General features: G+C 41.2%; 6 protein-coding genes and 1 pseudogene across 15 annotated transcripts in view; 1 reads left to right on the top strand and 6 right to left on the bottom strand.

Annotated features, from left to right (window-relative positions):
• LOC143322173 (cytochrome P450 2D15-like) overlaps nucleotides 1–887 on the bottom strand; it is an 8,764-nt gene extending 7,877 nt beyond the window's left edge. For both annotated transcript variants that reach the window (XM_076733165.1, XM_076733167.1), the window contains exons 1-2: nucleotides 726–887; nucleotides 1–52 (exon numbers count right to left, since the gene is read on the bottom strand). The exon at nucleotides 1–52 is cut by the window's left edge and continues 111 nt beyond it. In XM_076733165.1, the coding sequence (XP_076589280.1) occupies nucleotides 1–52; nucleotides 726–887 (214 nt within the window). The remainder of the gene's footprint in view (nucleotides 53–725) is intronic.
• A 7,439-nt stretch (nucleotides 888–8,326) lies between these two features.
• On the bottom strand, nucleotides 8,327–13,761 carry LOC143322188 (cytochrome P450 2D15-like). 4 transcript variants are annotated; one of them, XM_076733192.1, is made up of 11 exons: nucleotides 13,600–13,761; nucleotides 12,767–12,929; nucleotides 12,080–12,244; nucleotides 11,816–11,976; nucleotides 11,048–11,098; nucleotides 10,562–10,693; nucleotides 10,320–10,458; nucleotides 9,822–9,907; nucleotides 9,557–9,658; nucleotides 8,614–8,755; nucleotides 8,327–8,505 (listed from the first exon to the last, which is right to left on the bottom strand). In XM_076733192.1, exons 1-11 carry the CDS (start codon nucleotides 13,759–13,761, stop codon nucleotides 8,327–8,329), a joined length of 1,482 nt encoding a protein of 493 aa, XP_076589307.1. The 4 variants fall into 4 exon arrangements, with proteins under 4 accessions (XP_076589307.1, XP_076589308.1, XP_076589310.1 ...); XM_076733193.1 differs by having other exon boundaries at nucleotides 10,562–10,666; nucleotides 11,030–11,098; XM_076733195.1 differs by having other exon boundaries at nucleotides 10,562–10,650; nucleotides 11,014–11,098.
• Nucleotides 13,762–21,663: 7,902 nt separating this feature from the next.
• On the bottom strand, nucleotides 21,664–27,318 carry LOC143322210 (cytochrome P450 2D15-like). 5 transcript variants are annotated; one of them, XM_076733243.1, is made up of 11 exons: nucleotides 27,157–27,318; nucleotides 26,073–26,235; nucleotides 25,386–25,550; nucleotides 25,132–25,292; nucleotides 24,683–24,751; nucleotides 23,938–24,018; nucleotides 23,694–23,832; nucleotides 23,196–23,281; nucleotides 22,931–23,032; nucleotides 21,989–22,130; nucleotides 21,664–21,880 (listed from the first exon to the last, which is right to left on the bottom strand). In XM_076733243.1, exons 1-11 carry the CDS (start codon nucleotides 27,316–27,318, stop codon nucleotides 21,702–21,704), a joined length of 1,449 nt encoding a protein of 482 aa, XP_076589358.1. In that variant the 3' UTR covers nucleotides 21,664–21,701. The 5 variants fall into 5 exon arrangements, with proteins under 5 accessions (XP_076589358.1, XP_076589355.1, XP_076589357.1 ...); XM_076733240.1 differs by having other exon boundaries at nucleotides 23,938–24,042; XM_076733242.1 differs by having other exon boundaries at nucleotides 24,665–24,751.
• Nucleotides 27,319–38,001: 10,683 nt separating this feature from the next.
• LOC143321980 (cytochrome P450 2D15-like) lies at nucleotides 38,002–43,683 on the bottom strand. The gene is made up of 11 exons (XM_076732794.1): nucleotides 43,522–43,683; nucleotides 42,430–42,592; nucleotides 41,743–41,907; nucleotides 41,479–41,639; nucleotides 41,026–41,094; nucleotides 40,261–40,365; nucleotides 40,017–40,155; nucleotides 39,496–39,581; nucleotides 39,231–39,332; nucleotides 38,289–38,430; nucleotides 38,002–38,180 (listed from the first exon to the last, which is right to left on the bottom strand). Exons 1-11 carry the CDS (start codon nucleotides 43,681–43,683, stop codon nucleotides 38,002–38,004), a joined length of 1,473 nt encoding a protein of 490 aa, XP_076588909.1.
• Nucleotides 43,684–47,327: 3,644 nt separating this feature from the next.
• On the bottom strand, nucleotides 47,328–55,686 carry LOC143321979 (cytochrome P450 2F2-like; annotated as a pseudogene). Its single transcript, XR_013077259.1, has 11 exons — nucleotides 55,465–55,686; nucleotides 54,362–54,524; nucleotides 50,791–50,943; nucleotides 50,363–50,523; nucleotides 49,558–49,626; nucleotides 49,312–49,416; nucleotides 49,035–49,173; nucleotides 48,339–48,424; nucleotides 48,090–48,191; nucleotides 47,625–47,766; nucleotides 47,328–47,515 (listed from the first exon to the last, which is right to left on the bottom strand). The product of XR_013077259.1 is annotated as a cytochrome P450 2F2-like (transcript).
• A 4,928-nt stretch (nucleotides 55,687–60,614) lies between these two features.
• Nucleotides 60,615–69,596, top strand: psme3ip1 (proteasome activator subunit 3 interacting protein 1). The gene is made up of 7 exons (XM_076733671.1): nucleotides 60,615–60,741; nucleotides 62,346–62,482; nucleotides 62,583–62,681; nucleotides 63,473–63,594; nucleotides 67,600–67,739; nucleotides 68,195–68,283; nucleotides 69,193–69,596. Exons 2-7 carry the CDS (start codon nucleotides 62,356–62,358, stop codon nucleotides 69,453–69,455), a joined length of 840 nt encoding a protein of 279 aa, XP_076589786.1. The 5' UTR covers nucleotides 60,615–60,741; nucleotides 62,346–62,355; the 3' UTR covers nucleotides 69,456–69,596.
• Nucleotides 69,597–72,506: 2,910 nt separating this feature from the next.
• Nucleotides 72,507–121,125, bottom strand: cpne2 (copine II). Its single transcript, XM_076732700.1, has 16 exons — nucleotides 120,883–121,125; nucleotides 116,844–117,044; nucleotides 109,457–109,636; nucleotides 107,801–107,875; nucleotides 107,441–107,512; nucleotides 106,738–106,821; nucleotides 106,398–106,487; nucleotides 105,856–105,954; nucleotides 103,852–103,938; nucleotides 100,049–100,108; nucleotides 90,161–90,294; nucleotides 89,506–89,560; nucleotides 89,050–89,101; nucleotides 85,028–85,161; nucleotides 77,620–77,856; nucleotides 72,507–73,923 (listed from the first exon to the last, which is right to left on the bottom strand). Exons 2-16 carry the CDS (start codon nucleotides 117,018–117,020, stop codon nucleotides 73,816–73,818), a joined length of 1,644 nt encoding a protein of 547 aa, XP_076588815.1. The 5' UTR covers nucleotides 117,021–117,044; nucleotides 120,883–121,125; the 3' UTR covers nucleotides 72,507–73,815.
• Between the last annotated feature and the right edge of the window lie 771 nt (nucleotides 121,126–121,896).

The following is a 121,896-nucleotide window of genomic DNA, read 5'->3' on the forward strand; positions in this document are numbered from 1 at the left end:
CAGGCCTGGGACCAATGAACATGCTGTAGACATTACCATAGCGTTTGGCCAACTGGGGACAAAGGCAAAGGAGATTATAATCACAGGGGCATAGGTGATTGACCTTTATTCAGCACCATCATCAGTCCCTATAATGAGTGAATTATTGACAAGATATCGTTTTTTGAGTAATAGCAGGAGTAGCCATTTTCAATCATGCATTATTGATATAGAATAATCTTAAGAATAGCCTTTAAGAATAAGCATATTTACACAAATCAATGAAGTTGATGAGGTAAAATATTAAACATATTATTTTCAATTGAGTATGTTATCACACTCTATTCTATTTATGTTTAACACAGCAGCCTACCTTTTTAGAATCAGGCTTGTATGTGATAACAGTCACTGTGACCCAAGTCACCCAAGATGAGTGTCTTGGGTCATTTTGGGTTAAGAGCAACAGCAGCATAGCACTTTCTACCACTGGTGTGAAACAAAGGCTAATACATTAAATCTATGCAGTGAGTAAAATCAACAATTTTCCCAATCTCTAGCTAAGTTTATAAAAACAGAGATACATTAGTAAATCAGGACACATACAGTATGAACACATAGCAAAAGCACAGAGGCAAAAATAATCACCACTTTTTCAATATGATGCTCTATTGAATTTTACCAATTTAGGTTATTAAAAAAAAAACTAATAACAAATAATTGTGATGGTAACAATCATTCAGCGTTACCCTGTTCAGATCTGCAATGGGGTTCTCCAGATTGAGCTCCAGCAGGTTTCCAATGATGGGGATGGGCCGGGGGCCTGGAGGGAAGTTTTTGGGCCTGCGGTTCTGACCCAGGAGCAGCAAGAGCAGAACAACCGCCAAGAGCAGAGCCACAGATGCAAACATGATGAAGCTGTGATTCTAATGAACCTCCTCTCTCCTCCGCCAGTATTTTAACTTTACAAACACACAACCTTTGCACGGTCATGTGACCTACAGAGATGATTGTGTTTTGTGAAACGTGGTTGTGTATTGACCCTCAGAGCCACCATAAATATCTGCAGCAGTCAGCAGATAAGAGTCTGATCACAACAGTTATCAGAGATACAACAAATAAAGCAATAAAATTTTTAGAGATATTTTTGTTCCTCAATGGACACGCCTCAATCCTCAGTCCTCCTAAATATGAACAACTTTCCAGGCTCCGTAAATATCTGCAGCAGCCAGCAGATAAGAGACACAATATAGTATAACTCTCACCACCTATATGACTCTTTTAAGATAAGATAAGACTTTTCCACATTGGGGAAATTCAGTTGTTACACCCAGCAAGTAGTACAAAGAGCAAGCACAGTGGCATAAATGGGTAAAAATAAAAAGTATACAGGATACAGAATAGAAAAACCATTATATATGTGTACATTTTTGCAGATCATAAAAAATGAAAATTGTAAATGTCATAAAATTCTACTGCCATAAAAAAGTGTTATTCTTGTGAGAAAACTACTAATGGCATATGTTGTATTGCCCTTCAGAAATACTACTGCACTGAAGACATACTAGGACTACATATGCTCAATAAATACATTTTATGAAAGAACTGTTTCCAGTATACAACTTAGAAATTGCACCAGATGAAATGGATAATGTGAGCATGTATTAGCGTTGATAGCAGTTGTGCAAAACAAAGTGGGTTTATGATGTAGAATTGAGAAAGACAGCATCAACACAGAGCTACATTACAGTTGTTGGGATGAAGGACCTGCAGTAGTGTTCTTTCTTACACACTGGATGCAGCAGTCTGCTGCTGAAGGAGCTGCTTAAGCACCATTGACTTTCCTAAAGTGGATCAGTAGATAGTGGAAAATTTAGCCAAACCAATCTCAACAACTGAAATCATGAGGGCGATACATTGCAGAGTGGAAAGTCACAGGGTCCAGATGGATTCACAGTAGAATTTTATAAGAAATTTGGCTCGCTTCTCTCCACAGTTCTATGCGACGTGTATAATGAGGCTTTGTCACTAGGCCGACTTCCCCCAACCTTGACTAATGCTACAATTACTCTAGTCCTAAAAAAAGGACAAGCACCCCTTACTTTGTAGTAGCTTCAGACCCATATCATTATATCATTATTATTAACATTATATATATATACAGTGCTTAACAAATTTGGTAGACCACCTGTCATAAAAACGAGAAAACACAAATATTTTAGAAATCTTTCAAAAACTTGTTCAAAACTAAAAATGTTATTATTATTTGTTTGGCAAATAGCAAACTGAAATGACTACATAGTGTCAGGTTCAGACCCACAGAGCAGACCCGAGACTCTCAGGTGAGAAGAGGCGGTTTATTAACAGATCAAGGTCGGTACATGGGAGGCAGTCAGGAAAGGCAACAGTGCAAAAACACTAGGCAGATCGGCAGTCAAAAAACAAGCGAGAGTCAAAAACCAGAAAACCTTGTGGAAGGCAAAGGTACAGAGACGCTGGGCAAAAAGGCAACACAGAGTAAAAACAAGTCGAAACACGAAGAAAATGCCGGAAAGCTACTCACAAGAAACGCAAACAATCTGACGAAGACACACTGGGGAGAGCAGGTATATATACACACCTGTGTCTCACACAGGTGGAGACAATGGACAATCACACACAGAGAGTAAGACACCTAACAAGAAAACACAAAACAGGAACTGAAAAAAACCCTTCAAAATAAAACAGGAAGTGACAAGACAGAACACAGATTAGGGCCAGGCAAATAGTTCTTTTTCACACTTAATAACCAAAAAACTTATAAATATTTTGTATGGCCTCCTTTGGCCTTGATAACAGCTCACATTCTTGCTGTCATTGTTTTTATGTACTTTTCGACAGTCTCTCTTGTTCTTGAGTTCCAAAAAGTTTCTAGCTGTCACCACAGACTTTAGATGAAACTTTTGTGCGATCAATCTTTGAATCTCCTAAATCCCAAATTTGTTCAATAGGATTCAAATCCGGACTTTGATCAGTCCATCAGTTCCAGTACTCCAGATTCCTTTTTCTTGGTCAAACAGTCTCTGCACAGCTTTGAAGTATGCTTGGGGTCATTGTCTTGTTGGTATATGAACCCACGCCCAATCAGATTCAGTCCAGAAGGGATTCCATGATGCACTAAGATGTTGTGGTAGACGGTCTTGTTCATGGTATCGTCAATTTTCACTAACTGACATCTGCTTCAGATAACTTTTGTTTCCTCTTCCTTGGCACATTTTGTAAGTACGAATCTCGGCAATTGACGCCAAAGCATACTTGACCACACTGTGAGAACACTTTATGTCTTTCCCTATTTGTCTCAGAGACCATCCAGCATCATGAAGTGCTTTAATGCAGACTCTTTCATTTTCAGTGAGCTCTCGACATTTTACCATTTTGAACAGGAATGAGGAATTTCAACCTTTTATACCCATATTTGAGCCGGCTCACTGGGCTTCTCTGAGAAGTCAGAAATTAATCAAGCATAACATTCAACCACTAAAACAAATTTTTCTGTTCAGGAATGCAAGTAAATAACCATAATTTGACATATTAATCAAGAAATAATAATGTGCTTAACTATTTTTTCAAGTTTTTTGTAAATCAGTATATATATGTGTATATATATATACACATATATATACTGATTTACAAAAACCTTGGCAACGGGAAGCCCACCGCTCCTGGTCTGCCGCGGAGGAAGGACATTCCAGGATGGGTCAAATGCGGAGAAATAATTTCACAAAGCATGGTATGTGCATGTAATGTATGGCATGTGATGTAGTGATAATAAAAAGTATGTTTCTTCTTCTTCTTCTTCTTCTTCTTCTAATACCTCTGCATTTTCACTGAAGAACTTTCACTTGTAAAGGATCATTTCTACATTGTGGTATAGACACTTTGAAAGGATCTGAGTAAGTTTACATCTTCCACCACTGTTCTTCAGCTTGTAGCTTCATGCTACTTGAGAGGGGACATAACAGGATAAATTCATCCATAGCTATCAGTCTGTCCAACACCACTAGTCACCGGTGGAAGTATTCAGTATCTGGACTCAAGCGTATATTACAAGCAGAAAAAAATACTTCATTGCAAATAAAACTCCTGCATTACAGTAAAATATACTTAAAGTATCAGAAGTAAAGGTGTTCATTGTGCAGCTTCTGTCCAAGTCATATTATGACACTTCACAATCATTATTTATGCAGTAACATGTCAGCGTCATTGTAATCTTGTGGCATATCATGGGTGAACAGATTTGAACCATTATGTACTTTTGGGCAGTGGAGCCTACAACAAGGCATCATATTTCATGAGGTCATTGGATTTCTTATACATAAAATCTTAATCTGAGAACTACCTAGTAAGTACAGCTATTAGATGGAATATGCTGCTGTGCTGGCATGTGGTGTTCCTCAAGGGTCAGTCTTGGGACCATTTTTATTCTCTATTTATATGCTGCCACCCAGTCTAACTATTAGTTCTTTCCCTAACATCTCCTACCACCTGTATGCTGATGACATTCAGCTATACTTCTCATTTAAACCTGCTGAGATTGACAACCTATTGTAGCAGGATGAGCATTTTGCTTACCGTAGTTTCCGTTACACATTATGGTGCAGCAGTATAAAAGTGGTAGTCCGCCAACTGTGTCTTCCTCTGTGCTCCTATCGTCACCTGTGTCACTTCCAGGTCAGAGGTTGTGTGCCCGACAGGTATGGCCGTACACTGCCTCACCACACTGGTCATTTGGTCCAGTTATTGTGCTTGACGCATTTCTGTTGTGCTGTAGGGCGACTGTTGGTGTGCTGCTCCGTGCTCCCTGTGTGCACCGTGATTATCTGGCGGTGGTAAGTGTCATCTCTCCCTGCGTTGTGGTTGGTGCTACTAGGTGGCTAACTCTAATGTGGTCGCAGATAAATGCTGGCGGCTGCCCGGAGTCCGTTCGCCGCCTCCCCCTCTCTTGTGAGTGTGTGAGTGTCTGTTGCTGCTAACAAGGTATGTATGTGCAACATGCTACCGTACCAATTCTAGCATTCTTAGTAGATGCTAACAGTGTCTTTTTGAATTAGGTGCTATTGTAACCACCTCACTGGACCGCTGCTGCTTTGTTTGCACCGCGTTTGCGGCGCGTATTCGCTTCTGCTGCTTGCCATTACGGCGTCCTGTGGCCGTCAGGGGATTGCCGCCACTTCCTCTGCACAATTACTTGGCCACACGCCAGGACCGGGCGTGATTATTTTCATTCTTTACCGGGGACTGACCCCCTTTTATGTTGAATGAGTGGTTGGATGTGTGTGTGGCTCATTTTATTTTATTATTATTATTATCTTTGATTATTGCGCTGCTGTTTATCATTTGATTTTATTTATGTAATTCTAGTTTGTCAATTCTGAGTTGCTTTCTGTAATTGAGGTAATTGAGTTTAGTTTTCTTTATTTTTCTTTTCTTTGGTTATACTGGGCAGTCATTATTTGCTATATTGTTTAGTCGGTTAGGGTTAGGGTTAGGGTTAGGAAATTAGGCAATGGATGGCAAATAACTTTCTTCAGCTGAATGATGGTAAGACTGAGGTCATGATCTTTGCCCCTGATAAATTTCAAGTCCCTATTAAAGAGAAACTTGGTGCCCTATCCCGTTCTACTTGTTCCAACATGCGAAACCTCGGTGTAATTTTTGACCAGTCAATGAGCTTTGATGCTCATATTAAGGCACTGACTAAATCTAGTTTCTTTCATTTAAGAAACATTGCTAAATTAAGGTCCATTGTCTCAATAGAAGATTTGGAGAAATTAATTCATGCCTTTATTTCCTCACGTTTAGACTACTGTAACTCCCTTTTCACCTGCCTCAACAGATCCTCAATTCAGTGTCTACAATTGGTACAAAATGCTGCTGCTAGGCTTTTAACCGGTCTAGTAAATGATCTCACATCACTCCTATTTTAACTGAACTGCATTGGCTGCCAGTCAAATTTGGAATTCAATTTAAAATCATAGTGCTTACTTACAGAGCCCTACACGGCCAGGCCCCAAAATATATCAGTAACTTCCTGCACCCTTACACCACGGGCCGAGCATTAAGATCATCTAACACGGGTCTGCTAAGTGTTCCTTGGACTAATTTCAAAACTCGTGGTGATCATACTTTTGAATGTGCAGCTCCAAAACTCTGGAACAGCCTTCCAGCTACGTTGGGATGTATTGACTCTGTGGAGAGCTTTAGAAAACACTTAAAATCCCACTTGTTCAGACACGCGTTTGGATAACTTCTGACATTTTACATCCCTCTCAATGCTTCGTGTATGACTGCATATTTTCTGTGTTTTTTTTATGTATATATGTATTTTATTTTATTCTGTTCATTTATTTATTTTCTGGTGCTATATATGATTGTATGTTTATATGACTGTTGTACGCATACATATTTGATTTTAATGTTGTAACTGTAAAGCACTTTGTGACCGGTGTCTGTGAAAAGTGCTATATAAATAAACTTTGCTTGCTTGCTATTAAACAAACATATGATGTAAAAAAGCTCAATATTTACCTGAGAGATGCAGTGGAGTAGAAATATAGCATGAAATGAAATTATTCAACTAAAGGTCAACACCTCAAAATTGTACTGCATGCAGATCCAGTACAGCATTTGAGTAAATGTATGAACTTGTTAATTTCCCCCACTGACTTTGGCGAAGAACAATCAAGACATCTTGACAACTGGTTGATTTCCACCAAATTTGCTGTGGATATGTAGAATCTCCAGAGATTGAATTCTGGTAATTATAGCATGAGGAGTCAGATTAGTGTGAGTGACTCCATGACATTTCCTTTTGTGCCACCATAGGGTCAAAATTTCCACGTGTACACATATTACATCAAAATCTGACAGATTCCCATAAAATGTATTCCACAAATGAATGCTGTCCAGACAGTTAACAATGTCTTTTGTGGAAGCTCAATCCTTTCCTCTGGAGTGTCCTCTTTCAACCAATCGTTGCTGAGCAGGTGACAAATTTGTTCGGATGCACTGATTCCTTCCTTTTACTTATGTGTCCCCTCTCCCTCTGCCTCAAACTCTGAAACGTCTTGACTCCTTCAGTCTGTTTCGACAATAAGGGAAATTAAAAGACATTGAACCTTTTCCGAGTCTCTGTCCTCTCTGCTTCAAGTGTGGCACATGTGTCCTGTATTCAGTTAAACTTGATTTTTGTTATCTAATTGATGTTACGTGACTCATTTATTTGATAAAATGTTGCATAATGTTACCATTTAGATTGTATATGGGTATAGAGGGACTATTGAGTCATTTATTTTCTGATTATCATAACATCTATCTGAACAGATGACAGGGTTACACATGATTTGAAGTTGCACAACTTATTTATTTGATAAAAAGTGACATCATTTTACAATTTCAATTTTGTACTGGCAGCAAGGAAACATTGAGTAATAGGGTCATACTAATAATAACATAAATAACATAACATCCGGCTTAAAGTCTGTCTCAGATTAGAGTTTCATCTCACAATATCAAATTTCGTCTATAATTGACAAACTGTAAACTGCACTATTAAGTCAAAGGTCACAGACACAGAACAGTTTGCATTTTTTTCTCTCTGTGATATTTAAAGCTACATTAATCCTCAATTGAGGACGGCAGAAAAGAGTTTACTCACAATCTTGACATATTATCAGTGTAATTAGCTTACTGATTCATTGAACAGTAAGTTGACAATAACTTTTAGTTGATGTGCTTCATTTGTTGTAGAGCAGCATATTGACACAACTGTTGTTGTGTGAATCCGTTGTGTTTCTGGTATCCTGCTGAATGTAAGTCCAATGCTGAATCTTAGTTCTGTTTTTGGTCTCTCCCAAGTCCTGAGGGAAATGTTTGACTCTTCAGCTGCTACTGTAAGTGCTCCACAACATTCAGCAACCAGTCACTAACTCTGGCTGTTTGCTGTCTGGTGCTGGACAAGTAAATGGCTGTAAGCAGCAGCTGTATGCAGTAAACTAGGGTTGATGTGAACCGTGGGACTAAACCAACCAAAGCCGTGTGCTGTAAAACCAAAGCAACAAGCTGGAAGACACAATAAAGCTCGACAAAAGCTGAAGGAAACTGCAACGTTGGTGAAGATTCTCTGTAGATTGGTCTCTGCCAGTGAGCCCCCTCATGTTCTCGAAGTCAGTTTGATCCATTACTCAGAAAAATATTGATGAATGTAACTTTAATCAAGACTGGTTTTATGTTGAAAAGTTGAATTTTGTTTAATGATTCAGTAAATTGTCGTATTAGGCTGATCTCTGTCTGAATTGTTTCTCTCAGTAGTCTATCTGAGTTGGAGCTTCATGGAATACGGTTTGGGGGTCTGGGTCACTCCAAAAATAGGAATGTAGTCTGGCTCTCCGCCATCCTCAGGCCAGATGAACTTAAACCTCCTCAGCAGAGTCACAACGATGAGGAAGAGTTCCATTCGAGCCAGACCTTCTCCAAGACACATACGAGGACCTGCAGGTAGAGATACTCACATATATATTTTCTATGACCTAATGATATTTCCTCAGTCAAACCTCCAATTAATCTTTCAGTCTATCTCATGGACTCATTTTCACTCACCGACAGAGAAAGGCGTGAAAGCCTCTGGCTTCACAAACTCGCCCTTCTCATTGAGGAAGTTTTCAGGGTGGAATCCGTGGGGGGATTTCCACTGTCCCTCCTCATTCAGCACTGAGTGCAGGTTGGGGATGACAATGGTTCCCTGAAGAACAATAAACAAAGAGGAGACGAAGGCTATTAAAATGTAAACACATAACTATGATTCCACTGGATATGAAAATCAGACACTTTCCCTTCATCCTTTCATTCACACACATTCTTCTTCTTCATAATAAGCAGCTGATGGTACCTCCAGCATGTAATATTGCGTTGGGTTTGCCTATTTACACTCTTCAACATGATATAAATTGAACTGTTGTTAGTACTGGACTGTGCTATGAACTGTTCTACTGTAACGGCACTGGATTTCACCGTGTTCGTACAAAATTCTAGAAGCTAGATTTAATGTTCAAAATATATATTCTTGCAGAAAAATCGTCCTTGTAAATATTTATTTTTCAGAGGTTTTAGGAAGTGGTGACAGAAGTGGAGGCTCAAGCACAGAACAAACCACGGGGAGGCGAGCATTTCTTACACAATTCATTTAACTTCTTATACTCTTGATTACACCCTCAAATGTAATGCATTGTTGTGGCCAACATTTCTTTAACTTTTGAAAAGCCTTGATGGTATTTTGTGCAGCATACTCAGTATCTGCTGAAGCAAAAACAAGATGAACTGATGAAATCAACCTGAACTGAATGTTAATATGTGGTTCTGTAGCTTTGAACAGTCCTTCACAGAATTACATGTAAATATGGTTGTAAGGATGTACTCACCACTGGGTATACAGGAATATTTAGCGTCAGTGGTTGTCACTCAAGATTGGGGACAGAGAATTTTCAACTCTTTTCCTTTAGTGCTATGAGGGATATTAGATTGACAATTGATATTTTATGCTTACCCTGGGTATGGAGTATCCCATTAGCTCTGTGTCTTTAGTGGTGCAGTGGAAAACACTGAGAGGAACAGTGTTAGCCAACCTCTGGACCTCATGAAGGACGGCCTGCATAACAGAGACAGCTGTCAGAGCATCACACTGTAGAAGTGCAACTCCCACATATGTAAAATAACCGATTTCACACATCATAGCATTTTAAAATTCAAAATATCACACACAAAATAGAGGTTTAAATATTGATTTGAATATGACCCAGTAATCTTTATACCTGCACATATGGCATCTGGTTCCTGCATTCAAAGCTGACGTAATCCTTCCCATCCAGAACTTCGTCGATTTCCTTCTGACATCGCTCTGAGGAATACAGAGACAGCATGGACCGCAGGAGACAAAGAGTGAGACAGCAAGAGAGAACTCTGCAAGATTTATCTTTATGTGCTACATATCAGCCTGAACTGTTGAGGCCAATGGGAATGTCATAAACCAAAGGTATTGGACAAATTAAAATAAGTAAATAATGACAATTAAAAAAGAAATATTTCACTCAAAACTACAAATGTCAGTCCAACGGTGGTGCTGGACAAAAAGTAAGGCGATCATCAAAGTCATTAGAATACATTAGCTGCAAGCTGCAAACCACTAAAATGTTCAAAATACTGATATTATTCAGACTGATATTTCAGATTGCTGGACTCTGTCATCTGGGGAGCCATGCCTCTCGCAGGGCTGCGTCAAGTGGAGAGTGACAGATGATGGACAGACATACCCTGTGCCTCTGGATTATTCATTAGGTAGAGGAAGGCAGCGAGTATGGTGTTGGCGGTCGTGTCTGTCCCAGCAGCATGAAGATCCAAAAGATATACACAAAGCTGGTCTTCAGAAAATGACGAGCCGTCGTTTGCTCTCTTTGAAGGCAGGCAGAGAGAAAGAGTGGGTGAACACTGTTCATTCTGTCAACACCACTGCAGCTAAAATGTCTGAACGGTCAACACCATGCTAGACACACACCTTATCAATTTCATCCAGGTAGCAGTCAATGAAATGTCGTGGTTTACCAGGAACTCTGGTCTTTTTGCTCTCAGCCAAGATATCCGAATGTTTTTCACGTGCACACTGGCAAGAAGAAAGTTTCCAAAAAATCTTGACACAGGGATTTTACAGTATATGAGACTGTAATTTCCTGGCATTCCATATTCAGTAATATCATATCAGTGTTTTTCAGCAGCCTTGTGAAATTTTGCTGTTTTAAGCACTTAAAGATGTAATTAAACTCATGTTGTCATCCTTATTCAAATCTCTCTGATAGCTTCTTCCTACCTTCCTTCCTTCCCATACTAAGTTTTTCACTGTGAGCATTTTAGCATGCTGACTGTAGCATTTAGCTCAGAGCAGCCTCATAGAGCCACTTGCTCGAAGTTTAACCCATCAGTCATTATGTGCCTTGTAGCAGACTTTGAAATGTTTCAGGAAACATACCCTGAACAAATGAAAGACTTTGTTGAAGGGCAGTGGCAGGTTGCGTACCAGGGGAATAGCGTCATAAATCTGTATGGGAGAGAAAAATGAAAAATAAGACGTTTAAAATTAGACAAGACATTTGCCTGCAGTTCTCAGTAACAATAGATAAATTGGTTGATTGGTGAAATGACTTAATTATGTAACATTAATAAAAGGTACAAAGTTCTGAAGTACTGAGATCTGAATCCACTTCTTATTGTTCTTGCACATATTAAAAGACATCCTTTATTTGTCACGCCCCACAGTACATGTAAACACACACGCCATGCTTGGTGAAATTCTTCTCTGCTTTTGACCCATCATTGGTCAGGTCTTCCTCCGTGGCAGACCAGGAGCGGTTGGCTGCCAGCCGACCGGCGCCAGGGGAACCAGTTTCCTTAATGTCACCATTGGTCAGACGGTGATCTTCATGCATGTTTTTAGAGGGGGGTTACATTTTATGGAGGTGAGCACGGAGAACATGCAAACTCCACCCCTTTTCTCGAGATAAGGGCAGCAGGCACCAAGGGCATGGTGGAGGACACGCCCTCAGCGCCCACAGTGCCCCAAGTGGGAGTCGAACCCAGGACCTTCTAGCTGTGAGGCGACAGTCCCACCGTGACCATTCAACTTAAACATAACAGTTTAGTATTCATCATCTATGTGACACTGTTTTATGGAGCAAGTTTACATATTATATTTACTCAAGATTTATAGTTGTGATGATATTTATTCAGTGGTTTTGTTGTCAAAAATGCGACTCACCATACTCCAGGGCCCATTGATCATTTTGGTGCTTTCATAAATAAAGTTAACAAAATCCTTCAAAAGGTCATCGTCATAGTCGAACTGCATTCCAAACAGAACTCCGCAGATGATGTTGGAGGCTGCACTGTGGAACAGCTGTTTAGGATTCATCGTCTTACCTGGAAGAACAACATGAACAGTGATAGATCCTAGATCCTAGAAGACGTCTGCTTAATATTAGTGTTTAGCCAAATTTGTACCGTGTTCACAGAGTAGACGTACCGACACTCTGCTCCAGTATCTTCATGATGCGTTCTGTCTCGTCCAGGATGCTCTGCTCCATGAGCTGTTTCCCAAGGCCAAAGTTTCTCAGGGTCATCAGACCAAAGCGTCGTTGCTCTTTCCATACATTGTTATAATCTGCTAGAATCACTCCAGGAGCATGAGCTGCATGCAAAAGGGTGAATTTAGAGCTTGCAAGGACTCACTTTCATGCACTGAATGAAGTTTCAGTCAAGGTTTAACCTCCACATTATTATAAACAACTCCTTGAGCCTCCAGTAGATGCTGGGAATGTGATGACATCAAGAGCAAACCCCTTAATTCTGTAAATAAAAAGTTGACTCCAATGAATTCTGTTTCCGTCGTTAGTAATAAAAGTCAGTAAATGTAACACACTGCAGGTGCATGTGTTTACTTGGTGATACAGTTATATATATAGGTAAGACAATGCATGTATTAAAAGGGGAAGGGGAAGGCTATGTGTGTATGGGGCACAGATTTTGGTGATACATCACTGAGTATAATAAATTACTATTTGACTCTCTTGATTACGACACCATTGACATTAATCCAAACTGGCACAGAGTGGCAGGACACCATATTTATTACAATGGAACGGCGTGTACCATGAATCAGAAATCCCTCTGCAGAGACAAACACACAGAAAGTCAAATGGTCCCTCTGTACCTTTCATTTGTGATATATGATTGACCATCAGGTTTTGTGGTCTGCCAGAGAAGTCAGCAGCTCTGTTGACCAGGGCTTCTTTCAAGGCCTGCACCCCATTGATGATGACTGCAGGCCTGGGACCAATGAACATGCTGTAGACATTACCATAGCGTTTGGCCAACTGGGGACAAAGGCACAGGAGATTATAATCACAGGGGCATAGGTGATTGACCTTTATTCAGCACCATCATCAGTCCCTATAAATGAGTGAATTATTAACATGTTTTCGTTTATACGAGTAATAGCAGGAGTAGCCATTTTCAATCATACATTATTGATATTGAATAATCTTAAGAATAGCCTTTAAGAATAAGCATATTTACACAAATCAATGAAGTTGATGAGGTAAAATATTAAACATGTTGTTTTCAATTGAGTATGTTATCACACTCTATTCTATTTATGTCTAACACAGCAGCCTACCTTTTAGAATCAGGCTTGTATGTGATAACAGTCACTGTGACCCAAGTCACCCAAGATGAGTGTCTTGGGTCATTTTGGGTTCAGAGCAACAGCAGCATAGCACTTTCTACCACTGGTGTGAAACAAAGGCTAATACATTAAAACTATTCAGTGAGTAAAATCAACAACTTTCCCATTCTCTAGCTAAAAACTACAAAAACAGAGATAAATTAGTAAATTAGGACACATACAGTATGAACACATAGCAAAAGCAGAGAAGAGAAGGCAAAAATAATCACCACTTTTTCAATATGATGCTCTATTGAATTTTACCAATTTAGGTTATTAAATCTCAAATAATTGTGATGGTAACAATCATTCAGCGTTACCCTGTTCAGATCTGCAATGGGGTTCTCCAGATTGAGGTCCAGCAGGTTTCCAATGATGGGGATGGGCCGGGGGCCTGGAGGGAAATTTTTGGGCCTGCGGTTCTGACCCAGGAGCAGCAAGAGCAGAACAACCGCCAAGAGCAGAGCCACAGATGCAAACATGATGAAGCTGTGATTCTAATGATCCTACTCTCTCCTCTGCCAGTATTTCAACTTTACACACACATGACCTTTGCACGGTCATGTGACCTACAGAGAGGACTGCATCAAGTTTACTGGACAACCTTATTTGACCTGAATACCTACGTGTAAGGATCAAAATTCAATGAAATTTTGTGTGTTGTGATTTGTGAAATGTTGATTTGTGAAACATTGTGTTTTGTGAAATGTGGTTGTGTTTTGACCTTCAGAGCCACCATAAATATCTGCAGCAGCCAGCAGATAAGAGACACAATATAGTATAACTCTCACCACCCATATGACTCTTTTAAGATAAGATAAGACTTTTCCACATTGGGGAAATTCAGTTGTTACAGCCAGCAAGTAGTACAAAGAGCAAGCACAGTGGCATAAATGGGTAAAAATAAAAAGCATACAGGATACAGAATAGAAAAACCATTATGTATGTGTACATTTGTACAGATCATAAAAAATAAAAATAGTAAATGCCATAAAAATTCTACTGCCACAAAAAGTACACTTCAAAAATACTATTTCACTGAAGAAATACTAGGACTATGTATTGTTATGGTTGTGTTCTGGCTGCTCTGATTCTGCCTCTGTGTCTCTCCAAGGGCGCGTGGCGAGGGCGGGGCTGATCTCCTCTGAGGTGAGCGGCGGCTGGACACACCTATCGCTAATCTTGGCTCATCAGAACTCCTTTTTAAGCTGGCTTCTCCCACACTCCTGTGCCAGATGATTCTAGCACTTGTCGCCTGTGTCTCACTACGGACACGATCTCCTCGTCCCTGCCATGCTTCTCCAGTTGCTAGTTGTCTCACTGAATTCTTTGTATACTCGTGTAAGTTCATTTTTGTGCCGGCCTGAGAGCACTTTTTCCCTTTTTTTAGCTGAGTTCTCCTCCAGGCAAGGTTATTTGTTCTGTCTGCCTGAGTGCATTATCCCCCCTGTGGGGTTTTTTGTTCCCTTACCGTTTGGCTGTTGAGTTTTCCTCCCTCCAGCACTGGTTTTTGGTTTGTCATCTGCCTGAGCTGCATTTTCCCGTTTTGGAGATTTGTGTTGTACTTTTCGTTTAATAAACTGTGTACGTACTTCCTCTCTGCATCCTGGGTCCTTGCCTTCCTTGCCGGTCTTAACAATGTATATGCTCAATAAATACATTTTATGAAAGAACTGTTTCCAGTATACAACTTAGAAATTGCACCAGATGAAATGGATAATGTGAGCATATATTAGCGTTGATAGCAATAGTGCAAAACAAAGTGGGTTTATGATGTAGAATTGAGAAAGACAGCATCAACACAGAGCTACATTACATGATGCTGGAGTTAAACAGTCTGACAGTTGTTGGGATGAAGGACCTGCAGTAGTGTTCTTTCTTACACACTGGATGCAGCAGTCTGCTGCTGAAGGAGCTGCTTAAGCACCATTTGGTTTCCTGAAGTGGATCAGGAGCTAGTGGAAAATTTAGCCAAACCAATCTCAATAACTGAAGTCATGAGGGCAATAACTGCATTGCAGAGTGGAAAGTCACAGGGTCCAGATGGATTCACAGTAGAATTTTATAAGAAATTTGGCTCGCTTCTCTCCACAGTTCTATGCGACGTGTATAATGAGGCTTTGTCACTAGGCCGACTTCCCCCAACCTTGACGATTGCTACAATTACTCTCGTCCTAAAAAAAGGACAAGGACCCCTTACTTTGTAGTACCTTCAGACCCATATCATTATTATTAACATTTTATATATATAAATATATATAGTGTCATAAAAATTTGAAAACATAAATATTTTAGAAATCTTTCAAAAACTTGTTTAAAAATAAAAATGTTATTGTTATTTATTTGGCAAATACCAAACTGAAACGAATAAATAATCCTTTTTCATACATAATCACCAAAAACCTTAATATTTTGTATGGTCTCCTTTGGCCTTGATAACAGCTCGCATTCTTGCTGGCATTGTTTTTATGTACTTTTTGACACTCTCTTTTGTTATTGAACTCCAAATAGTTTCTAGCTGTTACCACAGACTTGCTTTAGATGAAACTTTTGAATCTTTGAATCTACTAAATTCCAAATTTGTTGCCCTCTGTCCTCAGCAGGTTCTACCAGAGATCATTTCCTCAGATCAAACATTCCATAACAGCACGAGACTCGTAAACATTCTGAATATGCCCAGCTCCAGCACCCCTGAGGTCGTGGTGGTGCTGTTTGCTGAAAAAGCTTTTGACAGGGTGGAGTTGGAGTTTCTTTTTGAGGAGATGGATAGATTTGGTCTGGGTTCAGGTTTTATTTCATGGGTAAAGTTGTTATATTCATCTCCAGTGGCATCTGTACAAACAAATAATGTGTTCTCACCCTCTTTCCAACTCCACCGTGGCACAAGACAAGGGTGTCCACTGTCCCCTTTATTGTTTGCCATAGCCATTGAGCCTTTGGCTATCTGGCTAAGATCTGAAGAGAAATTTGAGGGCATTTTACATCAAGGAGCAGCACACTAGCTGTAATTGTATGCCGACAACTTACTCCTTATGTAGCCAGTCCTTCTACATCACTCCCTTCTTCATCACTCATAAGTTAAAAAATTCTAAAACAATTTGGCCAACTGTCTGGCCACAAACTTAATTTTGGAAAGAGTGAGTTATTTGCAATCAATAACTTGGTAGGTAAATTTACATTACTACTGGGCAGGTAACATTCAAAAACTTTTATACTGGACTGACGAAGCTACAACAAACCAGCTTGCTTGCATCCAAATAGAACTCTCCTCCTCTCAGACCTCATTACAGTCATGGCTATGTTCTCAGGTTCCAGTGTCAGCCACTGATGTTAGCATTAACCCAGTAGTCACTCAGTCGTTTAAATCATGGTTGCAATTCAGAAAGCATTTTAGCCTGCAGCGTCTCTCTATCGATGCCCCAGTATCCCACAATCATAGTTTCAAACCATCGATTATGGATTCTGCCACTGGAGTTTTTATCATATCTAGAAATGACCTCTATGACAATGGTACCTTCATGTCCTTCACCGACCTGTCGGCTAAATTTCAGCTTCCATCTTCCCACCTTTTGAGGCATGAGGCATTTTGTTCAGAAAAACCTGACTTTCCAAATTTCCCACCACAGACACTATAAGACATTCTTCACATAGTAAACGCAAATCAGAGAGGGATTATTTCTCACATCTCTGTCGCCCTGGACTACATTATCTCAGATTTCCCCCAACAAACAAGGGATTTATGGGAACAGGACTTGGGGCATATTGAAGATGACCAATGGGACAATATTCTGGAGTTAGTCCACAATTCTTCCATTTGTGCCCAGCACGGACTGATTCAATGAAAACTCACACATCGGATTTCTGACATTAATCATAGATTGTCAAAGATCTATCCCAATATTGTTGATACCTGTAGGAGATGCAATCAGTCTCCTGCACACCTCATTCACATGTTTTGGTCATGTCCAAACTTAGCAGACTTTTGTTCTAAAATATTTGACACTCTTCACATGGTTGACAGTTGTGTGGCAGACCTACGTTCTCTCTCTGCCCTTTTGGTATCCCACATGGCAACATTCTATCAGCTGAAGCACAACATTCTATGGCCTTCTGCACCTTGCTGGCCAGACGCTTGATTTGCTGAACTGGAAGCAGGTCTTGCCTCCGTCCTATGACAGATGGATTAAGGAAGTTCTATATAATATAAATTAATGAGGCTAAGGTTTTCTCTCAGAGGTTCCTTGAGGAAATTTGATAAAATTTGGAACCCCTTGCTCTCCATCATAGATTCACTCGACATTTTATCTGATGAGTCAGACATCTGAGGCCTTTTGATTTACAGTGTCACTCCCCACCAATCCATAGTTATTGTTGTTTTTTTTGTTTTTTTTGTTTTTGTTTTTTTTGTATTTCTTTCCTTTCACATCATGTTTTGTGTTTTTTTTTCCCCTTCTGTATTGTGTTTGTCATCTACAAGTGGTGTCAGGGCTGGGGTCTCAGGAAGGGGATAGGGAGGGTGCATTGAACAAACTGAAAATGTGAGCACTGTTTCATGTTTTTCACGTGTCCTCACTTTGTGGACACCTTGTACACTTTGTATTGTTGATGCTCAATAAAACACATCAAAACAAAAAAAAGAAAAAAAAAAGTATTTTCAGCAGAACTTCCTTGGCAAAGCGTCCCTGGTCAAACACATGAAGACTAGCCCCAGTCTGAAATATATGCGGTGTGGAGAGGGAACAGGAGAAGACAGAGATTGAATGGTTTCACATTCATGATCAGGATAACAGCTTGTGTGGTTACATGTTACTTCTTTCTCATTGCAACTGCTCAACGTGACTGAAAACACAAACATTAAGATGCAAAAACCTCTCAGTCAGTGATGTGTTGTATTACTCATCAAAAAAATCAGCTGCAATGAGATTCCAGCTGCTACAAAGAAAAGTGTGTGGAAACCTGCTGTTTATTTGAATCTGCTTTGGAAAGACATGAAAGAAGTGCTGGTTGACAAAGTGTGTGTTTTAAGAGATAGACACATGCTTTACTACAGGATATACAGCACTTGGCTTCCAGTGAGGAGTTTGCAGTGATAAGGAACTTATGATGACACTATAAAATGTTATCCCAGGTTTATGGTCTCCTTTTTTTCCTTTCTGCACTGGTGTGTTCTGGACTCATGTATTGGGGAAGCAGGTAAACAAACAAACAAATATATATATATATATATATATATATATATATATATAGACAGAGAGTGTGTTTCATGTAAATATTATATATATTATATTCCAAATATAAAGACTCATAATGCAGAAACAGGATCATAACTGGGATACTGATGTGCTTCTTAACAGCAGAGGAAATATTGGCCTGTTGAACCCAAAGCTTATTGATTATAGATTATTCTGCGTGAGTTGTTTGACATCATTTTGTGGTCATTGTGAACCTTTCTGGATTGTGAAGAACAGTTTTGTAGCCATTTAATTTGTTAATCAACACTATGTGCACAGTGACACTCTTCCTGATGTTTTGTTGGTCTGAGGCCTGAGAATAAAATGACAACATGTCTATTTTTATGCCTTTGAAACTTCTACCGGATACATGTAACTTCACAAACCCATAGTTGTTACGAGATGGATACTGTATGTGAAAAAATGTTACCTGAATGATGGAATGGGTTTTATATGGAGGTAATATATGTTCTATTCATCAGCAGCCAGATTCATCTCAGTCAGCCTCTCTCTGGAATGAGTCATTCTCTCTCTCCCAATATTACAGTCTTACCAAGTAACTGGAGTAGCTGAAAAACACTGTTGTGCAAATTATTGTAAATACATGTAAATTTAGCAAACCCATTTGTGTCAAATGTATAAAGATTGGATGGTTATAATAAGACATTGCTGTTACCTTGTATATAGTGATGCTCACTTGCCTACTATTAGTCTGACAGTGCAACAGCTAATGCTGCACACTCTAACTACAGATGCCATGGGACTGGACAGCATCAGTCTGTGTGTTTGTCTGCCTAAGAAGAAGAACAGAGAAGCTGCACTCTTCCTGTTGGTCACTTAAGCTTCATCGTTACATCACACCTCAATCCATCCTGCACAAGCCATTCCTGAACAGAGATAAACACAGAAGGCCACATATGGTCTCTGTTTGCGATCATCTAGACAATGCCATCAAAAGTCTCTTAGAAAATCAGTTTTGTTCAGGTGAAAGGATTCAACAATGATTAAGTACTTGTAGTTGCTCACAGAATTTAAAATGTAGCCACTTATCCTGAGTCAAAAGTAAAGTGCTAATGAATGCAAAATGCATTTTTAGTACCACTGAATGCACAAAGAGGATACACCAATTAAACAAATCCCTCACTTAAACATCACTAATTTACATTTACACTGAGCTGATAATACTTCTGCATTTTCACTCAAGAACTTTCACTTGTAAAGGATCATTTCTACATTGTGGTATAGGCACTTTGAAAGGATCTGAGTCAGTTTACATCTTCCACCACTGTTCTTCAGCTTCTAGCTTCATGCTGCTTGAGAGGGGACATAATAGGATAAATTCATCCATAGCTATCAGTCTGTCCAACATCACTAGTCAGCAGTGGGAGTATTCAGAATCTTGACTCAAGTATTACAAGCAGAAAAAATACTTCATTGCAAATAAAACTCCTGCACTAAAGTAAAATATACTTAAAGTATCAGAAGTAAAGGTGTTCATCGTGCAGCTTCTGTCCAAGTCATATTATGACACTTCACAATTATTATTTATGCAGTAACATGTCAGTGTCATTGTAATCTTGTGGCATATCATGGGTGAACAGATTTGAACCATTATATACTTTTGGGCAGTGGAGCCTACAACAAGGCATCATATTTCATGAGGTTATTGGATTTAGATTAAATCTTAATCTGAGAAGTACCGTGTAAGTACCGCTATTAGAAGGAATATTATACAACAATGCAGTGTAAAAAAAAAAAAAAAAGTTCATTATTTACCTGAGAGATGCAGTGGAGTAGAAGTCTAGCATGAAATGAAAATATGCAACTAAAGGTCAACACTTCAAAATTGTACTGCATGCAGATCCAGTACAGCATTTGTGTAAATGGACGAACTTGTTACTTTGCCCCAATGACTTTGGCGAAGAACAATCAAGACATCTTGACAACTGGTTGATTTCCACCAAATTTGCTCTGGATGTCTAGAATCCCCAGAGATTGAATTCTGGTGATTATGGTATGAGGAGTCAGATTAGTGTGACTGACATCTCCTTTAGTGCCACCATAGGGTCAAAATTTCCACGTGTACACATATTACATCAAAATCTAATCTAAAATGTCTATGGGTAAAGAGGGACTATTGAGTCATTTATTTTATGATTATCATAACATCTATCTGAACAGATGACAGGGTTACACATGATTTGAAGTTGCACAACTTATTTATTTGATAAAAAGTGACATCATTTTACAATTTTAATTTTTGTACTGGCAGCAAGGAAACATTGAGTAATAGGGTTATACTAATAATAACATACATAACATAACATCCGGCTTAAAGTCTGTCTCAGATTAGAGTTTCATCTGATAAAATCAAATCTCACTTTTAATTGACAAACTGTAAACTGCACTATTATGTCAATTAGCAGCTTTATCACACTGAAAGAAAAGGTCACAGACACAGAACAGTTAAGATTTTTTTTTCTCTCTGTGATATTTGAAGCTACATTAATCCTCAATTGAGAATGGCAGAAAAGAGTTCACTTACAGTCTTGACATATTATCAGTGTAATTATCTTACTGAACCATTGAACAGTAAGTTGACAATAACTTTTAGTTGATGTGCTTCATTTGTTGTAGAGCAGCTTATTGACACAACTGTTGTTGTGTGAATCCGTTGTGTTTCTGGTATCCTGCTGAATGTAAGTCCAATGCTGAATCTTAGTTCTGTTTTTGGTCTCTCCCAACTCCTGAGGGAAATGTTTGACTCTTCAGCTGCTACTGTAAGTGCTCCACAACATTCAGCAACCAGTCACTAACTCTGGCTGTTTGCTGTCTGGTGCTGGACAAGTAAATGGCTGTAAGCAGCAGCTGTATGCAGTAAACTAGGGTTGATGTGAACCGTGGGACTAAACCAACCAAAGCCGTGTGCTGTAAAACCAAAGCTGGAAGACAAAATAAAGCTCGGCAAAGCTGAAGGAAACTGCAACGTTGGTGAAGATTCTCTGTAGATTGGTCTCTGCCAGTGAGCCCCCTCATGTTCTCGAAGTCAGTTTGATCCATTACTCAGAAAAATATTGATGAATGTAACTTTAATCAAGACTGGTTTTATGCTGAAAAGTTGAATTTTGTTCAGTGATTCAGTAAATTGTCGTATTAGGCTGATCTCTGTCTGAATTGTTTCTCTCAGTAGTCTATCTGAGTTGGAGCTTCATGGAATACGGTTTGGGGGTCTGGGTCCCTCCAAAAATAGGAGTGTAGTCTGGCTCTCCTGCATCCTCAGGCCAGATGAACTTAAACCTCCTCAGCAGAGTCACAACGATGAGGAAGAGTTCCATTCGAGCCAGACCTTCTCCAAGACACATACGAGGACCTGCAGGTAGAGATACTCACATATATATTTTCTATGACCTAATGATATTTCCTCAGTCAAACCTCCAATTAATCTTTCAGTCTATCTCATGGACTCATTTTCACTCACCGACAGAGAAAGGCATGAAAGCCTCTGGCTTCACAAACTCGCCCTTCTCATTGAGGAAGTTTTCAGGGTGGAATCCGTGGGGGGATTTCCACTGTCCCTCCTCATTCAGCACTGAGTGCAGGTTGGGGATGACAACGGTTCCCTGAAGAGCAATAAACAAAGAGGAGACGAAGGCTATTAAAATGTAAACACATAACTATGATTCCACTGGATATGAAAATCAGACACTTTACCTTCATCCTTTCATTCACACACATTCTTCTTCTTTATCATAAGCAGCTGATGGCACTTCCAGCATGTAATATTCCGTTGGGTTTGCCTATTTACACTCTTCAACATGATATAAATTGAACTGTTGTTAGTACTGGACTGTGCTATGAACTGTTCTACTGTAACGGCACTGGATTTCACAGTGTTTGTACAAAATTCTAGAAGCTAGATTTAATGTTCAAAATATATATTCTTGCAGAAAAATCGTCCTTGCAGATATTTATTTTTCAGAGGTTTTAGGAAGTGGTGACAGAGGTGGAGGCTCAAGCACAGAACAAACCACGGGGAGGTGAGCATTTCTTACACAATTCATTTAACTTCTTATACTCTTGATTACACCCTCAAATGTAATGCATTGTTGTGGCCAACATTTCTTAACTTTTGAAAAGCCTTGATGGTATTTTGTGCAGCATACTCAGTATCTGCTGAAGCAAAAACAAGATCAACTGATGAAATTAACCTGAACTGAATGTTAATATGTGGTTCTGTAGCTTTGAACAGAGCTTCACAGAATTACATGTAAATGTGGTTGTAAGGATGTACTCACCACTGGGTATACAGGAATATTTAGCGTCAGTTGTTGTCACTCAAGATTGGGGACAGAGAATTTTCAACTCTTTTCCTTTAGTGCTATGAGGGATATTAGATTGACAATTGATATTTTATGCTTACCCTGGGTATGGAGTATCCCATTAGCTCCGTGTCTTTAGTGGTGCAGTGGAAAACACTGAGAGGAACAGTGTTAGCCAACCTCTGGACCTCATGAAGGACGGCCTGCATGACAGAGACAGCTGTCAGAGCATCACACTGTCGAAGCGTAACTCCCACATATGTAAAATAACCGGTTTCTCATGTCATAGCATTTTAAAATTCAAAATATCACACACAAAATATAGGTTTAAATATTGATTTGAATATGACCCAGTAATCTTTATACCTGCACATATGGCATCTGGTTCCTGCATTCAAAGCTGACGTAATCCTTCCCATCCAGAACTCTGTCGATTTCCTTCTGACATCGCTCTGAGGAATACAGAGACAGCATGGACCGTGGGAGACAAAGAGTGAGACAGCAAGAGAGAACTCTGCAAGATTTGTCTTTATGTGCTACATATCAGCCTGAACTGTTGAGGCCAATGGAAATGTCATAAACCAAAGGTATTGGACAAATTAAAATAAGTAAATAATGACAATTAAAAAAGAAACATTTCACTCAAAACTGCAAATGTCAGTCCAACGGTGGTGCTAGACAAAAAGTGAGGGGATCATCAAAGTCATTAGAAAACATTATCTGCAAGCTGCAAACCACAAAAATGTTCAAAATACTGATATTATTCAGACTGATATTTCAGATTGCTGGACTCTGTCATCTGGAGAGCCATGCCTCTCGCAGGGCTGCGTCAAGTGGAGAGTGACAGATGATGGACAGACATACCCTGTGCCTCTGGATAATTCATTAGGTAGAGGAAGGCAGTGAGTACGGTGTTGGCGGTCGTGTCTGTCCCAGCAAAGTGAAGATCCATGAGATATGAACAAAGCTGGTCTTCGGAAAATGACGAGCCATCGTTTCCTCTCTTTGAAGGCAGGCAGAGAGAAAGAGTGGGTGAACACTGTTCATTCTGTCAACACCACTGCAGCTAAAATGTCTGAACGGTCAACACCATGCTAGACACACACACCTTATCAATTTCATCCAGGTAGCAGTCAATGAAATGTCGTGGTTTACCAGGAACTCTGGTCTTTTTGCTCTCAACCATCAACTCCGAACGTTGTTCACGTGCAGACTGGCAAGAAGAAAGTTTCCGTTTTAGACATGTTTTAAATAAACAATTCAAGGTTTCTCAAGGACACATAGTGATGCTTTGTTTTCCGGGGCCACAACTTATTTATTTTTGTAATGTACTGATCAATGTGAAGCCAAAAAATCTTGACACAGGGATTTTACAGTATATGAGTCTGTAATTTCCTGGCATTCCATATTCAGTAACATGATATCAGTGTTATTCAGCAGCCTTGTGAAGTTTTGCTGTTTTAAGCACTTAAAGATGTAATTAAACTCATGTTGTCGTCCTTATTCAAATCTCTCTGCAACTCCATTAAGTTAGAACTGTGTCATTCTGCAAAGTCCCTTCACTTTACTGCAGAGCCTGAGTCAGTCAGTCAGTCAGTCATGACGTACTAATCATGTATCACCCTGCTGCCAACTTCACTACAGTACATTCATTCTTTCTCTCCTATTCGTTTCATTAGTTGATGTCTTTTTCCCTTAACTTTTCCTTCTTCCTACCTACAGTTTTTCACTGTGAGCATTTTAGCATGCTGACAGTAGCATTTAGCTCAGAACAGCCTCATACAGCCAGTTGCTCGAAGTTTAACCCATCAGTCATTATTTGCCTTGTAGCAGACGTGTTTCAGAAAACATACCCTGAACAATTGAAAGACTTTGTTGAAGGGCAGTGGCAGGTTGCGTACCAGGGGAATAGTGTCATAAATCTGTATGGGAGAGAAAAATGAAAAATTAGCTTTAAGTATTAAGATGCACTTTTCTCAATAATCTCACATGTGATTCAAAGACATTTGCCTGCAGTGCTCAGTAACAATTGATAAATTGGTTGATTGGTGAAATGACTTAATTATGTAACATTAATAAAAGGTACAAAGTTCTGAAGTACTGAGATCTGAATCCACTTCTTTTTGTTCTTGCACATATTATAAATGAGCTAATGCTGACCACTCAACTTAAACATAACAGTTCAGTATTGATCATCTATGTCACACTGTTTTATGGAGCAAGTTAACATATTATATTTACTGAAGATTTATAGTTGTGATGATATTTATTCAGTGGTTTTGTTGTCAAAAATGCGACTCACCATATTCCAGGGCCCGTTGAACATTTTGGAGCTGTCATAAAAAAAGTTAACAAAATCCTTCAAGAGGTCATCGTCATAGTCGAACTGCATTCCAAACAGAACTCCGCAGATGATGTTGGAGGCTGCACTGTGGAACAGATGTTTAGGACTCATCGTCTTACCTGGAAGAACAACATGAACAGTGATAGATCCTAGAAGATGTCTTAATATCAGTGTTTAGCCAAATTTGTACCGTGTTCACAGAGTAGACTTACCGACACTCTGCTCCAGTATCTTCATGATGCGTTCTGTCTCGTCCAGGATGCTCTGCTCCATGAGCTGTTTCCCAAGGCCAAAGTTTCTCAGGGTCATCAGACCAAAGCGTCGTTGCTCTTTCCATACATTGTTATAATCTGCTAGAACCACTCCGGGAGCATGAGCTGCATGCAAAAGGGTGAATTTAGAGCTTAGAAGGACTCACTTTCATGCACTGAATGAAGTTTCAGTGAAGTTTTAATGTCCACATTATTATTAACAACCGCTTGAGCCTCCAGTAGATGCTGGGAATGTGATGACATCAAGAGCAAACACCTTAATTCTCCAAATAAAAAGTTGACTCCAATGAATTCCATTTCTGTCGTTAGTAATAAAAGTAAGTAAATGTAACACACTGCAGGTGCATGTGTTTACTTGTTGATACAGTTATATGTATAGGTAAGACAATGCATGTATTAAAAGGGGAAGGGGTAGGCTATGTGTGTATGGGGCACAGATTTTGGTGATACATCACTGAGTATAATAAATTACTATTTGACTCTCTTGATTACGACACCATTGACATTAATCCAAACTGGCACAGAGTGGCAGGACACCATATTTATTACAATGGAACGGCGTGTACCATGAATCAGAAATCCCTCTGCAGAGACAAACACACAGAAAGTCAAATGGTCCCTCTGTACCTTTCACTTGTATTACATGATTGACCATCAGGTTTTGTGGTCTGCCAGAGAAGTCAGCAGCTTTGTTGACCAGGGCTTCTTTCAAGGCCTGCACCCCATTGATGATGACTGCAGGCCTGGGACCAATGAACATGCTGTAGACATTACCATAGCGTTTGGCCAACTGGGGACAAAGGCACATGAGATTATTGTTACAGGGGCATAGGTGATTGACCTTTATTCAGCACAACCATCAGATCCTAGAATGAGTAAATTATTAACATGTTTTCGTTAATGTTTTGTTAAGAATAGGCTTCAAGAATAAGCATATTTACACATATCAATGAAGTGAGTGATGAGGTAAAATATTAAACATATTGTTTTTTATTGAGTATGTTATCACACTCTATTCCAGTGGTTCCCAACCTGGGGTCCGCGCCCTGCACTGTGCGAGATCACAGCACAATTTTATCTGCAGTTGTCAGGTTACCAAAATTATGGTTGTGCAAATTAAGTTTATAAAATCCCAATAACACACCTAATTGGATAAGAACAAAAACCTACAACTGCTGTTTATTTTGCAATAAAAAGTTTGTAATTAATCAATTTATTCTTTTAGTGCGTGTATGCAGGTAGGAGTTGGGGTTGGGGGGCATGGCTTGTCTTGGACACAGGCAAGGGGGCTTCAAGGAAAAAAGGTTGGGAACCACTGCTCTATTCTATTTATGTTTAACACAGCAGCCTACCTTTTTAGAATCGGGCTTGTATGTGATAACAGTCACCGTGACCCAAGTCACCCAAGATGAGTGTCTTGGGTCATTTTGGGTTCAGAGCAACAGCAGCATAGCATTTTCTACCACTGGTGTGAAACAAAGGCTATTACATTAAATCTATCCAGTGAGTAAAATCAACAATTTTCCCAATCTCTAGCTAAATCTATAAAAACAGAGATCATGTAAACTAGGACACATACAGTATGAACACATAGCAAAAGCACAGAGGCAAAAATAATCACCACTTTTTCAATATGATGCTCTATTGAATTTTACCAATTTAGGTTATTAAATCTCAAATAATTGTGATGGTAACAATCATTCAGCGTTACCCTGTTCAGATCTGCAATGGGGTTCTCCAGATTGAGCTCCAGCAGGTTTCCAATGATGGGGATGGGCCGGGGGCCTGGAGGGAAATTTTTGGGCCTGCGGTTCTGACCCAGGAGCAGCAAGAGCAGAACAACCGCCAAGAGCAGAGCCACAGATGCAAACATGATGAAGCTGTGATTCTAATGATCCTACTCTCTCCTCTGCCAGTATTTTAACTTTACACACACATGACCTTTGCACGGTCATGTGACCTACAGAGAGGACTGCATCAAGTTTACTGGACAACCTGATTTGACCTGAATACCTACGTGTAAGGATCAAAACTCAATGAAATTTTGTGTGTTGTGATTTGTGAAATTTTGCTTTGTGAAACATTGTGTTTTGTGAAATGTGGTTGTGTTTTTACCTTCAGAGCCACCGTAAATATCTGCAGCAGCCAGCAGATAAGAGACACAATATAGTATAACTCTCACCACCCATATGACTCTTTTAAGATAAGATAAGACTTTTCCACATTGGGGAAATTCAGTTGTTACAGCCAGCAAGTAGTACAAAGAGCAAGCACAGTGGCATAAATGGGTAAAAATAAAAAGTATACAGGATACAGAATAGAAAAACCATTATGTATGTGTACATTTGTCCATCCATCCATCCATTCCCACCCGCTTATCCGGGGCCGGGTCGCGGGGGCAGCAGTCTGAGCAGGGACGCCCAAACTTCCCTCTCCCCGGACACTTCCTCCAGCTCCTCCGGGGGGACCCCGAGGCGTTCCCAGGTCAGCCGAGCGACATAGTCACTCCAGCGTGTCCTGGGTCTTCCCCGGGGCCTCCTCCCGGTGGGGCATGCCTGGAACACCTCCCTAGGGAGGCGTCCAGGGGGCATCCGGAACAGATGCCCGAGCCACCTCAGCAACTCTACTCTGAGCTCCTCCCGGGTGACAGAGCTCCTCACCCTATCTCTATGGGAGTGCCCCGCCACCCTGCGGAGGAAACTCATTTCAGCCGCTTGTATCCGGGACCTCGTTCTTTCGGTCATGACCCAAAGTTCATGACCATAGGTGAGGGTAGGAACGTAGATTGACCGGTAAATCGAGAGCTTCGCCTTTCGGCTCAGCTCCTTCTTCACCACGACGGACCGATACAGCGACCGCATTACTGCTGCCGCTGCACCAATCCGCCTGTCAATCTCACGCTCCATTCTTCCCTCACTCGTGAACAAGATCCCAAGATACTTAAACTCCTCCACTTGAGGCAGGATCTCTCCCCCAACCCGGAGGGAGCAAGCCACCTTTTTCCGGTCGAGAACCATGGCCTCGGACTTGGAGGTGCTGACTCTCATCCCAGCTGCTTCACACTCGGCTGCGAACCGTCCCAGTGCACGCTGAAGGTCCTGGCTCGATGGAGCCAACAAGACAACATCATCCGCAAAAAGCAGAGACGAAATCTGCCGGCTCCCGAACCGAACCCCCTCCGGTCCCTGGCTGCGCCTAGAAATTCTGTCCATAAAAATAATGAACAGAACCGGTGACAAAGGGCAGCCCTGGCGGAGTCCAACATGCACCGGGAACAGGTCCGACTTACTGCCGGCAATGCGGACCAAGCTCCTGCTCCGGTTGTACAGGGACTGCACAGCCCTCAACAGAGGGCCTGCAACCCCATACTCCCGGAGCACCTCCCACAGAATGACGCGAGGGACACGGTCGAATGCCTTCTCCAAGTCCACAAAACACATGTGGACTGGTTGGGCAAACTCCCATGAACCCTCAAGCACCCTGTGGAGGGTATAGAGCTGGTCCAGTGTTCCACGGCCGGGACGAAAACCGCATTGTTCCTCCTGAATCCGAGGTTCGACTATCGGCCGGATTCTCCTCTCCAGTACCCTGGAATAGACTTTCCCAGGGAGGCTGAGGAGTGTGATCCCCCAATAGTTGGAACACACCCTCCGGTCCCCCTTTTTAAACAGAGGGACCACCACCCCGGTCTGCCAGTCCAAAGGCACCGTCCCCGACTGCCATGCGATGTTGCAGAGGCGTGTCAACCAGGACAGCCCTGCAACATCCAGTGACTTGAGGTACTCAGGGCGGATCTCGTCCACCCCCGGAGCTTTGCCACCGAGGAGCTTGCAGACTACCTCAGTGACTTCAGCCCGGGTGATGGACGAATCGACCTCCAAGTCCCCAGTCTCTGCTTCCTCTGCAGAAGACATGACAGTGGGATTGAGGAGATCCTCGAAGTATTCCTTCCACCGCCCGACAATATCCCCAGTCGAGGTCAGCAGCTCCCCACCTCCACTGTAAACAGTATTAATGGAGAGCTGCTTCCCCCTCCTGAGGCGCCGAACGGTTTGCCAGAATTTCTTTGAGGCCGACCGGTAGTCCTCCTCCATGGCCTCCCCGAACTCCTCCCAGACCCGAGTTTTTGCTTCTACAACCGCCCGAGCTGCTGCCCGCTTAGCCTGCCGGTACCTGTCAGCTGCCTCAGGAGTCCTATGAGCCAACCAAGCCCGATAGGACTCCTTTTTCAGCTTGACGGCATCCCTTACTTCCGGTGTCCACCACCGGGTTCGGGGATTGCCGCCACGACAGGCACCGGCGACTTTACGGCCACAGCTATGGACGGCTGCATCAACAATGGAAGTGGAGAACGTGGTCCATTCAGACTCAATGTCTCCAACCTCCCTCGGAATCTGGTCGAAGCTCTCCCGGAGGTGGGAGTTGAAGACCTCCCTGACAGCGGGTTCCGCCAGACGTTCCCAACAGACCCTCACAATACGTTTGGGTCTGCCAAGTCTGTCCCGCTTCCTCCCCTGCCAGCGGATCCAACTCACGACCAGGTGGTGATCAGTTGACAGCTCAGCCCCTCTCTTCACCCGAGTGTCCAAGACATACCGCCGAAGGTCAGATGATACGACTACAAAGTCGATCATTGACCTCCGACCTAGGGTGTCCTGGTGCCACGTGCACTGATGGACACCCTTATGCTTGAACATGGTGTTCGTTATTGACAAACTATGACTAGCACAGAAGTCTAACAACAGAACACCACTCGGGTTCAGATCGGGGAGGCTGTTCCTCCCAATCACGCCCCTCCAGGTATCACTGTCGCTACCCACGTGGGCATTGAAGTCCCCCAGCAGAACGATGGAGTCCCCGGTTGGAGCACTTTCCAGTACCCCTCCCAAGGACTCCAAGAAGGCCGGGTACTCTGCACTGCTGTTTGGCCCATAGGCCGAAACAACAGTGAGAGACCTATCCCCGACCCGAAGGCGCAGGGAAGCGACCCTCTCGCTCAGCGGGGAAAACTCCAACACATGACGGCTGAGCTGGGGGGCTATAAGCAAGCCCACACCAGCTCGCCGCCTCTCACCGCGGGCAACTCCAGAGTAGAAGAGAGTCCAGCCTCTCTCAAGGAGTTGGGTTCCAGAGCCCGAACTGTGCGTGGAGGTGAGTCCGACTATCTCTAGTCGGTACCGCTCAACCTACCGCACTAGCTCTGGCTCCTTCCCCCCCAGCGAGGTGACATTCCATGTCCCCATAGCCAGAGTCGTTGTCCAGGGTTTGGGTCGTCGGGGCCCCCGCCCACGACTGCCACCCAAAACACAAAGCACCGGCCCCTTCTGGTCCTTCCTGCGGGTGGTGGGCCTACGGGAAGGCGGGCCCACGTCGCTCCTTCGGGCTGAGCCCGGCCGGGTCCCGTGGGCAAAGACCCGGCCACCAGGCGCTCGCCTGCGAGCCCCAACCCCAGGCCTGGCTCCAGGGTGGGGCCCCGGTGACGCCAATCCGGGCGACGTGAACGTCCTTGTTTTATTTCTATCCATAAGGGCTTTTTGAACCGCTCTTAGTCTGACCCGTCACCTAGAACCTGTTTGCCTTGGGAGACCCTACCAGGGGCATTAAGCCCCGGACAACATAGCCTCTAGGATCATTCAGGTACTCAAACTCCTCCACCACGATAAGGTGGCGGTTCAAGGAGGAGTACAGATCATAAAAAATAAAAATAGTAAATGCCATAAAAATTCTACTGCCACAAAAAGAACACTTCAAAAATGCTATTGCACTGAAGAAATACTAGGACTATGTATTGTTATGGTTGTGTTCTGGCTGCTCTGATTCTGCCTCTGTGTCTCTCCAAGGCTGGAGCGTGGCGAGGACGGGGCTGATCTCCTCTGAGGTGAGCGGTGGCTGGACACACCTATCGCTAATCTTGGCTCATCAGAACTCCTTTTTAAGCTGGCTTCTCCCACACTCCTGTGCCAGATGATTCTAGCACTTGTCACCTGTGTCTCGCTACGGACAAGATCTCCTCGTCCCTGCCGTGCTTCTCCAGTTGCTAGTTGTCTCGCTGAATTCTTTGTATACTCGTATAAGTTCATTTTTGTGCCGGCCTGAGAGCACTTTTTCCCTTTTTTTAGCTGAGTTCTCCTCCAGGCAGGGTTATTTGTTCTGTCTGCCTGAGTGCATTATCCCCCCTGTGGAGTTTTTTGTTCCCTTACCGTTGGGCTGTTGAGTTTTCCTCCCTCCAGCACTGGTTTTTGGTTTGTCATCTGCCTGAGCTGCATTTTCCCGTTTTGGAGATTTGTGTTGTACTTTTCGTTTAATAAACTGTGTACGTACTTCCTCTCTGCATCCTGGGTCCTTGCCTTCCTTACCGGTCTTAACAATGCATATGCTCAATAAATACATTTTATGAAAGAACTGTTTCCAGTATACAACTTAGAAATTGCACCAGATGAATTGGATAATGTGAGCATATATTAGCGTTGATAGCAATAGTGCAAAACAAAGTGGGTTTATGATGTAGAATTGAGAAAGACAGCATCAACATAGAGCTACATTACACGATGCTGGAGTTAAACAGTCTGACAGTTGTTGGGATGAAGGACCTGCAGTAGTGTTCTTTCTTACACACTGGATGCAGCAGTCTGCTGCTGAAGGAGCTGCTTAAGCACCATTTGGTTTCCTGAAGTGGATCAGGAGCTAGTGGAAAATTTAGCCAAACCAATCTCAATAACTGAAGTCATGAGGACGATAACTGCATTGCAGAGTGGAAAATCACAGGGTCCAGATGGATTCACAGCAGAATTTTATAGGAAATTTGGCTCGCTTCTCTCCACAGTTCTATGCGACGTGTATAATGAGGCTTTGTCACTAGGCCGACTTCCCCCAACCTTGACTAATGCTACAATTACTCTCGTCCTAAAAAAAGGACAAGGACCCCTTACTTTGTAGTACCTTCAGACCCATATCATTATTATTAACATTTTATATATATAAATATATATAGTGTCATAAAAATTAGAACAGAAATATTTTAGAAATCTTTCAAAAACTTGTTTAAAAATAAAAATGTTATCGTTATTTATTTGGCAAATACCAAACTGAAACGAATAAATAATCCTTTTTCATACGTAATCACCAAAAACCTCAATATTTTGTATCGCCTCCTTTGGCCTTGATAACAGCTCGCATTCTTGCTGGCATTGTTTTTGTGTACTTTTTGACACTCTCTTTTGTTGACAACTTACTCCTTATGTAGCCAGTCCTTCTACATCACTCCCTTCTTCATCAGTCATAATTTAAAAAATTCTAAAACAATTTGGCCAACTGTCTGGCTACAAACTTAATTTTGGAAAGAGTGAGTTATTTGCAATCAATAACTTGGTAGGCAAATTTACATTACTACTGGGCAGGTAACATTCAAAAACTTTTATACTGGACTGACAAAGCTACTACAAACCAGCTTGCTTGCATCCAAATAGAACTCTCCTCCTCTCAGACCTCATTACAGTCATGGCTATGTTCTCAGGTTCCAGTGTCAGCCACTGATGTTAGCATTAACCCAGTAGTCACTCAGTCGTTTAAATCATGGTTGCAATTCAGAAAGCATTTTAGCCTGCAGCGTTTCTCTATCGATGCCCCAGTATCCCACAATCATAGTTTCAAACCATCGATTATGGATTCTGCCACTGGAGTTTTTACCATATCTAGAAATGACCTCTATGACAATGGTACCTTCATGTCCTTCACCGACCTGTCGGCTAAATTTCAGCTTCCATCTTCCCACCTTTTGAGGCATGAGGCATTTTGTTCAGTTCAAATTTCCCACCACAGACACTATAAGACATTCTTCACATAGTAAACGCAAATCAGAGAGGGATTATTTCTCACATCTCTGTCGCCCTGGACTACATTATCTCAGATTTCCCCCAACAAACAAGGGATTTATGGGAACAGGACTTGGGGCATATTGAAGATGACCAATGGGACAATATTCTGGAGTTAGTCCACAATTCTTCCATTTGTGCCCAGCACGGACTGATTCAATGAAAACTCACACATCGGATTTCTGACATTAATCATAGATTGTCAAAGATCTATCCCAATATTGTTGATACCTGTAGGAGATGCAATCAGTCTCCTGCACACCTCATTCACATGTTTTGGTCATGTCCAAACTTAGCAGACTTTTGTTCTAAAATATTTGACACTCTTCACATGGTTGACAGTTGTGTGGCAGACCTACGTTCTCTCTCTGCCCTTTTGGTATCCCACATGGCAACATTCTGTCAGCTGAAGCACAACATTCTATGGCCTTCTGCACCTTGCTGGCCAGACGCTTGATTTGCTGAACTGGAAGCAGGTCTTGCCTCCGTCCTATGACAGATGGATTAAGGAAGTTCTATATAATATAAATTAATGAGGCTAAGGTTTTCTCTCAGAGGTTCCTTGAGGAAATTTGATAAAATTTGGAACCCCTTGCTCTCCATCATAGATTCACTCGACATTTTATCTGATGAGTCAGACATCTGAGGCCTTTTGATTTACAGTGTCACTCCCCACCAATCCATAGTTATTGTTGTTTTTTTTGTTTTTTTTGTTTTTGTTTTTTTTGTATTTCTTTCCTTTCACATCATGTTTTGTGTTTTTTTTTCCCCTTCTGTATTGTGTTTGTCATCTACAAGTGGTGTCAGGGCTGGGGTCTCAGGAAGGGGATAGGGAGGGTGCATTGAACAAACTGAAAATGTGAGCACTGTTTCATGTTTTTCACGTGTCCTCACTTTGTGGACACCTTGTACACTTTGTATTGTTGATGCTCAATAAAACACATCAAAACAAAAAAAAGAAAAAAAAAAGTATTTTCAGCAGAACTTCCTTGGCAAAGCGTCCCTGGTCAAACACATGAAGACTAGCCCCAGTCTGAAATATATGCGGTGTGGAGAGGGAACAGGAGAAGACAGAGATTGAATGGTTTCACATTCATGATCAGGATAACAGCTTGTGTGGTTACATGTTACTTCTTTCTCATTGCAACTGCTCAACGTGACTGAAAACACAAACATTAAGATGCAAAAACCTCTCAGTCAGTGATGTGTTGTATTACTCATCAAAAAAATCAGCTGCAATGAGATTCCAGCTGCTACAAAGAAAAGTGTGTGGAAACCTGCTGTTTATTTGAATCTGCTTTGGAAAGACATGAAAGAAGTGCTGGTTGACAAAGTGTGTGTTTTAAGAGATAGACACATGCTTTACTACAGGATATACAGCACTTGGCTTCCAGTGAGGAGTTTGCAGTGATAAGGAACTTATGATGACACTATAAAATGTTATCCCAGGTTTATGGTCTCCTTTTTTTCCTTTCTGCACTGGTGTGTTCTGGACTCATGTATTGGGGAAGCAGGTAAACAAACAAACAAATATATATATATATATATATATATATATAGACAGAGAGTGTGTTTCATGTAAATATTATATATATTATATTCCAAATATAAAGACTCATAATGTAGAAACAGGATCATAACTGGGATACTGATGTGCTTCTTAACAGCAGAGGAAATATTGGCCTGTTGAACCCAAAGTTTGTTGATTATAGATTATTCTGCGTGAGTTGTTTGACATCATTTTGTGGTCATTGTGAACCTTTCTGGATTGTGAAGAACAGTTTTGTAGCCATTTAATTTGTTAATCAACACTATGTGCACAGTGACACTCTTCCTGATGTTTTGTTGGTCTGAGGCCTGAGAATAAAATGACAACATGTCTATTTTTATGCCTTTGAAACTTCTACCGGATACATGTAACTTCACAAACCCATAGTTGTTACGAGATGGATACTGTATGTGAAAAAATGTTACCTGAATGATGGAATGGGTTTATATGGAGGTAATATATGTTCTATTCATCAGCAGCCAGATTCATCTCAGTCAGCCTCTCTCTGGAATGAGTCATTCTCTCTCTCCCAATATTACAGTCTTACCAAGTAACTGGAGTAGCTGAAAAACACTGTTGTGCAAATTATTGTAAATACATGTAAATTTAGCAAACCCATTTGTGTCAAATGTATAAAGATTGGATGGTTATAATAAGACATTGCTGTTACCTTGTATATAGTGATGCTCACTTGCCTACTATTAGTCTGACAGTGCAACAGCTAATGCTGCACACTCTAACTACAGATGCCATGGGACTGGACAGCATCAGTCTGTGTGTTTGTCTGCCTAAGAAGAAGAACAGAGAAGCTGCACTCTTCCTGTTGGTCACTTAAGCTTCATCATTACATCACACCTCAATCCATCCTGCACAAGTCATTCCTGAACAGAGATAAACACAGAAGGCCACATATGGTCTCTGTTTGCGATCATCTAGACAATGCCATCAAAAGTCTCTTAGAAAATCAGTTTTAAGTACTTGTAGTTGCTCACAGAATTTAAAATGTAGCCACTTATCCTGAGTCAAAAGTAAAGTGCTAATGAATGCAAAATGCATTTTTAGTACCACTGAATGCACAAAGAGGATACACCAATTAAACAAATCCCTCACTTAAACATCACTAATTTACATTTACACTGAGCTGATAATACCTCTGCATTTTCACTCAAGAACTTTCACTTGTAAAGGATCATTTCTACATTGTGGTATAGGCACTTTGAAAGGATCTGAGTCAGTTTACATCTTCCACCACTGTTCTTCAGCTTCTAGCTTCATGCTGCTTGAGAGGGGACATAATAGGATAAATTCATCCATAGCTATCAGTCTGTCCAACATCACTAGTCAGCAGTGGGAGTATTCAGAATCTTGACTCAAGTATTACAAGCAGAAAAAAATACTTCATTGCAAATAAAACTCCTGCACTAAAGTAAAATATACTTAAAGTATCAGAAGTAAAGGTGTTCATCGTGCAGCTTCTGTCCAAGTCATATTATGACACTTCACAATCATTATTTATGCAGTAACATGTCAGTGTCACTGTAATCTTGTGGCATGTCATGGGTGAACAGATTTGAACCATTATATACTTTTGGGCAGTGGAGCCTACAACAAGGCATCATATTTCATGAGGTTATTGGATTTAGATTAAATCTTAATCTGAGAAGTACCGTGTAAGTACCGCTATTAGAAGGAATATTATACAACAATGTAGTGTAAAAAAAAAAAAAAAAAAAAAAAAAAAAGTTCATTATTTACCTGAGAGATGCAGTGGAGTAGAAGTCTAGCATGAAATGAAAATATGCAACTAAAGGTCAACACTTCAAAATTGTACTGCATGCAGATCCAGTACAGCATTTGTGTAAATGGACGAACTTGTTACTTTGCCCCAATGACTTTGGCGAAGAACAATCAAGACATCTTGACAACTGGTTGATTTCCACCAAATTTGCTCTGGATGTCTAGAATCCCCAGAGATTGAATTCTGGTGATTATGGTATGAGGAGTCAGATTAGTGTGGCTGACATCTCCTTTAGTGCCACCATAGGGTCAAAATTTCCACGTGTACACATATTACATCAAAATCTAATCTAAAATGTCTATGGGTAAAGAGGGACTATTGAGTCATTTATTTTATGATTATCATAACATCTATCTGAACAGATGACAGGGTTACACATGATTTGAAGTCGCACAACTTATTTATTTGATAAAAAGTGACATCATTTTACAATTTTAATTTTTGTACTGGCAGCAAGGAAACACAGAGTAATAGGGTTATACTAATAATAACATACATAACATAACATCCGGCTGAAAGTCTGTTTCAGATTAGAGTTTCATCTGATAAAATCAAATCTCACCTATAAATGACAAACTGTAAACTGCACTATTACGTCAATTAGCAGCTTTATCACACTGAAAGAAAAGGTCACAGACACAGAACAGTTAAGATTTTTTTTTTCTCTCTGTGATATTTGAAGCTACATTAATCCTCAATTGAGAATGACAGAAAAGAGTTTACTCACAATCTTGACATATTATCAGTGTAATTATCTTACTGAATCACTGAACAGTAAGTTGACAATAACTTTTAGTTGATGTGCTGCATTCGTTGTCAAGCAGTTGCTTATTGACACAACTGTTGTTGTGTGAATCCGTTGTGTTTCTGGTATCCTGCTGAATGTAAGTCCAATGCTGAGTCTTAGTTCAGCTGCTACTGTAAGTGCTCCACGACATTCAGCAACCAGTCACTAACTCTGGCTGTTTGCTGTCTGGTGCTGGACAAGTAAATGGCTGTAAGCAGCAGCTGTATGCAGTAAACTAGGGTTGATGTGAACCGTGGGACTAAACCAACCAAAGCCGTGTGCTGTAAAACCAAAACAACAAGCTGGAAGACACAATAAAGCTCGACAAAGCTGAAGGAAACTGCAACGTTGGTGAAGATTCTCTGTAGATTGGTCTCTGCCAGTGAGCCCCCTCATGTTCTCGAAGTCAGTTTGATCCATTACTCAGAAAAATATTGATGAATGTAACTTTAATCAAGACTGGTTTTATGTTGAAAAGTTGAATTTTGTTCAATGATTCAGTAAATTGTGGTATTAGGCTGATCTCTGTCTGAATTGTTTCTCTCAGTAGTCTATCTGAGTTGAAGCTTCATGGAATACGGTTTAGGGGTCTGGGTCGCTCCAAAAATAGGAGTGTAGTCTGGCTCTCCTGCATCCTCAGGCCAGATGAACTTAAACCTCCTCAGCAGAGTCACAACGATGAGGAAGAGTTCCATTCGAGCCAGACCTTCTCCAAGACACGTACGAGGACCTGCAGGTAGAGATACTCACATATATATTTTCTATGACCTAATGATATTTCCTCAGTCAAACCTCCAATTAATCTTTCAGTCTATCTCATGGACTCATTTTCACTCACCGACAGAGAAAGGCGTGAAAGCCTCTGGCTTCACAAACTCGCCCTTCTCATTGAGGAAGTTTTCAGGGTGGAATCCGTGGGGGGATTTCCACTGTCCCTCCTCATTCAGCACTGAGTGCAGGTTGGGGATGACAACGGTTCCCTGAAGAGCAATAAACAAAGAGGAGACGAAGGCTATTAAAATGTAAACACATAACTATGATTCCGCTGGATATGAAAATCAGACACTTTCCCTTCATCCTTTCATTCACACACATTCTTCTTCTTAATCATAAGCAGCTGATGGCACTTCCAGCATGTAATATTGAGTTGGGTTTGCCTATTTACACTCTTCAACGCGGCATTAATTGAACTGTTGTTAGTACTGGACTGTGCTATGAACTGTTCTACTGTAACGGCACTGGATTTCACAGTGTTTGTACAAAATTCTAGAAGCTAGATTTAATGTTCAAAATATATATTCTTGCAGAAAAATCGTCCTTGCAGATATTTATTTTTCAGAGGTTTTAGGAAGTGGTGACAGAAGTGGAGGCTCAAGCACAGAACAAACCACGGGGAGGTGAGCATTTCTTACACAATTCATTTAACTTCTTATACTCTTGATTACACCCTCAAATGTAATGCATTGTTGTGGCCAACATTTCTTAACTTTTGAAAAGCCTTGATGGTATTTTGTGCAGCATACTCAGTATCTGCTGAAGCAAAAACAAGATGAACTGATGAAATCAACCTGAACTGAATGTTAATATGTGGTTCTGTAGCTTTGAACAGTCCTTCACAGAATTACATGTAAATGTGGTTGTAAGGATGGACTCACCACTGGGTATACAGGAATATTTAGCGTCAGTTGTCGTCACTCAAGATTGGGGACAGAGAATTTTCAACTCTTTTCCTTTAGTGCTATGAGGGATATTACATTGACAATTGATATTTTATTCTTACCCTGGGTATGGAGTATCCCATTAGCTCCGTGTCTTTAGTGGTGCAGTGGAAAAGACTGAGAGGAAGAGTGTTAGCCAACCTCTGGACCTCATGAAGGACGGCCTGCATGACAGAGACAGCTGTCAGAGCATCACACTGTAGAAGTGTAAGTCCCACATATGTAAAATAACCGATTTCACACGTCATAGCATTTAAAAATTCAAAATATCACACACAAAATAGAGGTTTAAATATTGATTTGAATATGACCCAGTAATCTTTATACCTGCACATATGGCATCTGGTTCCTGCATTCAAAGCTGACGTAATCCTTCCCATCCAGAACTCTGTCGATTTCCTTCTGACATCGCTCTGAGGAATACAGAGACAGCATGGACCGCAGGAGACGAAGAGTGAGACAGCAAGAGAAAACTCTGCAAGATTTATCTTTATGTGCTACATATCAGCCTGAACTGTTGAGGCCAATGGGAATGTCATTGGTATTTCAGGTATTTGGTCATAAACCAAAGGTATTGGACAAATTAAAATAAGTAAATAATAACAATTAAAAAAGAAATATTTCACTCAGAACTACAAATGTCTGTCCAACGGTGGCATTAGACAAAAAGTAAGGGGATCATCAAAGTCATTAGAATACATTAGCTGCAAGCTACAAACCACAAAAATGTTCAAAATACTGATATTATTCAGACTGATATTTCAGATTGCTGGACTCTGTCATCTGGAGAGCCATGCCTCTCGCAGGGCTGCGTCAAGTGGAGAGTGACAGACGATGGACAGACATACCCTGTGCCTCTGGATAATTCATTAGGTAGAGGAAGGCAGTGAGTACGGTGTTGGCGGTCGTGTCTGTCCCAGCAAAGTGAAGATCCATGAGATATGAACAAAGCTGGTCTTCAGAAAATGACGAGCCATCGTTTCCTCTCTTTGAAGGCAGGCAGAGAGAAAGAGTGGGTGAACACTGTTCATTCTGTCAACACCACTGCAGCTAAAATGTCTGAACGGTCAACACCATGCTAGACACACACACCTTATCAATTTCATCCAGGTAGCAGTCAATGAAATGTCGTGGTTTACCAGGAACTCTGGTCTTTTTGCTCTCAACCATCAACTCCGAACGTTTTTCACGTGCAGACTGGCAAGAAGAAGTTTGCAGTTTAGAAATGTTTTAAATAAACAATTCAAGGTTTCTCAAGGACACATAGTGATGCTTTGTTTTCCGGGGCCACAACTTTTTATTTTTGTAATGTACTGATCAATGTGAAGCCAAAAAATCTTGACACAGGGATTTTACAGTATATGAGACTCTAATTTCCTGGCATTCCATATTCAGTAACATGATATCAGTGTTATTCAGCAGCCTTGTGAAGTTTTGCTGTTTTAAGCACTTAAAGATGTAATTAAACTCATGTTGTCGTCCTTATTCAAATCTCTCTGCAGCTCCATTAAGTTAGAACTGTGTCATTCTGCAAAGTCCCTTCACTTTACTGCAGAGCCTGAGTCAGTCAGTCAGTCAGTCATGACGTACTAATCATGTATCACCCTGCTGCCAACTTCACTACAGTACATTCATTCTTTCTCTCCTATTCGTTTCATTAGTTGATGTCTTTTTCCCTTAACTTTTCCTTCTTCCTACCTTCCTTCCTTCCCATGTTAAGCTTCTCCCTGTGGGCATGTTAGCATGCTGACAGTAGCATTTAGCTCAGAGCAGCCTCATAGAGCCACTTGCTATAAGTTTAACCCATCAGTCATTATGTGCCTTGTAGCAGACATTGAAGTGTTTCAGAAAACATACCTTGAACAATTGAAAGACTTTGTTGAAGGGCAGTGGCAGGTTGCGTACCAGGGGAATAGTGTCATAAATCTGTGTGGGAGAGAAAAATGAAAAATTAGCTTTAAGTATTAAGACGCACTTTTCCCAATCATCTCACATCTGATTCAAAGACAAGACATTTTCCTGCAGTGCTCAGTAACAATTGATAAATTGGTTGATTGGCGAAATGACTTAATTATGTAACATTAATAAAGGTACAAAGTTCTGAAGTACTGAGATCTGAATCCACTTCTTTTTATTCTTGCACATATTATAAATTAGCTAATGCTGACCATTCTACTTAAACATAACAGTTCAGTATCGATCATCTATGTCACACTGTTTTAGGGAGCAAGTTTACATATTATATTTACTGAAGATTTATAGTTGTGATGATATTTATTCAGTGGTTTTGTTGTCAAAAATGCGACTCACCATACTCCAGGGCCCGTTGATCATTTTGGAGCTGTCATAAAAAAAGTTAACAAAATCCTTCAAGAGGTCATCGTCATAGTTGAACTGCATTCCAAACAGAACTCCGCAGATGATGTTGGAGGCTGCACTGTGGAACAGGTGTTTAGGATTCATCGTCTTACCTGGAAGAACAACATGAACAGTGATAGATCCTAGATCCTAGAAGACATCTGCTTAATATCAGTGTTTAGCCAAATTTGTACCGTGTTCACAGAGTAGACGTACCGACACTCTGCTCCAGTATCTTCATGATGCGTTCTGTCTCGTCCAGGATGCTCTGCTCCATGAGCTGTTTCCCAAGGCCAAAGTTTCTCAGGGTCATCAGACCAAAGCGTCGTTGCTCTTTCCATACATTGTTATAATCTGCTAGAGCCACTCCAGGAGCATGAGCTGCATGCAAAAGGGTGAATTTAGAGCTTACAAGGACTCACTTTCATGCACTGAATGAAGTTTCAGTCAAGGTTTAACCTCCACATTATTATAAACAACCGCTTGAGCCTCCAGTAGATGCTGGGAATGTGATGACATCAAGAGCAAACACCTTAATTCTCCAAATAAAAAGTTGACTCCAATGAATTCCATTTCTGTCGTTAGTAATAAAAGTCAGTAAATGTAACACACTGCAGGTACATGTGTTTACTTGTTGATACAGTTATATGTATAGGTAAGACAATGCATGTATTAAAAGGGGAAGGGGGAGGCTATGTGTGTATGGGGCACAGATTTTGGTGATATGCCACTGAGTATAATAAATTACTATTTGACTATCTTGATTACGACACCATTGACATTAATCCAAACTGGCACAGAGTGGCAGGACACCATATTTATTACAATGGAACGGCGTGTACCATGAATCAGAAATCCCTCTGCAGAGACAAACACACAGAAAGTCAAATGGTCCCTCTGTACCTTTCACTTGTACTGCATGATTGATCATCAGGTTTTGTGGTCTGCCAGAGAAGTCAGCAGCTTTGTTGACCAGGGCTTCTTTCAAGGCCTGCACCCCATTGATGATGACTGCAGGCCTGGGACCAATGAACATGCTGTAGACATTACCATAGCGTTTGGCCAACTGGGGACAAAGGCACAGGAGATTATTGTTACAGGGGCATAGGTGATTGACCTTTATTCAGCACAACCATCAGATTCTAGAATGAGTGAATTATTAAGATGTTTTCGTTAATGTTTTGTTAAGAAAAGGCTTTAAGAATAAGCATATTTACACATATCAATGAAGTGAGTGATGAGGTAAAATATTAAACATATTGTTTTTTATTGAGTATGTTATCACACTCTATTCCAGTGGTTCCCAACCTGGGGTCCGCGCCCTGCACTGTGCGAGATCACAGGGGGTGTGCACAATTTTATCTGCAGTTGTCAGGTTACCAAAATTATGGTTGTGCAAATTAAGTTTATAAAATCCCAATAACACACCTAACTGGATAAGAACAAAAACCTACAACTGCTGTTTATTTTGCAATAAAAAGTTTGTAATTAATCAATTTATTCTTTTAGTGCATGTATGGAGGTAGGAGTTGGGGTTGGGGGGCATGGCTTGTCTTGGACACAGGCAAGGGGGGCTTCAAGGAAAAAAGGTTGGGAACCACTGCTCTATTCTATTTATGTTTAACACAGCAGCCTACCTTTTTAGAATCGGCTTGTATGTGATAACAGTCACCGTGACCCAAGTCACCCAAGATGAGTGTCTTGGGTCATTTTGGGTTAAGAACAACAGCAGCATCGCACTTTCTACCACTGGTGTGAAACAAAGGCTATTACATTAAATCTATCCAGTGAGTAAAATCAACAATTTTCCCAATCTCTAGCTAAATCTATAAAAACAGAGATCATGTAAACTAGGACACATACAGTATGAACACATAGCAAAAGCACAGAGGCAAAAATAATCACCACTTTTTCAATATGATGCTCTCTTGAATTTTACCAATTTAGGTTATTAAATCTCAAATAATTGTGATGGTAACAATCATTCAGCGTTACCCTGTTCAGATCTGCAATGGGGTTCTCCAGATTGAGGTCCAGCAGGTTTCCAATGATGGGGATGGGCCGGGGGCCTGGAGGGAAATTTTTGGGCCTGCGGTTCTGACCCAGGAGCAGCAAGAGCAGAACAACCGCCAAGAGCAGAGCCACAGATGCGAACATGATGAAGCTGTGATTCTAATGATCCTACTCTCTCCTCTGCCAGTATTTCAACTTTATAAACACACAACCTTTGCACGGTCATGTGACCTACAGAGAGGACTGCATCAAGTTCATTGTATAACCTGATTTGACCTGAAAACCTACGTGTAAGGATCAAAAATTTTGTGTGTTGTCATGTGTGAAATGTTGCTTTGTGAAACATTGTGTTTTGTGAAATGTGGTTGTGTTTTGACCCTCAGAGCCACCATAAATATCTGCAGCAGCAAGCAGATAAGAGTCTGATCACAACAGTTGTCAGAGACACAACAAATAAAGCAATAAAACTTTTAGAGATATTTTTGTTCCTGATTGGACACGTCTCAATCCTCAGTCCTCTTGAACATGAACAACTTCCCAGGCTCCTAATGTTGCATTTACCATCAATACCCAGCACACTTGCATTGCCATAAAAATATTGTTCAGTTTCAGTTGTGAAGAACTTCCCAAGTTTCTGAAAGGTTCAGGTATTGACTCAATTACTTTGATGGATCATTTAGACTTTATCTCATACTCATTCAAAAATATGGATTCCTTCAATTTTGAGCTGAAGAGAACTCTCTGGTTTGGTCCTGCTTTTGAGATTCAAAAACAACTCAAGAGAGACATAGAACAACCACAAAGCAACACAAACATCCCTTGTCATCCCTTGTTTCAAGTCAACCTCTAGTCTTGTAGCTTTGAATAATGCTCAAAAACTCTTAAAACTCACACAATATAGTATAACTCTCACCACCCATATGACCCTTTTAAGATAAGACTTTATTGATCCCACACTGGGAAAATTCAGTCGTCACAGCCAGCAAGTATTACAAAGAGCAAGCACAGTGGCATAAAGGTGTAAAAATAAAAAAGTATACAGGATCCAGAATAGAACAACCACTATGTTTATGTACATTTGTGCTGATTAGGAAAAATAAAAGTAGTAAATGCCATAAAAATCCTACTGCCATAAAATGTATTCTTGCCAATATTCTTATGAGAAAACTTCTAATGTCATATTGTTGTATTGCACTTAAGAAATAGTATTGCACTTGAGATATAGTATGGGACTATGTTTATGCACAATATATACAGATTATAAAAGTACTGTTGCCGATATGGATAATAAATAGTTTTACTGCACAGTTGAGAGAAATATATAACTTAGAAATTGCACCAGATGAAATGGATAACGTGAGCATATATTAGTGTTGAAAGCAGTAGTGCAAAACAAAGTGAGTTTATGATGTAGAATTAAGAAAGACAGCATCAGCACAGAGCTACATTACGTGATGCTGGAGTTAAACAGTCTGACAGTTGTTGGGATGAAGGACCTGCAGCAGCGTTCTTTCTTACACACTGGATGCAGCAGTCTGCTACTGACAGAGCTGCTTAAATCCCTTACTGTCTTATGCAGGGGGTGGGATGGGTTGTCCATGATCGATGTCAGCCTGGCTAACATCCTCCTCTCACCCACCTCGTCGATAGTGTCCAGAGGGCAGTCCAGGACAGAGCCAGCTCTCCTGACCAGTTTGTCAGTTTGTCCTGACCTGTCCCTCACGGAGCTTCCACAGCCCCAGCTGATCACTGCGTAGAAAACTGCAGATGCCACCGCAGAGTCATAAGACATTTTGAACAGTTTAAACAGTTTTAGCAGGCCACAGTTTGTAAGACTAAGGAACTGTGATGAGCAACACAGATGCCCCCCTTGGGGTCTGTTGTCATAAAAAAGTCTTCAGATGGACCAATTGCTCTTCAGATCTTTCCACAACATGTGATTTGTAATACTTTCTCAATGTCTATCAGTCACTTAATTACTCAGTTCAGATGAAGACAAAGTAAAACAAAGATTCAGGCACAGTCTGGTGTGATTCTGTAAATTTGGTTGTATAAGCATGCAACACAGCAAAACTTTCATCTCAGGAGCCTCCCTTAACCTTCTTTTTTATTTGACATACCTGGGGATTTCCACCATTATATCTTGCTTGGGGTCTATTGTTGGCCTGTTGCCAAGTACTTCTCCTTGACCACCTGTTTATTTGATGATGTTTTCTGTAACTATTGATGTCCCAGCCCAGCTCAGTTACAAAAATAAAACAAAGGAATATGGGCATTGTATGGGCATGTCTAGACTTGCCTGGACATGACTGGCTGTGTGCCTGTCTACTCTGGGCGTGCACTTATTCTGAGCATAAGTATTTACCAAAAAATCCGCCACACTGTCCTCTCCCACTTCTGTTTATACCTTGTACTCTGATCTCTGGCAGGTCATGCCATCTGCAGGAGATTTCTAATGACCTTGCTATTGTGGAATGTATCATTGGATAACAGAAGGAGGAAAATAGGCCTGGTGGATGACTTTGTTGGGTGGTGCAGATTGGACCCTCTGCAAATGAACATAACCAAGACAAAGGTGCTGACAAGGGGCCTTATGCAGGACTTATGCAGGAATTCACATGGAAGACAGGCTGGAGTGGGTTGGGTGACACAAGGGCCGGAGTCAGCTCTACTCCCTGCGGAGGCTCAGAGGCTACAGTGTTTGCAAAAAGATGCTGCAAATGTTCTACCAGTCTGTGGTAGCCAGTGAGACAGTTTGTGCTACTGTGTTCTGGGGCCAGAGTGTGACAGCAAGAGATGCCAACTCAGCGATTGGAGGACGAGTTAGGTGGGACTCTCTGGAGGCAGTGACAGAGATGAAGATTCTGTCCAAGTTGATTAGCATACTAAATACTTAAAACTAACATTTTGTGTCACACTTTAACGCAATTTGTTTTAATATACAAATTGCTTACTTTGTATACAGTCTATGGTTAAACCAGGATAACTTGTCACTCACTTTTTAAGAAAGCAGAAAAAAACAGAAGAAAAATATTACACTTCAGTCTAACACAGTGCACTTCATGGTTGGTTCAAAATATATAATACATGCTGGTTTGACTTGTTTATGTTGTGTTTAACTTTATAAAATGTACTGAATTACATTCATCAGGTAGCCTGCATCCATTAGAGCAGTCCCACAGTAAAAATGCAGCACATTTATGAAGCCTTTTGTCTCCCATTGTTCATGCAAAACAACCAAGTTTACACGGTTTTACTGACACTGTGACATTTTGTTGATTCTACCATAAGGTAATTTTTGAGAACACAGTCAACTCTTTCAGGCTGCGGTTGAGACCATAATGCCTTTCCACTGTATCCATTTATTTATTTTTCTATTTGGTGTATAACATATAGTCTATTAAAAACAAAACAAAACAAACAAAAAAAAAAAAACAGACAAAATGGGAAGACTGATAAGATTTTGTTGATATTACATTTTATTTTTTCATCTCATAAATGCACACAATTAAATCACTATTCTATTCTCACTAGTATTACATTATTAAAAAGGAATGTGACACACTAGACTAAAAACATGGCTTCAAGACCAAATGATTGCTCAAAATATCAACTGTCATTAATTCTGGGCTTCCATAAATCAGCTTGCCCACCTTTTGGCACATTTCACTATGTGTATTGTTAACTACCATGAAGGGTAGGACCACAAACCCTCTGTTGGAATTAATGGCTGCTGGTGTAAACCTGGGTCAGCCTCCTCTGCTTCTGCCATGTGTCTGCAGACCTCCTTACTGAGCTGCCCTGAGTTGGATCTTCATGTGATAGGGTTTGGGAGTCAGAGTAACCCCATAGATTGGTGTGTAGTCTGGCTCTCCTGCACCCTCAGGCCAAATGAACTTAAACTTCCTCAACAGCGTCACCATAATGAGGAAGAGCTCCATACGAGCCAGACCCTCTCCGAGACACATACGAGGACCTAAGACACAAAGGAGACCTCAAAGTCATCTACAACGGTTACATATCTGGGCACACCACTGCAGGTGGGATACAATGAGAAACATACTGTTCATTTTTTGTGCTCATACCTGCAGAGAAAGGCATGAAGGCTTCTGGTTTAACAAATTCTCCCTGGTCATTGAGGAAATTTTCAGGGTTGAATTCATGGGGGTACTTCCACTGTCCCTCCTCACTAAGCAAAGAGCTCAGGTTAGGAAGGATCAGTGTACCCTGGGGAGAAATTAAAGCAAAAGAAGAAAAGGCACAGAGGAAGGCAGAACGTATTTGTAAGAGGTTTATATTTAATATTTGTGCTGTTACTTAAGAATGGTACAAACAGGATGATAATTTATTGCCTACACTGAAAGACACCACTGTTTTCTTACAATCAGTGAAATAGAGTAAATTGTGATTAAATACGAATTAGATTTGCAACATTGGTACAAATTAAGATTTCCACAAAAAAGTCATACAGTCCTGTGAGGCTTCTTACCACATCACTTAACTCTACTGTCACCATTGCCAAAATCTTTTCAACACCAGTTGCTTCTTACCCTGGGAATGGAATATCCCGTGAGCTCTGTATCTTTAGTCGTAGCATGTGGGACACTCAGTGGGACAGTGTTAGCTATCCTCTGCACTTCATGGATCATTGCCTGCATGAAGACACGTTTAAAAAAACGCTCGGTGTATATTAGAGGGCCTCTAATATAAGCAAAGTGGCAAGGACTTCAACGTACCCAACCCACCTAAATCCATGTAAATGCATGACATGAAAGCGAAATCTGAGAAATCTGATATACCTGAACATAAGGCATGTGGTGTCTGTCATTGAAAGTGACTTGGTCCTTCCCTTCCAACACCTTGTCTATCTCCTGTTGACAACGTTCTGTGAGATACAGCAAAGGGGGGCAGAGGAATAAGATAACTGTTAGCAACACCCTACTTCTGTTACAGAGGATTAAAAGGATTTTTTACACCTGTGCTTTTCATACTGTGACATGTGAAATTGTCTTCTGTGAAAGAGGCCTATGTTGGAAAGACAACGCTACATTGCTGGAAAGGAGACTGAAGGTAATTATTGGGCCTTAGATCAAGGATAAAAAATGCAGTTTTTGCTCTGGGGACCACCTCTTTGTTCTTGCAAGAATCTTGGAGGGTAATGAGAACCCTGCCAATACATGTGCTGCATGGATACATAGCACATAGAACAGATACATACATATGCTTTGTCCATATTCTCATTAAAAAGCCTTGAGCTCTTTATATTGGTCTTGTCACTGCTAGGCCTTTTCCACAGCAGATATTTTGACATGTCTTCTGTGAAAAATGTCTATTTTGTTTATGACTTCATAGAAAGAATTCCTTGGTGCAAAACAAAAACAAAAAAAAAAGAAAAAAAAAAGATGGATGTGTGGATACAAATTTTATCTGACCTTGGTAGAGCTATGGAGCCAATGACAGTAAAGCAATAACCATATTTACAGGTGCAGGCATACCTTGTATGTGTGGGTGGGTCATAAGGTAGAGGAAACCCGTAAGCAGGGTGTTGGAGGTAGTGTCAGTACCAGCAAAGTGAAGATCTAGTGCGTACATACTCAGCTGGTCTTCTGAAAATGAGGAACCATCATCGCCTCTCTAAAAAGAGGGGAATGGGTTTTTTTTTTTCAGACAGACACACATTAAATATAATTATACCTTACTGATGAACACACACTCAACACCAAACATGCAAATGTTTTGTAGTAAGAGTCTTTTAACCCCTTATACACACACCTTTTCCATTTCATCCAGATAGCAGTCAACAAAGTCTCGTGGCTCTCCGGAGACTCTGGTTTTCTTGTGCTCAGTCAGCAAGCCTTTTGCAAGTTTCTGACAAATCTGAAAGTCAGTAGTAGTAGTAGTTAGCAAAAAAAAAAGAAACCATTGTGCTATTGATGTTCATATTTCAAGATAATTTTTACATTTAATTTTTAATTCAGGCTTTTTTTTTTTCCATTATTTTTTTTTCAGTTAACATACCTCAATATTCTTGAAGGCCTTGTTGAAGGGCAGTGGCAGCTTACGAATCATGGGAAAAGAGTCATATATCTGTGAATAATAATAATTTAAAAAAAAAATGAATCAGTTTATTTGAATTAAAACATGCTGATTCTGCTTTCTGGTATGAATTGCTCTAAACAGATAAGCAACAGTTGAATGAGGTGACAAAGCCCTCTAATCCAAACCCTAATCTTCAATGTGCCCTGGTGCACTGTGCAGGTGAGTACGACATACTTATCAGCACCATGTTCTCTCTCACAAAAAATGTTCCACTCAATTCCAGAAGTCTCAAGTGCAGGAGTTCAGGTATCCTAGGTTTTTTTTTTTTAAAACACCTGATGTCCTGGCTTTTCTTCTAATGCCACCACGAGGTTCATGTTTGTGGTTTTAAGTGACAATTATTGAATGGATTACCATGAAGGTTTGTATAGAGATTCTGTTCCCCTAAGGATTAAGTGTAATAGCTTTGATGATCCTCTGACTATTGCTCTGGACTCATCATCTGGTCACGATTTGTCTATTACTTTCAAATACCTAATACAATCAAAAACCAGCAAAATGAATGGTATTCCCATCAGCTAATAAACAAGTTAGCGTGCTTAGACACTACCTGTGCTAAAGATCAGCATATTAGTATTGCCACTGTGAGCATGTTAGTTGTACTTTGACCATTTAGCTCAAAGCACAACTGTGCCTATGTACAGCTTCATAGAGCTGTTAGCAAGGCTGTAGACCTTTAGCCTTTGAGCCAGGGTCGGTACCCTCGGAACATGCTTTGACTCACCATAGCCCATGGTCCATTGGCTATCCTGGCATTCTCAGTGAAGCACTGAACAATTACTTTGATGAAATCGTCGTCATACTCGTAACGTCTACCGAACAGAACCTGACAGATGATGTTGGAGGCCGCGTTGTGAAACATAAGTTGAGGACTCAAGGTTTTGCCTGTAAAATAGACAATGTAGATAAAGTATGACACGGCATCAAACAAGAATAGAAAAGAACATTTAACTAACTATAACACAATACAAATTCAATGTGGCAACACAAGCTCATGCAGTGAGCAGGGAGTGGAAGAGGGCCTCTTTAAAAAGGACTCTGTAAAATCCATTTCCATACACCTTGGAATATTCTGAATAAATATTAGAATATTTGTGGTGCAGATGTCAATGTCACTGACTAAAGTCAACCCTGGACCTACGGATGACATACCAATGCTCTTTTCCAGTGTATTTACGATGTACTGTATCTCCCCATGAATCCTCTCCTCCATGGAATTCTTCCCCAGACCAAAGTTCCTCAAGGTCATCAGAGCAAAGCGACGATGGTCCTTCCAACTAGAGCCATAATCTGCCAGAATTACTCCTACAACAGGTGTAGTTTCACAAAGAGCATACAGTGTGAGATTACAGGTCATCTCGTGGAACACTTTCTCAAAATATCACAGTTCAAAAATAATATGCAACAGCTATTTCACATTATGGTAGAGGCAAAGACTAGGAACTAGGATCACTTGAGGCAGAAAAGTTTTTTGATCAGCAGTTACATCACTACCTGCTAGCCTAGAGGAAATTAACCCTAACCCTAATTCCTAGGTGTACTGGGGGGCCTCTGTGTCCCACATCTGTTTCAGTGTTATCTTTCCAATGACGCCAAGTACCCAAACACAGTGGGGGTACTTAAAATGGGACGGGGGGGCTTTGCAAGGGCAGAAATGGAGTTGGGAAATAAACATATACTGTATATGCTGACTGCGATCGGCTGGCGACCGGTTCAGGGTGTACCCCGCCTCTTGCCCATTGTTAGCTGGGATAGGCTCCAGCCCCCCGCAACCCCGAAAGGGATATGCGGGTATAGAAGATGAATGAATGAATGAATGAATGAATGTATATGCTGATATATATAGGTCACAATAATATGTTGTCTTATGGGTCCTATTACAGTTACAAAATTTCATATTGATGGTGATGGATGCTATCTCTCCATTCCCATCTGATGTATTCCTACTCTCAATAATGAACTTTGACAAAGTTGTGGCAGACAGACAGACTGGCAGCCAGATGTTGTGCAAGACAGATGCTGCCAACATATTAACTGGGATCAAGTTGAGAGTTGCAGTGACAAGAAAAGTCGGCCTATTAGAACGATGTGTAGACCTGCTGGATAGGGATAGGTCAGCTGTTTTTCCTCAGGACTGAGAATAAATATTGCATAAATGAGTTTCTCTGTGTACATGTAAACAAGGTCGCTGACTGATTAACTGTCTGATCGTTAACTGTTTTCAGTTACAGCCCTACCTCCCTTTTTCTGGCAAGCTGAGTAGCCTATTGCACAAACAAAGATATGCTCAAAGTGAACTCCAACGAACTTTAACTCTTGCTTTCATTTTTTTCCATTGACTGTCTGATTGTTAACTGTTTCAGTTTCAGCCCTACCTCCCTTTTCTGGCAAACTGAGTAGCCTATTGCACAAACAAATATATGCTCAAAGTGAACTCAGACGAACTTTAACTCTTGCTTTCATTTTTTCAATTAACTGCCTGATTGTTAACTGGTATCAGTTACAGCCCTACCTCCCTTTTCTGGCAAACTGAGTAGCCTATTGCACAAACAAATATATGCTCAAAGTGAACTCAGACGAACTTTAACTCTTGCTTTCATTTTTTCAATTAACTGCCTGATTGTTAACTGTTTTCAGTTTTAGCCCTACCTCCCTTTTCTGGCAAACTGAGTAGCCTATTGAACAAACAAAGATATGCTCAAAGTGAACTCCAACGAACTCTAACTCTTGCCTTCAATTTTTCAATTAACTGCCTGATTGTTAACTGTTTCAGTTTCAGCCCTACCTCCCTTTTCTGGCAAACTGAGTAGCCTATTGCACAAACAAATATATGCTCAAAGTGAACTCAGACGAACTTTAACTCTTGCTTTCATTTTTTCAATTAACTGCCTGATTGTTAACTGTTTTCAGTTTCAGCCCTACCTCCCTTTTTCTGGCAAACTGAGTAGCCTATTGAACAAACAAAGATATGCTCAAAGTGAACTCCAACAAACTTTAACTCTTGCTTTCATTTTTTCAATTAACTGCCTGATTGTTAACTGTTTCAGTTTCAGCCCTACCTCCCTTTTCTGGCAAGCTGAGTAGCCTATTGCACAAACAAATATATGCTCAAAGTGAACTCAGACGAACTTTAACTCTTGCTTTCATTTTTTTCCATTGACTGTCTGATTGTTAACTGGTATCAGTTACAGCCCTATCTCCCTTTTTCTGGCAAACTGAGTAGCCTATTGCACAAACAAAGATATGCTCAAAGTGAACTCCAACGAACTCTAACTCTTGCCTTCATTTTTTCAATTAACTGCCTGATTGTTAACTGTTTCAGTTTCAGCCCTACCTCCCTTTTCTGGCAAACTGAGTAGCCTATTGCACAAACAAATATATGCTCAAAGTGAACTCCAACGAACTCTAACTCTTGCCTTCATTTTTTCAATTAACTGCCTGATTGTTAACTGGTATCAGTTACAGCCCTACCTCCCTTTTTCTGGCAAACTGAGTAGCCTATTGCACAAACAAATATATGCTCAAAGTGAACTCCAACGAACTCTAACTCTTGCCTTCATTTTTTCAATTAACTGCCTGATTGTTAACTGTTTTCAGTTTCAGCCCTACCTCCCTTTTCTGGCAAACTGAGTAGCCTATTGCACAAACAAATATATGCTCAAAGTGAACTCAGACGAACTTTAACTCTTGCCTTCATTTTTTTCCATTGACGGTCTGATTGTTAACTGGTATCAGTTACAGCCCTACCTCCCTTTTTCTGGCAAACTGAGTAGCCTATTGCACAAACAAATATATGCTCAAAGTGAACTCCAACGAACTCTAACTCTTGCCTTCATTTTTTCAATTAACTGCCTGATTGTTAACTGTTTCAGTTTCAGCCCTACCTCCCTTTTCTGGCAAACTGAGTAGCCTATTGCACAAACAAATATATGCTCAAAGTGAACTCAGACGAACTTTAACTCTTGCTTTCATTTTTTTCCATTGACGGTCTGATTGTTAACTGGTATCAGTTACAGCCCTACCTCCCTTTTTCTGGCAAACTGAGTAGCCTATTGCACAAACAAATATATGCTCAAAGTGAACTCCAACGAACTCTAACTCTTGCCTTCATTTTTTCAATTAACTGCCTGATTGTTAACTGTTTTCAGTTTCAGCCCTACCTCCCTTTTCTGGCAAACTGAGTAGCCTATTGCACAAACAAATATATGCTCAAAGTGAACTCCAACGAACTCTAACTCTTGCCTTCATTTTTTCCTTTTTTCAATTAACTGCCTGATTGTTAACTGTTTTCAGTTTCAGCCCTACCTCCCTTTTCTGGCAAACTGAGTAGCCTATTGCACAAACAAATATATGCTCAAAGTGAACTCCAACAAACTTTAACTCTCGCCTTCATTTTTTCCATTGACTGTCTGATTGTTAACTGGTATCAGTTACAGCCCTACCTCCCTTTTTCTGGCAAACTGAGTAGCCTATTGCACAAACAAATATATGCTCAAAGTGAACTCCATCGAACTCTAACTCTTGCCTTCATTTTTTCCTCTTTTCCCCACCTTTAGATCAAGATGTGTTATTATACTGGTAACAATACCATCAATGCATAGAGTACACGTAAACAAAGAAACACATTGCTGACAAATATTGTGTGAATGTCCAATGACTTAAAAAAAAAAAAATAGGTTGAATAACACATTCTCTGCACTATGACATTTCATGTCTATTTTACCTTTCATCTGGGTGGTATCACTGACAAATAGGTCATGGGGTCGTCCAGCAAACTCATTGGCATTGTTCATCAACGCTTCCTTTATGGCCTTCACCCCATTGATGACTACAGCTGGTTTGGAACCGATGAACACACTGTAGACATTTCCATAAGACTTCCTCAGCTGGGACAAAGATAACACATCAGAGCTTAAAATACATTTATGATCACATAATTTCAGATGGATATTACTCTTTAAAGGGGGAATTCACTGAAATCACAAATACACATTTGCTCACTTAGTTCAGTTCAGTTTTCATTATCTCACATGGGAAATTTGGCTTGCAGCATGGCAAAACAAGACACCAGAGCAGACTCATCAATCAAAAACAGGTCAAAAATAGTCAGACACTAGTATAACTATTGGTTACTACAAAGGGTGCAGATGAGTCGCTGGAGTGCAAATTAAGTAACTTCATTGCACAGACTAAAAATGAACATTTGAATCTATTGTATCTTTTCTTGGGGAGTCTCCATCCTGAAGGAGGAAGCTCTGAGTCTCTGTTTTCAAGGTGGCAGGTATCACTGGACATTATGTGAGCTTTCTGCCAGACACAGCTTGTGTCCTGTAGCCTTGAACTTGGTTTTGTTTGCCCAGCACTGAGATAACTGCTGAAACTTTGGCCACCACCTCTGGACTTCTGGGGTGGAATTTTGTTTGCATTTATGAATAATCAACAGCAGTGTCTCTTTCCACATTCCCTCACTTGGGACAGCGGAAATCTCAAAATCTCCTCACAGATAGTGGCTTAACAACACTTTGGAGTAACCCATTGTATTAGGTGTAAGTTAGAAAACACCCTGTGCGCATGGCTTGTACCTTTGGCCATGAGCCAAGTTCACTGGCAGTCAACTCTGTACAGACAACCACGTGTTATGTCGTCATGAAGTCAGCAATAGTGCTGATTTGAGTGAACCTTGGCCGGTTCAGAACTTATGCAGTGCAAAGATTTTAGTGGCTTTCACACATGCTTTCATCTTACACTTACAGCCAATAGGTTAAAAAAAAGTGTAGTGGAAGCACTAGAAAAGCAACATAATTTATTTCAGTGTGTTTTTCTTACCTTCTCAAAGTCCTTCAAGGGGTTCTTAAGGCTCAGGTGCAAAATGTTCCCCAATATCGGCAGGGCAGGGGGTCCTGGTGGAAAGTTCTTTGGCCTCTGGGATTTGAACTGAAGGATGACGAAGAAGACGCAGAGCCATAGCAGGATAATTGAAGCAAACATGGTGGAATGGTCTGAAGAGGCGAGCTGACTCACTTGCTTTGAAAGTGTTGTTCAGCTCATAGCCCTGCCTCTTCCAGTTTTGTACTTTGCTTGCCTGTGCTAAAGGTGAATGAGAACATGAACAAAACGTTCAGATACCCTGAGAGGCACAAGTTCTGAAATGCTTTGGCTTCAACAATCTACCATAAACTTTGTCTGATGAAATTGGTTCCATGGAGGTTCCATGTGTGATTTCTTGGGTCTGTTCCTCCCCCACTCTGTTGCCTGTGAGTATGTGCCTTCTGATTAGCAGCACAGATTAACACCTGCCCGATCAGGGAAAACAGAAATGTGATTTTGGGGCACTGTCTGAAGGCAAGGGCTCTTTGTTCTGGGATTAGTTACTGAATTTGGAGTGTTTAATTTAAACTACAAATTAATTGACGCACTGGATTTTGAGTGGAATATCCCTGGCTGTGCCCTTAGGCTGTTAATTTAATGCACATATGAGGGAGACTAGGACCCACCTCAACTATTCTGCTTTAACTGCACATAGGCTTCCCACTGTACTTGATGTTCAGGTGGATTATGACCGTACAGACTCTAGGCCTAGACTATTGTTATTGTTCTTAATAAACTGCATTTTGTTAAGACTTCAGTCCATGTGCTGTTTTGAGTGCTCCCCAGTAGGACAAAGACAGAAAAAAAACCACACTAGGGGTTTTACCCATTCAACACTGGCAACTGATTTGCACCACACCAATTGATAAACACTGTGTCAACTGTCATCAACTGGGGAGGGTCCTATAATCTGGACACCTCCAGAACTAGTGCATTTGCTACCGCGTCATCCTCAACATTAGCATCTTGAGGGCTTTAGTTTTTGAACAGGTGGCTACAGAGACTGGGCAGACTTCTGGATATTCCGCCTCCAAATCAACAGTCTCTGCAATCTCACAAGTAGTTGGACACAAGAGGGGGTCATTACCACCACCTGGTCATGAACCAAGTCATTGTCTAAAAGAAAGATAACACCCCTCACCAGTAATTCAGGCACCACTCCCACCTGAGCACATCATACTACGAACATGTAGGCGGCCACTATAAGCACCTCCAAAAATTTTAATAGCTACAAATATCCCCATGGCAGATGTTTCAGGCAGATTTATACTACCAGCTACCACGTTGTCCTCATGCTGTGTCTCTGAGACCCATAACAGGAGTCTCAGCCACCCCTTCCTCCTCAACTGCCACCATCCCATCAGACAGGAAGCCATCAAACATTTCCAAGTCTGCTTTACCAACAATTTCCACCTGTTCTTGTACTGGATTCAAACCAATGAGATGCTTATTTCTGTTGGGCTGGACAACTAGATTTAATGTGACAATGACAGATGATGTCTCTCAGGAAAGAAGAACGTTTGTTTCCTGGGAATGCAGAATGCTTGTGTTGTCACCCTTGTGTTGGGAGTTCACTGCTGGACACCAGGTGGTGCTGTGGTGCTTCTCAAAAGCTGTCCTTATTGCCTGACCATTGCATTTGTCAGGCAGTGAATCTTATGTGTGAGGACATAGTTATCAGCTGCCTCAGGTTTTAACATCCATGTCATTCAAGTATGTTTGCATGACCTTTGGCAGGCTTTGTCTGAACTACTCCAACACAGTCCACTCAAGTAGCTTCTTAAAATCATGCACTAGCTCCCACCTATCAAAAGTAGCGTCTTGATGCTGTGCAAAGTCCAAAATAAGTCTGTCAAAGTTGTTTCCTGAACCACTGTCTCTCTGGAGCTAACTCACATGCTTTTAGGACTGCCTGTCAAACAACATCATAGTCATCAATTTGACTCTGGGCTAGAGAAACATAAATTTCCACAAACACACACAGAACAGGTAATTAGACAAGCTGCAATGGTGTCATCTGTCCACCAGGTGTCAGGATTTCCCCTCCCTATAAACTCTAAGAAGCGTTTGAATGAGCTGCTGTGACATCTGTGGAGGTCACAGAAGTCAGAGGTCAGGAGTGTGTTTTCACATGAAGGTCATGTGACCACAGTGCCAAAAGCTAAACCAGTTATTAAAGCATTCATGCAGCGTTGAATGAGTCCTAACTTGATTAAAACTGAGCTCCAACTGTGAATGAAAGATGAGCTGATCTTTGAGGTCAAGTAACATCCACCTGTGAACTGTAGGTTTAAGATTCAAATGTGTTTTGGGCCTTCATCTGTATCTGTATGTGTATCACTACACATATTGATCTACTCCTGATGACCTCATCTATACTTAGTAGCATACCTGTCCCTGCCTATAAGCCTGATGGTAGAACAGGTGACCTGGCTGCACCATGTTGTTTGGGAACAGTGGTGGTCCATAGTTCATGGTGGGAGCTTCCATGAATGGATTTTGCTGGTCAACCACCTGAGGAACTGCTCCTCGGGGGAAACACCCACCATACCCTTGACCCTGACCTGACAAGTCCTTGAGATTTTGTTGTAATGTCTTACTATGTTGCTTATGTGCCGAGGTGTTTTTTTCCTAATCCCACACTGTGCCCCCCCCCCCCCCCCCCACAGGAGCTTAGTTTGGGAGTTGCTTTTTTTTGTTTTTCCTCTTTCACATCTAAGTAAACGGGGCGCTCTCCATGTGTGCGACCCACAGTTCTCCCGCTCCTGTCCTCCCCTGTTATGTGTCACTGTCTTTTTTTTGTGTTTCCTGGACGGGATGTAACTGAAATGGAATTTCTCCTTCAGGAGCGGGAGACTAATAAAGGCATCTGATTCTGATAGAAGATCTAAATATCAGTAATGTTTTTACAGTCAGTACAGTTTTGAGGTACTGCTCCATTTTCTGCTACTTTGGTTTTATTCCACCACATTTCAGAGGCATAAATTCTACTTTCTGTATTATGTTTGTGTAACAGCTGTAGTTACAAGTTACTTGGCAGATTAAGATTTAACATGAAAAACTAATGATTAATTTATAAAAAATATAAAAAATGTTACAGATGTAACTGCATCTGTTCCTTCATGTGAAAGTATGACAGTCAGTGCTGTTGAAGTACTTAGTGAAAAGGTTTGATGCTCAAGGATCGCTCAGTTTGGTTCTCTGAACTTATCTTGATACAATGATTTCTGTGTTGTCAATGTGAAAACTGTGAAATCTTCTGGTGAAATGAAGCAGCTCTCTCTATATATACACTTGGTTTAGAATGGACATTATGATGTCATGTGTTCTGTCTTTTATTCTGATTCTGATTCTCTGAGTCCATTCTAAAGCATCACCATCACCATTATCAATGTCCCCATGTCTTTCTGTCCCCAATGGAAAACTCCCACCTTCTCCTGGTAAGCAAACTGCAAAGGGTCAAGGGCGTGACGCACCTGTGGCCTCAGGTGGTGTAGCAGTAGCATGGTCTTCATCACGTATGATGTCAGGGCTACTGGCCTGAAGTCATTCAGCTCCTCATGTTCTGGTCTTGTTGGGACTGGGATGATGCAGGATGTTTTCCACAGCTGAGGGACCCTCCCCTGCTAGAGGCTCAGGTTGAAAATGCACTGTAGAGGGTCTCCCAGCTCCAACGCACAGGCCTTCAGCAGTCAAGGGGATACTCTCTCTGGACCCGCTGCCTTGCTGGGATGAAGCCTCCTCAGCTCTCCGCACACCTGGGCTGCTGTGATTTTAGTGGGGGGATGGTCTCCTCTGTGCTGGTGTTGAGAGGGAGAGCAGAGGGTGGGGAGGGGGGTGTAGTACTCTGAGGTGCGAATGAGTTGGGGTGGTCAAACCTGTTGAAGAAGTTGTTCAGCTGGTTCCCTCTCTACACATCTCCTTCGACGGTGGCACCCCGCTTCGAGCTGCAGCCAGTGATGATCTTCATCCTGTCCCACACCTCCCTCATGCTGTTGTTCTGCTACTTCTGCTCAAGCTTCCTTCCGTACTGCTCCTTCGTCTCCCTGAGCTGGACTTTGAGTTCCCTCTGCATACGCTTAAGCTCCTGCTGATCACCGTCCTTGAATGTTCACAATAAACCTTCATTATATTCAACACTTCATATGTGAGATGCAGCTGAATGTGCTGAACATAAAATTCCCAAAAACAAAAAAAAAACAACAAAATGTTTAAAACACTGAAACAGATTAACAAATTTCAAATACAAATAAAACAGAGCAGATGATAAAACATTTCAGTGAGATTTAATGGGACACTGACCACACCATTTAATTCTGAGCCTCGAGCACATGTTGAGATGTTCATTAACGCCATTTTCAACAAGCTGCATTTATTTAGAAATGAATTGTTTGTTTTTTATAACATATCTGTGGACACAAGCATTTGTAACACCTGATGAATCCAACATTTTACATATAACAGAGGCATTGAACAGTTTAAAGATGAAAAGATGCATTTCAAAAATAAACTTGAGTCATGTCATGCGATACACTGCGTCCTTCTTCTTTGTGAGTTATGGCGGATACCAACCAATGTGAAAATCGTATAGCGCCTTCCACTGTACTAGGATGCGACACTTTCACTCACATTCACATTTCATTGAAGTTTATTTGCCAATAAATCATATCAAAAACTAATGCAGTCTAATACAGCAGTTCTGCATTAAATCCTCCTGTCGTAAAGGTTATATTGTTCCGCCTTTGTTGAAACTGTCTCAGAGAGCTGTTGATTCAGCTGTATGGCTTTAAGAGAAGTGTTTGTGTTATTTACCTCACATTCACTGATATAAATGGTAACACTAAATATGGTTTATAATAGATTAAATGTCAGTAAGCAGTGTCAACCACCTCCTGTATTCTGTATATGTTGGTCAGAGTAGTGACTCTTATATCCTAATCGATTTAATCAGTATTATAATTCATATTTACAACACACACACACACAAACCATATCTTTCTTTTCAGTTGTTGTATTCTCCTTTTAAATCTTGATTCTACGTTTACCATCGTTGCTGTTTTCTACTGTCACCACTCAATGGCACTGTAGGGCATGGACAGGGTCAAGGCCAAGACGGTCCTGCAGCAGAAAAGCAGGTCGGAACTAAAGTCGCACGTCGAAAATCCCGACGGGCTGTTTTTACAGTAACACAAAACGTCATCGATTTTGGAGCAGTAACATATCATATCGAGCTTGGTAAGTTAAGTTACAGATAAATTGTTCAATATGATATGAAACAATCATAATCGGAGATTTGAGTGTAGTTGCCTGTGCATCTGAAACTGCTGCTTTTCCAACATGACACGATGTTGTGCGGCTAACAGCCATGTCAATATCTTATTTGAATGCTAACGAAGCTACTGCTAGCCGGGGGTTGGAGCACTCAAGGTGTCTGCGTGTCCACTGCTTCACCGCTCGAGCATCTGAACTAACGTTACAGCAGTGAAAAGCCAGTGAGTCTGAATGTCGTACTGCAGATTGATTGTTGCGTCGGTGTATTGCGTCGTTAGCCGAGTGTGTCACCTGACTTAAAGGCTAACCTTTAGCAGCTGCCGTTGTTACCGTCGCCGCAGCAGTGAGTGTATCAACGGGGTCAATACAAACGAGACGCTTCGGGCCGTTAAGCAGAGCTCGCATTTACCTCGATCGTCACCTCACTGTTAATCAGTTGTGGGATCGTTATGGTTCTCTTGAGCTGTCTTCGTTGAACTATCAGTTGAATTGGGATCATGGACAATTCCTTGCGATGATTAAAGATTACCACAAGGGAGAGCCAAAACCTCACAGGCTGCGTTCGGTTTCGTCCTCTTTTGACATAACGGTATTAAAAACATACATTTAGAAAGTCTCACTTATGTTGGGATTATGTTGTTGTTGTTGTTGTTGTTGTTATGGTTTGCATTTGTCTATTTGTTGAGCTCACCGCTGCTGTGTGTCACCAGCTAAATGGTAAAACATTAAAACTAACATCATACAGTGTGAGTCTGTTGTAACACCAGTGGAATCTATGGCTTGAACATCACTGTGGAGTTGAATCAATGGTTCAGTCTGAGCAAAAAGTGAACAGAATTAAAAGTAAAGACAAATTTGTTCGTGTGAAGTTCCCCTCTGATGCATCTCACCTCTGTTCCTATATGTTTCAGAGATGTTAATGTGACCTTGATTCACTGGTTAATCCAACATGAGATGATCAGATGGCAAAAATCCAAATGTCAGAAAGAGTCTATAGTTGCATTGGTTCTGGTCGTTTAGTTTGGCACAGTATGCATGGATTCTGACATTATAGTATCAATCTAGACTTGTTTTAGCAGCTCTGTCTCAAATGCTCTAATGATGTTTGTATGATTTGATCACTGAAACATTACATGAACAGATGAAATCATTACAGGGGCCCCTGTGGCAAAAAGACATTAATATTAATGAATAAACTAGTAGCGTGTTATTGCCTCATCCAGAGGGAGTTTGCACACACGTGTTGAAACTGTAGTCTCAGGTTGTTTTGATTGGTTAACACTCTTAAGTAAGTAATGGCAGTGCAGTGAGTGCAGTAGTGGTTTTAAAGGGTTTTGCTAAGGGGTACAAGCTGAGTATTAATGGATTATAGCCATATATTTCTTTGCCTGACTACATGGAAACCGAATGAATTAATTGAATCTATAAATTCTCAGCGTGGATCCCTGTTCCTGTAGACTTTTTCACCTACTAGTCTATAATGGCCCAACAGAAATAAACTGTTAATCTTGAGTGCAAAATATAATTTCTTAGAGTGACAGTCAGAAGTAAGGTGTGTTTGCTTGCAGGTCAGTTGTAATGGCAGGGGGAGGGGCAGCGGGTGTCGACCTCAGCAGGAAATTTGTGTCGGAAGCTGAGCTTGATGAGAGGAGGAAGAAGAGACAGGAAGAATGGGAGAAAGTCAGGAAACCTGACGACCCAGAGGGTAAGAACACCTACGCTTACACACACATTAAAAATGCATCAAACCTCTTAAAATGACACAGCTGTGTGAAAATCCATGTATTTGTTTGTGTACTCCTCAGAGGCTCCAGAGGAGGAGTATGACCCACGTTCCCTCTATGAGCGACTGCAGGAGCAGAAGGACAAGAAACAAGAGGAGTATGAGGAGCAGTTCAAATTCAGTGAGCGTTCTGCCTCGTCCACACATACATGAACGTCTGACAGAACAGAGCTTTTTTTCGATGCCTTTTGGCCTTTCGTCCACACACAAACACAGTTTTAGGTCACGAAAAACTGAACTTTTGGAAAAGTCCTTTTGGGGTGAAGATATTTGGAAAGTCTGTTTGCAGTGTTGACATTTTGGCTTGAGACAACAGAGTGCATGATGTCATCTCCTTAGTTTGCTGCAGCAAAGGCTTGTCTTCACCACTGTTGAATCTAACAACTAGTTGCATGTAACCTACTGGTAATAGCTTTTTTGGACAGGACGTAGCCCAACACACACAATTGTTCCTTTATTTTTATTTCTTTTTACATCATATTTCCACTAAAAGAACCTGAAAGCATCATTTCAAGTAACCAAACTTCTGCTGCAAGAACAGCAGAATATGTTGCAGCTGTTCTCTGATGTCTGTGCTCTGCTTCTCTCGGTTGGGTGTACACAAAGCTATATCCTCTCCTTCCTTTGTGGACATTGTTTTACAGATTTTAATAAAGAGATTAATTGGGAAAGTATTCAGATTTGTTCAATTCGCGCAGTCATAGAACAGTTTTTATTGTGGTGAAGAATGGCAGTGTTTGAACTCCGCAGTAAATGTTATCTTATCGTCTTGAACTGCAAATATCTGTTTTCTTTTTACATGAAGGTCACTTGTGTGTGTGGATTCAAAATAAACCGGTAAGGTCTGTTTTCTGAAAAATGCAGTCACTCTGCTGCCATGTGTTGAGAGCATGTTTGTTTCCATGGTGACAGGGAACATGGTGAGAGGATTGGACGAGGATGAGACCAGCTTCCTGGACGAGGTCTCCCGGCAACAGTGCCTGGTGGAGAAGCAGCGTAGAGATGAAGAGAAGCAGGAACTGTTGGAATACAGAATATCCTTTTATGGCGGGTTTGTTGATGTAAAAACACATTTTAATTAGCCGGCATCGCTCTGTGATTGTTTGCCTAAACATTTTTCTGTTTTTTTTTTCCCCCTTTTGCGTAAGTGATAACATATTTTGCAGGTTTAAAATGAGCACTGAGATGTAGTTGAAGTCACAGCAGTTGGATCTCGTTAGTGTTATTTTGTTGTTGATGAAATGAGGATTGGAGGCAACTGGTCATGGAATTCAGCAGGAAAACCTGATGTGCTCCACAGGCAAAAAAAAAAAAAAAAAAAATTTGGGATTGAAGCTATTGCCTCACAGTTTTAATATTCTGAAGCCCATTCCAACTTCCAATACAGTGCCCACACAACACAGTTCTGTACAAATCTACATACATCCAGTACAAATGACTACAAGTTAGAGTAATTCGTGCAAATGCTGAACTGATATTTGGAGAAACTGCAATCAGGGGTACACGTGTACATGTGCTTGACAAAAATTCAGAAATGTGTACCATGCAGTTGTTTCAAAACACATTTTTGCTTAACAGGCAGCAGCTGAACTGGGTCTGGGTGATAGAATGGACAGTCTGCACTGTGAAGCTGTTATAATGGTCATCAGCACACTTTTCTCATCGATACAAGTTTCATGTCTACACATCTGACCCAGTGATGTTTGGCTCCAAGAGTTTCACAAGGCTTAACACACACATTCTGTCTTCCAATGCTGAAGATTTCACTCTATCGAAGCAGCTTGGAGTGAGTGTTGGAGGTGCATACTGACGTGAAGGGGGAACACAGATAATGCAGAACACTGCACAAACCATCAGTGGAGAGTTAAGAGCAAAGTTGCAGTCCATTGAATTTTGTGGTCTGGAGGACATCACAAAAACTTGGTAACTTGACAGAGACTCCACAGAGAGAATGAACAAGCTTAAAACAAGGTGGAAAACATCTGTCCAGTAGCAAGAAATAACCATAATATTAATGCAGTTAGTGATTGCTACACCTTCCAGCCTTTACACTGTTTTGAAACAGAAATACTCGTTTCCCACTGAAAACATCCAGCATCTTTCATGCTCAAGCTGGCAAAGCACTTGTGTCATTAGTGTTTATATTGTGGTCGTTTACCTCTTCTGTCAGCTTTCCTGTTTGCTGTATTTGGCTGGCTCACTCATCTCTGTTGTGGAAATGTGACTTTATTGTTTGTGTCAGTTACAGGCTGCTGGACATGTTACGGTGGCAGGTATCAGCCGTGCCAGAGATGTGTTAGTGTTGATATAGTTCCCACTTCCTCCTGATAGAGTTCATACAAATCTCTGAACTCCGTGAACCCCTCTGAAATCTGTGAAGTTAATCCTCAGTATTTTCCTTCCATACTAAATAACACAAACCATTAATTGGTGGATCTTCTGTCAGCCAGATAATTGATGAATCAGTGTTTCATGTTAGCACTAGCCGCAGCAGCTATCACAGTATGAATGTTTGTTAAATGTATTGGTTGGATTAAGCTACATGATGAGAGCCAGGCACGCTCACTGCCCCCTAAACCACATGTCCACAGTGATAAGTGTGGTTGTTGTGTTGGAGCAGAGCGGCAGTTTCCTGCGTACAGTACTGTATATTGCATGGAGGTTCTCAGCGAGCGTTTCAGTATCCCCCCTACGCTGAGCGGTGTAGCTGCTCCCTGGTCATTTTGTGCACCTCACGCTGTTTTTACCAGCTGAAAGACATGCACGCTGCTAACTGGGAGTTTCTTGGTGCATATATGCTAATCAGCTTTACGTGTGTTGGCAGAAGCAGGCGCGGCTCCTCCACAGTGAAGCTCTTGCTGGGACTGCATCATGCATACATTACACACACATACTGACACACACACACACACACACACACTCACACTCGCACCTTGTACATGTGTCTCTCCTCACGTGTGATGCCAGCACTGTGCTGTTCACAGATTGCTCTGTAATTTTATCCCTCAGCTTCATCTGAAGAACAAAATTACTACAAGCAATGTTCATTCTGTCACTTCATGTTCGTCCAGTCTGACGTTGTGTTCATATTATCAAATGTTTTGTTGGAGGGGGATTATTATTTATTTATGTAGCTTTAACCAATCGGTAGAAAGTGACACGTCTGTCCTGCCATTGTCTGCAAACGGTTGCTATGAGCAGTTAATGAAAGATTTTTCTCATAGATGGAAATATGTCTATGAGTTATTTCTGGACGTTGACTTTAAACGGCTTGTTCTGCTGCGTCAATCTCATCCACACAGCGTCATTTTGCTGCTGCTTTTTTGAGGCAAATACCGATTTTTAAGATGTCATTGTTAAAAAAAAAAAGTCTGCTAGCAGTATGTCATCAGTAATCTTTTTTTCATATAAACATAGAAAATTCCAATTCAAATCAAATTTTTTCCCCATCGATGTCTCTGTGTGGTTTTTCTTAACCTGTCACAGAGATTCACACTCAGTGGGACATTTTAAAGTTAAAAAAATCCACCTGTAGGTGTCTCTCTGGATGAACTATGTAACTGTCACTCTCTTTCTAAACTGGTTCAAATCTAGTTTGCATTTCTGTGCGGATATTTCGTTTTACGTATCAGCTGACAAATACACCCCGATACCAACAAGAGTTTGGAAGCTGTGCAAATATAAATACAAACAGAATGCAATCATTTGCAAAAGAATCATATTCACCAGCATCAGTTTTCCAAAGTGCTCCTGAGTCCATGTAGTAAGTAGAGGTGAACCTCTCTCCATCCTCACTTGTGAACGACTGAGTCTTTCCAGGATGCCTCTTTCATACCCAATCATGATACTATCACCTGTTACCAATCAAGCTGTTTACCTGTGGAATGTTCCAAACAGGTGTTTCTGGAGCATTCCACTTCTTTCCCAGTCTGTAGTTGTTCCTGAACCAACTTGTTTGAAACATGTTGCTACATCAAATTCAGAATAAGCAACTTATTCTGTTTCATGTTTTACACAGTTTTATTCATCAGGGTCATCCAGACCTCTTTGTTTCTTCACTGCATTGCAGCACATGCAGCAAGTCTGCACAGTACAGAAAAACAGGTGCATGTGTATTACTAGTTACTAGTTGAAGTAGAAAGTGCATTTTGTGTTTACTGTTGGTCAGTCTGCTCACCAGCTCTCCCCAAGCTACTTTTTTTTTAGAATTGTCTTTTGATAGAAATAGAAATGTGTAGTAATATGATAAGCAGCTGGGAAGAATTCATGTATTTAGGAGACACCACCTGTAATCCATAGGTACCGTGTCTTACATCAAAGTGTGGATACTCCACCACTGTGCACGTTTGAGTGCGAGTCCAGGGCTGTAGCTCGCTGGTTGTTGCTCTCTGTGCTTTTCATCTGTCTCTCTGTCACTCTCTCTTTGTCTTTGCAGACAGACAGGTTTCTGACAGACAGGTTTGTCTGCAGATGAAGAAGAGACTGGGTTGTTGTGGAAACCGTATCATAGGCTGGTAACTACGGCGACGCTTTAAAGCAGTTGCTGTGAACACAAAGTCCACGCGCAGACACACAGACGCAGGGCTGAATGAATGCAGTGCAAACTCAGGACTGCTCGTGTGTTCCTCTCATATACCATACGCCCCACTTTGAGTCTGCTGATCGCTGTCCATTTGTCCCCTTTGTCTTACGCCTTGTGTGCTTTGTCTTTTTGTGCGTCTATTTTCCTCTGTCTCTGCATCTCGACCCGATTTCACGTCTCCTGAGCTCTGTCCATATCCTGGTCTTCTTTTAGACTCTATCTGTGTCACCTCTCTGTGCCTGAGTGCTTTTCTTAGCCTTTCAGATCTGTGTCACTTCTTCCAGCACACTGGTGAAAAGATGTAATGGCTCCTCTTAAAGGGAGGACAGAATGTGACTTGTTGAATGGACTGGTGCTGCTGCGTGGGTCCCGTCCGTCTTCTTTCCCCTGAGCCCAACTCTTTGCTCCCTCTCAAAGGCTCCATTGGGGTCTATTCACCTTAACTCTGCACTTCCACAGCGCTCTAGTGAAGCAGGTGTCCGCCGAAAGCCGCAAAGAGCCTGAAAAGAAGGTGGCACCCAAACATTCAGGGGCGGAGCAAAGGACCAGCCACCTTTCTCAGGCCCATTTATTGGCTGGAGCAGTCAAGAGACGCAGGTACGCACATACACTCGCTTTAAACCTGCAGTGACTGATTTTTTGCTAGTTGTGGCCAAACATGTCACCAATGAGAGTGAATTGAAAACAGTAAAATTATACAGTGATAAAAACTCGCTTGCCTTGGTATTCTCCAAGCTATCAGCCGTACTCCAGGTCCATCTGTGGAAGCTTGAGGAAAGGCTACATAAGTGAATCATGAGTTTACTGTTTTTATCAGAATGTATGTCTGTACGCGTCAAGACTAAACCTCCATGCTCAAGTCAACCTGTGGATCATAAAACCAAAACAATGAGATGAAAGATGCTAAAACGCTCAGTGGAGCTTAGCGGAATGGCAGGGTTGGATAACAATTTGCTGTCATTCACTTTGCAATAGTCATTTCAGCCGTTGTTAACATGAAAATCTTGATTAGAGCAGCTTCACTTCTTCAAAACCTTTGTTCTCTCACCCAGCTCGTCCCAGTCATCAGATAGCAGTAAGAAACAGAAGGTGGAAATCACAACAGCAACAGCAACGACAGGAAATGGAGAGCGACACACAGGTGGGCTACAGCTCGAGGATTTTAAGGAGGGCTGTCTGTCCAAAGTGAGCAGAAACCGAGCTGTGCATCTCCTGCACAGCTGCCATTGCTAAATGATAGCCCTATCAGAGAAGGAAAGAAACTCATATTCCGCTCGCTGCTCGTGACTGAATGATGCATAAATTGTATACGTGGAGTGGACAACTGATCCTCTTTGCAAAGTGTTTTCAGTTTTACCACATTTCCTCAAATTTTAGGCAGGTTTGCCTCACGGAAAAGATAAACCTGAATCTACAGAAAGCCCAGGACCAGCTGATCCACATGGGACAGTGGCACAAGGGTAGCATTCATTTGTCCAGTGTTCACTGTAATAGCATACCTGACATTATCTGGCTTCTCAGGTGCCAAACGCTCGTTAGATCAGCGGCTAGTCGACAGCAGCTTGCTGCTGAGCAGGTAATGCACAGTGATGTTATCAAAGCTGTTTGAAAAAAGCTGCCTGCTGTTGCTGGAAACAAGACTGATGAGAATGAACCATAACAGTAACGTTTTGGGGCAGCTGAAAGGAGTGAAAGTGCTCTGCAAAGCTGGGGGGGAACTACAGAGTCAGGTGAAAAGTTTGTGTGTTTGTCACTACAGGTAACACCTTTCATGTTATACAGAATTATTTGATCTGATTTTCTGTCCTTACATCTGGTTAATTCCATTCATCCCACTGATTTTCACTGCTTGAAAGATGTTTTAGGAAACCTGGCAATAAAGTCAGTTTGTCTTATTTACAGTGTACACCAACGTCTGTGACTAAAGCATTGTGAAATGCCTGGCAACAGTTACTATTATTAGTTATTTCATTTTTCTCCACCTTTATTTGAATAATTCAGAAATTCCTGCTCTCCAAATTTTCATCTGACAGTGTGTTGTGCTGTTCAGAACAGGAGGATGGAGCAGGGGGAGAAGCGGGGGGAGCTGAAGATCAACAAACAGTCCCCAGCCTGACAGCGAAGACCCCCTCGGCTCCCCTGAGCTCCGGTCAAGGCGTGTTGCACCTCCCGTCAGCGGCCGTGTGCGTCGGCGTTTTACCGGGACTCTGGGTTTATTCCGGCAGCAGCGACTCTGACAGCAGCTCGGACAGCGAAGGTAGCGTGGACGCAATCATGTTGCCGTACCCCCGGCACAGCAGGGCCTACAGATAGACACACACCAGCATCCACACACACACACACACAACCTGAAGAGTATGTTTGCATGCCTTCAGAGTGGCTTGCAAACAGTCAGAAAAGATAACCTCACACAGGATATGCACACAGAGACAGAGTAAAGGTCATACACACACGCACACTAATATAGGGGTACACACACACAACAGAGCCCACAGTAGCGCACCTGCAGGCCACACAAGTTCATATCATGTTCGTTATACACTGGCAGCACACACACCTAGCAAACCTTTTCAGTATTCCTATTGTTTTCACAGCTGTGAGTTGAACTGTTGCTCTTTGTCATCAGACAAAGTTCAGCCCAGTAAAATCATCCTGATAATCAGTAACACCAATTTAAACTCTATTCTGAACTAAATCTGTCTGTCTATCTGTGGTTTTTGCTATTGTGGCACTCAAACATGACACCTCCACCCTTCCTTCTATCAATCACATGTCACGCAGTGTAAGCCGAGCAACCAATCCCGCACTGCCTACCCCGACGACATCCTGCCCCCCCTACACCCCCCCTCCCAACCCAAGCCACAGCGACTGCAAGCTGTGCTGCTGGCTGAGGGAACAGTGATTGACAGCTGTGGAGCAAGGAAGAGACTGCTTTAGACTGTGTCACATGACTCACACCTTTTAGCTATCAGCAGCTGAGGAGAGAGCCGGGGCAGGACACGCTTCTCTCTCTCTTTGTGTTAAATGCAAAGTCTGAATGGTCTGAACAATCGTGTTTTTATTTGTGTGATATGTTTTCTCATCAGTAGTTTGTCTCAAAGTCACAGCATGCTGGAAGGATGCTGGACCGTTTGCTGCTGTATCAGGCGCTGAAGCTTTGGTTTGTTGGTCCGAGTCTGAGCAGAGAGAAATAAAGACCTTTCCCTTCTACAATGTGTTTACTGTGTGTATTTGTGTGAGAGATTTAAAAAAAAATATATATATATATATATATGTCATCAGGGAGCCATTACATATTGCACACAGTACTACTGTATACAGAACTTAATTGTCAGACTCATGATGGATAGTTAAAAAAGTCATAAGAAAAATGGAGTTGCAAAACCAGCGAAAACGTCTTCATCAGTCCACACATTCTTCTTCTTCCTTGTCAGAACTTTGTAACATGCAGTAGTACTCTCCATGACTTAAACAGACTTTGATGTGTGAAATGGGCAGAGTTCCCCTTTAAGAGATGGTGCATAATGACAGTGTGGTGAAAATGTCACTGGGGCTGCAACAAGTGTTGTTCTGACCTCTGAAGACAAATGATTATTTAGCTCACACAGGAAAAGGAGCAGATACAGAACAGATAGGAATATCAATTTTAATGCAGTAGTCCAAAAAAAACTTAGACAGTGCCTCGAGCTGAACACTAGCATTTGGAATGACGATGCTGAAGGCTAGCATGTTTAATGTTTCCTATGTTTTCCATCGAGGATGTTAGCACGCTAAAATTTGCTAATTAGAGTTAATGTCTTTTGAGGTTGATGGGAATGTCACTGGTTTTATTTAGTCATAAACCAAAGTGTTGGACTAATTAAAATGGTTACCTGATGATGGCACTAAATAAAAGGTCAGAATCACCAAAGTTCTTACAATTCATCCTAAAAACAGAACAGAAAACAAGACTAGGTTCTCAGAACTGAAGTGTTTGATTAGTCTTAATATGCTTCCAGCCCAGTTGGCTGATAGTGTTGATGTATGAAGTACTGAAGTGATAGTAAAGTTGTTCTTTAAAAGCTGTTTGAACAGGTTTGAAGATGACGACAGAACAGGAACGCTTGGCAATGTAAAAACTTGCTCACGATTCAACTCTTCATAAAGACCCAGAAGGTCAGTTTGTTGGAGGTCAAAAGATCTGAGAAGTACCTTTGAGCCATGGACCATAAAATTAATGTGAGAAATTGGACTGAATCAAAACTAATATGGGTGACTGGATTCTGGGATGTGTTTTGTGTCCTCATTAAAACCTTGGCAGTAGAATTGTGCATCTGAAGCTGAGCTCAGTGAGCTGATTGAGAGTGAAGGTGAGATGATATCAAACTGTGCTGAAGTCTCATTAAAAAACCGAAGCCATGCAATGTTTGTACTTGTCTTTAGTGGATAAAATCAGTGTTGTTGAAGGTGTAAGAGTGACTCAAAGCCTTTGTAAACACAGTGATGATGGGACTGGAGGATAATTCTGTCTTCGTTCACGGCCAATAACAAGCATTTCAGTTTGTCTGAGGGCAGTTCACTGACATCATTAAGGCAGCCGTTAGTTTCTCGGTTTAACCGACAGATGCAGCTCAACATCACTGGCGAAGCTGTGAAGAGTTACCATGACAACAAATAATATAACCAATATACCCAAAGAATATGTCAATACAGAGTCTGAGTTTTTGAGGCAAATTTAAGCATTTCAGATGAACATCAGTCCCCCGTGTGCATGTTTTTTTTCCCCCCATCTGGCAGTTATGACAGTATGTTCAATGATGTTTGTGCCACAGGCAGCAGCACTACAGCAGAGCACCAACACATTCACATACTGCCCAAAAAGGCTGACGGATGGCGGTGCGATGGGGATGAAATCCGGACTGATTTTTGTAAGAATCCTTTTTTTTTTTTTTTTTGATGCCACATTTTGAGTAAGCTGAATTCACTGTCCGTTCAACAGCAGCAGGCTGTAATTCATTATCTCTCCAGTCCAAGCAAAAACCAAAAAATCAGATGAGTCATGTGGAGTAAAACACAAATGTGGTGCGAGTGTTTTTTGTCGCCGCCCACTCCTCCATTTCTCATTCTGCATGTCTTTGAAGTCATTTTGCATCTCTTTGTGGTCATTTTGTCTCTTTCTGGATGTTTTTAGTCTCTCGGTTGTCGTTTTGCATCTGTTTGCTGTTGTACATCTATTTGCAGTGATTTTTCAGACCTGTTTTGTCTCTCTGTGGTCACTTTGCATGTTTTTTGTTGCTGCATTGTGTGTGTGTATGTGATTATTTTGTGTGTCTGTAGTCATCTTTTTGTGGTGTGCTGCTCTCGTATCCACAGAAACAGAAGAAATGTGACATTTCCTTCAGTTTATTAACCTGAGTGTGGACATACACACAACTTTAGAAAATCAATAGCAACACATTTAGTACAAAGATGCACAGCAATACACATAGTAGTAGTTTAAGTACACAATTCAGCACTGCATAAAAAGTACATTAAAAACATGTCAGAAACATTGGCTTATCAGAACATAAACAGCATCATATAAATATACATTCGATATATATGCATATCAGAAACTCCTCTCCTGATTCCCCTCATTAAACCTCTGACACTAACAGCCTTCTCTGACACTGTGTGCCATCTAGCACTTTCTTCCCTTTCATTAGAATCTCATTAAAATATTTACAAAATCTGATAAATACATCATTTGAGAAGGAAAAATCATGCGTTTGTGATCATCAGCATCAGTTTGTAAACAGTGAGTAGATATTGGCAACATGCAGGATGAACCGGTCATTAGAAATGAAAAGATTTTGCAAAAGCTACCAAATTGGCCCCATATTTAACAGCCTAATGAGTTCACACAGTATTCCACATCTATTCTGTGTTAATGCTACAGCTGCCACTACGGCCTCGTCCTCCCGTTTCTGTCCTCTTGAGTCAAATCAGCATAGTGGAGCATTAAAACCTGCCTCTCAGACAACTGGTGCTCAAAACTTCAGATTTAAAACCTCCCCAGACAATGCCGCAGGGCCGAAGAAACAACGCTGCGTTCAGGTTCAGGCTGTGAGTCACACAGAGGACAAAAGCAAACAGCCTTCATCCAGTCCGCTACCTGAAAAGGCTCCATATGACAACAGGAGGGGATTCAACCACTGCTATATTTCAGCTTAGGAGGGACTTTACACCAAGGAGTTGTATGTATGACATAGTATCAATCACAAGACACACACATGCAAAAAGCAAATAACCCTACATCCTGCTAAATCAAGATATTTTTCAGTTCTCTAAAAAAAAAGGCCAGTGTTTTACCTGCATATTTATATATATCACTGTCATTTGCAGACACCTGCCATCACTGCAGACATGCAAGGTCCTTTATTATCATCATGTTCTGTGTGCTGGAAAGCTTTATGAAACAGAGAATATCACTTCTGATGGATTCACACTGGATACTGACCAGACATTCTTTGACAAGTAAAAACTTTGCAAATATAATGACAGGAATGTCTTCAATGTTTCATTTTTTTTGTCCATAACATATTTTTGTTCACAGCTGATATACACACTTTAATTCTGTATTGTTTGCTGTTAATGAGAAGAGAGGTCTTGTTGAGCTATTGTACAGCGTGTGGGCTCTCATCGTCGGGGTGTCTCACTCCGGTGCCGGGTTGATGGGCGGTAGATTCCGCTGTTTAAAGTACTGGGTGACCTGCTGAGGCAGCTCGGCCAGGACCGACTTAGCGAGGGTCTCCTTGGGTGCCTGACAGGAAAAAAGAGCAAGAGAGTGAATTCATTTCCACAAAAACACAGAAGCTGTAGGCTGTAAAATGTTAGCATACTAGTGACTGTGGTCTCTTTTGATCCTGCTCTGACAGACTTTTCCAGTCTAGTCCTGGTATTTGTATGTCCTTGGTCCAATCAGTCGTCATGTCTAAATTATATTCTTAATTGGCTGCACAGTCATAATGTGTGTATACACCTGTAGACAACAGTGTGCTTTCAGCTTGGTGAAAAAGTCTGTGTTTGTCTTTTTTTTAACACAACAATGCTCATGTGCACAAAGCCAGCTCCATAAACACATGGCTTTCCCAGTTCGGTGTGGAAGAATTTGACTTGGCTGCTCAGAGCGCTGAACTCGACCGCATCCATATGTTTGGAATGGACTGTGATGCAAACTGTGTCCAACATCTGTGGTCGACCTCACTGATGCTGTTGTGGCTTGATGGGAGCAAATCCCTGCAGCCAGGTATCTCAATCTGCTGTAAAGTCTGAAAAGGGACGAGGGCGGTGTCAGCAGCCCGTGGTTTGGACTGAGATGTTCAACGGTCAAATGCGGATATAATGTTCATCTGTCTCTACACTTTTGGCCATGACATGGATTTCCAACAGTCCTATCAACTGTAAAATCAACAACAGACAGAGTGTGGCTAGAAATGAAAATAATGCATACACATTATCCACATGAGCAAACTGAAAACATTTCTGAAGAAGCGCGTTGGCAGGGTGTCAAAACAGCAGGTGGATGAATTAAGATGCTTCACAAATCCTCCAGAGTTGAAGCATTGATAGCATTACAGGTTAACAATCTAGCAGCAGTGGTGTGATTCTTCTGTTTGACATGGAGCAATTTATGGCCAGTCTAATATTTTCCCTTTTTTTCCCACAAAAAAAGATGAAACTCATTACACTTCCTCAGAGACAGGAAGTCAGGGGATTAGTTAGCTTCTCAACAGTAAATATGAAGCCTCTCTTTGAAGACGCCTTCAGAATCTGGAGATTATTCCATCTGCACTCAGCTTTCCTGCATTCTCTTCTCTGACTTGTGACAGCTGAGGTGTTTCTCATCCGTGATTTCCGCCTGCCTCTTTACCTTTTAAGGTGCAATAGCACCAACAACAGCGGAGTTTGATGTCTTAATGATGTCTACAAAGTTTCCGTGAAACAACAACTGACTTCATGTTATATGCTTGTGGCAGAACCGCAGTGGTTTGAGCCAATCAGCGTCCCATGAGGAACTGTTGGCAGCTATGGGCGGGTGTGGTTTAGGTGTGAGACTGGACCTTCCAAAACAACAACGGTGACTCCTACAGAGGTTTGTGTAGATCAAAGGAGGGGAACAATTTCAATTTCTACAACACTGTCTCTGTCAGAATGTGGTCTTGACAAAGCTGCTTGATGCCACATTATCCATCAGTTTGGCTGTTTGTCTTATTGCTGTGCTGATGATATCCAGCTTTGTGTGTTTGTGAAAGCAGGCCACTGGTCATTGTACAAAATTGCCTTAATGAGGTTAATGCCTTGATGTGTCTGAGTTTCTGGAATAAAAATCACAGAAGTTCTGGTCTTTGCACCAGCACTTCCCTGGTGGTGTTACTGGCTTGTAACCCACAGTTGGTTTCCAGAAACCAACTTGCCTTTTCTCATTCACAGTTGAACTTTGACAAACATCTGAAGTCGGTTGTTTAGTCTTGTCAGGTTCAAATAAGAAACTGCATCCCTTCTCGTATTTCCAAGAGTTCGAACCAATCATCCATTGTTTCGTCCCTTCACATCTTGACTACTGTGATGCATTATTCTTGTTTCAGCAAATAGGCTGTAGCACAATTACAAGTGGTTCAAAATTTTAGGACTCCACAGTGTTTCTATATCAACACAGTGCTGGCTTCCTTGTACTTAAATTAGTACTCAAATAAGTACTCAAAGTTCAAGACTCGAGTTTTTGCTCCTGCAAGTCAGACCAGCAAACTCTGCTGAGTGTTTCAAATTTTATCTTAAATGTTTTTATTCCCACAATCTGTATTAAAATGTTGTTGATGCGACATGGCCGTGACGTGATTTCACTCTGCAACATTTTTGTAAAAAGTTAATAAATTCTACAACAACAATAACTTTCAGAGTATCTAATCAGCACCAACTAGACCAGCTTCATGAAGATAATGATTTATAGTGGAGGTTCGCCTGCCAACACAGCTCATCATTTCAGGCCACTCTCATTATTACTTTGCCTCTGTCTCAGCTTCATTTCTCCCTCTTCCGCTCTATTATGTCTGTTGCCGTCTCTCAACCTCCCACCAACAATCTGGAATGAAGCCAGCAAACACTGTCTGTTCCTCCCACTACAGAGGAAGTCAGTTCGCCCACCACCAGCCCACCAGCCCACACACACATGCACACACGCGCGCGCACACACAAAATTTACATAATGACCAAAACTGCTTCCTGTGCACAGCCTACAAATGTGCACACACAAATCAGTGCATGTGTTCACCTTCAACACATATGACACTCACTTTAACTCTTTTACCATGTATGGTACGCACGCTCGTCAACACATCACTCTCACACACACACACACACACACACACACACACACACACACACTCACTCACAGCGTCTCTGTTGAGCCTGAGATAACCAAGGCAGCTCTCCTCATCTCGCAGACTGTGTGTGTGTGTTGTGTGTGAGCAGCTACAATCTGAGTAGCAACAGGCTGCCATCTGGTAACACATTCACACTCAGACAGCATGACATCATGTCATTAGGTAAAGCCTCCACTGCAGGACTAAGATGGAGTCAAAATAACACTGAAAATCACATCAGCAAGTTGAAACATTGGCTAAAGTGGCATCTCAGCAAATGACGGGTGAAAGACAGCAAACTTCACTGAGACCCGTTCGGTCGTTAAACTTTGTCAATGATTCACCACAAACTCTCTTCTGTGTCTATTTTATTTACACTCCACAGCTGTAAATGAACAAAGTCAACTTACCTCAAGTATTTCACTAATGAAAACGTTTTGATCTGATCTGATCTGTTTTTTAGCTGACTAGTTTTTAGGTACAAAAAGATGTTATGTGTGAAGCTGTCCAACGAGCATGAAAGAGCTGTTAAATTCTTTGAACATGAACCTGCAGTAACTGTCTTTTTGGTCACTTGGGGTTGTGAGGTTGTGAATGCATCATTGGCATATTTTAAACTCTTTAAGTTGATATGGTGACGTCGTTAGCAAGTGGATGCCTATTTACACATCCTGCAGATATGGAGCAACATTAGCATTATTATGGCCACCCGATGATGCCAGTCCAGTATCTTCCGTCTTTTAGCACCAACTTTAGAGGATACTGTGTCTCTTCAGCTTCTAAATGCTCCCATATGTTGACCAGCTCGTTGCAAACTATGTCTGTCTGCTGTTTGGTGCTGGCTCAATAATGCACAGTGGGGTTTTAGAACTGAAGAGTTTTTCTTTGTCTAAACATTGTCACATAAATTTTATACTTTTACTGAAGTACTCTGAATTGTGGCATTGATGTTTACTGAAGAAAATGAAATGCACATCTTCCAGCTCTGGGACTGGGCCTCACTGATAAACTTTTTCTCTTTTTTTTTTTTTTGAGAGCATGCAGGTTCCTTGTCATCCCCTGGTGTCATTTATGAACAGGCTGAGACCAGTACTCACATTACGGAAATCCCTGAAAGGGACGAACTGCACGATGTCCCGAACAGCCTCCTCTCCTGTGTTGGACCTCAAAACGCTGGCGTCTCCATCTAAGAACTCCATGGCAGCAAAGTCTGCGTTGCCCACACCTATGATGATGATGGACATGGGTAGTTTAGACGCCTGCACAATGGCATGACGCGTCTCGTCCATATCGCTGATGACACCGTCTGTTATTATGAGGAGAGTGAAGTACTGCTGCAGATGAGAAGAGATGGGCAGATAAATGAGGGAAAGGAGGGAGAGAAGACACAAAGGCAAGTGAGAAATCCCATTTTCATGTGATGTCACTGCGAAGTCTCAAAGCTTCTAAAGTTACTTGAAGAGAAATCCACATCAAGAGACAAAGAGACAGGGAGAACCTGTTACAACCATAATTATATTGTCAGTGACGGTAAGCAGAGTGACATAGTGTTGTGGAAGTGGAGACGGAGAAACAAAAACAGAAACAAGGGAGAAGTGAAGAAAAAAAAACAATAAAGGGATATTTCAGAGAGTGACGGGGAAGAGGAGACAGGAGCTGGATGACACTTCACGAGGGAGAGAAAAATAGAAAGCAGAATGAAAGCTTTCCTGCATAACAGCAAGTTGGGCTCCATTCATATGACACAGCAGACCATCTGTCCCTGGAAAAAAACTGAACCCAGTGATGAAAGAGAAAGAGCTGAAAAAGGAAAGGAAGAGCAAACAGTTAATTTGCAGTGAGTCAGGAGACAAAGAATCAGTCTTTGGCATTCAACTGAAATATCACATAATCGATACATGCTGACGTTTTTTCCTTGCTGCTATTTTTTGTAAATTTACCCATAAATGGGTAAAGGACAAACCTGAATAAATGAGAGGAAGAACAATAATGGATGCGTAAAGGGCACTGTCTGATGAACTGTCTGATGAATAGGAAAAGTTGTGTCTGTATAGAGTGAAAAAACATTTTTGGTGGTCTAGAGATGCATTGTGCAGACAGATGGCTCTCATCCTATCTCTTCTCATCTTTGTTTACAAAAAACAAACATGCAAATGAGAAATAAAGCACTTTCAGGACATCGTGTACTGTCAATCAAATACACTCGACGCTAGCATGACAGAGAATGCTATTTTAGGGAGCTACTATCTGTCTATCCTATATGAATGAATGAAGAAAATGAGCCACTTGATAACCAGTTTCATGACACGAGTTGTCCAGAACTGTCAATGTTAAGCCCTTTTCAGACATGAAATGCATAACATTACTGGCTGTTTTAAAAGACACAAGTGTGTTTTATGTTAATGTTCCTAACTACGGCATTCAGACACGGCAGGACATTTACAATACTGCCATGATATTTGGCACCTGGTGCATAAGAGGGCTACACAGAGAGCGAGAGAGAGAGAGAGCGAGAGAGAGAGAGAGAGAGAGAGAGAGAGAGAGAGAGAGAGAGAGAGCCGTGTTACACCAAGAAGTGTTTTCTGTTCTCTCAGAGGCTGCATCACTGATACATTTAAAAACTTATTTTGCCATTGAAATCTTAATCAGTGACCACTGCGAGATGCTTGCCCCCTCTTCTCATGGTGAACCCCACACACAACGACACATCACATCAATTTCATTATTTAACGTTGTTAGAGAACAAATTCTGCTGCCTGTAATGAACATCCGACAACTATCATTTCATTATTTCTTATTTCTGGTCTGACTGGTCTGAGCTGACAATCAACAACTTAAAATTGGCTCTTTCACAGTTTCACAGTTCACTAACACTAAGGAATTGATCATTTATATCAAGTGGTTACATAGTTATGGCGGAAAACACCCTGCTGTTTGAGGGAGCAACGAGGCTTCAGCTGAGAGAGCTACCCCCCCCCCCTTAAGAAACACACAGTGAATCTTAGTTAAATCAACAGGAGGAAATGCCTCATCAGGAGCGGGCTGGGGTGGTGGATATGATTGGGCACTACTAGCCACACAGCTGTGAATGAGCCAATTATTGGAAAGCAAAATGCAAAGAGCAGATGTTGATCAGCCAATACAAGCGTAATCTTCAGTGCTCTGAACTAACACAATACTTCAAATTAGTAGGTGACACGCAAAACAGATTATTTATAGCAAAAGGTTCCACAGTTAGACTTGGCGGAGAAGGCTCTACTGGTGATAAAGCCTGACACTGAACGGCTTGGTCATGATCTGATATGAGGCAGATCATATACAGAAACACACACACACACACACACACACACACACACACACACACACACACACAAAGAAAGCGCATCAGTTCTGCACACTAACATGTGAATTGTTATCCTATGATAAGAACAGACAACGTGAAGACACACACTGACTTTACCCGGAACAAAATCGCACTTCCATGTCACGCACACACAGACACACACACACACACACACGCAGGGAGGGCTCTGAAGCCTGTCCCTTTAATGTGCTAACAGCAGCACTCATTAGAGAATCATTATCGCACAGACAGACAGGGTCGCTCACACACTGGGGCACGCACAAACTGCACTGGCCTGCAGCCTGTGTGTGCGCGCGTGTGTCAGGAGCACGAGTGTCTTGGTACACAGTCACACAGTCTGCAGTCGCAGGTTCTCTCATTATCTGAGGAACAAGAACACGGAGTACAGAGCAGCAGCCGATTTGTGCAGCCTACAACCTACCCACCCACTTACCCCAACACACACACACCAGTCTAACCACTACCCCAGTATGTGGTCCACAGACACTTGACTGCTGCAGCTGTCACATCTCATTGTCTGTTACTCCTTCCTGTCTTCATATGTTCCCCCTGTTGGAACTCACTGTAATATAAAACAAGAATAGGGTCCCCAATCATTTCCTTACAGAAACAAAAGCATTCTGGCACACAACACACAGACGAGTACAATCCTTTGTATATTTCACTCGTGTATTTGTTCTCCACAGGGTGACAGGGTGCAATTAGGGACAAAAAGCACTGTGGGAGCATAATGATACCCAGCTACTGCACCCTCTCCAGATTTCGGCAGGAGATGTGCCACTGGATATGTACAAGAGGGGACATGTACCGTTTGTTGAAAGTTTGTAGATCCAAAGCTCCTGTGAGTGTCACACCTCTGGACATTTTCTTGTGTGAATGATCCCAGTGGGAACATCACGCTGAGCCTCACAGGTAATGGTTCCTGTTTTGCTGTTTGACGTCTTGCTGCAGTACAGACAACAACAACATGTGTGAAACCGCAGTTTGTGCCCACACTCGTCTTGTTTAAGCTGCAGTGTGGTCACGCAGTCCGAAGCATGAACTCAAAACATCAGAGAGCATAAAGTGAAACAGGCTGAGCCGATGGACGGCGACAAGCTTCCTCCAGCTGCACAGCCTGCTATTTATTAAACTATAATCTCTTTTTGTTATGGAATGACTTCTTCTGTGTATTTTGCATTTGCTGGCTCTGAATTTGAAACAGAAATTAAAGTAGATATACTGGCTTGATATGATTCAGTAGGCCTTACTGCAGGTGCAGCCTACGGTCTTTGACAGTGCTAACCACTGCTGCTGCACAGTGAACAGGTCTGTGCCTCAAAGGCACTAATAGTTCTCTTATTTGGGTCCCCAAGCATCAGATTTAGCTGTGGTAGAGCAGCAGCAGTGGTTATACATTTATTTGTGATTTGAATAGTCTCACAGCAGCCCAACGACTCCTGTGTGTGCATAAATTCCCTGAATTGTAACACAAGTTTACACTCGTATCGAGAACTTGGGAAGAAAGCCCTGTCATAGAAACACGTTTCCAACCAAGCAGGCAAATCAGGTGAGTTTTAACAGGTAGCTGAAGAGGAAAATCCTTTTTGTTAAATGCCAAAAATAACACCAAATATCCGTTCATTCGGAAATCAATGTCCACGGCCTTTTGTGCTCTGATTAATTTGGAATGCAGTGAAAACAACAGCCATATTTTTGCTTTAATGAAAACTCAACTCCTGGCATTTCCTCCTAGTGTTTTTCATCACTGTTTTGGAAGAAGGAAATAATGGGAGTAACAGGTGAACCAGCTTAAAAACAACCTATTTTCTTTTTAAATAAGTGGAGTGTGCGGTATGTAATTTATGCCGATGTGAAGAATGGTTCACATGGTTCATGTAATTTATAAATATTTAATTTTAAAAATAGACTTTGATGTGGTGGTAGAATGAGTGTCAAACTGAGTTAGCCCCACCAGACACATCCATCGCCACCCCAAAGCTGTCAACCCGAGAGCAAACACTGGAGACCACTGCGTTGGCACAGTGAGGGTGCTGTGCAGAGGGATCGGGTGAAAAAACTAAGGTTATCAGGCTTAATATGATCCTGGGGTAATGTCTGTCACAGCGCAGTCCAATGTCACATTGCCTGGTCAGATATGTAAGTGCATATTCTAGGTGTAACGGGGGGATTTAGGACCCAATTGCAGTAGCAACTTTAATTACAGGCTCAGCAGAGACAGCTCAGCGACAATGAAGTTCAATGATCAGCTCAGAACTATAGTTTCTCAATGGAATACAAGATACTCTTGAAAAGTTTGGTGAACCAACACCAAACAATCACAGGCAAACAAAGATCCAGGAAGTGCAAGGCAAGACTCGTGGTCAGAGACAAAAGGCAGAGATATTTAGTGGGGAACAGGAGAACAGACTAAGTCAAAGGCAGGCAGGTTTGATAATCTAAGAGATCAGTCCAATAGTAATTGTGGGAGAGTTTTGTATAGCATGACAAAGAACAGTCTAGCAATGAGTGAGTGTGGGAGAGCAGCTTAAATACTAGACTGATTGGGAATGAATCTCAGGTGTGTAATCAGGTGAGTGGGCAGGTGGGTGTGACTGGCGGGGCAGTGAGAGTGGAAAAGTACTGACTGAGCATGTGAACAGATGAAGGAAAATGGCAGCAGGTAAGAGACTAAATATATCGTGATACTAGGTAAAAGACATGTGGCATCGTATTAACTCATTCATTGAGTCAGAGGAGCAAATTCTTGCTTTCACTTTTCTGCATAAAATCCAGTTTCAAAGGAAAATAATAGGCATTTGATAAGCTTTCAAACTGGACTCCCTGTTTCCTGATTATTTTCTCATCAGCAGCATGTGCAGCAAAGAAACCATAACAGTTTTTCTGTTTATTGACACTTTTACTGTTAATTCCTATTAGCAGTTTCTATGTTATGTACTGCAGCTCGAGGAATATAGCATGACTTCCTACCAAGAAATGCTACCAAAATAGAAATCAGTCTTGAGTGTGAGACTGAGCCTTAGGCTTGTTCTTAATTTGGATTTTATGTGTTACTGGCTCAGATGCATAATCCAGTGCTTCACCTGCTGGAAGTACAGTATGCTGAAATGATAGCACTAGAGGAGAAGTCAGAGGATCACCAAAGTGATTACAATTCATCCTGAGGGGGACATTAATATGGAAACCAAACTTTATGGCAATTCATCCAGAAGCTGTTGAGACATTTCACTAATAACCACAAATGTCAACCTCATGGTGGTGCTAGCAGGAGGAAAAGTCAGAGGATCACAAAAGCCATTAGGAGCCATTCTCTGGGGACCACAGCTGTCTATATCAAAGGAGGAAAACTAAAGCTAAAGTGACACAGAAAAGCAGAAAATGAGATGTAGGATGCCTCCCTATCATGCAGTTGAGCCCAAAAATGTGTGAAATGCCTGGTCAGTGTGTCATCTGAAAAGAGGTGTGAGATGCAAGAAGAGAGGACAGAAGTTGTCACTCCAGTCTGTCACCCTCCTCCTTGACACCGTGGTCAACATGCCAGGACTTCGAGCCAAAAGATGCACACGCTTGTTTGTCTCGTCAGCCATCAAGCTGCTAAACAGAGTAGATAGATTACGAGTGCAAACTGCACTGACACTAACTCACTTCTGAAGGCTCATCTACTACTAATGAGTGAATGATATCACTCAGTGGTATGTTTGTGTGCACACCTTTATACAACAACAGGAACAAGAAGTAATAATAATACTAACTGAAACGCACTAGTGGGAATATTCTAATACTGATTTGGCACCAGGCAGGTTAAAGGGAAGGCAGAGACTAAAGTGAGGGAGGAATCAGATGATGAAAGATGATATCAGGGAAGGGATCAAGTGAACTTAAAGAAGTGTTTGATAGCACTGCGAAAAGGCACAGAATCATGTGAAGAGATGAAATGAAAGAGGGTAGTGCGGCATTATAAAGGGTGTGAGCTGTTAAATCATTGTTCACCAAGCATAAGAGCAGCAGCCTTTGAGCAAAGAGAGCAAGAAGTACATTAGAACTTAGAGTTTGAGATACTGCAGTGAAATGTGAGAAGAATCATACTATTGTTTCATTGAAATTCAAACTGAAACAGCTGAAACACATGACAGGGACGGTGCCTTCTCCAACTCAAGCAACAAAAGAGGCAGTTTCACCAAGAGAAGCAGCTGGTGGAAGATGGCACAGGACTGGTACCAGAAAGAGAGCCTGGTCCTGACTGGTCCTGAAATACGCCCTTTACAGGTAACTTCAGCCTAAATGTACTTTACACCGTCTAATCCAAACCAACTTTAGCTTCAACTTTATGTGGTGTGCAGGTGGGAGTTAAACACACAGGCCACAGGAGAGTCACAGACAGAAAACAAATATAAAATATATTGATATCAAATAGACAAAAAATACAAATATAAAATAAATAATCTCAAACAGCAGCAGAGTACACCATAGAGAGAAACACTTCAAATATATATTCAAACCCACGTCAAATATACAGCCAAATAAAATGGAATTCCCATGACTATAAACCTCCCTTGACCTTTGCTCTGTTGCCACCATCATGCCAAATTTCCCACTTGAACGTAACAAACATGTTCCCCAGAGGCTCTCTGTGTTTCAGTCATGACGTGTGCACATGTTGGCAGGACTGGCATGAAATGTACAGCTAAAAATAAATGTCACAACGAAACCAGCGGACTGTGGACCTTCCTCCAATTCTTCTCATCAACAACAATTATCCCCTTCTGACACCTATGGGAAACATCACAGAGCATACATACGTTTGTAGCATATGTCTGGAACATGTGGGCATGTGGAGCATTATGGGTGGATGTGTCAACATAAAAGGCTGCTCTGACAGATTGTGAAAAATGGCTGGCTGTGTTTAAGAGTGTGGATTTGTCGTGGTTATGGTTCAGGTCAGCAGCTGTGTCTGGCGATATATACCTACACGAGAAACTTATTCTACCTCAGACTCCTGAGAGCTGACAAATAAGAAATGCCAGGAAAAGGAAGAAGAGCTGAGTTTAAACTGGAGTCACCTTTCCTGTCTGCGATACATTCAACTGAAGAACAATTAAAACGCCGAAAGGCAGATAAACAGGTAAGCTGTTGTCACCTACCGCTGCTTTCTCTTGTTGAAGTGCCTGGGCAGCAAAACGCGCTACATGGTTTATGATCGGAGCAAAGTTTGTCGGGCCGTAGAAGCGAATGTGAGGGAGACAGGCAGAGTAGGCCTGGGCGATACCCTCCACACCTGCACACAGAGGGAGACAGAGAGACACAGCTTAAATTTAAAGATGGGTGAGAAATGGTGAGGGCAGGAGAGAGAGGGGGAGGGAAAGAGTTTGTGATGGGGGCGGGCGATGGTTCACATATGAAAAACATGCCATTTACACATTTCAGCTCAAATCAGACACTTTCAGAGGGGTCAGAAGCTCACGAAACATATTTCTGTTTCTCAGCTATTTCAGACTCCCATCAGCTTAAACAACCAGACGACTGAATGTGTGCCCAGACGGTTTGTTTGCTGAACAGCAGCCTCCTGTCTCTGCGGCCTGCGTGTCTCTCTGTTCCTTTGAGCGAACTGGAAAGTCAACGCTGCAACTTAAACACAGGTGTTTATTTTTCATGTTTATTTCTTGATATAACAGTTGTGTTCAGTCACATCTCAGTTTGCTAAAAATATAGACGTTCAGATTTGTGACAGATAAATGGTCGATATCTTAAAAGACCGTGTACCAACAAACCAGAGCGAACAAGCATTTGGTTCTCAGATATAAGGTTAACCCGCTGTTGGGATGACTGCATACTGCACTTCGTAGAAAAAGGTTTTATACAGCAGTCATAGCAGCACTTTGTGGCTGCAGTCCTGCAAATCAGGTTTTGTTATTTGACCTGAAACTTTTTTTTTTTTTTCATTTTAGAGTGCACTGGAGGCTGTATTGGCCTTTCCAAGAAAAGATGAGCCGCAAACCTTTCTTAAGTAGTTTGTAGAGAAGCAGTTCATCTTCTGAACTTAAAAGAAAGGCTGTTTGTGGAGGCAGATCTAAGCTGTAGATCTATTTTGAAGAGCACACAGAACTTAATGTTTTTACTCAGACCTTCATCAGCAGAGGGCTAAGCATAAATGTTCTCACTGAGCATAATCGCCTGCTTCTGGCAGGCTAAAATATGTGTTACACCACTGAACGTTCGCTAAGCCCCGCCCTTCTTGATTACTGTAGCTACGCCTGTCAAGCATCTCATTCTCGCTGCACTTAATGAGTTTATAGTTATAACGGTGGCAGATTTAACATCGAAATTCACAATAATTTCTGAAACACAAGGTTTTTGATTCCTCACAAGAGTTAACAAAAGCAGGCCTGTCATCTCTAGCTGACGATAGTGGATTTTCTGGGCTAAAATGATGACTCACAAGTAGATTTTATAAGTGTAGCTAGCTAATGAAAACTAATATTAATGCTTAAACTCTGTGAGCCAGCTGAGACTCCAGCTAACATTTCCATGTTACACATTTTAGAATGAGAACCCTGTAAAAGGGTCTCAAACGGTGTTACTTGATGACTGTGTATGATATTATGCTAAAAGACTGAGGCTAAAGCTACATGTTCGAAGCATAACTTCAGCATCCTCACCAGGTGTTGATCCATGTATTATATACAAGGAAGCAGTTTGTTTGTGTACTTCAGTGTAGAGCTAGGTTGCCTCATGGTATTAAAAATAAAATGTGAAAATAATACATTCTAGGCCAATTAAAATGATATTGGTTCAACATAACCCTTGAATTCTTTTGGATGTTTACAACAGAAAAACATATTTGGATATGCAATACAGTGCTTATATTTAGGATATGCTTTATTGTTTTAAAATATAAGAGTATAATAATAATATTTTCAAACAGTGTGCTTCACTTTTTCAAGAAATTAGGATTGGAGGAAAAAGCCATGAGTCTGGCAAAGGCAGTGGTGTCTAACACATGTTTGGGAGTGTGAGCCTCCCCAAACCAAATAAAGAGGACTGAGCTGCAATCATTAAGCTAAATTCTGATATAGTTGGCTCACAGATGGATGTACTGTGGATGTGTCACTCAGGAACAGGTCCTGTAACCTCACAAAATAATGTAAAAAGCTAGTAACATGCCCGTTGCCTTTGGACGTAATGCTTGGTTACTACTGTAACTTAGGTAGTACTCTAGAGAGCCAGACATGCTGACATTTGCAGCTTACATCAGAGCAGATAAAGACAAAGTTTAATCCATTCCTCAATCATTTGTTCTTGTGTTTGACTAGAATACCCTCCAAACTTTTAAGATACTGAGTATCACTCCTCTTAGAGCCTCAGTCACACTGCAAGCACTACACTCGACTGCAAGTAGAGAAATGCAAAGGTCAATTGCATTCTGAGTCTCACAGTTGTGCTCACAGCAGGTGGTACTCAAGTCATTTGCATTAGTCAATAAACACATTTGCATACTAAACATTTAAAATGCTAATGGTGTGTGCATAGATCAAATTAAAAAAAATGCTTCGATGTAGTGGTGAGGAAATGCTAGTTACAGCATGTATTTATGCTGAATAACCTTTTGATTAGCACTCATGTTTAAAGAAGACCAAGAGTCTACGGCCATGCTAGCCTAATCGTTAAATTGATTACTACATAATTCATCTGAGTGGGGCATGAATGTGTCTAACAAATTTCAAAGCAATTCATCCAACAGCTGTCACATTTCCCTCAAAACCACATGCCAACCTACTGGTGGTGCTCGAGGAAGGTTCAGGAAATCGCCACTGTCATGATGATTCATCCTCTTGGAACCACAAATGTGTGCAAAAGTCTGCCTCTCAAATTTTCTGGTAATACATGCAAGAGTTGCTGAGATATATCAGTGTGGAACAACATGGTGGACCCATCAATGACTGACTGACCATCACTGACCACAGCTAGCCACCAGAGCTAAATTTACCAACTGGCAATTATTTTATAAGGTGTGCACTGCTAGCATGCAGTACGCTGATATCAGCCTGACACTATTTAACCATGCAGCTTGAAACCTCAAATTCTTTATCTTCAAGAACCAAACTGTGCTAAATGCTCAGAGAAGGGGGGCAATATCAATGGATTTTTATAAAGACACTCAGTCATCCAGATAATATGCTATCTTGACGTGCTCAGTCAAAGGAAATTTAACTTGCTGTAGACTCTTGAGGAAATTCCAGCTCATCCAAAACGCTTCTTCGGTTGTGACTGACTGGCATTTAACCTCTTAAGAGCTGCACACAATCAATTATCTGCATCATTAACTGGTCCAAATTGTCAGGAGCAACTGTTTGGTGTCATAGTGTGCACTGGTGATCATACTGCCAATTTACACAAGCGCCCTAAGTAGAACGTGTAGGTGAAGTGTGAAGGTGTTATTTACTCAGACTCAGCAAGACACTCACAGAGGAGTGCAGCACCTGCTGCTATCACATGATCTGGAGATGGCATGTCTATTTTTTACTGGGTGTCCTGCATTCTTGTTAAACTGAAGAATACTCCAGTTTCTACTGAGGTGATGTTTCCCTGTAGTCTGAAAAAAACAATGGCACTGCAGCCTTATGGCTGTATGTTTCGAGAGATAATTGGACTATATTCTAATGATCTTTTGATTTAACTTATTCTGTTTCAGCCACTGTAAAATCAATGTATTGTATTTTACAGTCTAGTAGTAATAACCTAATGCAGTATTGCTCAAGGAACAAAGATCAATCCAATAAAAAGATGATGTGAAAATGTGATCAATCTTTTCAAAAGCTGCAGCCTAAATGTTGTTCCCCTCCCTAGTCAGCAACAGAAGTACTAGTCTGTTAATGCTATTATTGCTTTATTAATGAGTGCTGACATGTCAGCAGAGTTTAAAATAAAATTTGGTTATTGATAGATTGAAATGGCTCTCATAATTTACAGAATATTTTATTGGAGATTGTTTAACATTATATTGAGTTGTGCTCAATATTGACTTTGAGTGTTTTCTTACTTTTAGACTAGTTGACTTGTCTGAATTTAGACTTCTGTTTGAACGTCAGGGAAACTGGTCGTCAGGAACATGGCTAGCTGCGGCAGGGTCACAGATGGCGCCTGTGACGACTGCACAGTAACTCACCTGAACAGAAGGGGTTGGTGGGGTTAAAGTTGATGGCAAATTCGTGTGACACCTGAGGAGACAAGAAACCATCCTTCACTACATTGTAAAATATTGTCCATTTCTCCCACATTTTCTCCCACCCACCCACTCTCTCTCTGTTCACCGCTCTCTCTCCTTTGTCCTTTTCATCAGCTCAGTGCCATGGCAACACAGATGGGTTGACAGTTGCGTAATCAAGTGAATATGCATGTATAATGCTTACAGTTTTCTGTGTGTGTGTATGTGTGTAAAATGCATGTATAACATAGGCTCACTTTAACTGGAAGTTTGCATGTGACACTTCCCCCCTCCCACACCCTGCTCTCTGTCACTCACACATCCATGGATCTCACAGAAGACACACACACACACACACACACACACACACACACACAACAATAACAACAATAACAAACGCACACACACATACTGCACCTTCCAGTCTGGTGGGAGTTGGGCTCCAAATCCCAGAGCAGGAAACATTTTGTCGCTGAGGAGGAAACCATGACAACAGATTGGAACGTGAGTTAAACCTTTTCTTTCTTTTTTTTTTTTTTTTCTTCAACCAAATTCAACAAGCTGGATTTAGACAGCAGAGGAAATCCTGTTACCTGTTTCACAAAGAAACGCATTCAAGGACATTTACAGAGAAACAAGTAGCGAGCTTATCGCTGAGAGATGAACCTTTGTTTTCCTGAGGGATGGGATACACAAAAACTCTGACAGTATCAGTTCTTCAATTACCTTAAAAAATGGCATTTAAATACATGTATTTTCTTCGGTCTTCAGTATGTTTTCAGTGACACAAATTTAGGCCTTTACTCTAAAAATCGTACTTGTAACAGAAGAGTTGGCTGTGTGTATCAAAGCTCCGTACGGTGGTTCTTGGGTAGAGGATGGGATTAAGACGGATATTAGGGAAATGATAAATCACTTTAATTCTTACTGCAATCCACAGTGATGTGGATGGAAATGACAGAGGAGAAACCATTTTTTTTTGTCACTGTTAACATTCGATTCCAGTGCTGAAATATTTGAACTGTCACCATTTAACACTGCAACAAACCAGACGGCTGCATGAGATACTCACGTATCATAGTCCTGTATGATTTGGCCCACAGCTAAAATGGCAGCAAGATACTCGTTGCTGCCCAGTGGGTTAATGTAGTGGAGGGAGGACGGCTCTCGGGGGTTCCCATTAGATGCTGTGAAGTCTATACCAACCTGTGGAGAAACAGAGAGATTAGAGTTCCTCTTAGAAAGCTGCAGTGTTGTTAACGTCCGGCACTATTGATTTTAGTGGGCTCGAGATTCTGTAACTATTGTGGGTTGTAAACTGTTTCCATTGTTTTCATCTCCACAGACTGCAACAAAGCAAAATCACCTAAAATAACAGACTGACAGGTGAATAAAGGTAGCAGGGACAAACTAAAACAAAAAAAAAGGAACGGTGGAGTTCTCTTTTGAAATGAAAACGTCACTGGAGGAGCCAGCGTAGGAGCCCAGTTTCATTGTTTTCCTTCTGTGCAACAGTGTACCCAGGATTCATCTGGCAACTACACAAGCTGTGACTTTTAATAAGTTATTCAGTTCAGCTCACTTGTATATCATCTAAATGTGGGCTGAGGAATTTAATCTGAGCTCTCAATGTGGCACCTGCTGCTCTCATTGATGCCTCAATCACTTTAACTGGAACCACTCACGGTTTAAGTTTGTTTCTCTGTTAAAGGTGCAGGAACTAGGATAACATGAAACTACATAGCTTCAATTTTCTTAGTGTCCAGTGTTTCAGTGGTATCACATGACAGGGTTTTCTGCATGTTTAGTTCAGACAGTTGTTTCTATGTTCAGTTTTTCAAGAGCACCCTGCTGACTCACTGAAACACAAATGATCTGTTTAGGGTTCACACATGATATCTTCAAATTTACTCCTGCCATTCAGTGCCATCATATAATGCAAAGTGGATATCTGATGGAAAAAAGAGAAACTGGAGTTGGTGGTATGTTTTGAAAACAGCGTATGAGCTGGAGCATCTCGTTATCTTAGACTAAGAGAACATCAACAGTCTGATTTTGAGAGAAATGCACCACTCAGATACGTTCCTTGTTTGACAGCCAACTGATGTGATTGTGACACTAAATGACTCGTAATGTCTCTCTAGTAAATGTGACATTTAACCTGACCTAAAATTCATCAAATACATTACAAACATTATAATTTCAAAACTTCAAGTTCAAGCAAGCAAGTAATTGATCTGCCTTTCTTCATGCTTGGACTTGGAGGTTTTCATGTGAGGACAGATAAAAGAAATACTGTAGCACAGCTGTGTCTAAAAATGAAAGAATGGCCCTGAAACCACACAGAGGCATATTTATAACACAGATGACCACAGGGTGACACTGCAATGACATACAGTATATACAAATATGAACACACAGCTGCTTTGAACACATGTACCCAAAGTACAGAGGCACATATGGCACACACACACACACACACACACACACACACACACACACACACACACACACACACACACACACACAGACATGGAGACACACAGCCTAACATAATATGAGATGAAGAGTGACAAGCTTGTCCTCAGGCGGTGACCAGAGGTTTGTGTGCTGACAAGAACCCGACCCAGAAACTCCACCTCCATCCTATCATCTTAAAGATAGTCTGAACCGTCTCCTTTCTTTGTCTCTCTGCCTGGACTTCTATAAAACTGCAATGCTCTTGTTCAAAAGGGACAATGATCCAAGACAGACAAAATGGAGAAGCAGGAAGAGAGAGCAAAGGTGGTAGATGTGTGAGCACCACAGAGATGGGAGGAGAGAGAGATACGGGAGGGAGCATTAAAGCGCAGCAGGAGCAGCAGGAGTGACGGACACAGAGATTCAGGGTGACAGAATTAGGGTGCTCTTGTGTATTTTGTATCTGTGTGAGCATGTGTGTTATTCCTGAAAGGACATATGTGTGAAAAAAGACCTATATATGTAGAATGTCGGTCTTGGTTCAGGGTGCCAAGTGAACAAATCATTTCCCTGTAGTCACAGCTGGTCCCTGGAAATCAAACATCATAATAGCTTAAAGTAATGCTGAGTATTTCATGAGTTTATAAACCTGTAACCTAGGTTACAGGAGAAATCAAAAACTCAAAGAGAGCAGTAATGATTAGTCGATCAATTAACTAATGAATTAATTGATCAAAAGAAAATTAGTGGCTACAATCACTAACTGGAATCGCTAAAACATTTATGTAGTTTCTCAAGAAAAATGTCAAACATTTGGTAGTTCCTGGTTCTCAAATGTGAGACTTTGAATTGAAGTAAATTTAATATTTTGGGGTTTTGCACTGTAAGTCAATAAAACAAGGCGTTTAATGATGCGACCTTGTGCTGCAGGATGTCCAAAGATATGTAGTCTTGATTTCAATGCAAAAACAGTCGTCATTACAGATGTGTCCTGCTCTTGCGCTCTACCCAGGCGACACCCCTCACTAAACCAAATGGAGTATTTCCAGTAAGTGAGAATGTGTTTGACACAAGCAAATGTGCTGCATGTGTGAAAGGACAACTTGAACAATGTCGAGACCTCATTCTGCAGACACTGTCAGGAGTTCATATGAGAAAATGGCTAGTGTCTGTGCCACGTATTCAGGGCAGGCAGTGCGATGTATCAATTCAGCTGCATCACACGGTCTGGTGATCTGTGCAGCGTCGCAGCTTACACACATTCTCACCTGAGAGCAACAGTTGGTGGCGATATTGCATCTCTATTGTTCTCATTTGGACCCTTAAAGCATCTATTTGGACAGAAATCTGATTTTACTGTTTTGAGTCTCTTTTAACTCAAGTGTGAGGCAGTTGTATTTGTTTGTTTCAAATAAAAGAAGAAAATAAGAAAATGTGATGAAATACGGTATGGTACAGTTATTTTACCATTTCTTAACTGAATTTACATAGCAGTTACTTTACAGCCATACATATCGTTACTATGATTTAAAAAAAAATAACATATACCTTATTAGAAGATTTTGGCCATATCACCCACCACTATTCTTAAGTGCCACAATGTGCCACAGTTTCTTTCTTCCCATCAAGGTGCTCAGTACGTCTGTGACTATGTTCCCTCTGACGTTCTTGCACCAACCATGGCTTTCTTTACCCAGAGATAGGTCATGTTGAATGAGGCCCAAAATGCATTTTCAGAGTTACTTTAATCATCCAGCCAACAGACTCTCAGCTCTGAACAGCACTTCCAAGTCTGGATTCAGAAAGCAGACGCTGGCATTCCTGTTCCAGGTGACATTTTTGCAAGTCTTGAACTGCTACCTGGTATCTCTTATTCAGGTGTACCATAGAGGTTTCTGTATCAAACATAGCCAGAATGCATTTCTGATTATAATCTGTGTTTACTGTTTGGTACACTGAAGATGACACTGATGTTTTGCCTTTACCTCAGTGGTTACAGTAGCGATATCTGAGAAAATGCATTAGGATTTTCTCATAGATGTACACAGATGCTGAAAATCACTTGGCATATCTATATTAAAGAGAACATAGTGTAACTTGCTTGTGTGACTCATTCAAATGCCTGCATATGAGCTAGTAGACACGCATGAATGTGCACACTGATAAAGAGGAAAGGAGTGTATTTTTCATTTGTCTTGTTGTATGTATGAGTGATGTTCATTTTTCGGCCCCGGTATCCATTCATTTTGTCTTACTATCAACCTGAAAATATGTATGCTCAAACTGACAAGTCGATGGCACAACATCATCCAAAAACACTATTACGCCATTTTCCCTCCAGTGCCCTCTCCGGTGACAGATATTTTTAGTTTGATGGCTGCGAATATGATGACAGTGGGAGATGACACCATTCTGCTTCCAACTTATTCCTCGCCCCGAGCTATTAGTAATTGCTAACACACAAGACGACTAAACACGACATGACAAACACACAATTTCAACAAGCAAGTGCACAGAATTAGAATGAATAGGGGGCGACAAAGCAGCATCTCATTACTGCATATTTCTGAGCAGCGATGGAGCAGAAAACGTCTGTGGCTGCAGTAAATTAGAGGGATTACACTACTGCCAAATTACTGTCAAATAATTGACATACTGACATTCACGCTGGAGTTTTCTCAGCTGTGCCTTGTTGAGTATCAGCCAATTCTCTCGCCAGGACCTCTCAGACTCATTTGCAGTTAAACAGCCAGAGAGATGGATGGAGGGGAGGTTGGATGGATGAGTGTGTGTGAACATCTTGTGCAGCTATTCTCTGTCTTCCTCTGAGGTGTTCCTTGAGATAACCAGGAGCTGCTGTCCACTGGCAGAGCTTTACTATGGGAACATCTGTTTTTGGTCGATAGTTGTTCTTGTGTATTATTGCGTATTGTGTCCTTCATGACAAGTTTTATCCACCAAATAACAGCCACCATATGTTTTTAAAACAATAAAAATCTCAGTGTGTTCCTCGCATACATTGGTGGGTGGCTCACAGGGATGTGTCATACACAGTGATATGAGGAATAACAATGATTATTTTTTTAATGTGGTTGGATTTTACAATTATATATCATAAAAAAGAAGCCTTACTGTGGACAGAACCAGGCCTTTATCTGAAAGAGGATCATATTGGAGACAGGCCTTTATTAAAATGTAATTGATTGTTAAAGTATTTTAAGCAGTTGAAGTATATTTGATTTTAGTAAAAAGTTTCCCTGTTTAGTTGACCTGCTCCTGTTTTAATTCGCTGTTGATGCAACTCAGTGAATCACAATAATAATCATGAGATCCTTAGCAGAATGCTTATGTTGTTTGTTTATATAAAATAAAATGGTTGATACAACTTGGTCAGATTTTTTTAACTCTGAAATATTGACAATATTGTATGGTACAGGCTATATATTGTACATTTTCACAGTACTAATTCAGTCATTACAAAAACATTAGCCATAACAGAAATGCCGTTCTTTTCATTCACAAATTAATTGGAGTCGATACTACAGTTTAATACAGTTAGTGAAACTCAACTCGTCCTGCACAGATGTTATGTTGTCCAAAACTACACAAGACGTTACACTCCACCATGAGATACCATCAGGCTTTTGGGTGCACGTCAAGATCTAATATTTTGCCAGTGTCACATGTCCTCGCTTCACTGAATAAAATGATGAGGCCCTAAGATTTGTTGTGAGAAATCTAAACAGTGTCGTAGGCCACAGATATGTGTCCTCAGAGATATTGTCTGTATCAACATCTTGCGCTGTGGAGATGCTTGTCTGTGCTCTGATTCATGAAAAGTTTGTTTTCTCCATGAATCCACGGGGACATGAGTACTACACTCTCCACAGCTCAGAATGATATCAAACATAAGATATGAATAATAGCGTAATTCAGTTGAAATGAGTCTTTCACAAACAGCCCATCAGCACTAGCGAGCTGTCTCTTTGTGTTGGAGTGTGTAACAGAGAAATGCCACTCTCGCCTCCAGCTCGCACAGCCCCGAGGAGAGACTTTCCCTTCCTGGAGATTAGGATTAGAGCCATACTAAGTCTGATTGAACACCGCAGAGGAGCTCTTTCTGCATGTGTGTGCTTCTGTGAGGGTGTGTTTTCATACACGAAGGCTTCTCGCTGTATGTGTCTGTATGTCAAACCTGTGCATACAAGTGGCAGTGTGTACGTGAGGAGAGGATGTTGTTGGTGATTGAGTGCCTGCGTGAGATTATGTGTGCTTGTTTATGTCTAAATCAGTCAGTGTGTGTAAGCAGGGGGGGGGTTGGTATTGAAGATACTGTATGTGTGTGCAAACCTACAACACAAGTCTTGTTCGTAGTGCAGAGCTATGTGTGATAAAACATCTGCATGAAAAAGACGCTGTGTTTGGATTTGTGTGTGTTGGTGTGTGTGTGTGTTTGGGAGGTTGCATGTAAATCGATCGTCGAGAGTGTGACGAGGATATTATATGTTTGTGCTCACGTGTGTGTATGTAAATGAGTTTGTAAGCTGGAGAGAGGAAGTATCTGTGTTAAGACAGTATTAGGTGTGCGTGTGTGTGTGTGTGTGTGTGTGTGTGTGTGTGTGTGTGTGTGTGTGTTTGTGCATCAGTGGCAATACTGCAGGTCTGTGACAAAAGGCAAAAGATTAGGAGGGCGCAGCGAGGATTTAAGACTTCCCATTCCGCCTTAAATTTGCTCATCTCACCACCACTAGAACTGCCAAATGTTCACGTTGGAATGAATTTCTACTCATTGCAAGCAAGCAAGGCTGTGAGAGAGGTCAATCAATAACCAGCATCTATTCGCAAATTCTACAAATGGGGATATTTCTATTTTAATACAGTGCGTCGGATGTTTGCCTTTTAGCAACATCCCGATTCACACTCAGCAGTGAAACACTCACAGCTGAGAGCGGCCCAACACCATCCAACCTTTTACTGAGGCACTCGACTGCTGGCTGAGGACAGAGGGGAGTATTTCTCATTCACCTCGGTCATCCAAAACAGAGCAGGCTGGATGTGGAGAGTCAAGACTCCTCACTCTGGTTTTAACTTGTGATCAAGCGCTGACTAGTGCTTCATCAGCTAGTCAACAATTAAGTGGGACCTAGATTATAGCACATGAAGGGTAAGTCTTTTTGTAATTATGTCTTATCTACATGCATCTTCAGTTGACATTTGAGTGCAACGTTTGTTAGACTTCGCCTCACATGACTCATGTTGCCTGTCAAGCTTTCTATTGTAGCACAGCACTTAACACAGTTCACAGTGATAACAGGGCAAGATTTAGAGGGCCGGTCAAAATTCTACTAATGTTTGGAACAATGGTTCAATGGTTTCAAACTGAGGTACACAAAAGCAGCTTATCATTTCTAGCCGGTGAATGACAATTTTGTCAGCCAAAAAAACATCTGTCACCAGCAGATTTTATCTGATGTAGCTAAATAGCCAATTAAGCCAACTTTAGCACAAAGACTTTGGTGGTAGTGGGTGACAATTTAAAGTTTCTAGGTGACTTACTTTAAAATGAGAAACATGTAAATGGGGTCTTAAAAGACTGCCAAAGCCACGTGTCTCAGGAAAAAAAAAGGCAGCATCTTCACCAGTGTACAAAACAAAGACGTAAAGACACAACATTGTTCTTGTGTTGCAGTGCAGAACTTGCTCATCCCACTATTATACGCATGTTGAGGAAAAATGTAAAATCTAAATGTTGTTTAGTTTCATACATGTTCATATTTTAAAACAATCGGTTTTCATTTTGTACCTTACAATAACTGATTTTTTTGGCCACTTGGTGGCAGCAGTTGTGAAAACAGCATTGACATATTATCACCTTTCAAGTCGATGTGGTGAACTAGTAAACATTTCCATATTCACAAATCCAGCAGTTACACAGAATCATGATCAGTCATTTGGACTTGTGTTTCTGACCACCTGACATGTAAGTCTGATGTTCACTCTTATTTTGGCTGTTTTTCACCTGTTAAACGCTCCACTCTGTTCAGCAGCTCGTCGCTAACTTTGTCCGTCTGCTGTGAGAGAGAGTAGTGAGAGCGAACCAAAGCAGCGAAGCTCTGTAAAGCACCATATTAGAATAATTCTCTGTAGGTTCATCATTGCCACTGACCCCTTTCACACTGTCACTGTTTTCACATTCACAATTTGTGTGTGGTTATTACGAAAAAGAAAAAAAAAAAGCCCTGAGGATGGACCATGTACTCTGCTTCAAGAGAAATCCAAAGCTTTACTGACCTGACAGATGCTTTGGAATAACTGGACAACTGTTCTTTGTTGTTGTTTGTTCACTTAAATTACCAAAAATAATTTTCATTTTTAAAACAGTCAATTCAAAGAATAAAAAGATATAAATATTTAAAATGTTTTAATTAGCTGTAACTGTTTTGTCAACGCAGAAAGACTGTCTTATTGACAGTAAACCTACTTTAAATTGAGAAGACATTATGAGGATAAAATCCTCTTCACTGACAAAAAAACACACTCACACACACAGACAGACAAACATGCATTAAACCATTCTGTTTTAATGCTCTTTTCCCACTCTGCTACATTTTTTTCTCCCAACTCATTCATCATAGTGCAAACATTGTAATCAACAGCACAAAGTGTCACTATGGCAACACCACTATGCTCTTTGCTTTAATACCTCATTTCTAACAATAAGATAAGGTGAAAATAACAGGCTGACAGTGAAGCTTGTCATTGTCTGTGGTTCTATGTGTGCTCCTCAACAATGCCCTCAATTTAACAGACGATCTAGTGGTTATTCGTCCCCAGGAGGCATACAGAACATCCTCTGACACTGGCAGCATGTCTGCACAAGAGTAAAGTCACCTCCGCACAACGACTGTCTTGCACTTGACCAAGACCTTGAGCCAGAAATATACTCCTCGCAATCATCGCTTTACCGTCACCAAGAGCAAGAGGGTGAGATGCTATGTACAAGATGCTACAAAGGACACATCTGTGGAGCTGCATTTTCCTGCACAGCAGCAAGGCAGGGGAGGCTAAAACAGCTGTTTGACAATTCTGCCACTTGGATTGATTTAAAAACCACTAGCACAAACAATGCGCATTGGTCTGAAATAATTCTTGTGCATTTAACAAAAAAAAGAAATAAATAACGAATGAATCCGAACACGCTGAGTGAATTTCGGAATAGAAGAAAACAGAGTGGTTGTTAACATGATTCTACTGTATCATGAAATAAACAAAGGAGATTCCTGAGTTACTGTCCCAAATAATTTTGAGATTTCCATAAGGTTTTATCTTTCATAAGTCACTATACGATGATGAAAGTCATTAAAATTACAATTTCACATTGATAGTATAGAAAGTATAATTTTATTTTAAGAAGGGTAGATGCAGCTTCACCATTTCCAGGTCTGATCCCTTTTTAGCATTTAGTCACTTGTTTTACTAAACACAGAGCACAGATGCAATGACTCTTACCAAATCTTAATATACAAGGAGCTGCACAGGTGCCTAATCTCAGAGCACACTTTAAGGGAAATCCCACAAAACCCAGCATGTAACAAACTACATTATCTGTACTGCGCTACATCTGGAGCCTGGTTCTAGCTCACGAAGCTGGGAAATTGTTGGACAGATACAGAGGAGAAAAAGGGGACAATGTGTATGTGCATACAGCATGTGTGTTCGTTCTCTCACTGTACATGCATCTTAAGTATGTCTTCACATTCTTCTTTGTGTGCATGTGGTTTCAGGATTTGTGTATGTGTGTATGTGCATGAGTGCTTTACAGTCGCAGTGAACCACTCTGAATGGTCTTGAGATTCACAAGCAGGGCAGATGTATTTCTTGGACAAAATCAACCTGGATAGTAATAAAAACAACTCGATTTTGTTGTGCAATTTGTGTGTGTGTGTGTGTGTGTGTGTGTGTGTGTGTGTGTGTGTGTGTGAGAGAGAGAGAGAGATTGGCTATTATAAAACAGGAATTTCTCGCACTCACTTAGTTGCACACAATGGGGTGACATCACCAGGGACACACAAGAGTTTCTCCTAACAAGAGACCAAAATAGACGATAACAATTCTCTGTCTCCCTCCCTCCCTCTGGTAAAATCTCAGTTTTTCTTTCTTTACCTGTTTCTCTTTCTTAATCTCACACGCACTTTCTATTACAACAATTTTTGTACTATCCCTCTGCACTCCCATTTTCACAATTCAATTAAAGTACCCACATTTTAACAATTCAGAAAACCCCATTATTCCCTCTGATCTCTCAGTACCTTCTCCCTGTTCCTCACACTTTTGCTCTCTGTATGTAAATGATCCTGATCTAACTGAAACCCCGGGAGATGAAAACAGGAAAGCTGACTGTTTTCAATCTGTTTTCGAGAGGAAAAGCACGCAGAAACATGTATCACATTATCATATCATTGCAGAGGCAGAAAGACAGGCACGATGATATCATACTCACTGTAAACATGAGCTGGCATCCTCCCAGTATGTAATCCAGAAAAGTGTAGTCTCTTGTAATCTAAAAACACAACAACCAAAGGACAGTGTAAGTAAAAGGTCCAGGAAATGAACTTCATCTTCAGCTTCATCAGTTCTTATTTAAGGGGCAGTGTCTGATCCAGTTTGTTGTTATAAAGCATTTTTTCTTACACCAGTCAATGTCGTAAACAACCTAACTAAACACAGCACACTGTAAAAATACATAAATTTTTAATTCTTTTCATAAGCAGAACCATAAAATTTGGTTTAAAATGACAAAACAACCCATGTATTTTCTGATTCAAGGTACCACCAACGGAGTACCAATTATTATCATGTTTGAACACAATTTCCACTCCAATTACAATGAATATTTAGTATGGATTTTACTGTCATTAGTCTAATCCATGCTGGCAGCCAACAAATATAATTACTATATTAGCAGTTTTGTGCTGGATGTGTATGTGTGTGCGCATGTCTGTACCAAGGCGTTCGTTCATGATTGTGCACATGAAAAGAAGGAGGAAAAGAATCAATTATGAAAGCTTGTCATCATATGCACACTGCTTTAATGTCATTCCAGTAGTCATCTAAAGACTCAGTGTTCCAGCTTAATGTGTCCTCTGTTGGGCTCCAAGCTGCTGCACTAATTAGTTATTCAGAGTGAGATACTAACACCCAGTTAGAAGTGTGTCAGCGGATCAAAACCACAATGGTTTAATGTAATGCTTCACTGCATCAAGAGTAAGATGGGTCATTATGAGGTGACAAGACAAGAGGACAGGCTGAATGATTTGGCTGACAGTCAAGTAAGTCGGATATAACTGTATCGTATGTAATCGTATTGAAATCTGAAATTGGATTTCACCTTGAACAGACAACAAAGATTCTTTAAGCAACTTAACCTGGTATTTAAGGATGTGCCACATCATATCATTCACAAGAATATTGGTAATTGTTTTAATGTGATTTAAAAAAAAATCCATATTGTGATAATACCAATATGCTGTATTTGTTGACCTAACGGCATTATGTTGTCACGCACAGCAACAACAAGCATGGCCGCTCCGCAAAGCAAGCGTAGATAAGACAAAATGGCAGAGAACTGAAGTAAAGAAACACAAAAATAAGGCCTATAATTATTTACTAAGTACATTAATTTATTAACATTTACATCACATTAGTATTTCCTAGCGATATATAAAAGTCTCATTGACATAGTTTTGATAAGTTGCAGAAGATCAGTTGAGGATTGACCATTAAAAGCAAAAACCCAGGTGTGGGAGAAGTTCAGGGAGGCTATCATGGAAGATCTGAAAAATCATTCAATGACTAGGGAGGGAAAGTAGGGCTTAGCTAAGGCTGTGTTCAGCCGGCGAGGAGAAGTGCAGATCCGGACCGAACTTTTGTCAAACAGTGGAAAGAGCACTTTGAGGAGCCCCTGAATGCAACCAGCATTGAAGACTTGAGGGTAGTCTCACCCATATCTCTGGCAGAGGGCAGTGAGGTAGTCAAGAAGGTCCTTGGTAGCAAGGCACCAGATATGATGAGATTTGCCCTGAGATGCTAAAGGCTCTGGGCTGTCTTGGCTAACACACTTCTTAAATGTTGCGTGGAGGTCAGGGACAGTATTTGTGGAGTGGCAATTGCAGCTTTGAGGATCCCATGAACAAAAAGGAGGAGAAATGCAGATTTCATCCTGGCCATGGAACAGTGGACCAGCTCTTATACCTTGCAGGCTTATTGGGCTCATGGGAGTTTGACTATCCAGTCTACATATGTACTGTGGACTTGGATAAGGCTTACAACAGTTTCCCCCTGGGAGTCCTGTGGGGGTACTGTGGGAGTATGGGGTACTGGAGCCATTGGTATGAGCCATTTGTTCCTTGTGTAACCAAATTGAGAGCTATGTCCATATTCTCGGCACAATGTCAAGCACGTTTTCAGTGAGTGGTAGACTCTACCAAGCTTGCATCTCTCATGCCTAGAATGCTCCCGGGTAGACCCTTGCTGGAGGAGTTACATATGTAATCTGGCCTGGGAACATCTCGGAATCCTCCAGCAGGACCTGCGAAAATGTTACTGGGGAGAGGGACACCTGGAATTTACTTTTCAATACCTTTTTTTTTTTTTAGGCTTAGGGAACTTTAATCAATTCTATTAAAGACTGCATACACTCCGTGTCAGTAAGCATTTTTTTGTTAGCCAAAACAACTTGATTAGATATATCAAGATATATCAAAAGAATTTCTCAAATTGGGATCATTAAAGTAAAGTCTAAATATCAGGGCTGTGTTTCTGAAAGATTGTTTTGGAAATATTTTGGCCTCTGGTGGTCAAAAATCATTTAATGCATCTTTAAGATTAGAGGGGAGGTTTGTTTTGATAGAGCATGATAAAATAAAATTTGTATTTATTCTGAAAGTGAAGTCAGTTGTTTTCCTATTGCTAGCTTTTGAATTTTATTAAAGGCAAAACAAAAACGGAAGGTATTATGGTGTATGACAGATTCTGCAACAGTAAAATGTTACATTTCTACTTTATCGTGTATTTTGATAAAGTTGCATCATTATTTGCTACAAAGCTTATTTTGCTAAGTTATCCTAAGGCCCATGCTACAACTCACGAGAAGAGATACAAGAAGAGATAAGGATATGTAAAAATTGATCAGAAATTTAAGATGTGGGAAACAAGCTTATGGGATTCAACAAGTCTATGTGCCAGGCTAATAGCCAGTGCTTATGCTCGTGCTAATGGGTATACAAATAAAAGACATAAAAGACATAATTACAGCTGAACGTTGAGAACCTAACTTATCATTATTATCTACACTATCCTATCTGCTGAAAATGGTCATACCAGTAGTCATAATTTAGACTGGGCTATCAACTGACTATTTTTATAATTGATTAATTTGATTCTTTCCAGCATTCAAAAAACAAAACTTTTCCTTGTCTTGTGATACAAGGCACTGAGAATAAAAGAGAAATGTAACTAATATATATTAGATCAGATATTACTCAAGTTTCCATTGTGAGGAATACAGGATTCACTTTAGACTGTCTAATCTGCCGTCTCAAGCAGATTTCTCTTTGTTTTGATGACCAAACACACATTTACAGGTTAATTTAAAAACAAGCATACTGCACCAAAATGCCTTCCATCTGTTTGGTTTCTGATATAGCTATTTTAAAGCTGACGTTTTATAAAGCTAAAGCCCTGATATAACTTTAGCTATTTTAAAGCTAACACTTGATAAAGTTAACTTCCCTGATACAGCTATTTTAAAGCTTATGCTTGAAAAAGCTAGCTCCCCTGATATAGCTATTTTAAAGCTAATGCTTGATAAAGCTTGATCCATGCCAAAATGGAGATAAGACAGACAGAAGGTATTTCTGTCCGTTACATTGGTTTTTAAATTAACCCGTAAACGGCTGCTGGAGACAGCAAATTTTGCCTTTGTTTGCGTACTACATACCACATGCTACATTTTGGCCAATCAGTACGTACTGCGAATGTAGTACGCAACTTCAAATACAGCCTAACTATGCAGCAGAGACACTGCCACAGCGTGTGCCATGCATCATAACATAGACCCAACAAATCAATGACGACATTTGTTGGCAACTATTTTTATCATAGATTTTAATCAATTTCACCGATTACTTGTTTCAGCTCTACTTTAGACACAACCGAACATTAAAATTGTTAAGAAAACATGGATGCTGCTGTAAAAATGACTAGAACAAAGCTCCATCCATCCATCCATCCATCTATCCTCACCTTACATAACTTGACAATGATAATTCCAGAGTTTTTATAGTTCTTCTTCTTCTTCTGTTTCTTGGGGTTGATGCAGTCAAACTCCACCTGAAGAGACATTATGACATTGCAGGGAACAGAAAGATGACAAGTATTGCTATCAGAGGGGAAACTGAGAGTAAAGTTTAAAAAGAAGGGAAGAAATAATGGGGAAAGTAGAGATGATAGCAGGGTTGGAAAGAGGAGCGGTGAGCTGGGGGGAAATGAGCAGACAACTGAGAGACAGACTTGGATCTGCACGCATTCCACACACCGCCTACAGTAACTACAACTTGACAGTCAAACTTAGAGATGTATTTTAGGCAAACTGTATTATAGTGGTGTACTACACAGTTTATATGAGAATCCACAAAAATACTGTTAAGTACACTATGAATTCATTTTGTGATGAACATGAAGATTGAAGTCTTTTATACTGTAAGTCACACAGTTTAGACAGCAATGTGTGATCAAAAGAGACACTTGAGACATGCACACGCACACACACACACACACACACACACACACACACACACACACACACACACAAACAAACACACTACACAGACTCACATGCCTTAAAGTCAGCTGGTGATTCATATGACAGGTAGCTCTAAATGCCTTGTCGTGTTACCGGGGCTCAGCTAAATGCTGTTTTACATCTCAAAAGCACCTCTCATTTTCTCATCCTTCTTTTCACACACTGTCTCTCTCTCTTTCCATCCCCCATCTCTCCACCCGCCTCCCCCCAACAACATTCACCACACATGAAGAGACTCAGTGGGAGAACAAGTCATGAGGCTGCTTTGCGTGCACGCAGTTCCACAAATGAACACACACATTTGCTCACATACACACAGATGCACACACAAACACACACAGAGCTACTAATGAATGAACGATCTTCTGATCCCTGCATCTTCACATCTTTGGCAGGCAAGAAATGCATAAGTGAGAAAATGAATCTCAGTAGTATTTAGTCATTAGCAGCTCAGACTGAAGACCCAATCGGTCCTAAGTCACCATAATGTGCGAAAAATGCACAATGCAAATCTGTGCATGATTATTCTGGCTTCCTCACTGATAAATGCGACTGAATGCATTTAAACTGCAAATTAGCCAGTGTGGGGCAGAGCTGTAGCCAATTCAGTACAACTAAAAGATAAAATAAAACTGTTAAACATTAGCTGATGACAGCAGTGCATCAGTTATTTTGTGTAAAATCAGCTAAATGCTGTTCGTTTTTTTTTTTTTAAATAAATGGTTTAGTTGCAGCTGAGGTGCTGCATGACAAACTACATGATATCATGGTTTAAATCCAGATCATGATCTTTGCACTACTGCCATTCATTTTTCCTCTCTGCCTCCTCCTGTTTTTATGTCCATTGCATAATATTAACAAAAATTTAATACTAAAAAAATAAATATCAATAAGATATATGAAGATAACATTGAGACAACCCTGATATACTTACCATTAATGATTTGGCCTGATGGTGGTGTGAAAATCAGAATGGTTTATGTTATGTTGTTGAACCATCTCAGGTCAGCTCTACACTGTCACACTGCCTCATCTTGGGTATAAGCTGTACTGTACAGTCCATTGTATGTCTCATCACTCAGCTGAATACAAAAGTTAGCATGCTAATATACTGACCCTACCCTCAAGCTAAAATGCAACTTAAAATAGACGTGTGTGTGTGTATATATATATATATATATATATAAAACATGCTTATGTAAAGCATGTTATGCTGAGGCTGATGGGTTCTAGTTTTATTACTAGCAGCTGTATTTCAAACCGCACTTGAGGGGGCCTCCTATAGTGAGATACCTCACTGATTTGACTGGGGTTACAGTGTAACTGGAAGTGTGCTTAAACCCAAACTGAATGAAAGTACAGATTTAGTACAGAACCTAACATTTCACATTTAAACTGAAGTGAAAAACACATACTTAAGTATACTAACATTAAATATGTTTTACCTCCACTGAGTTCTGGGCTTCACTCATCTTGGAAACCGTTGTTTGAAACTCTCCTATGAAGTCGTGGCCTCCATCATTATCATAGTCATAACACAGAACCTGTCATTGTGAAGAACACATCATATCATACCATCATCGTTTCCATGACGTGGTTACTTAGTGTAGCTTCCTTTCTGGGACCCAAGTGGTTATTTTTGTGGTATTTTTGCCCTCTTTACACTTCCTTACTTGTCACACACATGTATGCCCATCCGGAAGACTGTCTATTCTAAAAAGCTAACTTTTATGAGAGTTCATACTTGGTTACATTTTATATGGACAGTAACACTTTTTGGACTTGGACTCAAACACACTGTTGCAAGTCTGGACTTTGTGATTATAACACAGCACTGAAACAACACGATCAAATCACTTTGATGCAGCGCTAACCAGTGCATTAACACACTACATCCTGTCCTTTTTCCACTGTCAATCTCACATTTAATGAAGCAGAAACTCCACACCACACCAGTTTTACAACATATGAAACTCTAAGCACTAACCTTGATGTTTCTGTCCACATCGCCATTGCAGAGAGAAATGAGGGGCACAGTGAAGGGTTTCCATGCTGGATCTAAGGTGTTCTTTATGACCTTAGGTCACAAACACAGAAACAGGCAAGTAATAATTGAATGACACAGCAGCAGATATATAATGCAGTTGTAGCCACAGTAGAATTTTGTAAACTTCAGACCATAATCTGCTTCATCCAGCCTCCTACACTTACTGCTAAAGCTACAGTGCATGACCTTCTGTAAGACCTGGTGTTGCTGACAATGACAGCTCATGGTTGACAATAATGACAGTTAGATGATGGTGCTTTAATCCCCGCCGATGACTCACCTCTGTCCTGTGCACCAGCATCCATTTGCCGTCTTCTCCCTGCTTGTGAAACTCCAGGTAGGGGTCTGACTTCCCAAAAAAGTCCTGCGCAGACCATTGACAGTTTGTTGTGAAGGTTTTTTGAGGATGAATCCTGTTTTATCCAAATTCTCCCTCTCCTCATCATAACACATGTATCTCAATATGATGAATTCTTATAGTAAATTAAATTGCAATGACCACACACACCATACTGCACTGCAAAGTCTTTATTTTGTTTAATTAACATGTTTATTAAAAGATACTCTGAGCTCCTGCAATTACTGTGTTTCGTATGTATCCTGGAGGTTTAACCAGAGGGTGCACAGCAGGCACACACCAGCATTCATTCAAATCACAATTCAAGCTGTGCTGCCTCTGACCCACTGTCAGTCTTCCCTGCACCATACCCCAGGAGCTACTCCCTTGGTCAAAGATTGAAAACAAACTCAAATAAAAATAAATAATAATCCTGCATGATTTTCATCTCTGACTATCAGTGCACCTGACAGCCCATTAGTTGGTGGACAAAGGTGAACGGCATGAATACACTTACTGTGAATGTTTTCATGTATAAATGTCTGTGTCGCATTTGCTTGTGTGTCCCAAAGCAGCACATGTCGCTCGCATGTATCCAGGGTGTGTGTGTGTGTGTGTGTGTGTGTGTGTAGGTCTAACTGCATACCTTCTTATCCAGTTTACGCCCACTCAGGGTCAAAGTGATGATTCTGTTGTCCGACAGCTCCTGAGCTGTTATCTAAAATGACATTACAGCACAACACAGCAAAAACACTGGTAACTATTAGCATTCACACCAACATCAGCAGGAAGAGCAGCAGCAATAACAGTCATCAAAACAGTAACAGCAGCATCCACTGGAACATCTTCATCGTCACCATCATCAACAATAGCAAAAATGCCATTATAGTCAATGGCCAGGGGCAACTACATGAACCTCTGATGATACGGTGCAGCCTGTATGTGTGTCGACAGGAGAGACAGAAAGAAAGACAGAGTAACTTTAAAAGACAGGACTGATTCTTACCGTAATGGATCCTTTGCCGGCTGGCTTCCCATTGGCTAAAATCAACGGTCTGTGAAGTTTCTTATTGGACACAATCTAATGGACAATTTAAGAGAGACACACAGGAAAGGAATCATGAAAGAATAGATGAGACAAAACACAAAACTAAAGAAATATGAGTTTGAACCAGTGAACATCTTTACTCTGGCCTATTCTGTTGTAAATTATAGTCTGAACCTAATCACTTCAATCAGTTCAATCAGTTCAGCAAACAGGAAGTGCTCCAACTCTGTTATTTTATCTGTCAACTTCCTGAACACACCAGAAGCAGATAGTGTGATGTTGTATAGCTTGACATTTGCTGCTTCTGATCACCTAAATATTTCTGAATATTTACCAAGTTCTACGGCATGAAAGCCTGACAGAGCTGGAGCTTAATGAGAGGCTTTGCTCTACAGCAATCTGACCAACACTGACCATTACTTAGACAGCAGTGCTAATTAGATCAGGTGTCAGTATTTTTGTTTTATTTTGTGTTTATAAAAACATGACATTACAATATAAGTCGTCCAATTGTGCTTATTCAATTGTCTGAGAGTTCAATACCAATTTCTTCATCCAAATGACAAACACTGCACGTTAGAGACTGGTCTGGTTAGTTACAATTACACATAGTCCAGTTTCTATGACATGGGCTTATTACCAGATAACGAGCTAATTATTCCTAATTATATTATCAGTAAGTATGCGTTACAGTTGGGTGAGTTATAGTTTAATTCGTTATTCATTACATTTATTATTATATAACAGCTTCCAAACAAACATAGCAAAAATCAGCAGGTTTGTGGAAAGCATAAATAATGTTTATAATTTAAGTCACTCACACTAATCTGCATTATCGTACTGACAAGTTAAGCATCTGTGTTTTTCACCATACAATGTGTAACGGGGAAACCAGGATCCAAGTGCAGCGCTGACTGGACAGAGCAGCACGTAAGTTCACAGATACTCTAGTCCAGAGAGGGCAAGGCGAAAGTTGTAGTCGGGGTCAAGAAGCAGGGGTCTGTATCAGGGGATTGGAGAGTGGGCGAGGTCAAAGGCAGGCAGGGTCGGTAACGGGATATCTGTCGGAGAGTAATTGCTGGAGAGTCTTGCATCAGGGCTAAAAACAATCTGGCGAAGAGTGAGTGTGAGGAAGCCGCTTAAGTACGGTTGTGATTAGTCTCAGGTGTGCGCTGGCTGAGCAGGTGTGCAGATGAGGGAGAGAGTGGCAGTGGATAAGGAGCTGGCAGACTGTGACACAAAGATCGAACTCATGTATTTCTCCAACACACAGTGTGCTGTAGGTAGCTTTGTGCTAAAGATGGTCTTTTTTTAGTCTGCTACCTGTGCTGGATGTCGTGTCAAATGGCCTCCTCTAAAATATGAACAGGGTGTCGCTGATGTATTGAGAAATGCGTAACAGGCTATATGAACAGATCAGGACTTATCAGACATTTTTGGCTTGAGTTTGCTATCGCCAGCAACAGCGTCCATAGGCTTAAAGATAAAACTGGAAATGGAACAAAATGGAAAAAATGGCCACATGAGATCAATACTTTTTATGGCAACTTATACTCCATCATCCCATTTACTACAGACGCAACTTTGGACTAAAGAGGAGAAATCATTTCTTACCACTCCCAGTGTACAAATGAATTCTCCCAGGAAGTCATGTTCGTAGAGCTGTGTGGCACACTTGTCTTCATCGAACATGGCAAAGCGAAGTTTCTGGATCTCCTCAAAGTGGTAGTCCACCTGAAACTTAACTCCAAACACTGGGTTCAAGTTGTTCACGGCTGTTTCAGTGCGGCCAAGCTACAACACAAGAAACAAAGACAGGGACAGACTTTTAAACCAAAAAATTATTTAATCACATGCAATTCAGCTGGACTGTGGCTGAACCTGCCGATGGAAGAGTGTGGTTTCATTGAGAAGGCACTACGTTCTACTGAACTTCAGTTTACATGCATGCTTGTAATCTGTACATCTTATCCTGGATGTGATCAGATCCAAGATGTTGCGTTTACCCGGAAAACAGAATAACCTGATTATATCAAGGCATTTTTCTTAAGAGGTAGGTTTTCTTTTTTGTGTCAGTGAAGGCTTGTCTCTGACTCCTCCACATCCAGCCTCTCTCTGTCATTTCTGTACCAACTGAATTGAGCTTAATGATGAACCCACTCTAGTCTCTGACTGCCTGTACTCTAATACATTTACCACTCTGGATTTGGTTTCTCCGTCTTGACACCAGTAATGAAATGCAAGAGCAACAAGCAACAAAATTTTTAATGAAACTGTTTATTTTGTACTGCAAAACAACACAGTGGAGTAATGCAATACAAAAGCTGGTCAGTAGTGCTGAAACACCATCCAGTGGAACATCACAACCGTGTAAATAAGTGTGAAGAGATCAAGGTCAAATAAATGCAATTTCATAGGGATATCAATACAATATATGAAAGAATTAGTTCAGTATTTGTATACACCTCACCTCATTACCAAACACAGCTGTTCAGCTGCACTCTCAGTGCTCCTCTCGCACTGACTATAGTAGCAACAACAATCTGGAGCTTCAGCTCCCATTAGCAATAGGTTAGCGGCTGTGTTTTTAGTAATGCGCTCGGTGAAGAGCGAACAGACCCAGGAGATGTTTGGTGAACCAAACAATTAACAGTTCTTGGGTTCAACAGGGGCGAGGCTAGAGAGGTAGTCAGAGACAGAAGGTGTGGGTGGTTACCAGGGGTGCGGAGGACAGACGAGGTCAGGGACACATAAGACTGAAACCGGGAGATCAAGCCGAATAGTAATGCTGGAGAGTCTTGCATAGGGATGAAGACGGTCTGGCGATGAGTGAGTGTTGCAGAGCAGCTTAAATACTGCACTGATTGCTATGAGTCTCAGGTGTGTGATCAGGTGAGCAGAAAGGTAGGCGTGGCTGAGTGTGGAACAGTACTGGGGGCACAGGTGAGCAGATGAGGAGACAATGGCAGCAGGCAAAAGAACTGAATATACTGTGACATCAACAAGTGTTTAGACACACACTAAAAAGCACAAAGTCCATCTCAATGGTGTCACAAGAGGGAAAAGACAGGATATCAGTAAAGTCATTAGCACTATCAGGCCAATACTGTCATGCCTAGAGCGATATCACTAGAAATATGTGAGTATTACTTTAGCTGCTTTCATCCATTGCTAACTCTGTCTGTCTGCCATTGGTGCCGAACAGGTGATGTTGAGTTGAGCAGCCTCATCGGAGCTTTTTAGCCTGCCAGCCTGCTGCTTCTGGAAACAGCTAAGAGTACACTTTTGTGAGACTGACCCAAATGGTAAATGTACCGTAAAAGCAAAACAAAGAGTTAAAATGGGTCAAAAGAGTCTTTTGGTTCAATGTTCAAATGAATAAACAAAGATTATTGTAGATTGTAAACATTCTGAAGATTCCTTTGTTGTCACATACACTCATAGTTAGGACAATGTAGTGAAATTTGTTCTCTCTCCATTTTCATCCATCCCTGAGGAGCAGTGGGCAGTCACTGTGTGGTGCTCAGGGACCAACTACACTTCTAAGCCAGTGCCTTGGTCAGGTCAAGGACACTGACTGTAGAGCTGAGCTAAGATACATGTTTTGATGTTGGAGGAAACTAGACCACCTGGAGTAAACCCACTCAAGCACAGGTAAAACATCCTAAATCAAACCCCTCCAGCTGTGAGGTGACAGTGCTAACTAAGCCAAGGTGCTGCCTAAACTTAGTTTTCTTCATTCTTAACTACTTTGGTCCAGCTTTTAGGTATTACAGGTGATGAGTTCTCATCGTCCCAAAAAAAAAGCCTGGACAGCACACAGACAGATCAGAGTGCATGGATGTCTGTGAGAGCACTGTACGAGTCATTTCATTTGCTGTGGATCCTTGAAACAAGGTAGTCGGATGACTAATACTCACTAGCCTTGTTACTCTCCAGTGTGACTCACCCAGAAAGCACTGCATGATGTGTTTATCCACCACTAGATGAGGTCACTATATGCCAGTTTCGGATTAGAGTGAATAGAAATGGAAAGTTTGAATGTTCATTGGACTGATACATTGCAGATGGCAGTCATGAAATGTCAACACCCTGACACTGAATTACACCTGCCCTTGTGCTAATTCACAGGCACTAAACAAAGCACTTTACTGTGTTTATCATATTTTATCACAGTGGTAATATAAAGTTATGTGGTGTTTTGGTGTTTGGACATAAGTGTTGCTGAATTTAAGTCAGCCATTTGAGTTGATTTTAGTTCATACACAAAATAAAGTGCAACTACTGTCAGCAGCACAGAGTTGGTGATTGATTCTCACACCTATTGATCCTTTTTAGCCATGCCATGAGGTGTGGCACGAAAGGATGGCAGTGTTGGATGGTTGGTCCACCATGTTGGTACAGACAAAAAATTTCTCAAAAACCACCAAATCAACTGCCATAAACGATTGATTGTACTGACATTCGTAGTTCCAAGAGGAAAAACCTATTGCTTAGTGCCACCATGAGGTTGATAATAGTAGTTTAAAGTGAAACATCTTGAAAATTACTCCACTGATTGCCACATTTGGTACAGACATTCATGGCGACTCAGGATGAATTGTAACTGTAGTGATGTACAGATGTTTCATTGAGTGTCATCATCAGGTTACCTCGTCCAAAATTTTTTTAATGAGAAAATAGCTTCAAAACTAACAACATACTCATTATCCTCAGGTTTTTGTTTACAGCTAATTAGCAAATGTTAGTATACTAACCTATTAATCTAAGATTGTTAATAAGGTATACATACCATATTAATGACATGCTGATGCTTAACATCAATATATTAGTACTGTCACTATGAGCATGTCATACAGTAGCATTAGCTAGCTGAAAGCACCACTGTGCTTAAGTGCAGCCTCTGATAGCATTTTTCCTACTCAACATCAGCATGTTAGAAGCCCAAAGAGCAGCCTCGCAGAGATGTGAGCGTGGCTACAAACTCTTAGTCTGCTTTTATTCTGTCTTATTTTAATGAAGGCACGTGGGAAAGGTTTAGCAGCATAATATAAAATATTTGACTCCTCTATGCACTATCCTCCAGTTCATGGCCCGTTCATTTGTCGGTTGTTCTCTCACACACATTACAGCTTAGAGTTACAGTAGACTGTCCAATCAGGAGTTGTTTCTTTGTTTTTTCATGTATTATCTTGTCATTTTCTTCTATGGTGCAGTTAAACTGAACTGGGTCCGAGGGCGAAAATATAATATTATTTTGCTTCGATTAATCTGTCTCAAGACACCAAGACTCCACCTATTGTCTGACATGATTCAGTGTTTTCCCTTTGAGTATAGTATCAAATAACTGCATAGACATAAGGTACCTCTATAAAACGTACCTTTTACATGCCATTATCAATGCTTGTATCCAAAACCTCTTACCTTACTCTGATTGTAAGCACTGTTATTACCAAAGAACTGAGAGGCTGCAGATCTATTTTGGAGAGAAAAGAGTTAACTTCAGCTTGCTTACAGCACTTATCCATCTGTCTGACGCATGGGAAGAGCAGAAAAGAATGGCTGCACTTTTTGACTTAAAGACTGATATTACTGGGGCATCATGGCTGCCTGACAGACTGTCAGACTGACTGATCTTATATTTGTGCCACTGTGGATTTGAACCTGGCTGACCGGCTCTGGAAATGAATCAGACCCTTGAGGCATGAGAGGTTTACTATCAGAAGAAAAGGCATTTTCATATACGATACCAATGGTGCAATAATAACAATATGAACAGCTGGATGCAACAATAGCTGACTACAGGACAATGATAACAAAAATGTCTTGAGACAAACTCCCTTGTGAGCACACAGTTTGCCCTTGCTTACAGGTGTTTGCTGATTAGCAGTTATTTGGGGGTGGATGGTGCTTTAGGTTGTGTGACTACTCAAAGACCTGTTAGGGTTTGGATTACAACTACTCAAAACTACCTGAAGCGACTGAACTCTCTATGGTAAATGTGTGTATGGGTTAGACCTGACTGTGCACTTGGGGATTGAAAAAAAAAAGTTAATGACCAATATGAACATAAGGAGGTGGTTTATAGTTTCTGTTTTGTTTCTGGTGTTCAATAGACAGGAAGAGAAAAGAGAGCTAAACACAGCCAAACAGCTCAATGCTTACGGGTTCAGTCAATAAGACGAGCCCAGGTGGTTTCCAGGACTCAGAGATATCAGAGAAGTTGCTGTTAAAAAGGAATCACTTGAACAAACCTGCAGAGCCAAAAACAAGAATGAACTTTCTGGCCACTTGGGTACATTGTAATACAACAAGCTTTAAACACAAAAACGGGTTATGACCTTTAAAAAAGTGAGATGGTGCTAGCAAACAGTTTCTTGTTTACACGTTGAGCAGATAGGGAGTAACATTAACCTTATTTGGGAGTGCTGTTTGCGTCCACCGAATGAATCAAGTCCAATACTCTCCTTTTGCTCTGGTATGTTTTCATCATCTCCGTCTCTGTATCTGCTAAATGCTCCACCATGTTCACCAGCTAAAACCTTATTTTGTCTGTCTGCTGTTTGGTGCTGGGCAGGTGGTGTACAATGGATTTATCTGAGCTTTTTCCCTGAAAAACAGCTTCCTGCTGCTGCTGAAAATTAGGCTGATGAGAAGGGTGAGAGAGAACCAAACCGGTTATGGACCATAAAAGCAAAACAACAGGCCGAAAGATGTGAAAATGCAGGGCAGCGCTGAGGGAAGCTGCAGAATAGAGTGATAATTATCTGTTGCTCGTCACTGTGAGCTTCACCTTTCACACTGTGCATAGTGATTCGATCCATTGTGAACAATATTGATTAGAGCAGCTGCAATAATCAATGTGCATATTTGAATTGATTTGATCACTCAACCAAAAAGTAACCCAAAAAAGGCTGCTGTGTGCTGATGACGGCTTTGGTGAAGGACCTTGTCATTCAGCTAACTTTCTTTAGATGCTCCATTTAACGGTGTTTAATAAAGCAGAAATGTCATTGAAATGTTCAGTATCATAAGCACTAACAACGCACTCAGCGCAGAGATGTGAGTTTAAACCCTACTGATTCTGGCATCACGTTGAATGTAAGCTTTCACTTGCGTTACAGGCGAACATCTGTGTCCATGACACGTGTTGAGATTAGTATGAGGATTTGGAGTTTGGAGAGAAAAAAAAAAATCAAAGGACTTTAGAAAATAGCCCAAGTAGTCAGCTAACTGTGTGCCACATCATTTACATATATTAGATCCACATTTCTGTAGGCCTATCATGTCCTCTAAAGCCTCTCTAACACCAGTTTTAGCTGCTATCACATTTTCCCATCATGGCTCCCTTCATTCACCCCTTGCTTGGCGCCACTTCTTTTCCTATCTGTCGCTCATTCTCTGTCTTTCTCTGATCTCTGATTTTCATTTTCCCCTCACCCTCTCTTTCCCTCCACCCTTTTCTCATCTCTCTCTCACACACCTCCTCGCTCTCACACTTTTACCCTCTCTTACACCCTCTCTCCCTCTCTCCCCGAGGGACCCAGCTGCTTCTCACACCTCTATCTCAGAAGGCAGACAGACAGACAGTGAGACAGAGAGAGAGAGACAGAGAGACAGAGAGGGGAAATCTGATGAGAGAAATGAGAAAGACAATCAGAGGAGAGAGAAAACAAAGCGAACAGGAGGGGATCAGAGAAAGTGAGAATGCTGGGGTGTGAGAGAAACAGCGAGCTGTGGATAATATCCGAGAAAAGGTTTGGGCCTCATTTCGCCTCCTCCATCGTTCCCTCACTCCAGGAGCACTAAGCTTTTGTTTCCCTTGCCGTCGCCATAGAAACCGTTGGCAATTTCATATCAGAGCCACATGCCCTGCTGACCGACAGCGAGCTACAACCCGAGGCACTCGCCTACACACACACACAAGCACACATGCACACACAAACACCAAAGCCAGCTTGCCCTGTTGACCAGCTGTTCGTTACAAAAAAGCCTTGAGGCGGCTGCTGCTGCCTACACACACCAAAACTTCATCGCCATGTTCGTCTCGAGCATCTTCAACTTAGCGCACGTTTTTTTTTTTTTCTACACATGAAAATTCTGTACATCACACGCTGACATCAGATGTTGTTTATAGAATTAGAGCGAGGCAGAAGGTTACGCAAACAAGAAACATAACACATAGTACAATGTGCCTGAGCTCAACTCATCCGCTGACTGATGCAGGACTGTCATTTATACGTCTATGTATTATTTGCATATACATATTTGTATGTATAAAATCTATAGTCAAGTATCATTCATATAATCAGTTTTATATTATACTATTAACACATTGCTTGCCACAATTGCCTCTGGAGCTTCTCTCTATTTTCTTACTATTATAAACCATTTTGTTCAATATAAATTTAGCAAAGAGGGAAACAAACAAACTTCCCTTCGCTCAGCTCAGTCACTAACAGGACCTAGGCCTACTTGTGGAAACCTATTTTATTAACTTGGCAGGCACTTAACTTCCAGTGCTGGAAGATGCTAACAAATATTACAACATCCTGTAATGGGCTCGGCACGCTGGGGCTCATGCCAGATGGTCAAGACATCATGAGTTTGGATCTAGTTCACAACATTCACTGTCTGCAAAGTACCATAGACAACAAACACAGTCTTCTAGTCTTTTGTTTGCTGGAGGAGCCAGCATGGTGCATGTAACCTTGAAAGCACTTCTAACACTTATTCAAATCATCCCTCCTCCCTTCAATCTTTTCATTTCTGCCTCCCTTTTATCCTCTTCTCTTTGCCTCCCTGGAGTTGAAACACACAGCATGGCGACACACCAGAAATGGGTTTGACTTCTTATGATCCGGACACTAGTATATTATCTCTCTGTTCAGCCTTTTCGCCACAATCTGCTATTCTCATCCTCTGCTGATTTCTCTCCCTTTTCCACCTGTGTTACAATGACAAATCATGCCTTTTTCTTCACTCATCCGTCCCTCCTTACCTCTACCCAGTTTCCATCAACTTCATGGAAGAGAACACAGAACGGGTCAGACTTGGAGGCTACATCTCGGTCCAGCAGGCTGGCTGCGGTGACGGACAGCTCCACCCGAGTGACGCAGTGCTGAGGTGCGACGCTGCGTGTCTGGCCCTCAGTGGCCGAGCCTAGGGTGTAGGCCATGGTCTGAAGTCAAGACTAATCACCCTGGAGAAAAGAAAGCATAGAAAAAATAAGTAGACTCAATCCCACTGTGGCTGTTTCTTGGGTGACCATGGCTGCCGCTTGATACCTGACAACAGTATGACACATTTTGAACATTTAGTACCGTGGCTAAAACTAGAGTGTGGAATAGACAACGAAATAGAGTTTTCTAAACTAATAAAACAACAAGCTAAGTCAAACAGGTGCTCATTACTGTCAATACAGGTACAACCACCTCATGGTTGTCTGCGTTCACCAACCAGTTAAGCTGCAGTTCACATCCATGTCTGTCCAGACTCATATATGTAGTGAAGACTTTGAAGGAATTTAATAAAAGTATTAAGTGTATTTTTTGGTGAAACAGAGGTTATCACTGTATTGATATGTTTATTCCAGTGAATCATTTCCAGGTAGAAACATGCTGTCTTCACTTACAGACTGTTTCTACAGAGGAGCACAGAGGACTGACAGAGAGCTTCATCACATGGAGCAACGACAATCACCTGAAGCTCAGTATGAGCACAACCAATGAGTTCATGGTGACTACAGTGATTCAAATATGGATGAGGCTGTAAAGAAGCTACAAACCGATGAAGTGGACACTTCATGCACATCTTTGAAGATCTCTAAAATCAGTGCAGTTTCAATCCGGACACCCAAGATTAGTGTCACCACTTCAGTATCTGCAGATGTGAAATATGGTCACAATCTGCCTTTTGTTCCTCAGTTATGGTGTTGAACAAAGGCCAGAAAAAGGTTTTTGCACAACATCGTTATGTCACAGTGAAGCTGACCTTTGACCTCTTGGAGATAAAATGTCATCACTTCATCATTTTATCCTGTGAGACATTTGTGTGACGTTATGTCATATTTAAAGTATGAATTCTTAAGTTATGGTCAAAAAATGTGTGGGGCCAGGCGACCTTTGACCTTTGACCTTTGAGCACCAAACTCTAATCAATTCATCCTTGAGTCCAAGTGAACAAAATTCCTCAAGGCGTTCCTGAGATATCCCATTCACAAGAGTACGCCTTTGGGTTGTCTGTCCATCCATCTGTACATCGGCAAGTCCTCCAGTCAAGGCTTTTGTAGGCGCTTGTGCATGAAAACCACAGTCAGAGTCTGCAGCCATACTAGCAGCTCTGTGAGACGTACTTGGCACAGTGCTGTTTTGAGTTCAATGCATTCACTGTCATTAGTTTGCAGGCATTTGGCCAAAAACCAAAGTATTGGACTAGGGCCGCAATTAACGATTATTTTCATTATTGATTAATCTACAGATTACAAAACAGATTTTCTCAACTAATTGATTAATTGTGTTGCCTATGAAGCATCAGAACAGTGAAAAACGCCTGATCCAGTGTCCTGGAGCACAAGATGATGTCATCTTGTTTTGCGTGAGCAACAGTCCAGAACCCAAAAATATTCAACTATGAGGTTAGATGAAGAAAAGCTGCAAATTCTCACATTTGAGAACATGGATTCATCAGAAGTTTGGCATTTTTATTTGAAAACAACAGCCCCAAGTGTCTGCCAACCGCTGACGTCATGATCAATGAAAGAACAGATACACGGCTGTAAGGTTCAGCGAACACAGTCTCTGTGAAATGAGCTGCACTGTTGGTTGTTGTTACACGCAGTGATGGCTGGTGTCCAAGATAACATGCAGTTTCTCATTAGGGGTCTTATGTAACTCCAACACTTTACAGGAGCAAGAGTGTGTTATGTGTGTCTTACACTGACAGCTGACAAAATCATAAATTACAGGAAACATCACTGCAGAGAGAAAATAAGATAATAGCGGCACACTGGGTGTCCGTGTCACTGGGTGTGCGTTTCCCTGCAGAAGCAAAGGCTTTACACAGGTAGACTGTCAGAAAATAATGTTGAGTTTGAAATTTGTGCAATTTAGGCAACATTTCAATGTTTATTTATGTTTAACAAAAAAGTACATGATTAAGTACTTGCAAATAATGAATGAATCAAAACTACAATATGTCACCTGTGGTTTTACAGCCCCAAAGAGTTCAGTTTAATTAGAGTAATGATACTGTTTGGTTAGAACACGGACGGTAATACACACACACAAAATGTGAGGCCTTGACAATGCAGCAGTCCCTAGTATAGGCCGTTGCTGCCCTCTGGAAGCCCCGATATCCAGTATTAGACATTGCAAAGCCCACACACACACACACACACACACACACACACACACACACACACACACAGTGCCCCGACCCCAGATCAAAGCCACCATAGAACCTCAAAAATGGAGAAGCCTCAAGCAAGAAGTGGAAAAAGACATGAGAAAACACACACATGTATCATGTATAAAAACTACACGTCTGTTCAAGCTGTTGACATGTCCTCGGCAAAAACTTGTGTCACATTTTAAACAATTTCCGAGACTTACAGGACAAACAAGCGGCACAGCGCCTTGTGTCCGTAAAGGTGGTTTTGTTCTCAGAGCGGCAAGCTAAAAGGATGCAGTCTGTTGCTAAGATACTAAAGTGTCATAGCCAGCGTGCTCCTCCCATCCTGCTCCTGTGATGTCACACTGGTCGTGGTGATGTACTGAAAATACCAAAGTAATATTTTCATTCATTTACTCAGTCATTCATAGGTGATGAAAAGCTTGTTTTGACTGGCTGAAACACTTTTACTCAATCACTCATGGCTCATGAATGGACCACAGGAGGAACGATCACGCTTACGTTTTCCAAGATGAGCTCATAAAAATTAACGAGTGCCATTAATGGACACTGCTTACACAATTCATACGTGATGGTGCAATAAACTGGGGCAGGTGTTATAGCAAGATATCTTGTAAAATGACCTTATAATCACCAAGACTGATTATCAGAGCTGCTACCAGGAGAGGAAACTATATTACGACTACTTAAGCAGTCTGTTCTTTATTCTTTTCTGGCAAAGACCAGTATATTTTTTGCCATCATGCTTTACTTTGATCAGATAGAAACACAAACAAGGGCTGTTACCCAACTTTCAAGGCTGCAGGCATGAAAAACATCCTTTAAATGTCTTCCAATGATAATCCCAAAGAAGCTGATGCCATAACCTTTCTGCAGCTGCAACATCCTGAACCTGCTATTAAGACCATATCACCTGCCTTAAAGGTGCAATTATATCAGGACCGTTTGCACTATGTCTGTAGGACAGTAGAACAGCAGCAAACTGTATATTTGAGTGCATTACAGGTATGCATGGATCACATAAAACCAAGCCTTGGCAGCCTTGTCCAGGTCTCTGGTTGTACTAAGCGTGATGAAGATGTTCACACGCAGTCACACTGCACATCCACACCTGAGTCACCCCTGTGCAGCAGGGCAGAGCAGAAACAACCCTGACAGAAAGGGCAGGTCAAGTGTGTCGCCCTGCACAGAGGGAGCTCTGCACAATCATTTAAGTCTAATTACATGTCCTGTGTGCCTTATTTCAGCCCGACTGGCCAATAGAAATGACTGACTGTGAACAGCACTCATTAAGAGATGAGGTCCACTTAAACTGAGCATGAAACAGACCAGGAACAGCAGGAAAGCAACTCTCTTTCATGCATGCACACGCAGACGCACTTGTTCTTGTTTCCTTTAATATTCACCCCGCACGCAAGGTGTTCAGTGAATGCCACATCTTTCCAGCATCCTTCCCTTTTTCCGTATTGAACCTCTCTAATCAGCAGGCTGAGCGCACGTTTTGGCTGTGGAGTCATTTCGAGCCCCTCAGTGTTCTTCAAACAGCAAACACACACAGCAGCGAACTGTTCATGTCTACTAATGAATGTCAAAGTGGAACAAAATGTGAAAATTGAAGCCACACTCACCTCACTAAACGACGTCCAACTTCTTCTCCGCTCTTCAGTTCTTTAATTACTGCGCACAGTGAGGAGAAATAAAATGCCTCAAAGATTTTTTTTTTTCTACCAAAGAGTGAAAACTGAAGTTGGTGTTGGCATTTTCACCCAGACTATTCGGAAAGGCGCAACAGTGTGTGAACGTAAATCATCCTCGGGTCCACCTGGACTCCTGTTCGCTCTGCTCAGCGCCACTGACGGACGGAGCTGCTCAGTCAAGCTAACGGGGCTAGCTTACGACCGGAAGTAATGCGAATTCGCGTACAAAATAAAAGCGTCGCTGTCAAAGAGACGTGGATAGCTTCCGTCTGAAGTGTTTCATTTTATTTTAGAACTTGCTTTTGTAACACTTGTAGACTTGACCCTCACACACGCCCACTTTGTGTGACGGTCGTACCTGATGGTGGTTTTTATGAAGAGCATACAAACTGCCTGTGATAGTAACATTGAATTGTAACATCTCCATGGAAGATGGATTGTTCCCCTGGCTCTCTCTTGTGGTTAATACAGGTATCACGACCCATGTTTGCTCATCACTTTACAACACACCGCAGTTACATTACCAGGGGTGGAAGAATTGGTACTAAGTAAAAGTATACCTACTTAAAATAACAAATGTACTCAACATGCAATGCAGTGACCCATCCTAGTGTTATCTATTACATTTTGTTATTGGATTGCTATCACTGATGGATAGCTGTTCATGTTTCATGCTGGTCGAGCAGGTGGAGCTGAAGTTAGTTTAAGAAGAAAGTGCTTTTTTTAATCAGTCATTGAGGAAATTAAATGTGTGACGGATGGATGGAGTAATGTGCATTATCAGCAAGTCACAGCAGGCAGTAGAGTAACATTTAATAGTCTCATATACTGCAATTTTCACATTCGGATGTATTTGCATGATGCATTTCCATGTTACAGTGTATGGTTATATTGTTTCCCGTCAGTTTCAGCGTAGAGAGTACAGTACTTTTGTGTTTTCGTATG

Source organism: Chaetodon auriga, chromosome 6, assembly GCF_051107435.1.
Source record: "Chaetodon auriga isolate fChaAug3 chromosome 6, fChaAug3.hap1, whole genome shotgun sequence".
In the NCBI taxonomy this organism is placed as follows: Eukaryota; Metazoa; Chordata; class Actinopteri; order Chaetodontiformes; family Chaetodontidae; genus Chaetodon; species Chaetodon auriga.

What these genes read in the sequence shown, in the direction of transcription:
- LOC143322188 (XM_076733192.1), bottom strand. Translation starts at nt 13,761, where the DNA reads ATGTTTGCATCTGTGGCTCTGCTCTTGGCGGTTGTTCTGCTCTTGCTG. An exon ending in GATACTGGAGCAGAGTGTCG is followed by an intron (nt 11,977 to 12,079) that starts GTACGTCTACTC and finishes TTGTTCTTCCAG; the next exon opens with GTAAGACGATGAATCCTAAA. An exon ending in TGGGATACTCCATACCCAGG is followed by an intron (nt 8,756 to 9,556) that starts GTAAGCATAAAA and finishes ATTGTTCTTCAG; the next exon opens with GGAACCATTGTCATCCCCAA.
- LOC143322210 (XM_076733239.1), bottom strand. Translation starts at nt 27,318, where the DNA reads ATGTTTGCATCTGTGGCTCTGCTCTTGGCGGTTGTTCTGCTCTTGCTG. An exon ending in CCATTGCAGATCTGAACAGG is followed by an intron (nt 26,236 to 27,156) that starts GTAACGCTGAAT and finishes CTTTGTCCCCAG; the next exon opens with TTGGCCAAACGCTATGGTAA. An exon ending in ACCTGGATGAAATTGATAAG is followed by an intron (nt 23,833 to 23,937) that starts GTGTGTGTGTCT and finishes CTGCCTTCAAAG; the next exon opens with AGAGGAAACGATGGCTCGTC.
- LOC143321980 (XM_076732794.1), bottom strand. Translation starts at nt 43,683, where the DNA reads ATGTTCGCATCTGTGGCTCTGCTCTTGGCGGTTGTTCTGCTCTTGCTG. An exon ending in ACCAGATGCCATATGTGCAG is followed by an intron (nt 39,333 to 39,495) that starts GTATAAAGATTA and finishes TCTGTCATGCAG; the next exon opens with GCCGTCCTTCATGAGGTCCA. An exon ending in TGGGATACTCCATACCCAGG is followed by an intron (nt 38,431 to 39,230) that starts GTAAGAATAAAA and finishes ATTGCTCTTCAG; the next exon opens with GGAACCGTTGTCATCCCCAA.
- psme3ip1 (XM_076733671.1), top strand. Translation starts at nt 62,356, where the DNA reads ATGGCAGGGGGAGGGGCAGCGGGTGTCGACCTCAGCAGGAAATTTGTG. An exon ending in GAAACCTGACGACCCAGAGG is followed by an intron (nt 62,483 to 62,582) that starts GTAAGAACACCT and finishes TGTACTCCTCAG; the next exon opens with AGGCTCCAGAGGAGGAGTAT. An exon ending in AAATGGAGAGCGACACACAG is followed by an intron (nt 68,284 to 69,192) that starts GTGGGCTACAGC and finishes TGTGCTGTTCAG; the next exon opens with AACAGGAGGATGGAGCAGGG.
- cpne2 (XM_076732700.1), bottom strand. Translation starts at nt 117,020, where the DNA reads ATGGCCTACACCCTAGGCTCGGCCACTGAGGGCCAGACACGCAGCGTC. An exon ending in ATCATACAGGACTATGATAC is followed by an intron (nt 89,561 to 90,160) that starts GTGAGTATCTCA and finishes TTTCCTCCTCAG; the next exon opens with CGACAAAATGTTTCCTGCTC. An exon ending in AACTCCCACCAGACTGGAAG is followed by an intron (nt 89,102 to 89,505) that starts GTGCAGTATGTG and finishes TTGTCTCCTCAG; the next exon opens with GTGTCACACGAATTTGCCAT.